Source organism: Ursus maritimus, unplaced genomic scaffold (genome assembly GCF_017311325.1).
Source record: "Ursus maritimus isolate PB19 unplaced genomic scaffold, ASM1731132v1 scaffold_2, whole genome shotgun sequence".
Lineage (NCBI taxonomy): Eukaryota > Metazoa > Chordata > Mammalia > Carnivora > Ursidae > Ursus > Ursus maritimus.
Genome location: NW_024424452.1, coordinates 34,047,927 through 34,192,105, shown reverse-complemented (window position 1 = coordinate 34,192,105; position 144,179 = coordinate 34,047,927).

The following is a 144,179-nucleotide window of genomic DNA, read 5'->3' as shown; positions in this document are numbered from 1 at the left end:
GCAAGGCAACACACTGGAGGTTTCTGCCTAGCTCTGTAGAGAATAGTTCCCACCCTCCAGGCCCTACAAGTGCTTCTGAGAGCCCACCTCCTCTCCATGCTGGACACAGGACCCAGGTGAGAGATCTCACCAAACAGAGTTCCCAGCCCACTCTGGCAGAAAGCTCCTGCTGGCCTAGGTCATTCACCCCCATCTCCATCAGTAACCGCCCACCCCCATGTAATTTATTTATCTATTCATTCTCCTTACCCAGATTTCCATAAACTTCTCCAACCCCCTAGTGTATTCAGATGGAAATAAATGAGTTTAATTACTTAAAGTAAATTTGGAATTCAGGGGCGATTGCACTCCATTCTGCATGTGAGCCCAGCCACAGAAGGAAGTGTAAAATATTCAAGCCTTTGAAAGACTGCAACCACTGGGCTTGGCAGACACCAGCATGTTGCCTCCCTTCCTGGATGTGCTCCCGAGCTGAGTAGAAGAGATTGGCTCTTCATTCTTCCCTAGCTCTAGCTGGGGAGCAGGGACAGAGGCAGCCTTGGCCAGCATTCTCCCCTTTCCTCTTCCCAGAGGGCTCCTCGTGAGGCCTGGGCCGGTTTCCACATTAACCTCTCTAGGCCTGCTGGAGCAGCTGATAATTTCACTCCGAACCCAATGATGCATGTGAGCGATCAGAAAATCTATAACCGGGGGGAAACGACTGCTAATGTCATGGTAATAGGCCAGTTTAGGGGAGACTTCCAGGGAAGGCAAATTTACAATTTAAATAAGAAAAATAATAAACTCTAAATTAACAAAAAGAATTCTCTGGCTGTGTGGGGCGATGGTCTTTCTCTCTGAACCTCCCTTTCTATAAGTCACTAAGCTGGTCTGAGAGCCTCAAGTGTGACTCAAGGGGGACTTTCGGGGACCCTCAGAACAAGGCTGGGAGGGACCCCACCAAGTGAGAAGAAGACTGTGGACTGCTATTGAGTCTCAGGAGCCTTCTGTATCGTCCCAGCTAAAGCAGAGGCATGGGCAGGGGTGCACGTGGGCTTAGAGCATCTACCGTGAAATCCCACCTGAAAAGGCTGGTTGTGAATTCAGAACCAGATCCTCTGCCCCCAGAGTCAGTTCTTAACCATCATGACTTCCTACATTTCCCATAGGGATCCTCTGAGACCTCTCTGGTGTTCCCACCATCCCAGGAACATCCTGACTGTCTTCATGGTTCTTTACGTAGAACTTTTGACTGGAGATACCGTCCTCCTTCCTCAGGACTGCGGTGGTTCTGTGGGTCCCAGGGACTGGGGAGCAGTGTCTGGCTGAAGATTCTCCTTTGCAGATACTAGGAACACAGTAAAGATAAGCATTTTCTTTAGACAAAACCATAACAGAGTGCCCAAAGTTGGTGCCAGGGACCTTCTCTTTCTCCTCGCCTATTCTTGGCTCTTTCAGCCAGAAGTCTGGGCCTCCCCTGCCCTCTGATGGCCATCAGCACAGACTCCCACTGGAGTCAGTCATCCATGCCATCCTGCTGTTTTCCTGTCTACTTCAAAACTTGTCTCTCCTGAGTACCAGCGCTCAGAAACCCCTCACAGTGGCAGGCAAACTCCCACTGAGTTAAGGGTTCCACCCTTGTGCCTACCACCTGCACATGAATGTTCATAGCAGCATTATTCACAATAGCTAAAAGATGGAAACACCTCAACTAATAAATGGATCAACAGAATTGTGGGCTCTCAGTAGAATATTATTCAGCCATAAAAAGGCATGAGGCACTGATTCATGCCACAACATGGATGAACCTTGAAAACATGATGCTAAGAGAAAGAAACCAGACACAAAAGGTCACATATTATATGATTCCATTTCCAGGTAGGGATATCTATAGAGACGGAAAATAGATTAGTGGTTGCCTGACACTGGGAGGAGGGGCATGGGGGTGACTGCTATGGGATTTCCTTTCCAGGTGATGAAATGTTCAGCGGTTTGAATGTATTAAATGCGAATGAATTGCACACCTTAGAACGGTGACTCTTACCTGTGTGTGTGTGTAGAGAGAGAGAGAGAGAAGAGCCAGACATGTGTTCCACAGGTTTCCTTCTTAGTCTCTCAGGTCTGTTCCACCCTTTGCCCTGAAAGGGGGGCCTTCTCTTGCTGCACATCAGCACAGGCCTCAACACGGCTGCCCCTACAGCCTCATCTCAACTCCCTCCGGCAGGGCTCACTCTCACAGATTGAAGTTCTGAGCCTGGTAAGCCAAACGCCTCTTTCCTTAGATCCTTCCCAGAATATGCATCAGGCTTTCTCTACCTTTCCCATTGTTTTGCTTGCCTGGGGAGAGAGGCCATGAAATTGGGTGCCCTGCTCAATTGGGGTGGTATTCTGACTCAACTAGCTGGGATTTGGACAAACAAAAGTAAGCCTTTATGATGAGGTTGTAGGAATATAGGTGAGGTTCTGTGGGGTGGAGTCTGGAGCCAACGACCAAGAAAGAATTCTTGAGATGCCTTTGGTGCACAATTGGTGGTTTATTAAAGCACCGGGACAGGACCCATGGGCAGAAAGAGCTGCTGCACCGGGGTTGTGAGGGGTGGCTGATTATATAGCATGGGATGGGGGGGGGGGGCAAGGAAAAAGGGAGGTTGAGAAAATACTTTCATATGTTAAAGAAGATTCACAAGATACCCGAGGCCTTGCCATTGTCAAGTTAAGGTTGTTTTTCCCTCTAGCAAAGCATTAACATTAAGATGGCTGGGAACTTCCTGGAGGCTGCAGATTATAAGGATATTTAATTGTATCTACATTCCCTTCCGGAAGCTAGGTTATTGATAGAAATGCTTCGTTCTTATAAACTGCTAAGACATTTGTAAACTGAGGGATTGTGTATCTATAGGTTAACTATTTCTTTGTCCTTGAGGGCAGCCAGGAGTGCCTGAGGAATGTCACATACATCCCATGATGGGGTTGCAGGGTGTCAGCTTATGCTTTGTCTTCAGCCAGTCTTCTGCTCCCTCATCAGTTTAGGAGGTATCAGGTCATTCCAAGCCATAGTGTTCTCCTAGTGAAAGGGGAAGGTTAGAACGTGAGAACAGTGCCTTTCGAAATCCAGTGCTGTTTCACGTTAGATCTGCATATAGTCAACCATATGATGCTTCTGCAGGACTAGGTCTGTCATCTCTACTGCCTGTGCTAACCAACACCACATCTTTCTCTAGAAATCTTATTTCTAAAATGCTCATGGCCTGTATAGTGGAGGAAGTCTGAGAATGGGACCAAGACATTGGGAGGTTTTTAACCAGGGCAGGGTGCTACCTCCCCAGGTTGTCCAAAGAAATGCGTGGTGAAATTTGGGGTTGTTACATGGACTGGGGGTGCTTTTGAAGTTAAGTGTAGGGGGAGAAGGGCATAGGGATGCTAAAAGTGTGTTATAAAGAGCAAGAAGGACCTATACAATAATTATCCTGTCCCCAAATGTCCATACCCATATAAAAAAGTGGTGGATTCTACTCCACCTATGGTTCAATCACTAGTTGTGTGACCTTGGATAAATCACTTAAACCTCACTCTATTTTTGCAATGGCTGCCCCACAGTTTACAAATCATATCCTTCCTTAGCTAAATGCTTGGAAGCATTTACAATAATTATCCTGTCCCCAAATGTCCATACCCATATAAAAAAGAGTGGTGGATTCTACTCCATCTATGGTTCAATCACTAGTTGTGTGACCTTGGATAAATCACTTAAACCTCACTCTATTTTTGCAATGGCTGCCCCACAGTTTACAAATCATATCCTTCCTTAGCTAAATGCTTGGGGTCTGCAAAAATTTTCATCCATACTGTAGATTACTGAGAGTGGTTATTCCTCTGAAAGTAGTCTATGCATTACTCACGTTTGAGAAACATCAAGCTAAATGGTAATCTTATGTTTGACAACAATAAAACAGTTACGAGTGATTGCTTGTTTTATAAATTCTCAGAGCAGCCTCTTAAGTTAGGTATTTTTATTAGCCCCCTTTTGCAGAGGTGGTTTATACGATTTCGGTAAGCTAGTAGGCATTAAGTTGGGATGTGAATACATGTAGTCACTCTATAATCCGAACTTTTTTATTATGTTCAGTTAGCGAGCATATAGTACATAATTAGTTTTTGATGTAGCATTCAATGTATAATCCAAACTCTTAGCCACAAAACCAGTGTCCCCGAATTTCATCTTCCTCAATCTCTTCACTTATTTCTACAGTATCCATATACCAGCCTGACTTTAGCTGTATTTTCCTACTCTAGTTCTATTATTCATGTAATATTTTAAAATTGATTTAATTTTAACTGAAATGTACTTAAATTGGAAGCTGTTATTTTCCTTGAAATACAAGTGATGTGGTTTTGGAATATAGGTGAGGTTTGGTCCAGAGCTGATGACCAAGAAAGAATTCTTGAGACGTCTTTGGTGCAAAACGGTGGTTTATTAAAGCCCAGGGACAGGACCCGTGAGCAGAAAGAGCTGCTGCACTGGTGTTGTGAGGGGTGGGTGATTATGTACTGGAGTTGGGGGAGGCAAGAAAAAGGGAGGTTTTCAGAAGAACTTACATATGTTAAAGAGGACCTAAGAGATACCAGAGGCCTTGCCTTTGTCAAGTTAAGGTTGTTTTCCCCTCCAGCAAGGCATTAACATTAAGATAGTTGGGAGATTCCTGGAAGAATCTCAGATTTCACTCAGGAGTTGGGGGTTGGGGGATGGGGGAGGTTGCAGGGTATCAGCTTATGCTTTGTCTTCAGCTAGCCTTCTGCTCCCTCATCACAAGGAAAACAAAACAGTGTTACTAAATTCTATGTAGATTCATAATGGGCTACTGTGAGACTTGCCCTGTCTTTATCAAAAGGGGAGATAAGAAAGTATTAGGAATTAAAGATACATACGTAACAAGCTGAGATTTTTTGCCTTCGGAAATATTGGGGAAAATTTGTTAAATAAAATAAAATTAAAAAAATAAAATTCTTACCCTGGGTACCAGTTTTTTTATGCCTTCTATAAATGATCACCTGTGAATGATCTAAAATCATTTCCTTAAGTACTACTGGTGGGAATCACTGTACTTTTCCACCTCCATTCATGTACCTCCCAGCCATCAGATTCTAGCCCTCTAATTTTTTATCATGCCCTTTTTCCCGTGTAGTTCAGCCCAATCAAAACAACCCAGCTGCCTCCTTAGCTGGCCTCAATCCCCAAACTATGGACCGCCATTTTGGTTCCACAATTGTCTGACCAGCTCCTTCCCACCCTGGCTTTGGAAGGTTAGAAATCTTTTGTTTTTCCTCCTTTTCAATTACAAAAGCCTGTTTGAACAGCCTCTGTGACAGCCCATGTTCAAACAAGCTTTTGTAATTGAAAACAGAGCTTGCAATGTGGCTGCAGGGACGCTAGCCTCAAAAGGAGGAGATGCAGAGCATGCTGTGAGCTGGTCCCTGAGGCCACTTTCAAAGTGTTTAAAGCTTCCTTCCAATTAAAAAAAAAAAAAAATGGGAATAAAGAAAATCCTGTTTAAACACACAGTCCAGACTGACTGGCTTGGGTGATTGAAAATGGAGATTTGGACCCAAGGACAGTGGTCTTCTTGGGAAGGAGTTGGTGGAGGGCGCTGCTTCCTGCTGGGCATTTTCACCCATGCTCTGAGCCCCTCTTGCCATTATTTTAAGGGTCTCTGAGATTGAATGCACAGGTCTCCCCAGCTTATTCACCTTAACCCCACACTCAAGTTCAATCAATTTTTCTCTCTCTCTCTTTCTCTTTTCAAGCATTTGCAAATATAGTGGCCAAGAGCAATGTTTCTGAAAAGAGAATTCCAGCTGTGTGACCTTGGTGCTCATTTAACCTCTCTGGGACTCAGTTTCCTTGCCAGTAAAACAGCATCACATTAGCGTTTGTCTTAGGAGATTGTTTTAAAAATTAAAGGAGGTAATCTATTTAAATTACATTTTACCGCATTGCAAGGCAAAGGCTCAGTGTGTGATAAGGTTTAGTTTTTCTTACTGTTAATAGTATTACTGTTAATATTAATAGTATTAATGGTAATAAGATAATTAAGTGAAAGATTTTATAGTGGTTAAGGTTATAGATTTTGGTTTCAGATTGGTCTGACCTAACCTCCGTAAACCTCTGTTGTTGGTTGTCTTTTTTTTTTTTTAAGATTTTATTTATTTGAGAGAGAGTGTGCATGCATAAGTTGGGGGTGGGGTGGGGGTAGGGGGTGAGGCAGAGGGAGAAGCAGACTCTGGCCTAGAGACCAGGTCCCTGGGATCATGACCCTAGCCAAAGGCAGATGCTTACCCAACTTGCCACCCAGGCACCCCAAATCTCTTTTTCTTCTAAGATGGAAATGATGGTAGATTCCCACCCTGTCAAACACACACACACACACACACACACACACACACACACACACACACCTGTGTGCCACACACTGGAATGGGATGTGAACAGGACTAAAAACAGGCAAAGGGGGTAGGACTAGAAGATAGGTGGGTACAAGAATTAAAAAAAAAAAAAAAGGAAAAATAAGCTCTTAATGAGTGTGGGGAATGTGATAAGATATTAAGAACAAGCCATTTGAGCTAAGCACCATGTGGATGAGCGGAGGAAAAAGATGAATATGCCAGGCAATGGGAGAATCATGAGTGAAGATGATGCCCAAGAATGGCTTGCATTTTCAGAATGGCTGGAGAATGGGCACGAGAAGGGTCACACATGTGGGAATGCAGAATGAGGATGGGGTGGAGGCTGGCCATGGGATCATCCATGTTAGTGTTTTCTTTGCCAGGGACAGAAACCCAATAACTTGAAAGTGTTAAGAAACAAGACTCAAATGAATAAATTTGAAGATCTAATTGGCTTTATTAATTGATTCCTGAATCAGGCAGCATCCCTTCTCACAAGTAGAGGGGAGCTCCAAAGGGCTACAGAAAGGGAAAGGTTTTTAAAGGCAGGACAAGGAAATCATAAACAGAAAAAAAAAAAAGGATTATTTCAGGGGAGGTCACCTTCCTCTGGAGACAAAAGAGTCTGAGTAGGTGGATTACCTCAGCTTCCTTTGGGGGATAAAGAGTGCCCATGTGACAGATTATCTTATTTGTGCTCACCAGAAAATTCCTGACTGACTGGTAAATACTTACATTTCTGGGGGAGGTTGAAAGTATGATTAGGTTGGATATCAAGCCCTGATTTGGTGACTTGGCCTAAGTGATGCCATTTTGGGCCTGTGGTTTCCTTTCTAACAAAAGAAAGAAGAATGAATGAATGAATGAATGGATGCATGGATGGATGAATGGATAATTGGATGGATAGATAAGTGAATGAATTAAATAAAAAGAGAAGTAAATGAATTTGTCCAAGAGTAGTCTGCCTTCAGACTTAGTATGATCAAACGGCTAAGTGATGTAATTAGGACCCATTTCTCTCTGCTCTCAAGGCTGCTCTTCTGAACTGACTTCATTATTACGTTCTACCTCGGTACCCCTTCAACTCTAGGCACATCATCCTTATCGCTTATAGCTTCAGTGGGAAAGAAGAAATACACTCCTTTCTGGCAGCTTCTGCCAATCTACCTTGGGTCAGCTTTAACCATCCAGATATTAAGCCTTGAGACCGGGAGGAGAGGGCATTCTGAATTGACCAAATAAGCATCAGCTGCTCATCCTTAGAGTTGGACATGGGGGCCTTTGTCTGAACCACATAGGCTTAAATAAGTGGAAGAACAGTTTGACGGAGAGGAAATCAAGGGGCTGTTGACAGAAGAGAATGATTTCCAGAAAAAGCAGCAGGTAGCCATGTAGCCATGCTCTCACCTAGCTTCATTCTGACTTTCTATGTAGGCCATTGGGAGTGAAGGGCATGGTAAATTTTTGAGCTGTTGAGTCAAAAAAAGATATTAAAGACCCAAGATCTATCTGAGGCCATTAAAATGGTCCAAATGGGAGCTTTTAAGATCAAAGGGATCAGGCAGAGGTAGATCCAAGTTTTGTGGGGCCTGAAGCTTATACAATTTTGTGTCTCTGTTTGTGGTGGACAGAATTCTAAAGTGGCCCACTGAGATTTCTCACCCTTGTCATGTTCCCACCCTGCATATTCCTTGGGACTGGGAATTTGATGGATTTTACTGCTGTGATTAGATTGTTGACCTTAAGATAGGAAGATAATATGGCTCGGTCTGACCTACTCACAAGTCCATTAAAAGCAGAGAATTTTCTGCAGTGGTTGAAAAAGAGAAGCTCAGATTTAGCAAGAAGGATTTGATGCATCACTGGGTTGAAGATGGAGGGAGCCATGTAGTGGAAATGCAAGAGGTCTGTAGGACTGAGAATGGCCTCTAGCAGACAGCCTACAAGGAAACAGGGCTTCAGTCCTACAGCCTTAAGGAGCTACATTTTGCCAACAACAAGAATGAGCATGGAAGCAGATTTTTCTCCTGTGCCTCCAGATAGGAACTCAGCCTGGTCATCACCTTGCTTTCAGCCTTATAAGGTAGTCAGAGACTCCAGCCACATCATGCCAGACTTCTGGCTGCAGAACTGTGAGCTATAAACAGGTACTGTTTTAAGCTCCTAAGTTTGTAGTAATTTGTTAGACAGCAATAGGAAACAAGCACACTCTTTCAAAGAGACTGAACTAAGATTTTAAAAATTAGGTATAAGGGCCCCCATTAGCTCCATGGAAAATCCATCTCTGGGGTCCAATGTTGCTTTGGCCATGTTTACCTGCAGTTCATGTCTCCCAGTTCTCTATAAACATGAGACAGGGAAGAATTCCTATGTGCATTTCCTGTGTGTCCTCTGGAGCTCAGTTCTCTCCACTTTGGGGCCTCACTCCCCCATACCCCATACTCCCCAGCTCCATAATGCTGAGACGCTGCCAAGCCATTTGGTTCATGTCCCTTCCTGGCAAAGAAAAAAAAATAAATAACGCTCTCAAAATTATTGGGTAATGATATCACTTTAAAAGGCGACACAATATTTTAACAGCATGACGCCACTTAGCTGTGGTTTAATAAAATGTAGGAAGTGTGGAGCTGGAGAAGCTGTGGCAGCGTTAGGTGGGGGCAGACAAACAGCTCGAAACTCACATCAGGAAAATTACTTTTTCTTCAAATGGAAACTTTTCAATTGCTTTCAAATAGCTGGAGCTGATGGAAATAATTTCCTTAGCACGTTTGCATATGCTGCCTGCGTCTTCTCCACACGGTGCCGGGAGCTTCCTTAATAAAGATTGTCGCGAGGTTCTGATGTTGCCACGCTCTTGTTATTTAGAAAAGGCACCAAACCAAGTCAAGGGGAGTCAATTGATTACTAAATGCAATTCCTGTTTGGTGTCCCTGAGGCAAATGGAGGCCAGTGGGGGAGCATGTGTGCGCGTGCGTGCACACACGTATGAGCAACTGAGCCAGGGCTGCTCTGAAATTCAGCCTGATCCTCAGCCCCTTTGGAGGGATCTCTAGGATAAAGGGGCTGTCAGGATCAGGTCTCTGCATTTTACTGGTGGGCAAACTGATGCCCAGGGAGGAAAATGACAGCTTAGGTACAGTCACACAGAAAACCCAGATTGTCTAATCACTAAGGGGGCTAAACTGTTGTTTTAGGTCTAGCAGACATTTTTGTGTTTTTATAACATGCACAGGGACTTAGGTTTTGGTCACTCTCCTTCTGGGCCTTCCTGCCCTGAATTCCATGTGGAAGCTTGAAGTAGAGGGTGAATAGGTTTAAGTGTTTGCAATAATGAGGTCTGGGAGCACTAATAGCCATAATGTTGTTTTTTTATAACGACATGGCACACATGGAACACAGGAAATCATGTTGAGGAACGTGTTCCGTTCCATTTTCCTTCAGTCTCCCTTATCTTGTCAGGGAGAAAGGCTCAGATTGGTGCAAGTGTGGCTTTCACACCTCTCCAGAATTCACTAACTTCCCTTTATTACAAGGAGGCACAGAGTCTTGCAAAGACAACTGGACCTGGCTCCTATTTATTGTATCTGTGGTATTTATTTTTTTGATTAGCTATTATTTATGGCAAATGATATTGATTTTTCACTTATGTAAGGCTTCCTTTTAAATTCTATTTCTTTACTTTTTAAGAAGGGAGTCGATTTAACGAAATACATAAAGTATGGCAAGAATCATAAGACTTCAGGGTGATGTCAAGAAATATTGACCTAGTACATGACTGTCTGCCAGATCAGGAACTGAGGGCTGCAGTATGTACATGAGCCACCAAGTATGTTAAAATACAGTGTATTAATAGGAAATTTGAAGTTTAGTAGGGCCAACAGATCAGAAGGCAATTGCCATTAAAAAGATACTTTGTTACTCACAGTTGTGAAGAGGAGGGTGCAGCACAGACTCAAGACCTTTTGAAAGGAGGAATGTCAAAGAATTTGTGCATGTGTTTTAAAACCACCACACTGACTCATAGAGCCTTAGAGAATTGGAATAGTTAAGTAGATTCCTTCATAAAGCCACAGCCATACCCCAAGCACAAAGACACAGGGCATAGTTCCAGGTTGGCTGTGTGGTGGACTGACAGAGACTGGGCTTCGTAGTCTGGCAGACTTGGGTGGAATTCTGACCTAAGAGCCTATTTGCTTTGTGACTATGAACAGGTTACTTACCCTCTCTGAGCTTGAATTTCCTTATTTGTAAAGTGCAGCAGATAGCCTTTTCTTAAAGGATTTTTGGATCAAAGGGAAAGAACACGATGTTAGGTAAATTTAAATTCCTTTGTTTTTACCTCTTCTGCTTTGCATGTCTACCCGATCTTCCACACTGATTAGAGTCACCTGTGATCATGTGGCATGATCCCAGGAAGCATTATAATGGAAGAAGCATTATGAAGTATTGGACTTGTGAAGATACTTGGATAACCATTGAAAAACCATCTCTAATTGTGAGACTTTAGGCAAGTCACTTTTCCTCCTGAATTGCAGTTAAATTCAATGTTTGGCTTCATTTACCCTAATATTGGGAACCTTGTTTTCTAGGCATGCCCTAAGAACTTGCTGTACACCTTCTTATTTGGGCCTCATAACAGCCTCCCAAGGCAGGCAGGAGGAAATGTAGGCTCAGAGATCAGAGGGACCCTCCCAAGGTCAACCCCTGGGAAGCAGTAGATGCCAGCCTGAGCCCAGACCAATGGGGAGATTAAGATGCTAGCTGTGAGGCTTGTAGAATTTTAATGACAGCTTGCTTTGGGAAATTATAATTCTTTAAAAATTCCAATCAGGGCTCTCAGAAAAGCACCAAAAGTCCCCTTCAGGAAGCAATTAAAGGACCTGCCCCATAGTGGGAGCACCCGTGGTAAATCATTGTTTCAACAGAGCAGTTTCTAGGCCAGGAATCAGAGGGAAAATGAAATCATTCAAGTGGATGGAAGGAGAGATGAACTCTTTGCTGAGGCCATAGTCAGGTGAACTGGCAAGCATAGGACTTTGACAGGAGGCTAAACTGTGTAACGTTTTGGCTTTGAATCAGGGTAGAAGGACCGTGGTCCCATCCCTGCCTTTTCACATTGGGCAGTAGAAGAGACTAGGGTCTGGATTTGGAGTCAGGCTGCCTGGGTTTGAATCTCAGTTCTGCCACTTATCTGAGTGACCTTCCAAGTCTATTTCCTCATCTTTAGAGTACAAGAAAGAATGTACTTATGTCTCGGTGGGTTGTTCTGAGAATTAAATGCATGCAAACCTCTAGGACTTGGCCTGGCATGAGGCCATCCTCTATAAAATAGCATACACAAACAGAAGTATTTGAATAAGACTTTCACGGTGGTGTGGGGAAAGTCAGAATAACAGCGTAGTTTAAGAAATTTAAAGGGTCTTGGGTTAAGAAATAAATATTTACTAAAGGTCCCGTGCAAGCAGAAATTGTGTTTATCTTACACATAATTGTTTCCAGTAAAAAGTCCAACACATAATATGTGCTCAATTAGAAGTTGCAGAAGTAGGACCTCCTGGTTATTTTAACTGAACTAGGCAGGAATTTTTCTACCATTTTCTTCCCCCCACCCACAGAGGTGGAAACTAAAGCCCAGAGAGACTAAAAACTCTTTTAGGAGTTAATAAATTCTCATTCGGTCTCCAGTATGTCCCACTTCATGCAAAACAAGAGTGAGGAATCATTCCTCACTGTGTGGAATCTCCAGCGAGTCTTCTTTTCAGGGCAGGGTCTGCTCCAGAAAAATAAGGAAATGTAAATGTGGATTTTCGACTCAATACCAGAGAACAAGAAACATCATTATTTTGGTATTTTTCTAAATTAAATTGGACACTGAAACTTCAGCTTCCTGGGTGGAGGAAAATCAGAAATCAGTCATTGGTAGGGTTTCCTCCTCCTGTCCACTGGCTTGCTTAAGAAGCCTAGACCAGCTGAGGGCCCAAGAACCTGGCAGGCTTGAGGGGAGCACAGGGATCTGGTCCCTTGTCCACTGTGGCTGCCATCTTTACTGTTGCTCTTTTGGATAGGCAGTGTCCTTTCTAGTGATCCTCTTCTACCTGGGGGGCTCTACTACCTTGCTCCAGAGGGGATGCCAAACTTCCCCCGAGGGGCTTGGCCTGACCACAAGCTGAACATGGGGGTCCCTTATCACTGTTCTTCAGCCTCTGTTCCTATGCCCCCATCAGAGATTGTACTGCCCCAGGGGGCCAGTCCCTGGTCTTCAGTGCCCAGACATATGTATGTCCTCAGCAGGTCAGATCAACACCTCCATATCCCAAACCAGTGTTTCTAGGTGTAGCCTATGGATCACCTCCATTAGCATCATCTGGGGTAATTATTTAAAAGGACCATTTCCCCAACCCCACTGCAAACTTACTAAATATAAATTTCTGTGGATGTGGCCCAGGAATCCACAGTGGACTTCCCAGTTGATTCTTTTGCACATTGACATTTGAGAATCTTATAGATACCTGTCATTACCAAGGCTTGTAGTCTCCTTGGGTGCACATACCCAGAAACTGGTACTTGCCTGAGAGGAAAGAAGATGGGAAGTATTTCCATGTCAAAAGAAAGTAAGACAAAGATTTTCTCAATTTGGCCACAGGATTAACTGAAATTCAGGGCATCCAGTACCAGAAGAGAGAAGAAGAGGCCAGGACAAAGGACTGGGAGACCTTGAGTCTCCTGGCTCGTCTGTCACTGGCCCTCTGGGTCACCTTGGCTAAGGCTCTTCTCTGCATCTTGGTTTATTTATCTGTGAAATGGAACTAATGAGGCATCCCCAGAAATCTGGGAAAGATTCCAAGGAGGATGACCTGGTAAAGCTGAATTTGTCAGCAACATTGTACAAGACCAATCTCAAATTGTGCCTGAACAGGGCTTAATAGATCACCAGATTTCACATCATCTACTCACCTGTCTTTCCATCCCTTCCCTTCCCTTCCCTTCCCTTCCCTTCCCTTCCCTTCCCTTCCCTTCCCTTCCCTCCTCCCTTCCCCTCCCCTCCCCTCCTCTTCCCTCCCCTTCCCTTCCTTTCCTTCCCTCCCCTCCCCTCCCCTCCCCTTCCTTTCCCTCCCCTCCCCTTCCCTTCCCTTCCCTTCCCATTGAGTGTCCACTCCATGCCAGACACATAGACGTAGTAGTGAACAAGATTTTGGGGATGCCTGGGTGGCTCAGCCATTAAGCGTCTGCCTTCGGCTCGGGTCATGATGGGTTGAGCCCCACATCGGGCTCCCTGCTCGGTGGGAAGCCTGCTTCTCCCTCTCACACTCCCCTTGCTTGTGTTCCCTCTCTTGCTGTCTCTCTCTCTCTCTCAAATAAATAAATAAAATCTTAAAAAAAAAAAAGAAGACTTTGTGCTTATCCTGACATACAAAACAGCTATTGATCAAGTGATCCTAGCACTGAGTGAACAAGTATGAGATGGAGTCTGAAGGAAAGAATTAGATGCAGTAGGAGTATATAACAAAGCAGCCCACATAGGCTGTACTCCTTGTTCTGTGTAAGTTCAATTTTACTTGCCCATAATTAGGAATAAATGAAGGATCGTTGGTATGGTAGGTTTTGGGGATTCTGAAGAAGCTTGGAGGCTGCTTAGGGGAGAGGAGAGGCAGTATTTGTATAAACATAACACACAGTTATGTCAACGTCTTCTTGAATTGTGCTCTTGTCATTTGATCAGTTTCAGTGAGCATGGCTGTGGTAGAGCCAGCTCCAGTCCTGGCAGTGGTGGGTGGGGATAGACATCTGAAGACAGAGCATCTTTTCTTAGGCAAAGCATGTTGATGTCCTTTAGCTGTATTTCTCAATGGCTAAAGCGGGGCTTTGAATTCAGTTAGATCCGGATTCAAATTCCTATTCAACCCTTGGGAACTATGTGAGTCAAGTCTCAGTTTTGACACACGTAAAGTCAGATGGAGGCAGGGAGGAAATCCATCTTTCTTTCCCCAATGTTGTCACTTCCAGAAAGCCCTTAAGAGAATGACATCCATCCCTCCCTCCCTGAGATTCTTTTGGAGGGAGAGTCCAGCTTAATGTGGGTTTAAGTGCTGTGGAACAGGCCTCATGTGCTCCCTGGTAGGTCATCCATCCTGGCTGAGACATTTCTAGAGGGGTATTGACCAAATTGTTATGGAATCACTTGAAGGCTGACCATGTGCCAGAAGGCAAGTGATTCAAATAAAAATGCCCCTTCAAGTGTCCTAACTTTGCTCTTGGCCAGCAGTGATGAGGACCCAGACATGGCTGGATGTTGTGACTTGGGTTGTCATCACTGGGGATGAACGGCAAGTTAGGATGGCACTAAATGGACCTGGGAAAGCTATTACACTTTGAAGAATGAGATCCTGTTGCTTTTGGAGAATCTGCTGTGATTGTCAAGGTCTGTCCTTTGCCCAGAGGTGATGATGATATTTATTTGAGCTTTCAGCATGTGCCAGGCTTTGGGTTGAGAGTTTTATCTGACTCAGTCCTCAATACCCTAATCCTCAATACCCTCTAAAATGGGTATGGTTATGATGCCTTCTTTACGGAAGAGAAACAGGCTCAAAGAGATGAAATAACCCCTGGTGCCACAAAGTCAGGGGCAGACTCAGGATCAGGACTCAGAGTGATCCTCTGCTATCCACGACTTTGACTTCCCTGGATCTTGATGGGTGTAGGGGGCTGCCTGGTGAGGCTCCAGAATTCCCATCCTGGCTGTAGCCTGTCTTTGGATCTCCACTTACCAGTCCATGTGAAGTGTAGTCTCTCCATAAATATTCCTGAGCCCCTCAGATGGTGTGTCTGAAACAGGCCACTCTGTGCCATGGCTGAGAGAAGGATGGACATGCCATAACCCTGCCTTTATATCCAGTGTAGGAGAATACACTGTCCACACTGGAGTTCCCACTGGGGCTGGACAGGAAGGGACCTATTTTATTTGCTAGTAGAATGAGGGGGAGACTGTGTTCTAATTAATCAACTTTTTAGATACTCTTCTTTCCCTTTTTCCTTGACTTTGGAGATAGGACAGCCCTCACATTCTGGCAAGACATGATGAACACAGAGGATCCAGGCTGGAGGACCGACTCTGCCACATCAGAGCTAGCAACTTTGGCAAAGGCCCGAGTGTCTCTAAATCTGTTTTCTTATCCGTAAAAGGCAGATAATAATAGTACTTTTCTCACAGGATTGTTCGAAGCTTAAATAGAACAATGGATGTGAGCATGTATTCATTGACTTACTCCGTCATTCATATTTTTTATTCACTCATGGACATTTATTGAACGCCGACCTAGTGCCAAATGCACTAGTGGGCCTAGGGACAGAGCCATGAAAGCTCAGCCAAGGTCTCTGCTCTCATGGAACTTGCTAATGTGGGAGGCAGGCCGTGAATGTGGTTTTAGGAAATCCTGAATTATCAGGTATGGTAAGGGAGTACTAAGACACAATTAAACAGTGTGTGGTAATAGTAGCTGGTACAGATGGTTGGAGAGCCTCTCTGAGGAAGCAGCACCTGAGCTGAGGAAGATGCAGGGGTAGTGCATTCCAGGTGGGAGAAACAGCAAGTGCAGAGGGCCAGGAGCGGGAATTCTTGTGGGTGTTCTCGAAGCACAAGGGAGGCCAGTAGGGCCAGAGAACAGGGGGTAAGGAGGAGGGGGGCACAAGCAGTGGTCAGATAGCCCTCAGATGGATATACACCCTGACAAATGTGCCATAATCATGGTTTCAGATGTTTTTATTGTTACTCTCACCATCTTTCTTCTTCATGGCAAATTTCCTGCCATCCTGGGAGAATGGGAATTAGGATTTCTGCACTTATTTTACTCTATCAATTTCTAAGGGGATTCCTCCACCTGGCAGTGCAGGGACGCACCTGCTTATTGCATTCTTCATGAAGGAAATGGAAACCTAAGTTCCTTTTAAAATTTGCTAGAAGTACCTGTTGTAATTACCATGCCACCCGTAACGGGAGTTTATGTAATTATTAGTTTGAATGGCTCTGCTCATTATGGTATGAATTCTTAATTTGCAAAGGCATCACCAGATTCTTGATTGGATTCCCTTTTGACCGTGAAGCTGAGGACATATGTTCATACATTTTCATGGCTGAAATTCTTCGGTGAGAACCACTGCTGTTGAGAAAGGACAGTTATAGAAGGGTGATGGGTAGGGGCTGGCAGGTGGGTTTCCAAGGAGAGATGGCTCAATAGGAAGAGAGCAGTGGCACCACTCTCAATAATGTGCTGTCAGGAAGCAGCCTTTGTTTGCCGTGTAGGAGAGGAAGGAGTCATCTTACACGACGCATTGAGCCTGCAAAGCTGGGATGGTTGAATTTTAGCTTTGAGAAAGGCTTTGGTGCCGCTGGTGTGTACCGCGGCTGGCCCTTCACTGGACACCAACTTCTTTGATTTTGAGAGAAGGGGCCCAGGCCTTTTGTAGGAGACATGTACTTCTAGGCTCCTGACCACCTTCTTCCTCAGGACTTTGGCCTAGGAGCAGGGACACTTGTTTCCTAGGTAACTCCCCCCCAAACCTCAGAACTTGACCTTATTTGGAAATGGAATCTTGGCAGATGTAATTAGTTAGGCTGAAATGAGGTCATACTGGATTAAGGTGGGCCCTAATGCAATGACTGGTGTCATTATAAGAGGAGGGGCCTTTGGAAACATGGAGACACCCAAAGAAGAAAGCCACATGACAACAGAAGCAGAGATTGGAGTAATATGTCTCAGGCCAAGCAATACCAAGGACTGCCGGCAGCCACGAAGCAGAGAGAGGCATGGATTCAGTTCTGTCTTAGAGCCTCCAGAAGGAACGAACCCTGCTGCCACCTTGACTCTGGACTTAACAGCCTCCAGAACTGTGAGAAAATAATTTCTGTTGTTTTAAGCCTCTTGGTTTGTGATAATCTGTTTCGGAAGCCCGAGGAGACTAACACATACCAGAAGATCAGATCATTAGGGCGGGGACAGTGCCGTTTTATTCACTTACACCTAACACCTAATAGGTACATCACATATAACAGGTGTTTCGGTGATTGCTTATTATTTTGTTTGACATTTTCTCTTTCTCGGCATGAATCTCTTTCTGTCTGTGTTTGTGTCTAGGTGCGTCATGTACACACATTATTTTTCTTTGGACAGACTCTTTGAAAGTAATTGCAAACATCATGAATGGTATGTCATCCCTAAATACTTGAGTGTGCATTTTCTAAGAACCATGGCAGTCTCTCATATAACCAGGAAATTGTTAGCAAACCTGAGAAATGTGACATCGATACAATGATCTTATCTAATATATAGCTTATATTATCCAAATTCCCTCAGTTGTCTCATAAATGTTCCTTATAGCTATGTGTGATTTTTTTTTTTTTTTTTGAGACAAAGATTCACACATTGCATTTGGTCAACATGTCTCTTTAGTCTCTTTTTGAATTAGAAGGGTTCACTTTTTCGTTGTTGGTCTTTTATGACACTGACACTGTATAAGAGCCAACACGAGTCATCTCTTCTGAAGCATAGTTGTTCTCAAAGTGTGGCCTTCAACCAGCCCCATCAGCATCCCCTGGTGTATTAGTCAAGGTTCTCTGGAGAAAAACACTTGCTATTTTGGATTTTTATTTTATCCCTCCCATGTTATAGGCTTAGTACACATTTGTGTATCTTTAAAGGGCATGGGGAAAATATTGTAGGAGTTGTTTGTTTTTGAGTTTTATAAAAAATTATCTTTTTTGGGTTTTATTCCATCTAACATTATATTCCTTGTAAGTATTGATGTTGATGCAGGCACCTGTCAATTATTCATTCTCACTGCTACATTATATTCTGTGATGTGACTCTACCACAATTTATTTAGCTGTTCTTCCACAAATGGGCATTTGGGGTTTTCCTATTATAGACATGATTAGTAGGAGAGTCCTGTGCACATGTGTGAGACTTTCGCTAGGGCATGGCTTCCCATACCTGCCTGACAGAGTCACCAGAAACACTTGGTAAAACTGTAGGGTGAGTGGGCTTTGGCCTCAGAAAATTCTGTTTCGGAAGGTCTGCTTTGGGGGCCAAGGATCTGTTGCTTGTTTCTGTTCCATTTCTTTTTACAAGTACTTCAGTTATTAGTGTTATCATCAGGGAATTTTTAAAAAATACAGTGGCATCAGTTCTCAACCTGGCTGCATAGTAGTATTTCCTGGGGTGACTTAAAAAAAAAAAAGAAATTATCCATGCCCTGGCCCTGTGGATTCAGGTTTAACTGGTCAGGGGATAGATGCAGTTTAAAAGCTTACCAAGTGATTATAATACACTGTGAAGACCAAGTGCCTGGGCCAGTGTTTCTTACCTGGGGAGTAGTTTTGCCCCTCAGGTAGGATCACCAAGTAAGATACAGGATGCCCAGTAAAAGTTGAATTTCAGATGATAATTTTTTCATATAAGTGTGTCCTAAAGATTGCGTGGGAATACATATATTGAAAATGATTTGTTTTTTATCTAAAATTCAACTTTAACTGGGCAAACTGTATTTTTATTTGCTATATCTGGCAGCCATACACCCAGGGGATGGTTGGCGATGTCTGGATACATCTTTCCTTGTTACAACTGGAGTGGCGAATGCTACTGGCATCAAGCGGGTGGAGGCCAGGAAGCTGCTAAATATCCTAAAATGCGCAGGACAGTCTTTCACAACAAAGGATTACTCAGTCCAAATGTCAGTAGTGCTGAGGTTGAAAAATGTCGCTCTAGTGTATATACTTCAGTTTTAATTTCATACTTCATCTTGAGAAATTCTTTACCACACTTGGCTGGCCATGGTCTTGTGGGAAGAAAGTGCTTCCTGGGCTTGGAACAGTCCCCCACTGCCGGCCTCCTTTGAGCTAAACTCACATCAGGAGAGATGTGACAGGCCCCTCCATTGGACCATCCATCCTCTCGTCCCTCTCTGGCCAGGAGGGGACAGGAAATGAGATGTTGTGAGCAGGTGGTACCACAGCTCCTCGTTGAGCACCACCCCTGGACACCACTGGGAGAGAAGCATTTAACCCAGCAGAAAATGATCTTGGGGAAGGTCCAAAACAGGGAGTTTTTTCATCCTAATTTCATAGATGCTCACCGTACCCTTGCATGGCATCTTGAGTCCTCCATTATTAAAGCTGTTCTTAATTAAAGTGATTTATGACCTTCAAAGGGGCCAGGCCAGAAAGGGCATTGTTTTTGTGGTTCTAAGCAGAGTTTTTCAGCTTGGAGAAATATAATGAGAACTCATAAGTTATCAGAGCAGCCAGTAGGACCCCTTAATTCTCAGCAAGCCCCTGATTGTACATGCCATGAGCCATTATTTAATCTCTGCAACCCAGAACTACAGTGGCCAAGATTTAAAATGCTTCCTTCCTTCATCCCCTGCAGTCTCTTCACTTCTTAGCCAAGATTTCCAGAAATTTGTGGAAGAAGAGAGTATTCCCAGGATGGAGGTAGGGGAGCTAACTTGACAATTTAGGGAGGATTTTGCTCTTTCTAATCAAATGGTCCCATTTGGCCAGTGGGTTCTTGAGGAAGGAACTAATTCTTGATGAAGCAGCAACCTGAGAACACCAGCCTTTTTTTGGTACCTAAAACTAACTATTTTCTCAGACATTTCTATCCTGGGAACCAGGGAAGAAATAAAAAAAGATACTTTTGAGAATAATAATAGTGATAAAAATATCAATAACTAAGGTTTACTGAACAACTGTCACATGGTAAACACTGTGAAAATAAATTTCTAAGTCACTCTGGGTACTGTGATGGTTAATTTTATGTGTCAGCTTGATTGGGCCACAGGTAATTCAGACATTAGGTCAAACATTATTCTGGGAGGGTGTTTTTAGATGACATTAACATTTTAATTGGTAGACTGAGTCAAACAGATTGACTCTCCCTAATGTGGGTGTGCCTCATCCAATCAGTTAAAAGCTTAAGTAGAACGAACAGGCTAAGAGGGAATTCCTTTTGCTTGACACTGGGACATCAGTCTTTTCCTACCTTTGAACTTGAACTGAAAATTGGCTCTTCTTAGGTCTTGAGCCTGCCAAGCCAGACTGGAATTTATACTACTGGTCTACCCTCATGACCTCATGTAATCCTAATCACCTCTCAAGAGCCCCGTCTCTGAATACCATCACCTTGGGGGCTAGGGCTTCAACACACGAATTTTGGGCAGTGGGGGGATACAAGCATGAAATCCATAGCAACAGCACATTCCATTTCTCTAGCAGCCATCCTTGTTTAGATACAATTACAAGGATGTTTTCCAAGAGGAACATTCTTTGTTTTGGGGGTAAAGAATAAGAAACCAGGAAAATTTTTCAAAAATCCAAAACAGAGTTTCTTTATTTAAACTTATAATGAAGGAAAAAAAATCACACTGTACCTCTAAAGCAAAAACACAATTGAGACTGGATTGACTTTTAAGAATATGTAAGGAATGGCAAAGTTCACTCAAAAACAAAGATGCTTGCAGATGCTAAAGAAATGCTTGCAGATGCTTCCTCTCCTGTCTCTCTTCATCAGGCTATCCACAGGTATTTTAGCATGAAAGGGACCCATGGTCTACTAAGCCCTTTTATCTATATTGTTTCACTTAATTCTTACCACAACTCATTTTTCAGTAAACACATTGATACTGAGTAGAAGACTATGATTTAAATCTGTCAGATTTCATGTTACTCCCAGCCCATGCTTCTCCCATATGTCATTCTCCTTTTTCTCCACATCAAAACTTAGCAAATATGGAGCTGTGATGATGTCATCTTCAAATATATTCCCCACACATAGCTATAACTATATTTGCAATTAAACTATGTGCATTTCCACCCCCTTTTTTCCCTTGCCTTTTTTAGTGTTAATCAAAGATTCATGTCTTTCATAGAGCAGTTATATCTCTCAGAACCTTCTAGCTCCTCATGAAGTATTTGGGGGTTTGAGAAGTAACCTGGGTTCTCTGAAAGAGTTTTCACCCTCAAGACCTCCAGCCCCACCTCCTTCACTATTCTGTCACTGTTTATCAACCCAACATGCTGAAAAGCCAAACATCCCTTTGATATAATCAGACCCTTTTATGCAGAAATGAAGCCAAGAGACTCTTCTTCCCAACAGAACAGCATTTCCTGGAACATGAAGATCAATGGTGTTGATAGACTGTTGATAAAGTGTTGCCCATAAGCCCATTAAACAGTATGTGAAACTGGAATTGTGGTCAAAGGCCCCGTCCTGAGATGGCCAGAAGCCAGGAGGGCCAAGAAAGCCACTTTCTCCATACTTTTCACATTCACAGCACCAGGGTGGTCCTGGAAGAGGGAAGGGAAGCTTGAGAAATATGTTTTCCAAAAAGCGTTTGTGATTTCTCCCAACCTTCTGGCAAAAGTGGTCCTTCATTCTTATTCATACCCCTTCCCTAACAATTTTGGGCTTTCTTCTCTTTGGGCACATTATATTTTACTTTATTTAGCATCACTTTATAAAGCTTGCATGAAAGAGCATGCTGAGCATTTTACATTAGTTGTTGCATTTAATCATCCCAAGAATCCAATTAGTGCTTGCTATTTATTATTATTCTACATTTAACCCTTGTTGAAGCTGAGGTGCTTGCATAGGCTTCCAAAGTTACCGAGTAGCAGAGACAGAATCTAAACTCAGGTGGTAGGACACAAATACTTAACTCCTATATCAAACTATATTTGTTTGGCTAGTTAGGTTCTTCCCTGTTACTTAACCTTTCCTATCATGTAGGTAGATTTAGTTGCTTCTCATAGAAAGTCCAAAGAAGAGTAACTTGAAGAAGGTGATCATTTATCTTTCTCTGATGGGAAAGAGATCCAAAAGCAGTTTTTGGTTAGTATGGTGACTCCATGAATGTATTGAGGACCCAGATCTCTGCTTCAAAATCTCTTGTGTGTGGCTCTAGTCCTCATGGTACAAAATAGCCTTTGGATATCCATCACATCTATGTTGGCAGTAAGATGAATGAGGGGGTAAAGAAGGATGCACTTCCTCCTTTTTATAAGACTTCCCTGAGGTCCCTCATCATATTTTCATTCATAAATTATTGGCTAAAACTTAGTCACTCCCATTCTTTACAACTAAATCTTTGGCAAGGCCCACATCCCATCAAGGCTGAGCTACGGCAATAGTTTCCTAACTCATTTCCCTGGTGCCAATCTCTTTCTGTTCTAATTTTTATCCTGTACTGCTGTTAGGACAATGAACAATGCTTTGTCATCCCAGTCCCCTGATCTGAAGCTTTCCATGAATCCTCTTTATCTGTAAGATTAAGTTTAAATTCCATTTCCTGCCAAAAATGCCTATTCACTTTCCCTTTATGAGACATGTATATCCCCTTCTCCTTTTTTTTTTTTTTTTTTTATTCACATTATTCCCTCTGACTAGAATATTTTCACCTCTTTTTCTCTGGGGGTCTAAATCTCATGTTTCCTTTAATAATTTTTACAAATCCCACATCATTCATTCATCACTGAACATAGGTTGTTCATTCATATTAAGCACTCAGAACAGTGGCTAATAGAGAAAAGAAGGTGACTATTGTTACTGTTAGTGATTATAGAAAAGTGGTAATAGTATATATAGTATTCCCAACCTCCAGATTGGAAATTATATCAAATCCTTCTCAGTAATCCAGAACCTAAATTTATGAGAAGTGAGGGGTTTTATTGATAATGATAATGATGTGTTCCCTTGGGACAAAGAAATAATTTTTGCCTGATAGAGCTTATATTTGGGATTCCAGCCAGGGATCCAAGTTCAATATGCTCTTCTAATGCTTGTGAAGCAATTGCCTTCACTCTGGTCATGAATTTAGAAAGTGTTAAGTTAATAAGAATGATATTTTACTCATTTACAATTGCATTATTTATCATCAATTGCAATATATGTGAGTTCACATTTGAAAAGATACATTATGGGGCACCTGGGTGGTGCAGTCGTTAAGTGTCTGCCTTTGGCTCAGGGCATGATCCCAGCGTTCCGGGATTGAGTCCCACACCGGGTCCTCCGCTGGGAGTCTGCTTTTTCCTCTCCCACTCCCCTGCTGTGTTCCCTCTCTTGCTGGCTGTCTCTCTGTCAAATAAATAAATAAAATCTTAAAAAAAAAAAAAGAAAAGATACATCACAGCTTTAAAAAGACTTTCGAGATCTGCATGTTTAAGCACACTTTGGATACTCATATCAGTGAGTACACGTTAGGTAATGCTGCCATAATAGATAAGCCTCAAATCCAAGTAGCTTAATACAGCAAAGGTTTAGTTCTCGCTCACATTACATGTCTATTGTGGGCTGGTAGTAGGGTTGATCCAAGGTGACAGAGTTATTATCATTGCCAGCATTGCCGGTTGCTAGGTCAGAGGGGAAAAAGTGAGCTCTGGAGGGTTACACATCAGCATTTACACATCTGTTTATTTCTCCAGAGGCATTATTTTCATGTTTATTTGCCTTTATGGTTTTTTCTAGTTTACTCTTCATTACTAAAATTTTTAAAATTTATAATCCTTGAATTCTGTCACCTCATTTCTAAGGTTTTCTAATGCTGATTGTGTTATTTCCCATTTATTATATCACTTTCTTAATGCCTTTGGGTGTGTTTTGATAGTGTGTCACAACGTTGCATCTTATTTTTGACAATATCTATCTGGCGTGCTTTTGTTACCTGTAGGGATTTTATTCTCCTTATCCTTCATTTTTTTTCTTTTAATAAATTTATATGAGCTATGCCTGTGATTCTTTTCTGTTACTCATTTCTTGAAAGATTTTATTTGAGAGAGAGCAAGCAAGCGAGAAAGCACAAATGGGGAGGAGAGGCAGAGGAAGAGGGAGTAGCAGACTCCCCATTGAGTGGGGAGCCTGATGTGGGGCTCGATTCCAGGACCCCGGGATCATGACTTGAGCTGAAGGCAAACGCTTAACCAACTGAACCACCCAGGCACCCCTGTGTTACTCATTTTTATGTGAGATTATATTTCATGAAATTTTAGGAAGAGTCTTATTTTAGGTGGCTTTTCTAATTTCATAGAGCTCCCTCTTCTGCCTTCTTTTTTCCATATAGTGTTTAAAAAATTGTGGCTTGCTGTCTGTGATGGCTTAATTCTTTATCTTTTTCTCACGTTTTCCTGGACTTTCTTCTTCCTTCACCCCTATTGTATTTTCTCAGCTCACATCCAACAATGTCTTCTCAGTGTGGGACAGTCACGGAAGCAACTCTAACTGGTCATTTTTGGGGTTTACAAAGACTAGAGTGCCTCAGCCCCTTCATATCTTAACCAGGGATACTTGTACTCACACACTATTGGACTGGAAAATATCCTCCCTAATTTCAACTGCTGTTCTCAAGTTGGCATTCACACATTCCAGTGACTGTCTGCTGGTCATATTGAGGGTTCTTCTTTTGTCAAGTCTGTCACATGACCTGTTGTTTCCTTCCACTTCCTCCCACATGGATGCTGGTAGCATACCAAGTGTTGGGGATGTTGATGGCTTGTTCCCACCTGTTTATATTTTGACATTCACATAGACACTTTAATGTCATAAACACTGTCTATTTTTTGCTTTTATTAATTTATTACTCTATTTTTGATGTGAGGATTTTGGAAGAATCAGAAATTATACTGATACTGTTGCTGCCATATTTCTAGAATTCTAAGTTAATATTAACTACATGTTTCTTTTTTCTTTTTTTTTTAAGATTTTATTTATTTATTCGACAGAGATAGAGATAGAGACAGCCAGAGAGCGAGGGAACACAAGCAGGGGGAGTGGGAGAGGAAGAAGCAGGCTCATGGTGGAGGAGCCTGATGTGGGGCTCGATCCCATAACGATGGGATCATGCCCTGAGCCGAAGGCAGACGCTTAACCGCTGTGCCACCCAGGCGCCCCTAACTACATGTTTCTGATGGGGAATCTGAAACTCCAAAGGACAAGTGGCTTGCATGTGGCCACTCATCTTGGATTAAACCAAGGCAGACTGCCCTCTTGATTATTAAGGTATATTGCTGCTACAAATAATGAACATTCTCTAGTTTTAAATCCAGATATATATGCAGACTAATCATAGTTCCAACCTTGGCCAATGAGTTGCTTAAATATAAATAAGATAGAAACCTTGTCCCTTGGGATGCCTGGGTGGCTCAGTCAGTTAAGTGTCTGCTTTTGGCTCAGGTCATGATCCCAGGGTCCTGGGATTGAGTTCCACATCAGGTTCCCAGCTCAGTGGGGAGTCTGCTTCTCCCTCTGGCTGCTGCTCCCCCTGCTTGTGTTCACTCGCCTTTTCTCTCTCCACTGACAAATAAATAAAATCTTTTAAAAAAAGAAAACCTTGTCCCTGAGTAAATTTATAGTCTGTAGGAAGACAGGCATAGAACCAGCCAAGTCAAAGTAGTACCTACCAGACTGTAATAAGAACTAAAGGAGGATTAAAACCTGGCTCACGTGCACAAGATTACTGTGTTATAGAACTCTTTACTTTATTTAGAGAAAGGACCCTACCAAATTGACTAAAATTATAATAATGGTAACAAAAACTTGATGTCCATGATTCCATAGCCACATTTTCATTTCAACAGCAAGATATGCCTGTATTCATGTTGCTGTGTATTCATTTTTCATCCTTTTTTAGAATTGGTTGGGCCAGATATGCAAGTACAGTTACCGTTATCAAATATGTGTTATCAGTACACCCTAAATCATATATCCAGGTCAGTTTTATACCCAGATTTTTTTTTTTTTTTGAACCATCTCATTTACAAGGAGGCACCTTTATCCTGGCTTGCTAAGTGTCTATACTGAAGGAGTTTCCCTGTGTGAGATGATATCTTGATGTGCCTTTCCCTTTTATGAATTTATTTTCTCTACTCCATAGTCCAGCTGTCTGTTGGTTAAAATTGCTAGGCACAGTGTCGGCTTCAGGAATGAGGCAGTGAACCAGACAGACCAAATATCTTTCATCAAGGAATTTCCATCACAATGGCCAGAACACATATCTTTGAACATATGTCTGTGCATAACTGATACTGAGTAACTGGTTGTGTGCTAAGGCAGTTAAGGCTCACATAGGTGTCCTCATCAGGTGAGAGGAAATGATATCATGTTGGAAAATTATCCTCAGCAAAAGGAAGCCTTGGGGTTCCTACAGAGGAGGCATGAAGGTAGAGAGCAGGATGTGCCTGGCTTGAGGACCCCTTATCTCAGGAGGTTTCAAGGCTGAAAATGTACCTCAGTCTTTTTCTTCTGGTGTCAAATTATCTGTCATTCTGGGGTGTTGAGTTTATTATGATATAGAAATCACTGTGTTTTAAGAAAAGCAAGGAACTAGAATAGCATCAGGAGTTAGGCTCTGATGGTGATGCTCTTGGGCCATTAGGTAAGTTACTTAAACTATTTAAGTCAGAGTTCCCTTCACAGTAAAATGGTGGTAATGTTGCTTACCCTTAGGGTCAGGGTCAGAAAAGAGTGCATGACATACCTCTGTAATCTGGAAAGCACTCTATACCATTTTGGATTTATCTTTTAGATTGTTACTTTTGTTGTTGTTTCTGTGATGGTTAATTTTATGTGTCAACTTGATTGGGCCACCGGTTGCATGGATATTTGGACAAACATTATTCTGGGTTTTCCCAAAGGTTGTTTTTGGGTGAGTTTAACATCTGTATAGGTAAATGGAACAAAGTAGATTGCTCTCTTAACTGTGGGGTGGGGCTCATCCAATCAGTTGCAGGCCTAACTAATATGAAAAGGTTGACCCTTCCCTGAGTAAGAAAGAATTCCTACTACCTGAATACATTCGAACTGGGACAAAGGTTTTTTCCTGCCTTTGGACTTGAACTGAAACATTGGCCCTTCCTGGATTTTGAGCCTGCTAGCCTTTGGACTGGAATTACACCATTGGTTTTCCTGGTTCTCAGGCCTTTGGACTCAGACTGGAACTTACACTAGTGGCTCTCCTGGGTCTCCAGCTTGCTGACTCACTCTGCAGATCTTGGGACTTGTCAGCCCCCATAATTGTGTGAACCAATTCCTTATAATATATCTCTTTCTAAATATATACATTCTATCAGTTCTGTTTCTCTGGAAAACCTTGACTAATACAATTGCTAAGTGGATTCCTAGAATAAATATCATTTCCATAGGACGTAAATGAAAAACAAATTCGAGAATCAGCCTTAAAACTAGACGATTTAGGGGCGCCTGGGTGGCACAGCGGTTAAGCGTCTGCCTTCGGCTCAGGGCGTGATCCCGGCGTTCTGGGATCGAGCCCCACGTCAGGCTCCTCCACTATGAGCCTGCTTCTTCCTCTCCCACTCCCCCTGCTTGTGTTCCCTCTCTCCCTGGCTGTCTGTATCTCTGTCAAATAAATAAATAAAATCTTAAAAAAAAAAAAAACTGGACGATTTAGCTGACCATCAATAGGGCATGATCTGAACAGTGATGGATGGGTTTCTCTGTTTTGAAATCTGTGTTTCATTATTCATCCAGTTCCTGAGAATCTACCATTTGTTCCATCAAGTATTCCAGAATTCCCTCTTAAAATGAGATTGCTTCTGGGAAATTGAAAGGACTTTGGCCCTTACGGCAAATCTTTTAGCTAAGAGTAACCCTGTTATAGGACAACTGGATGAGATATGGCATCCAGAATAACTGGCTGTAGGGAATTAGGCAGAGGACCAGGGGATAGCTGACCAGGGGATGGAAAGATGTTCTTCACCATCTGGCCTCCAGCTGGTTCAAGAGTACCTACTCTGTACTGGTTCTTTAGTGACCTTCCCATACTGGACTATACCTTGTTCTTAGCCTCTATTATCTGTCATGTTCCTAGCCATTTAGATGCCTGAATAGAAGAGAAGGTCTTGTCTTCAAGATCAGCTTGGAATGCTTGTGGAAGTTTGTGCAACACTAACTACATTCCCCCAGCTCTTGCGCAGACAAAAACAAGGCTTTGCATGAGTCATCATTCCCATTGGCACTGTATATGTCCAGAAAGTGAAAATGGCTGAAGCATACCTGCCTGGCAGGGTCTTGAACAGATCAGCTACTCTGAAGTGCCCATAGGTGTATGGCAGCAGGTTGAAGAGTCAACTGACTGTCCCCTGTAAAGCGATGAGCCAAAGAATATTCTTTCCTACTTTATGATATTGTTAAATGTGACCACCTATGCTTGGGGGTGGTGGAGAGAACTTGACTCATTCTTACAGATACTAGGTGGGTAAATGAAAGAAGGGGAGCATTGGAAAATGCTGGATGGATTCTAAGATGTGCCTATTGATTAAAACTTCACATGTCTCTGATGGTTTGGAGAAGTAGAATTTACATCAGTGATGAACTCTCTCTTCCCTGAGCTCTGGTCATCAACTTGCTATTTTCTAGACATTGTTTCCTTAAAATTTACTATACTTAGTACTGTTTGCAGTTTTGTGCATATGTCCCTTCCCACCCTTCTTCCTTCCTTCATTTGTAGCAAGAATGAGGGATCTGTCTCTTCCACTAGAATTATGTTCTGCGCACATAGGGCTGATCCATTCTCAACTGTCGCTGTGTCTCCTATACCTTGCACTGGGTAGGGCTCAGTAAATACTTGTTGATGGACAGATAAATGAATGAATGAATAAATAGCATGGACTCTGGGTCATGTGGTCCTATAATTTAATCATCAGCTTAACTGCTGAGTATAAAACCCTGGGTAACATTAGTTTAACATCGCTAATGCCTAATTTCCTCACTTGTAAAACAGGATTGATAGTAGCACCTACCTTATAGAGTTATAATTCAGGTAAAATGAGATGGATGGGCATAAAGAGTTTAGCCCAGTGGCTGGAATAGAGTAAACTCTCAATCATTTTTGTCTCTGTGGCCATTCTTATACCTCTGGTATGCTAGCTAAATTCTATTTAGGTTTCAGCTACTTCAGTTGTCCCTGAAGCACTGGGAACAGCAAAGAGGAGGGGTGGAGTGTCAGGAGTAACTTGGTACGGGCTTATTTCCTTTCATGGAGAGAAACATACTTGTTTAAAGGTGATTCACCTCAGCCCACGTCTTACCTTTATTTAAACACTTCATCATTCATAAGTGTTTGTGTGTAAAGGAACTTTATCATTTAAAAGTAAAAACCAAAACTGCAAAAAAAAAAAAAAAAAGGTTATCTGTCCTTCTTTTTTAATGTTAAGCCAAAACAACAACAAAAAAGTGCCTTTGATGCCTTTGTTGTTTAGTACTTAATAAATCATGGCACATAATTATGTTGATAAATTCCAACAGCCTAGCCGACTCCTCTTTCCTGATGCCAGCATGGGATGCCCCTGATAAATCAATCTCAACTTCCTGACTGCATGGCTATCCTGCACGGGATCTGCTCCGTTCCTCCTTCTCAGTACGTTGGGGCAATACATCACCCAAGCCCTTCATCCTTCTTCCGTATCATTAGAGCAACAGCTGGTTCTGATAATGCATTAATGTAATACATCAGGGAGCTGGGTGCATGGCCGCTACATTACTCAAAAGCTAATGTGATAGGGAAGGGAAAATCCTAGTGTGCTGATAACTCCAAAAGTTGGGGTTTTGTTTTATACTTTCAAGCTTGGCACTTGAAACTTCAGGGCCCAGATTTTCCTTTTTACAATCTGTTTTCACGTGATCTACCAAGTTTGGTTTTTTCTGAACCAGTTTCCTGAGTCCAGAAAGCTGTTTTATCTGTGATCTGTTCCTGTGTAGGAGCCCTAATGTCAGTGTCACTGCTCTTTGCCAATGTTTGAGCAGCTCCTAGCATAATTTAAGGTCAACGTCACAACACGCAGGTTGGGCTTCAGGTTCTGCAATTTGCTGGTTATGTTGCTTTGGGGAGAGCAGTTGTATGATTGAATGAGATGATGTATGTCAAATACTTGACACATAGAAATAACTCAGTCAAAATTAACTATTAATATTTGTCATTATTTTCTAGCCTACCATTCACCAAATGAAGTATCCCAGAAGGCTGTTGTTAACAAGAAGCATAAAAGAAAAAATAAAGAGTTTTGTGGACACATAATTTAGGAATACATTGGGTTGAAAAAAAATCACACAGGCTTTTTTACTGCAGGTCTTATCAGAGTCTTTAATATGCTTAAGCAATTTGTGTGTGTCCTAGAGAGGGATAAAATAAGCATTGCTTCCCTAACTATTTGGCTTTAGAGCCCCCTTTTAAGAGTAGGGGGAGTGAGTGATTCCTCTTAGAATAAGGGGAAATTTGGGGAATTTGAGTGTGATCCAATTCTCTTATTAAGGCCATTGACATCTTGGTCAAGACAATAAAGCAAACAGATGTAGAATGGGGCCAGAACTCAGAACTGCTAAAGCACAGATTCTTTTCTTCTTCCTCCTACACCTGTGCCTCTCGAAGTGCGACCTATGATCAACTCTATTAGGATCACCCAGGTTGGAGATGGGTAGGAACCGGGACTCCTCTGGGCACCTCAGGCTTATGCATCAGAATATCTAGGGTCACAGTGTAGGAATCCTAATGGCAACAAGATTCTCAGGCAATATTCGTGTAAACTGAAATCTGGGACCCACTAGATCAGACTGTGCTTCTTTGCAACCGTGTTACATGGGCCAAACCCATGCTATCACGCCTTCTGAAAACTCTGGGGACTTTGGAAAATGGTTGTTGCTTGCTGCTTATGGCCATCTGCAGGCCCTCCTGACTCTGGAGGAGGTCTGTATCTCAGGAGAACGCTCTAGGCATCTGTGGATTCTCACAGGCCAGCTCACCACGCAGATGCTTCCTTAGAGACCCCTCCCTCCCCTCGGTGGTCAGTGTGAGAACCCCTTCCCTGTGATCCCTGGTAATGCTCCTCCAGGGAAACATGCACCAGGAGATTAGTTTGAAACGGAGAGACTACTCCCAGCTCTGCCAAGTCACTCTGGAGAGAGCCTGACAATGCTTTGGTTTCCATGACGACCAGGTGACTGTAAGCTCACCTTTGGCCCTGGAAACAGACTCCAGCTTCTGGGAACAACTGCGAGTCTGTGGCTTATTATGAGAGGGAAGAACACTGATGGAGAGGGGGAAAAAACAGCTGCTGTTTCAGAAGCAGGCTCAGCTACCCATTCTGAACTGCTGGAAAGTTAGAGAAGAGTGCCCCAGCAAAGATGCAGAAGGTTCAGGAGGACCTCCAGCCAGGAGAGGTGGATATGGGCAGGCAACACCCCTACCTTTGTCATCTGTGTTAGTAATGGCCACAGTCAGATTTCAGTATAACCATCTTCACAGCAACAGTCAACAGTTAACATTTGTTAGTTTGTTATTTCCTTCTTTGTATTCCAAGGGAGAAAACATTCATTCCGAGTGGGACTAGTGACTGTTGAGGAGCTAATAGCACAATAGCTAATTAACTGAGCGTTTACTATGTGCAGGTGCCTTATATGCATTACCCCTATTTAATTCTCACATTCTTTCAGGTAAGTTTCCCGATGAGGACTTTAAGGTGCAGAGAGGTTCAGTTATGCTTCATGGTCACATGCACAAGTGGCAATTGGTGGAGCTGGGCCCTGAACTCAGATGTAATGGGGCATTAAAAAGAGACTCCTGAAAAGTGTCTGATGGGCCACACCCACATACCTCTCCCCAGGAACTTTGATGTCATCCTCCCTGAAAGGCAGGACATTGCCATTTCAGCCATCATACACAATTCTGTTTATTTAGCTTGCGTCATAAAAGTCAAGGGCTAAAATTCTTTAATGCCTCTTACCACTGTTTGCATCTCTCTGGCCAAGTGATTGTCACCTGGAAATTGGCTTCTTCCCTCCAGCAGAATCTGCGAGCAGGCCACCACTTGCAGAGTAGTGGGATTCTGCAGAGTAGTCCAGATGGTAATGACTTCCCAGCCAGAGGGCACCTGGCCCTGGTGAAATCGGCTGGAAATGCAGATGGTATTGATGGGGTGGGGAGCCCCAGGGTGAAGGAGGTGGTATTGATGGGGTGGGGAGCCCCAGGGTGAAGGAGGCAATACTCACTCTGGTCTTGGAGTGACAGTCAGGAGACCTTAGAGCTGGTCACAGTTTTTATCACTTTGTCATTGGGCAATGGGCAGAGATGCCTCTGTAGTCCTAGCTCTTTCATGGGGAGAATTGGACTAGATCAGCATTTCTCAAAGTGTGAGGGATCTCAAGTTGTTTTAAAAAGGTATTTGGGGGGCACCTGGGTGACAGTCAGTTAAGTGTGTGACTCTTGGTTTCACCTCTGGACATGATCTTGGGGTCATGAGATGGAGCCCTGAGTCAGGCTCAGTGGCGAGTCTGCTTCTCTCTCTCTTCTTCTGCCCCTCCCCCCGGCACTCTCTCTCTCTCTCAGATAAATAAATAAATCTTCAAAAAAAAAAAATAAAAAGGTATATGGGATAATTGGACACAGACCTGGCATTAAATAACATTAAATAATATGATGGGAAAGTTTTACTTGCTTGAGTTCTTCTGGAAGTATCAAGGAGGGAATAGAAGTTGGATACTCTTATATACGTTTTTAACACCTCTTCCGTTCTTGATAATGTCCCCTTTTAGCACCAGAGGGGGACAGACCTCAGACTCAGAGCTTTGGCAGGCAATAGAATCTCCCTGCAATTCAAAGTGGTTTTGTCCTTGCTTTTTATAACTACCTTCTAATTCGACAAGGTGAATTTCCATTTCTGGAAGCGATTTCCATTTCTGGAAGTCTGTAAGCCATCAGTGTTCTTGGGAGCTCATTGAAAATGTGAATCAGACCCTGCCCCAGGCTACACACATGTTCACAGGATGCCCAGTGGTTCCTACACTTTTGATACCAGTTTGAGAACCGCTGATAAAAGAGTTTCCCCTTTTTAGAAGCAATATTTGTGTAGAAGAAATGGGCCAATTTAAAGAAAAATATAAAAAATAATAGTATAGGTACAGCAACATTGTGGAGGGGAACAGGACAGACAGGGTTGGTGAAGAAGTGGGTTAGAAATTGCGGTGTACAACTAGAGAGCTGTGTCTATACAGATTCTGGGGCACTCTGCCCTGGAGAGATTGGTTCTATACATCTGGAGTTGTGCTCCTGAACCTGTATTTGGAGAAATTAAAAAAAAAAAATCTGCCCCCAAATGTACAACAAGGTATGGAAATTACTGGATTGGATTGTTCCTTCTCTCTGAAAGTCACGTGTTGTTATTCTCAAATAGTGGTTCTCAACTAGAAGCCCCTCACGGATGTTTAACAACATGTGAAGATATTTTTGGTTGTCTCAATTGGAAAGGTGCTACTAGTGGGTAGTGGGTTTGGTGGATAGAGACCAGGGAGGCTGCTAAACATCCTACAAGGCACAGAACAGGCCCCTACACAAACAATTATCCAGTCTCAAATGTCAGTAGAGCCAAGGATGAAAAACTGTGGTCTAAAAAGATTTTTTGTTATTCAAGGTATCTAAGCACAGATCAGTAAAATGCCAGGTCACAAAACATCTTGGCTCCAAACACTTTAGTTTTTATCTCATGAAGCATAGAAGCCAGGGGCCTTCCCCAGCATCTGATCCCTTAACCCCTCTAAACTCATGTCCTACTACCTTCACCCCAACACACTCAGGTTCAACCCCACTGCCCTCCATGTTGTTTTTGGAATAGCCCAAGTATACAAATGTTTCCACCTCAGGGCCTTTGCACATGACTAAAAACAAAACAAAACAAAACAAAACAAAACACCCTCTTGTACCCAGAACTCCCATCCACATAGTTCTGTTTTCTTCAAATGTGCTTCTGCTCAAACCTCATCTCACCACTGAGGCCTTTCCTGACCATCTTGTCTAATAAGCAACCCCTTCTTCAACTCCCTCTCCTCCTATCCCTGTCGTTTCTCCTTATAGAACTTACCTTCAGAATATATGTTTATTTCTTGTTCCTTTACTCGAATATAATAAATACCATGAATGTGTACTCACTGTTACATTCCAAATTGTAACTGTGTCTGGCAGATGAATGTTTTAAATGAGCAATGAGTGAATGAATGGTTGGATAAATAAATGGATGCCTGGATTGTAGTCCCAGGGAGCCATTGCCTAATGGTGTCCCTCTATGCCTCAGTTTCCCCCCTTTTCAGGTGAGGTGATATAGATGGCCTCTAGGGTCCATTCCAGCCCTAATGTCTGCCGGTGTGGCTTCTGAGTTCTTACCTGCATCCCTGTCTCTCCAGTTAACTGCCTGCACCCTCCCAGCGCCACCCTTCATTACCCCAGATGCCTTCTGTCAGAGCTGAGAGGCCTCCGGGAATTAGGGATGTCAGAACTCCTCAGAAAGTGGCAGATCCATTGTGTGAACCACTGAATTGGGTAATTAGGGAGGGTGGCACTTCAGTCGTTTTAAAAGCTTAGTGGGTGGGAAGAAGAACTGTTCCCTGACAGCTACTGCACATCCACTTCGAGGTGCAGCTTTTCCTTCGGAAAATCTGGTTTTTTCACTGAATAGTGCTTTATTGCTCTCCAAAGGACTGTGTGAAGAAAGGGGATAAGGGCTGGGGGCCTGGCATTGTCTTGTGGACCTCTTGCTTTAAGAGACAAGGACGATGGGGTTGAAGGGAGGCGACCCTCGTAGCCCAGATTGGGGACTGAGGCACTCTTGGAGTAAAAAACACCAGTATCGTAGACATGGGTATTGGTCAGGAAACATCTCCTTTGTTCTTTATAGCCAATTTCATTTCTGAACCTGAACTCTCATTCTGCTGGACCAAAGGAAGCTTAACCTCCATCCTGCTTGGGGTTCCCCCACCCTGAGGGGGTCATAAGGTTTAGAATTAGATTGGACTACATTGTTTCTTGCACTTCTGAAGTTATGAGTTTTCTAAACAGTGGTTTCTAACAGGGGCAAAGCTTGGAGGTGGGGGTGGGGATCAGGGCCCAGCTGCTGTAGGATGCTCAGCCTTTCCTACCCCTCTTCCTCCTCCACCTCCAGGGTCATCAAGCCAGGGACATCTTTCTTGTGGAGAGGAGGATGAAAGCCCCATTTCTTTCCTTTTCTCCCAATACATTTGCCTCTCCCCATGTTGGGGTTTATGCTTTTAGAGACAAAAGACAGTTAAGGAAGTATCGGTAGTAATCTTGACTTCCCTGAAACAACGAGCTACTTATGGAGGGAAAGAAAAAGGAAAACTATAGAGAGAAGAGGAAAGCATCCATTAATTTCTCAAATTATTATCTGGCCATGGTAATAATAGTGACCCATTACATACTGAGCATTCACTATAGGGCAGGCACTGTGTTGGGGCCCTTGGAACAACCTTATGAGATAATAATAGCACACTCATCTTACTGTGGATCAGCACAGGGCTAGGCTCTTCACCTATATTCCCCCTGTCATCCTATAAGGTGGTTGCTGTTATTATTCACATGTTGCAGATGAGGAAATGTGGCGTAGAGGAGTTAAGTGACGTGTCCAAAGCCACACAGGCTAGTAAGTCAGACACCTGAAGTTCAAACCCAGGCAGCCTGGCTCCAAAGCCAGAGCACAGGCTGGTTCCACTAGCCTCCCAGATGAGGTGGAGTTGGCTGCCTTGCCTGCGACTTTCCCAGTAGTGCCCTCCCTCTGTCTCGCCAGTTGGGAAGCTATTTGTAACTTGTAGGCAGCTGCACATACCTGGCATCTGGGAGCAAGCTGGTCCCAAAGGCAAAAATCCAATGCATAGTCAGCTACTGCAATGGTTCAATGGGAAAAATCAAACACCTGGCTGCCTCGGGGGGGATGCTCAGAAGGCCAGATGCTCCACAATCCAAAGAAGGGTGGCTCAGCAATAGGCTTATATCTGGGAAGAAGGAGGTCAAGGCAAGCCTGTGCTACTATTTCCTGTAGACTTAAGAATCAATTAGTATCCACCAATATACAATACAAGAGACATTCCTTTTTATAGAAATAATAGCACTTTTTTTTTCCAACCAGAAGACCCTCCTATTTTTCAATTGAAATTTTTATTGAGATGATTACAGATTTACATGCAGTTTTAATAAGGAAAGAAAAGAAAGAAAGGGGGTGGGGCACTGTGTTTAATTTATCCACTTCCCTCCACCAATCACCGTTTTGCAAAACTATAATGTAATATCTTAAGATACTGAAGAGTTCCATTGCTACAACGATCCCTTCTATAACTGCATTCCCCGCCCTCTCACCCCCAGCCCCATCCCTAAAACCCCAGCAACCACTAATCTGCTCTCCATTTCTAAAATATTGTCATGTCAAAAATGTCACAGAAATGGAATCATATAGTAGGCAACTTATCAGTTTGGCTTTTTTCACTCAGCCCAGTTCACTGCAGATTTATCCAAGTTAGTGTGTCCATAATTCAGCCCTTTTCATTGCTGAGTAATATTCCACGGTACGTATGAATGTACCAATTTGTTTAACCGTGTACCTGCTGAAGGATATTTGGGCTTTCTGGGGGTATTATGAGTAAAGCTGCTATAACATTCACATAAAGGTATTGCTGTGAACCTACAGTTTTCATTTTTCTGGGATAAATGCCCATAAGTACAATTGGCTGCATCATACAGCAATTGCATGTTTAGTTTGTAAGACAGTGCCAAATTGTTTTCTGGAGTGTCTGCACCATTTCACATCCCCAAAAGCAATGTATAGGTAGTCCAGTTTCTCTACATCCTTGCCAGCATTTTATATTATTATTATTATTATTTATTATTATTATATTGTCAGTCTTATAGTTGTGGTTATATCTTACTATGGTTTTCATTTACATTTCCTTACATTTAAAATAATGTTGTACATCTTTGCATGTTCTTATTTGCCATTTGTTATCCTCTTTGGTGAAATGTCTGTTGATGTCTTCTGCCCATTTTCTAGTTGGATTACATTTTCCTTCCCTGTTTAGTTTTGAGAGTTTTTTCTATATCCTAGGTATTATTCCTTGTCAGATATGTGGTTTGCAAGTATTTTTCTATCAATTTGTAAATTGTCATCTCATATATATTTTATAGAATCTTTTACAGAACAAAGCTTTAATTTTGATGACGTCCAGTTTATCAATTTTTCTTTTATGGGTCATGCTTTTGTTTTTAAGTGAATAAGCTCATTGCTTATATCTAGATTATAAAGATTTATTCCTATATTTGTCAAAATATTTTCTAGTTTTAGATTTTGCACTTAATTTTTATTTCATTTATTTATTTTTGCATCCATCATTCTAATCCCATTTGTCAGAAAGTCTTTTTGGAACCTTTACTGTGTGCCTGACAGTGAGCTAAGAAGTGCCTTTAACCCCGTTTTCTATAATCACCATAATCATCCTACAAAGTGGGAACTGTATTCCAAGTTCTATGGCTGTGGAAACTGAGCATCAGGGAGGTTGCTTGATTTTCCTGAGGCCACACAACCAGAGGCAAGCCTCACATCTCTGCCTCACTCCAGCCCATAGCCCTTCACCATCTCTAGTTTAGTTCCTGTGTGACTGTCTCTACAGTTATGTCCCCCACATCATGACAGAAAATTCAAACTTGCTTCAAATCAGTGCCTACCTTGGGACCTCTCTTTGGGCTGTAGCTAAATCAAATTTTCAGGAGGTGCAAGTGTAATATAATATGGATTATCTGTTCATCATTTAACTCAGGGAAGTCTTTTCCCTCTCACTAATATCCATGATAAAGCATATGCAAATGTCTGTAATTGAACATAATTAAAATAATGAGAGTTGAAAGAATGTGATATTCAAAATAAATGCAATAAGGAGTTGGACACAGCCATTATCCTAATTCAAAGTGATTACTTTATGATAACATTATCAGGGCCTCTAATATTTCTGTCTTTAATATAAATTACTTACTTTGGGGAGGCAGGTGCTCTCTGACTGGGATGGATTCCTGTCCTAGGTCTATTTACCAGTCATTCCACAGTCTTTCCTGAGGGAATGATGGTGCCATTCTGGCCAGAACCACAGGCCTTTGTGCCTCCCTGCCACCCTGCCCAAGCATAAACCTGCACTGAGATAACTAAGAGGGTGCAGTGGCATTAGACAGCCTGGTATCCTTTTGAGCACATACAAAATCCACCCAAGAGTAAGTATGCTGCAGGAATCCAAGGCCAGGGGTTGCATCCCAAGGTGTGCCTGTCACAGTGCTATTCTTAGAGATTTGCAGTCTGAGTAATACAGAGGTATTTCCTTGCTCTGCCTTCTCTCAAGTGTTTTATATAATATTCAGCTTGGGTGCATAGTCATAGCTTAAAGAGGCTTAGAAATTAGTGTAGCTCTTTAGTGGGTGAGAGGGTATAATACAGTACAGAGGACAGTACTCTGGTTTTGGGTGGTTGTGCTTCAAAACTCACCTCTGCCTTGGACCCCTGTGTGACCTTGGGTGAGTTATATATCCTATCTGGGCTTCAGTGTAATTTTCTTTATATGAGAAGACAAAAATTTAATTTACAGGGGTTTCTCCTCTGAAATTAAAGAATATTTATATGAAGACCTTAGCATTAAACAGTGCTTAACAAACAATGAATGTTGAATGTCACAGGAAACAGAGACAATTTTAAATGTTTTGTCCAAAGTTAGTTGCTGCAAGAATTGGGATTTGGGGATGAGAATGTGAGATTGTGGGCTCCTGGTTCAACGGAGAGCTTCATTGACTTTGGGTGGGTGCTGGCAGGCTGGGGAATATGGGCAGAAGATTTCTCCCATTCTTTTCTGTGCTTCTACCTCTGACCCATAGAAGATAGATGCATCCATATGAGTCTAAATTTCTCAGGGGCAGGGTATGGAGAAAATGATCTCATTCACTTGTCTTGCTCTGGGCTCCCTGGCTTATGCTGGTCATGACAATGACCCCATGCTAAGTCATCCAGCTAGAAGCTAGCACTCACCCAACAGAACTCTTTATGAGAAGTGAGGGTAACCTCCTCAACACATACACGTAGACACATCCAACACCCCTGCTTCAGAACAGATGGAGCCTCCTAGGATGGGAAGGGGGCGCAGAACCCACAGAAGACCAATGGGATTTGGTGTTTCTTCCTTGGTGATTCTCCCCAGACCAACTTGTATGAAGGTTTCCACTGGCCACCATTAAAGGGAATAACTGGACTGTGATCATAACATTATATGCCATGAGCTGGGCATTGGATGGAGTTTTCCACATATGCTCTGACCAAACTTACTCACAACTGAGGATCCTCAGCTTTTCAGCTCCCAGTAACTGGATTCTGGTCTGACCTGTTCAGTTTCTTCCCTTTCCTTGCTGTCGCAAGAGATCCCTTCTTAAGCCAGATTGGTTCTTCAAGCTGCACAATCAGGAGGAAGAAGAGAAGAAAGCATATGTGCTGCAGCTTTTTCAGAAAGAGGCATGGGAACAGTTGTATGTATGAGGAAAGTAGGTAGGAGGAGGGCTTGTAGAGAAGTCCTGTTTTTGCTTATGCTTCCCATCAAGGTCCTCCCTCCTCCCCCCATTATTGAGCACGAATCATTTGGGACCTGACAGTGGGGTTACAATACAATACATTTTATTAGACTGATCTGCAAAACAACCCTACTAGGTTGATTTTAATATTCCCCATTTAGAGAGGGGCGCCAAGGTGCTGGCCCAAGACCATGCAGTCAGAAGGTAGAGGCCCATGATTTGAATCCAGACCTCTCTGGCCTGACTCTGCCCCTTCCCCTGCTGCTGGCAAGTTGCAGCTCACTGTTAGCTCACAGCACGTAGAAAGAATTAAAGAATAATCATCATTGCAGCTCTGTGCTGGGAAATGGCAATTAGCCTCTAGTTTGTTTGGATTAATATCTCTGGAGACCTTTATGAAGTATTATTTATTGATAAGGAACGTGCAGAACAGCCCGATAGGAGTTCTGTATTCAGTGCCCTTGGTGGAGCTTCTATATAACATAAACTTCTCTCATCATCCCAAAGATGTTGCTTCTTGGTTTTGAAAATTGTTGGGTATTTCCTGGGTTTTCTTTTTTCAGAAGGTCTGTAACCTCTGTGGGGAAGTGTGCTCTGTGGGATGAGCTTGCCTTAAGAGCTAGACGGACTTGGACAAATTACAGCTCTGGCAATAATCAACACTGTTGTCTTGGGTAACTAAGGCTCTTCATTTCTTTGAGCCTCAGTATCTATCTGGGGACATGGCTGGGAAATTAGAAACGATGCATGTGAGGCTCCAGCATCTGAGGTATGGAAGGTATTTAAAGCAACAGTCATTATTGTCACAGTTTTAAATTTAAACACATGTTAACATGAATTGGCAAGCAACACATGCTAGCATGAATCAGGTAGTGAGAAAAAAATTACTGAGATTAAAAAAAAATCGAAAACGTATTTTCCACCAAGTAGATACTTTGCACAGTAAGAGCTAAGTGTTGAGCTTAAATATACAGAGAGATGAACTGTAAAAATCCTCTACCAAGTTGTGGTCTTTAGGAGTAGGATTAGGTTGAATTTACCTTAATACAAACATCAAAAACCCTTTAAAAGGGTTCCCTTCAAAAAGGGGGGAAAAAAAAAGAGAGAGAAACAAGAAGAATAAAGTCCTCTTTAAATAAGAACAAAGTTTTTGAGTTCTCTGAGAGACTCTGTTTATGTGAACGGGATGCCCCTGCAGCGTGGATTGCAGTGGAGAGGGAAAAAGGGTTAACATTGCTTAGGCAACTCTTCAACAAAAGCTACTTCTATAATTGACTCAAATTTTATCTCTTCATTAAAGTGAGACCGCTAATGGCTCACCCTTTCTTAGCCATCACTAAGTAGCGTGCACAATGAAAATGTGTAAGTCTGAATCCCTTTGAACAGTAACGCCCAACTTGCAGCCCTTTAGATGACCTTCTGTAATTAGTGTGAATCAGTAAGCCTTCGTGGGCACACGTGTGTGTGTGTGTGTGTGCGCGCGCGCGCGTTGGGGTTTTTACTGTTGTTTCTCCAGGAATCTAATAAGGAATGAAAATTGACTATCAGGAGACACCGAAGACTCTCAAGATGAAGCAGACATCTGCCGACCTGAGTTGGTATGAGGACACAGCTGCTGCAGGCGGGGAACTCTGGGTTTGAGCCTGCTGCCCCCCTTTCTCTCAGCCCCAGGCCCTCTCACACCCACAATGACCGTCCTGTCTAAACTGAAAAGGATACAGAGCATGCTGTGCCCACAAGGTTGAGCCAGTGACCTTCTCTCTTCTGGTCTCCCTCTCCTGTCCACTTACACATGATAAATAAGTAGAGGTGTGTGGATATAGGGACCTCGAAGTGAATGTTGGTTGCTGGGCTTAGAACCATATAAACCCATCAATTTTTCTTTCTTTATGTAACATGTAAGTGAAAACCACAGGAGAGAAAATGCCTGTCCTTCTGCCTATTTGAAAATGCTGTGTGTGCATGTGTGTGTGTGTAAGAGAAAGAGAAACAGATGTAGAAACAGAGAGACAGCGAGAGACTTTCAGGCCTCCTTCTTTACGAAGCTCTCAGTAAATCCATCTGCGTGAAGGAGGCAGAAAACACAGCCATGTCTGTAGGATTTGCCTTCTTACCCAGCAAGCATAGAGGCTGTGTTCATTGAAATGTTGGCCATTATTCTATTTGACTTCTCTGGTGTTCCCAGGTTGATATGTTTAAGATTAATGAGGCATTAGTTCTCAATCAAGAAGCCATAATCAAGAATACCCATTTAGCTGCAGCGAGTTGTGTCGCTGCATTAATTAATATCATTTGACCTTTGTATTTTGGGTGGGATGATGTATCGCTGCATTTTCCTGAGCAGTGCCATAAAATTGATAGCTTGAATATTGCTGCTCGTATGGCCGAATGGTTCGTTTAAGTTAAATACTGTGCTGGTAATTAATATAGGATAGGTAAGTCTGGGCAGATGATACATATTAATTCTTATTTAGTGAAGCAAGAACTGCTGGGTGGGAGATTCAGTGTTTGGACTGCTTCATCTGGAGCACTTTGGTGCTGGGGACATTGACATTTAGAGGAAAATTCTCCCGAAGTCACGTCATGAGGAGTTGTTTTCTAACCTGGAGATCATGTGTACACAAACATTTAAATGTACAGATGGGAAAGAGCCATGGGGGCTTGTTGGACCCTCCACATTAATGTTTCTCCAATTATAATGGGTTTATTGCTCAAATGTAGACTCCATAAAGTCTTGGGGGCACTGTGATTATTGTATTCTTCCAGGTGGTGCTGACGCTGCTAGGCCAGGCACCACAATTTTTGTACCAAGTTTCTAGGCAAGAGGTTGACCTGCCTTTTTTGTAAACGTTCAGAGAGTAAATATTTTTGGCCTTTAAAGCCATTCAGTCTCTCTTAAAACTATGCAACTCTACCCTGATGTGAGGAAATAGCCATAGATGGTATGTAAACAAATGGCATGACTGTGTTTCAATAAAACTTTATTTTACAAAAACAGGTAGCAGGTTGAATTTGATCCATGGGCAGGAGTTTGCTGGCCCCTGCTGTTACATGTGGGTAGGGCTGTTTTATTCACTACCATGTTTCAGTGCCTAGCAAAGTGCCAGGTGCATGATGGGGAATGCAAAAAATATCTAAGGGTTGAGTGATCATTTCTACATAATTTCTTCAGTGGCAAGAGCAGATCAATCTCGCCCCCAGTATGAGTTATATCTGTTGATACAAGAACAAACACCCCTGCTCTAGACTCCTATTTGTTTTCACTGGCTGTGAGTCAAGGAGGAGAGGAGCAGGGAGAATTCTCCCCCTTTCCACAACCATGGATTGCTTACATGAGATCCAAATATACTTCAGTCTTCTCAAAGTACGTTTATGTACGTCTTTTACTCTATTTACAGAAATTTGATCAAAGATGCACATATCACACCATAACCTGCTCTGTAAACTTAATAATGTTTTAAAAACATCTTTCCATATCCCTAAATATTCTTTACACCATTATTTTTATTGGCTGTACAATATTCCATATTTTATTTAACCGATCTTCTATGGGAGGACATTTATGTTGTTTCCTTTACTCCAACTGCCAGGTGCTAAATATTGCTGCACATATATTTTAGAGCCCAAATCCACATGTTGTCTTAGAAAAAATATCTGAATAGGGAATTTCTGTGTAGGAAGGCAAGCACATTTTCAAAGAGTTTGATCCCTTGCAACTAACTGCTCTCCGTGAATTTTAGAGTTCTACCCAAAGTACACGATACTTCCTGCTTTCATAGAAATTTTTGAGGAGGAACTTTGAGAAGAAAAAGAGAAACCATGATTATTATGCCATGTGGAATAGGGAATGCAGAAATGTTGGGGGGTGGGAGAGAGAAAAATCTTTTTCTAAGTATTACCCTACAGCCTTGACTTCACAATTAAGTTCTCTAAAAAAGGACAGACAGAATTTTTGGATGCTCTAAGTCAACTTTGCTTCGTTACAAGCATAGATTTATGTTCAAGCTTGGTGGGCAGTCTACATGGATAGAAGAAGAGGTCTTGGACTCTTAGATCACACTGATTTATGCAGCATAATAATGGGAATGGAGTAAGATGGGGCTTTGGTCAGTCTTGCCATTTCATTATAAGGAAAGAAACACTGAATTACAACAATGGTTCTTTCTCTAGGGGCTCTCGGAGCTCTGCCATAGGGGAATTCTCTTCACTCCGTCACCATAGCATCCATTTTACCATAGGAGAGAGACCCCACAGAAGCCATGCTTCTGAATAGAAAACCATGAGAACCAAGGTCAGGACAATTATTGGGGACAAGAATTACGTTTCTTTAGTGTCATATCAGGTTGGAGTACTTTAGGGAGGTGTGAGGTTGATGTATTTTTTTTTTTTCCAGCTCCCAATGAGCAATGAGAATTTTGGTATGTGTAAAAGTGGAGGTCCCAGCAGGAAACTGGTGGCCCATTCAAACTGATTAGCTTGAAATGAGGGATTCTTTACAAAAGCATGGATAGGGTATGGGAAATTCACAAGGGATAATCTGTATCCCGAGACTAGGATAGTAATAGGGAGACCGTTACCACCTCAAGGACTGAAGAGGGAAGAGGGGGAGCAGTTACCAGGACCTTCAGGTGTTGGGTATTGTTGGATTTAATAGGGTGGTACAGCTAGCTTGCAGCTACCCTCGGGAACAGTCTAGGGAGTAACTATCCCAAGCTCATTCTCTTCTCTCCCTCTATGTCTGTTGATGCTCCCCATTGACCAAAACCATCTGGAAGCCAGAGGCAAGGAAACCCATTGATGTAATTTGTCCAAATCAGCCTCTTGCCTGAGCATAGAGCAGAGTAGAGACAGGTGGAGCTTGGAACTCTGGGTAAACAGAAGGTGGCTGCACGGATTACTTAATCTTACTGTTCCCTAGGGCAACACACTTTGGTTTAGACCTGAATCTGTGAGCATTGTGAATTTATAGCCACCTGATATGATTTTTTAAAGTCCAGTGCCTAATCAAATGCCAGCTCTGGGATATTAGATGGGAGTTGCATGATTATGTGGCAGGTGCAGTGGCACATACCTGCACCACGTCCCTGACAGATTCCTTCTAGATTGCTTTAAGAGCTCCTTGAAGATTTGCCAAATTTCTAGACTGACTGGACATTCAAATAATTTCTTCTGGGTCCCAGATGATAAATGAACTATGCCAAGGAAAACAAAATATTGATTTCATTTTTAAAGATAGAAGAGAAATGGTTTTTGCATTCACCTCAAGGCAACCCATCCAAGAGCAAAATGAGCCTCATTCTCATAAAATTTTCTTTAAATCTAACTCAATTTGCCAGAGCCTCAGATTCAATGTGTAAACCTGTTTCATTTGGTTTCACGTAGTTTTACGTTGTTGTTAATTTAGTTTTCCTTTGTTTGCATACTATGAAACATTCACTAATTTTTAAAATGTTAGGATATTTGACATAAAATCTGAATTTTCACTTCTTTTGAAACATGAAAATGTGACCATATTGGACTTTTACTATCACATAGGAAAAAACTTTTGGAGCCAAGAATGCATTTCCCTCTTTATCTGGTGCCTCCCCAGTTGTCCCTGGTCGTCACTCATGTAGGGTGTTTGAATTTTCAGTCTCTATAAAGTCCTAAGTCCCTGCAAAGAGGGCATAGTCTCAACCCAGTCTTATTGTTCTGTTCTGAGGAGAATTCATGGACATATATACCAGATTCTCCAGATGTGGAATTTTTTTCCTGGAGTGACTTAGATCTCTGTGAAAGCCTCTAATATTCTCAACACTTGGACCTTCTTGCATTTTTTTAAATTTGGAAGAAATTGAAGAGGACCACACAAACATTTACATTTGCGTTGTCTTTAACAAAAGAGAATGAAGCATTGTCAAAAGCAAATACTCAATAGTATAAATCAGATACTGGGCTGGGGAGAAGTTATCAGGAGGCCTAAGTGGGCAAGCTTGATTTTTGAGTGTTTAAGCTTTGGTATATCCAAGACTGGTATCTTTTCAACAGGGTAGTAGAATTCTCTTTATTTCAGTGAAATGTATGTGGGTACTCAACATGTAAAACAGGTCAAACCTGAGAAGGGGGAAAGCTTTCACAGAAATGAAGTGGAGGGGAGGGTACAGAGCCACCTCTCACCCTTCTACACATTTCTGTCCTTGTGTTGGAGTAGCTCCAGTGGCACCTCTCTTGTGTCCTAAAGTGCAAAGATGTCCTCCTATCCTAATGATCTTTCTGTTTATGGCACATGAGAACCTCATGAAATATCCATCCATTATTAACATAAAAATTATTTTTTTCCATATTCTGTCTAGTCTGCTTGTGTCTTGCTTGGAACATATGTTGGATGTTCCTACGTATATAAAAATTCCTGTCATATTGCATACAGACTTTGACTAATTCCAACTGACATCTCCTTGAGCTTATTAGGATTGTTCTTATTTTATCAATGAAACATTTCTCAATGGAAGATGCTGACATATCTACATTTTCTAGTCTAGAAAACCTATGTGAGCAAAATTTTACAGAAAACATTTATCCTGAATCATTTGAACTCTCCACTAATTATAAGCTGTCTTAGCCTTCTGTTCAAGGAGCATGACAGAGTTCTTGAGTGAAAAAGGGGGCTCAAAAATCATCAGCAATTCATTCATTAGTTATCTGTACCTTTCTGAATGGTCCTTTTTGTTTTCACTCCTTAGAATTTATGTCTAGCCTTTCAGCATTGCCCTTCCATTATTTACTCATTTCCTCCCTTCTATTTTGTCTCTACCACAGGGCCTTTAAATATGCTTTTCTAAATGCCTAGAATGCTTCTTCATGCCTCTTTCCCAAACTAATTAATTTTGTCTTCCTCTATCTCAGTTCAAACATCACTCTTTCAAGTGAAGCTTTTTCAAACTTTTAGACCAGGTCCAACTCCTCCCCTCTAAAGGCTTTCATTGCAGCTTATTAATATTCACTTATTTGTATGATTATTTATTTTTTTAAGTTCAAGTTTCCTTAAAAATAGAACCTGAAATAAAATTTATATGCCAGGACTTTATAGAAAGGTACAATACCAGGCCAGCTAAAGTGAAGGAAAAGGGGAAGTAAGGCAGGAAAGACCACAAGCATATACAGTGTGTTACTGAGCTGGCCATAGCTCTATAGGAAACTATGGTGAGCTGCTCCATTACATGGGTGGTCTCCTACATGAGTAGGGTGTGCGGGACTACCATACCTTGGAAGTTTGTTGAAAGGGAGAAGCATATGTCTGCTAAGGTCTTTCAGTCTCCTTTAATTGGCCAAATTTGCTCCATGGAGAATGAACACACCTATATTTATAAGGTATAGTACCCAGCCCCTTAGGGCAGCTCCTGGGGAAGCCAGATCCCATGCTTCACAGTGTAATACTTCTTATGAACCCCAAAACAGTAGAAGGAACCATGCTTTCATGAGTCTGATTGGGTTGTGCTTGGATTGTAAAATCACGGCAGGTATGATGAAGGTCATGCCAGAGCCCAACCTAACGGAGGCTGTAGCAGCCTGTGGTTGTTAGGAGATGAGGGAGTAGTGAAGGCTGGACTTCCCATTGAAGAAAGGACCAACTCACAGGGGATTGGTGGGGCTGAAAAAAATCTGGGGAGTATAAAAATGTGGTCCTGTGTGTGCTTGTCTATGTCTTCTATCTTGTAAGCACTATGAGGATAAGAACTACATGTATTTGACTCTGCTCAATATTGTGTATTCGTTGCCTAAAACAGTGTATGGAAATGGAGTTACTCAATATTTGTTGAATGGGTAGCTGGGTGGGTGGATGGATGGATAGATAAATATGTTAATGTTCATTGAAATCTCCTAGCCTCTGTTTTCCTTTTTATAAATCACAGGTAAATTCTCATTAGCTAGTGTCAGCAATATCTGATTGATTGGGAAACCATCTTTGTACATGATGGAAACCCTATGCTCTGCCACCTGGGGGTCTGGAGCTGTCCAGCTGCTGTGTGGGTCCTGGAATTCCGGGAATCCCCAATGAGATGTTTTTTCTTTAGATTGTCACTTTCCTCTCAAGGTTTAAGTATTATTGGTATACAGACACCAGGGTCTAGGTGATGTAAGAAACCATTAATGGTGTGGCTTTTGGAGCTCTGAAAGGTAATATTTTCTGAGTGTCTTCCATGGGCAAGGCATAGTAAGTACCCTGCACAAATTATTTAATCCTTAGCAAAGTTGTGTAGGGCAAACTTTCCTGAGTGATGAAGTTGGGACTTGAACCCAGTTTTGTCTGACCCTGGAGCCCATGGTTTTAACCTCTATGCTGGCATTTTCCAATATATGCTTGTGTGTGTGACCCAAGCTGGGTTTTAGATACTTCACCAACAAGATTATTCATTTTAGTGGTTATATGTTTGCTTAAATACATGTTAGAACAATACTAGGTTTTAATTTAGGATGCTGTTTGAATTTAAAAATACATTAATTTAAAGACATTTCCAATTTTAATAAAAATATTGAATAGTATAATAGTATAGCTGGTACAAAGATGGCAGAAAGCATGAGGGTGGTACAGGATGACTGACGTTTAGGAAATATTGCACTATGCTAAATGAAATATCCAAAGGGTCTCAGAACCCCTAAGTCATTCCTCAGCTGCTTCCCCTAATTCTTTAAGCTCAAGGATCTATAGTTCTTAAGCTATTGTTAACTGCTGTGTCCTTTACATGTTTTTTCATTCTGGGCTAGTAAGCCAATCAACTATTAAGAACTAAGGGAGTCATAAGTCAAAGAGAAGTTTTGACTTGGGAATCAGAGGAAGTGGTTAACTATAGATAGGTATACTAGTTAACAGGACTCATATTCAGCATGGGCTGCACCTTTGCATTTTCAACTCCTTTTGATTCCCTTTCTTTTAAAACAGGAAGTCTTTGCCCCTGAGTTTGGAAGAAAGGTTGAAGATATGATAGCATGATCTGACCCCATACTTGAGAGAAGATCACTAAGATCTCTGTCACTGTCTCATTCCCCTACCCTTAGGAGTTTCCAGAGAGGACTCTATTCCTAGCACATATCGGGCGCTTAGAGATATGAGTTAATTTTTGTAAAGTTCTTAGAAGTGTGCCTGGTACATCTTAATCACCATATTTGTGTTTGTTATTATCTTTAGTATTATTAGAATAGTACTTTGATTGAAGGGGTTAGAGCCGAGGAAGAAGAAAAAGCATGGTTTTCAGGATCCATGGAAGTTGTGTGTTAAGCCTCTGTGTTACCTGCTGTATGTACACTCCAGCTTCCCTTGCCCTGTTCTCTGCTCTACAGTAACAAGATCCTGGGTCCTCTAGTGGCCATTTGGATCTGGCCATTGGAGGGCATGCTGGCTAGAAATGAGAGGGAAGGAGAAGAATGAGGTCAGGGTGTTTGTTTTTCTGGCTCTCTCTCTGGGATTTCTTGTGCCCTTTACCTGAAGGTCAGTATTTCTTTCCTCAAGCACCTGTTCTGAACAGTTCTGTCTTTCTGAGTTCTCCTTATGACTCCCCCTCACCCCCTTGCTCCTTGAGACCTAGGGATAATGATGGCTTTGTTGGTTTAGTCTATGTTGATATTAGAATTGGGGCCTTGGACAAGTTCCTCAACCTCCCTTGGGCTCAGTAGCTTCATCTACAAAACAGCTAAGCCAGGGTCTCAAACTCAAATGTCAGGGACCAGGCAAGTTTCTCAAACAAGTGAGGTAGGTCTGTACCGAGCCTGAAGCCTCTTCTCAGTTCCCACAATAGCCATGCAAGAAAGCAGGCTCAGGTGATCAGACATTTTGATTTGTAAAGAGAATCCAGAAATCCAGCTTGTGTATGTAGTCTCTTGATTTGAAAATGTTGGAAAATAAGCAAACGTTAATTTTGAAATAACCAGGCAGGCCAAAATTTGGGTTAAGAGTTATTGAGAAGACCACAGGTAATACATACACGGCAGTGTTGCACAGTGGTTAGGAACACTGACTCCAGAGCCTTACTGCCTTGATTTGAATGAAGGCTCTGTGCTTACTAGCTAGATGACCTTGAATAATTTAATTTGTGTCTTTGAGCCTCAGTTTCCTTATCTGCAAAATGGGGATAATCTTGTACCAGTCCCATAGGGTTGTAATAAGGATTAAAAGTTCATATTTGAAAAGACACAGGTGACTGGTATATAAAAAACACTACATAAGTGTTGGTAAGTAAAAATGAATAAATATGATATACTTGATATAATGCTTGACATACTGGAGATTTTCAGTGTATGGGAGCTTAAGCAAATGAATGTCCAGATTTTAACTATGGGGATATAAACACAAATTTTTCCAGCTTTTTGTATATTATTAAGTCAACATTTATTCCCAAAATAATGGAAGCTTTTAATTTTATTTCTCCCTACAGAATGGTCTGTTTAATGCCAGTTGCCTTGAGTTAGTGGTGTCTGACTTCAGAGGTCCTCATCAGGGTACATTGATACTCAGCCCTAAGATTGTTCTAATAAGCTTTATTGACTTGCTGAACCTCAGAGTTCTTTTTATTGACATGCAGTGTAAATCATTCCATCTGACATTTGAATGTCCTTTCTGAGAAACGTGTTAGACCTTACATGGGTACTGAGCTCCTGATGATGTGTGCATTCCTTAGTCAAGCGTGCAGTGCTTTAGATGAAGATATCACACACACGGCCTTGTTTTAAACTAAGATTGGATGGGGGAAAGGCCATGAAATTTTGTTTTGTTGGGAGAAAGAACTTTTTCTGAGCTATGGGAAGGGTGTACATTTTAATGGGGCTATAGTTATTTCCTCTGCCTTTAGAAACTATTAAAAGCTAAGAGGCTATTGCTTAATATTTGGTAACTTGAGAAGTACAGATAGTAATACACAAGCTTGCTTTGCAGAGAGAATCATGTGACTTTGCATTCAGGAACTTTTTGTTCAAATTTATTCTTGAAAAGGGGAAGGAAACACACCCTGCAGCTGAAATTTTCTAATACAATAGCCATTTAAGGAACCATCATGCCTTCCAGGAATTCAGTTTCTTGGATAATGTTTCATGAGCCCATCTGGACACTCATTCCCTTCCTCAGTCATTCTGCCAGTGTTTATTGGGCGTCTGCTATGGGCCAGGCACCTGCTAGTGCTGGGAGTACATTGACAAATGTGACAGTGTCCCTGCCCCTGAGAAGCTCAGGATATACTTGGGAAGATATGAAATTGATAATTAAAATACAAGGTATTAACCGTTACAACAGAGCAGGGGTTTTCAACTTTGGCACTGCTGACATTTGGGGCTGGATCATTCTTTGTTGCAGGGGCTGCCTATGCACTGTAGAATGTTGAGCAGCATCCCTGGCCTCCACCCACTAGATGCCAGAAGAATCCTCCCTCCAGTGATGACAACCAAAAATGTCACTAGACATTGCCAAACATCCCCTGGGGAACATTGCTGCCCCTGTTGAGAACCACTGTTAAATAGAGACATTTACACAATTTCTTGGGAAAGGAGCAACTGACTCAGCGAGGAGAAATGGGGTAGGTTTTTAGAAAGGATGATGGCTTTTGAGCTGGGTCTTGAGGTAGAAATATGGCTCAACGGGTAGTGAAGTAGAAGTTTAGCACTTCAGGCAAAGGGGATATAATGGTATGTCAGAACTTAGACTATTTGGAGAACAATGTGTAGTTCTTCATAGGTGAAATTAGACTGTTTGGCAGATAAGGCTATAAGGGCAAGCTTGGGCCAGTTCATGGAGAGTCTTATATGCCAAGAAAAGATGTTTAGACTTTATCCCATAGGTAATGGAGAAGCAATGGGCTTATTAATTAGATAAGTGGTGTGTTAATATTTGTGTTATATGGCTTATTTGATTATTTGTTCAGTACCTGGTAATAGTACCCCCATTTTCTTTCCTGTCCACCCTTGAGACTGGTGGTTTAGGTGGGGTTGAACATCATACTTTGGTTCCATAGATCTGGCTAACCAGAGCACTGGTATCTACCTCATGATGTGATTAGTTCAGTGGTGGGCATGTGATCTCATCTAGATCAGTGGGGGCACACTCTAGGAATAAAGGACATTCTTTTTCTGCTGGGGTTACTAGTTTGGTAGAATATTATCTTCAAGTCTGGATTTATTAAAGAGTGCATATTAAAGAGTGTGCCAAGGAGGACGCCAACATAGAGGAAAGTAGGAACAAGAGACAAAGAGAGAATGATCTTCATTGTTTGAGCATTTGGTCCCAGCAATGCCTAAAACCAGTGTGCTTTGGAACTTTTACTCACGTGTGTCAATAAGTCATGTTTCTAGTTTATACTGGGTTGAGTTGAGTTTCTATAATGTGGAAGGGGAAGAGAGAGACCTGACAAAGAATTTAAAACATTGTTCTTGGATATCTAGAAAATGGAGCATGGGCAGGGAAAGGTTTTTCACAAGAACAGCTAAGAGGCTAGTGTACTAGTCCAGACAAAGATAAGATGCAGTGAGTAGAAGTGAAGGGAACCTAAGAGAGCTGAAAGAGGAAATAAGAGTTTCTATCTAATGTGTTGAGTTGCATGCATGGCGTGCAAGCCCCCCGTCCATGACAGTGATGCATCCTTTCTTCTCATCCCTACACCATCCATTTAGGATTATATGTTTCTGGGAATGGGAATATGAAAGCACCTAATATGGCACTAAATTATTCCTCTCTCCTGGAATCCACATTCTTGTGTAACCTCTTCTCTGTAGGTATAGGGTAGATTTCTTGATTCACTTCAAATGTGTGGTATATGACAAAAATAATGAGATATCACTTCCAAAATTGGGTCATAAAAAGACATGGACTTCCCTTTTGGGTACCCCTTTCTTGGTTGAGGGAAGCAGCTGCCATGTTGTGAGCTGCCCAACTGAGAGGCTAGGAACTGAGCTAACAACTCTCAGTCCAAGGACCTGTGGAGAACGATTCCTTCCAACAACTGCATGAGTGAGTTGTGGGAGCAGATCTTTCCCTAGTTGACTCTTTAGATGAAACTACAGCCACAACTGACAGTTTGCAGCCTTGTTAGAGACTTATGCCAGAGTCACCCATTAAGCTTTGCCCACATCCTGATTCATAGAAACTGTGAGTTAATGTTTTCTGTTTTGAGCTGCTAAAGTTTGGAGTAAACAGTTATGCATTAGAGATAAATATTACAGTGGGATTTAGTTCTTATTTTATGTTTTATACATAGTAGGCAATTGATAAATACTTGTAGAATAAGTGAATAGATTCATTATAAACAGCAGCCCCAGATGCTTGGCAAATAGCCAGATAACAATGGTATGGAGGGTGCTTGAGACATAGGGATGGAAACATAGCTGAGAGTTCAAGGGTGGAGAGACCTTCAGGATCTGACAGCTATGGGGATATAAATGGCATATAGGAAGTGACTTTAGAGAAGTGTGTGAAGAGTGGGATGCATTTAAGGAGGGTGGTTCTAGGCAGAGTAGACAGAAAAAGAGATTATTATGGAGCAGCTCAGAGGCAGGAAGATGCCAGGAAGGGGTATTTCTGAAACCAAAGAGAGGTGTCAAGGGACTGTCAACATATCAGATGATGAAGCGATAGCAATCAAGATTAAGGACTGAATATGGCCATGGGGTGGAGGAGGGAGGGCAGTCATCAGTTAAGAAGATGCTAAGATCATAGCTTCTATGGAGTTGTATGCACAGAAAAAGCAGATTGCAGTAGGTCATTGCATGATGGAGAAATGGAAGTGACAAACACAGTCAGATTGGTAATAGAGGCAGACCCAAACTAATAGTGCGCTTAAGGTTGAGGAAGAGTTGAGAGAAGAGGGTTAATGTAAGAGAGCTTCAGCATATTTACATCCTGACAGCCAGGAGAGTCTGAAGACAGAGCAGAGGGAGCGATTAACTGGTGAAGAAAGATCCTGGAGGAGGGGTGGAAAGATGGAAGCGAGGCACTCCAGCAGGGCATTTAGCCTTGGCACTGAGAAGTGTGTTCAGATAAGTACTTACATTTTGGTTCAACATCTGTCCTGTGCTGTTCTGTTCTGTATTCTCTGTGAACTACTCCAGAAAAATGTGGTTGCTTTTATTGCCAAGTTGCTTAATTGCCTTACGGAATAATGGCAAGCAAGCTAGTCTTGGAGCTTTTGAACACGGAGACGAATCAAAGCAGGAAGAGGTAGAGAAATCAAATAGACTGATGGCCTTTTCACTGACAGTCTTTTGAGTTGGTTACCCTCTCTTTTGTCAGTCTAGTAATGGTTGCTGACATCTGCAAAATACTTTTTAAACTAAAAATAGAGAGGAATGGTAGAAAATTCTACATGTTATCATCGGGGATATATGGTTTATGCTTTGCTCCCCCCCTTTCTCTATTAATAAAAGAACTTCTCGTGCAAATGCCAGGTCCATACCATTCTTCAACAGTGATTCCTGGATCACTACCCCTTCGTGCTGTCTAAAAAAGACCTACCAAAAAGGAATGATGGTCTACTTTATTTGGTATACTTTGGTCTACCACCTAAAACTGCCAATGCCTTTTCACTTGTTTATGCTTTGTCCTCACACCAGTGAGTTCGGTAGGACTTTTCATGCAAAGAAACTGTTTCAGCAAGGCTTTACTGCCTTTGTGCTGCCTGCCTGGGACAGGAACTGGAGGCTCCTGAAGTCTAATTTGTTTATTCTCACTAATGCATTACATCACTGTTTCTTAGCCCTACTTATGGCTACAGAGACTCCGAAATGGCACTTCCTGAGTGGTCCCAGGGGCTCCCTGCAAAATACCTGTAGATTTTAATATATTCATGGTGCATAATCAGGGCTTCAGAATCTTGCTAACAATTACCTCTTTTCTGGAAGTTTGAGAGCACAGCAAGCAATCATGTTTTCAAAGAGAAGGGAAATACCCATGCACAAAGCCCTCAGATCTTTAAATGTTCAATTCCCATTCTCTCCCCACTTCCAACCCTATCCACAAGTCATTCTGCTTTTGGATTAATTACACAGGTACTTGGAACACCTGCGGTAGGAATACATGGTGTGTGTGTGTGTGTGTGTGTGTGTGTGTGTGTGATTTGAAAAATCAAATTTCAGGTCTCATACCAGACTTTGTGAATCAGAATCTCTAGAATGGTGCCCAGGATCTGAATTTTGGTAAACATCAGAGAGAATTTTTATATATACCCTGGTTTGATAACACCAGGACATTTGGACACTGGATCAGTGGAGCTTCATAGGTAATGAAAGATATAGTTTCTTCCCATTCCTACAGAGCATATCATTGACTGTGCCTGCAAAACCAATATGTCCCCTTCTTTCTTCTCGGGGACATTGAGAATATAGAAGATATTGCCATTGCCCCACACCCTCAGACCCCTATCCCAGTCCCTAAGTGTTTAGCATTACATACATGCATGAGCACCATCACCTAAGGACTCTCTCTGACCACTAGATTCCACTCTTCCTGTGCCCAAACAAGGGTGAAATGGCATCGGATTAACACACTACCATACTCAACTAACCCTTAAGCAATGGCTAACGTGAATAATTGTATAAATACTCAAGCTTCTTTGACCCCCTGGGTGGAATAACCGTTAGGGGGCATTTCTACCCTGCCTTCCAGAATTCTTCAGTGGGAATAATCTCCAGTTACTCACTGTGATAAGTTGCTTGATGATTCACTTTTTGTTGTCTCCTGTCCCCTCCCTAACTTACTTTCCCACTCCCTGGTCATTGTTTCCCTGGTTTGCCTCCCAGATTTATACATGCACTCAAATACTTGTCTCAGGGTCTTCTTCTGGGGAAACCCAAAAGAATATCTGTAGATTAATGCAACAGAGCATTTTGAGCCAAGCCTAAAGTAATGGTGTGGGGAAACTCAGAGAAAGGAAGACCAAAGAAGGCATGGAAACATGCTTCATGGAAGAGAGTTTAGTTTTTACCAAATGCCCAAACTGTATCCTTTAGATGTTTATGTTCAGAATCCCAAATTTTAGCTATTTTCTGTTATTAACTACTATATAGTCTTGAAAGATACTCCCAGTGATTCTTTTTAATTTACAGATTTTTGCCTCTTAATAGAAGTATAAGGAATAAATAGAAATAATAAATGTATAAATGGAGAGCATAGTAATGCATACTTTGACCATGATTTACAGATATTTTACTTCTCAGAGCATCTATAACCCACCAGTAACTGCTGCAAATGCATATTCTTCCTTGTAAGGTTGCATATTTCATCCTAAATGGCTTAAATATCTTTATTTATCCATTTGTAATAAAATGACTAGGACTTAAAGTAAGTGCATTTGAAAGAAATCGATTGTCAATACTCTGTGCTGCTAATACATAGAATATTTTTCCCCCTGAGGTGTTAGTACATTAAGGCAAAACTATGTTCTGATTATAAATTCATTAACTATTTACACCTCATTGACTTACAATGTTTATTTTTTTCGTAAGTCTCACTTTCAGCCTTCCTGGTTGACTTTACTGGAACTATTCAAAGCACTGTTCACATTTCTTAAAAAATATATATTTTTAGTAGGACTTTAGAATATGTACACAATTTTCCTGTCTCATGTCCTTTGGACCTTCTATACCTAAAGAGAGATTTTGGAGATGCAGCAGAGCATGCTGTGGCCCAGAAATCATACTGCTAACAATTTAAAAATGAGATTTTGAGCTTGTTAGGTTGGTAAGGTTTGAAAATTTGCCTTTTTCTTCCTCTGAGCATCAGTTTCCTTGTCTAAAATATGAGAATAGTAATAGTACCTACCCAACAGGGCTTCTCTGAGGCTAGGTGTCATGTCTGAGGCTTGGCAAAGAGAAAGTTCTCAAAATTGTTTTTTTCCCCTTCTTTTCCCACAAGTCCTAAGCAGGCATATAATTACTTATTACCTTATCTATTGGGAGAATAAAACTCCCAATTCACCATTCAGTCGTGAGTGAGTGACATTGGCAAGTGCCTTTTGCTAATGGCCACTCAGACTCAGAACTTACTTTCAAGCTGGAAGAAAGGAGGTTGTGGTCAGCTCTGTACATATTGCCTCGATGGGTCATGGAGGATTGAGGTGATTTTGTTCTCTTTGTTAGTTTGGCCAGAACACTCAGCCCAATATGAAGCATCTAGAGGAGTGAGATGAAATAATCGGAGTGCAGAAAGTAACAGAATTGCTAAGCCCACACTGCATTTCTTCAGGTTGACTTTGCTGTGTAGTTGTTATGTGGAAATCACCACTCATTTCATCTGAGCAGTTCCCATGTGCCAGGCTTGATGTTGAGGGGCTTCTCCAGGGTTATACCATTTAATTCTTGACACCTTGGTTTGAATTCTAAAACAACAACTTACTAGCTTAGTGACTGTGAGCAAGTTTCTTCATTTCTCTGGACCTCAGTTTTTCATGTGTAAAATGAGGGTAATAATAAAACCTGGTTTATGAAATTGTTATGAGGGGTCCGTGAGAATATGAGTGGAGGTTTTGACCATGATGCTTACTACATAGTAAACCTGAGTAAATGCTAATCATTATTACTAACTACATCACTACTATGAATAGTGGTAGTACTGCTACTATCACTATATTGATGAGGATACCTTATATCAGTGGACCTTACCTTGGGTGATTTCCCCCCCAGGGAGAGTATAGATACATCTGGAGACATTTCTGGTTCTCAAAATTGGTAGGAGGGGATAAGGAGTTGTTAGGCAGTCAGGGAGTGCTACTAGCATTTAGTGAGTAGAGGCCAGGGATGCTGCTAAACTTCCTACAGGGCACAGATAGCCCCCCCACCACAAAGGGTTGTCTGATCCAAAAGGCTACTAATGCTAAGTTTGAGAAACCCTGCTTTAGGCCACATATAATCTTAAATGAGTTTACACGATAAGGGAATTTATCATCACAAGGAACAGAGAATGCAGTGTATGATAGTTTTGAATGTTGATTGACTTAGTGGTTCCGCAACCTCATAGATATTACTGGTTTTTATTCTTTCCTGCTCTGTCATCCTCAGGCTGGTTGTAAGGTATCTGTGGCAGGGCCAGAGGTCATAACTACACAGGAAACATCTGAAATAAGGAAAAAAAAATCTTTTCTATGGTTTTTCACTTGATGCAAGAAAAATGTTCTTAGTAAGTATATCAACCACCTTTTTCTGGATCAGATAAAGTAGACCCTATGATAATTCCTAAACTAATCACTTATAAAGAGCCTAGAATTATCATGCTTGAGGATGTGGGTCAGATTCTATATTCTCTGTATTAACAGTTGCTAGTATTATATTAATTATGTCTTCATTATTTTTATCATCATCCCTGTTTTTTTCCTTTTCTTTTTTTCTATTTTACACAATGGAAAGTGGAGAATTAGTGTTTAAAAAAATCTTGCTTAGTTCACATTCTATTAAGTGATAGATACATGATATGAAAACAGAATTTCTTACTCCAGAGCTTTATCCACTTCCTTCTTAAAGATGTTTGATAGGGGCACCTGGTGACTCAGTGGTTAGGCATCTGCCTTCAGCTCAGGTCATGATCTCAAGGTCCAGGAAGTCTGCGTCTCCCTCCCCCTCTGCCCTTCCCCCCACTCATGTGCGTGTGCCCTCTCTCTCAAATAAAAAAAATAAAATATATATATTTTTAAAAAGATATATGATAGTGGTTTGTTTTTTTTTTTTTAATAGAACATGTGCAAGTGGTGGTGGTGGGAGGGAGGGAGAGTGGAAGAGGGAGAATCTTAAGTGGACACCATGCCCAGCACAGAGCCCTCCCAGAGCTCTATCTCATGACCCTGAGATCATGACCTGAGCTGAAATCAAGAGTCCAAAGCTTAACCAACTGAGTCACCCAGGTGCCCCATAGTGTATTTTTTTTTTTAAAGATTTTATTTATTTATTTGACAGAGATAGAGACAGCCAGCGAGAGAGGGAACACAAGCAGGGGCAGTGGGAGAGGAAGAAGCAGGCTCATAGCAGAGGAGCCTGATGTGGGGCTCGATCCCATAACGCTGGGATCATGCCCTGAGCCGAAGGCAGATGCTTAACCGCTGTGCCACCCAGGCGATAGTGTATTTCTTAAAGACATACTAAATGACATATAAATTAGCCCACCTTAAACCAAGGACACAGCTTAGTCTCTATAGTCATTATTGGCCAAGCATTTGGAAATCTTTGTTTACTCGATTCTGACCATGCTTGAAGTATTTGTTTCCAAAATGCTTTTTATATAAGCAGGCTTGCTCCCTTTCGTTCTGCAGATTGCTCAACCTCCCTTTTTATTTTTCTTACTCCAAGACCAATGGACTAGGAATTCCTACTTTCATGATTGTAAATCACTGACATGATTCTCTAAGTCTACCTAAATGCTGTATGAGCTCTAGTAAACAGAAAGATAAGATACATCATGATTTGTGCTTCATGAACCTAGCTCTGACACAAAACAGACTTAATTTTGAGTCTTGGCTTAACCATTCACTAGCTCTGTGGGCTTGGCCAAGCCATCAAACTTCCTCCTTCTTTTAAGCTTTGGTTTTCTCATCTATAAAAAGGAAAACATAATGGTACTTATACCTAGAGTTGTACTGTGAGATTAAATGAGATACCGTTAAATAATACAGTTAAAGAGCTTATATAGTAAATGCCACATGCTTCTTATTTCTATTGCTATTCTTTTCATTATGATTGTTCAAAATCTTTTTTATGTTACCATTACTGCTATCATCATCATGATTTGGGGGATGTAGGCAGGAGAGAAAAAGGATGAACCTAAAGAGAGGCAGAGAAACCATCATGTTTACTATTTCAAAGACATTTTAAAACAGTGTGAAAGTTTGTATCTTCTAAGGAAAAAGAAACTCATCTCTAGACACTGGATGGCTCATTCTTAGTATTAAATGCTTTGGTTAATATCAAACTCCTGAACTTCATGATAGATTGTGAGTTAGTTCAACCAATCAATAACTGTATATTGAGTATCTGCCGTGGGCTCAATGACTGAAGGGGGAATAGAGAATATGAGGTGAAGTCCATTCCCCTATGGTCTTCAGACTATTTAATTAGTTCATTAGTTAACCCAGACTGTGGTAAGCTTTGAGGTAAGCCTGAAGATGGAGATCATGAGGGCAAGGCAGATCTTACATAATATTAAGATTGTACAGAGAATTGTATTGAATCAGAGTCATTTGTAAATAAATTTGAATATAATATCCTCTCTTTAGTGACTGCTATTGGAAAGTATCCTTTGGGAAGAGAAACAGAAGGATGCTTGATTACTTCAACTATTTTTAGTTTGCTTTTTTCATCCTTCTCCTAATATACCACTCACCATCCTAAAAATCCTAGAGTACTTTAGAGTAACCTGTGAATTCCTAAAATTCACAAGATGTTTACAGTGCTCATCTGGAAAATTTCTTGAACAGATGGACGATAACAGTAAAATGATCATTGAAGTATCAGTGAAGGCAGAGCAATGTCCAGGCCCTGGGTACTGGAATCATGGATGGTAGGTCTTGGCATGCTTTAGAGTCATTCTCCAAAAATTTGCCTTTTGGTAAAGCAGACATGCCTTTTGTTTCAATTCAGGGCCCCTTATGAGCTTGCCCTAGCCTACATCTTTAGCTTCATTGTTCACTGCCTTGCCTTCTGCACCACTTTACAGACCCTTGAATTTAGCATGACTCTACTTATATTGAATAGATTTACTGTTCCTTAAAGGAGTTATACTCCCTTTTGCTTCAGACAGTCTCCTAAGCTGTGTTCTTCTCCAGGAATGTCCTTCACCCAACATTTGGGGTCATTCCTACTTATCTTCTCTGTCTAGAGGATATCTCCTCTAGAAAGCTCTGCCTGACTTTCCCTTTTCCCCAATGTCTGGCTATATGCTTCTGTTCAGTATGCACCTAAATCTTTCAAAACTGCTGAGATCACTTATTTATGTACCTGCTTATCATATTAGATTATAAGCTCCTTGAGTGCAGAGACTGTGTAGTTTATATAGGAAATGGTTTACAGGAGCAACTAGCCTTGAATAAGGTACATGTTTGATGGCTGAAAGAATGAAGGACTATATGAATGGCTGAACAGGTTGATCTCAACCTACTTCAAAGAGGTCATCCCATTTAGACAGCAGTGACCATAAGGGAGAAGGAAGGTTCACCAAACATTTATTGAACTTATTATGTGTTTGGCCCCAAGCACTGAGGAAAAGTCCTTGACGTCAAGGACCTTTCAGTCTAATGGAGAACATTTACAATAGGTGAAGACAAATGATATGATAAAATTAAATAGAGGTGTTTAGAGAGTTCAGAAGAGAGACACTGGTCTTATCTGTGTATATGCATGGGTGTGTGGGGAGGTTGGGGTTGGCAGGGAGAAAGGGATGCCCAAATGGAGATTGAAAAGCTAGAAACTAATCAGGAAAAGAGAATTTGTAGGAGTTTCCTAGTTTGGAGAAACACCATATGCAAGGGATTGGAGACAAATAAGATTATATCCCCAGATCATTGGGTCACCATAAAATGAAAGCCAGATAATCTAGAAGCTTGTAACCCATATAGAAGACTGTAGACTTTATCTTAGGCGGCCATGAGGAACCATAGGAAGATCCTAAGTTTGAAAGTGAGAAATGAAATTTACATTCTAGATGGATCTTGAGCACTTTGAGCAGAGTTATGCACTCTCAGCCAACTAGGAGGCTACAAAGTTATTCTCTCCTACCAGCTTTATGGAACACATTTTGACATATGCTTAGATCACAAATTGCAAAGTATTTTTCATATCCAGTAGGAGGAGCCAAAGTCTCCATGTTCTTTATCACCACAGCTGGGCAAGGTCATGGCCCTGGGTTGTCCCAGGGACTGTCTAATTTAGCATCCTTCACTACCTAGAAGTGGCTCAACATGGAGGAATGACAGAGAAACTCTGCCTGGAATGTGAAAGATCATTGTGAAAAAGAAATGAATACTTTCCAAATGAATAGCATAATAGCATGCTATATCGATCTTTACTCTAATTTTGTTTTAAATTGTAATGAATGTCTCCCTCACTCATACTAAAGCTTTCTTAAGCCACAAGGCAATACAGGTATCAGTGAGTCATGGCTGATACTCAGTGCTAATACATCTAAGCTTATTTCTACTCCAAAATAAGTCAGTCGACTCAGACTGACCTTGATTTTGAGATAGTTAAATATGTTTTATTTCATTTCCAATGGAAAGATATATATTAAAAAATAATAAAAGCCCCCACTGATTACCCATTTTAATGAAACAACAGCCAGTGTTTTTGCCTTGAATGATTGTGTTCATTTTTTTCCCCTTCTGGAATAAAAATGAAGGAGCATGGAGAAACAATTCCTGTTAGTGAATTTGCACAAAACATTATATTTCAACAGAACTTCCCATTAACTGCCATTTATTTCTTCTCTCATTATTGATAATTTGCTTTTAAATTGAGAATACCTTTTTTACAACCCATCTTATCTCCCTGCACGGCTAGACAATTACATTTAAATTTGGTGGTTTTCCCATTGTAAACAGTTTCTGGAGGAAATGATTGCAATGTTACTAACCCAGATTTATGGCTTCATTGTGCTATCAGTGAAGGATAAGAGACTAGTATAAAGGGAAAAAAAGTTGTTTACATACAAATGTATTATTACCAAAGAGAGTCCTAAGGAAGCATATGGTAAAATCAACCCAAATTGCAAAATCGTCTACTGGGGCCAGTGACAGAGATGCCTTTCTGGATTTTGCAAACTTATTTTCTCAAATGATGATAAAATATTATGTTTTTTAAAAAAATTCCAGTTGTCTTTAGGAGTTTCCTTTCTTTGTTTTATTCTAATGTTGGAAGAAACTCTAGCCTGACAGGATTGCAGAGGAACTCCCGTAGAGCCTGCTTTATTCGTGAGGCACTAGGAAATGCTGGGAAATGCTCACGTTACAAAGCAAACACATGCAACATGGTCTCTACTTTTGGAAATCTCACAGCCCTACTTGGAAGAAGAGCCATACTGCAAATGCAAAAACAATCAAAGAGGAGGTGGGCAGAAAAATGAACCTGAGCCTCAGATCAAGTGTGTAAGGCTAGAATCTGGCCTTGTCCAGTCCTAGTTGTCCCTTAGATGGCATGGTAGTGCAGTGCATCCCGTGAAATTAGGAAGACCTGCCCAGAAATCCTGGCTCCTTGCTTATTGTGTGACCTTCAGCAAATTATCACTTAGTAGCCCTCAAACCTTCCTGTGCAACATAATCACCTAAAGCGTTTATCCAAAAAAAACCAAACAACAACCCCCAAACAAACAAATCAACAAATAAGCAGAGTTTCTGGCTCAGTGAGTCCAGGGCAGAACCCAGAAAAGAAGCAGAATTGCTTTAACTTCTCTAAGCATCTGGTTGGGGAAACCGTTAAGCCTACAGTACCTACTTCATCAGGTTGTTGAGAAAATTCAATGTAAACGTTTCAGATAGCATCTGGCAAAAAAGTACTTATTACGTAGTAGCATTTATTTAGGAGTCACAGGGATTCTGGCACTAAGGCAACTGCTAGGAGGACAGTCTCTCGACCCCTGGAGAGTTAGCGCCCAGTGCAGCATTGGGCGGCCTTCAAGAGGCAGGGGCCGGGGCCACAGTGCACACTTAATTCCTGCAGGCTATCTCGCCCGCATAACTTTTTGCCTCTCAGATAGGGCTCCATCCATGACCGGCCGCTAGATTTAGATTCGCCAGACAACTTTCCCAGACCAGAAGTGGATAAGGTCAAGAAGCCGCCTCCACTTAGCATTTCTCCGGGGCGTTTGTCTACTCTTACTGTGGGGGTCAAGATGGTGGGAGGCGCTGGTGCTCAGTGAGCCAGTCCACTCTGGGACAAGGACTTGGGGGCGCGAAAGACTTGGGCTCATCACCCCTTCACCTGTTTAGGCCAGAAGACCTAGGCACGGGGTCCTCTGCGGACCCCGGTTCTACCCTCCGCTGCATGCTGGAATCCGCGGCTGCACGCGTGACAGCAGCCGAGGCCCTGGCAATGGGAAGGGGGAGGGGGCGCTCCGGCTCGCACCGGATTATTTTTGGCTCCGCAGCCGGGGCTGCTTGCTGCCTGTCGGGCGCGCTCTCTCTCTCTCTCTCTCTCTCTCTCTCTCTCTCTCTCTCTGTCACACACACACACACACACTCTCACACATAGACACGCGCGCACACGCACATACACATGCACACATTTTCTCGCTCGCTCTCCTTTGTTTATTTTCTAATCTGTATTTTTGTTTGAAGATCTCCTTTTCACTCTCTACTGCCCGCCTGCAAGCGCTCTGGCGGGCTGACCGGGCACACACCGCTCCCCTCCATCACCCCAGCCCTCCTCCCGGTCTCCCGGAGCGCGAGCGCGGGGTTTGAAGGTCACCTCCTTTCCAGTCCCCGTGCCAGCCGCGCTGCCGCCTCCTCCTCCAGCTGGAGTGGGTGGCACAGGCGGCGCTGCCCTGAAGTGGTTCTCGCAGCAGCGGTGCTGCGGACAGAACTCGGGGTCTAAACGGGTGGGAAAACCCGAACTCGCGGAGGGGAATCCCTTCCGCTTCGCCCAGCCTCCGACTGCGCCCACGGTGGGGTGGGGGGCGCCCTGCCAGACCCGGGGACGGTAGAGGCAGCTGCAGCCGGACCACGCGGGCGCCTCCGGGACAGGAGGAGGAAGGAACGAACAAGGCTCCCCGCATCTGGAGGGGACAGCCGTGCGCCCCGCCCCTGCGTCCGGAGTGAGAGAACTCTGAGCCTCCGACCCAGGCAGAGCGCTGAGGAGCGGACGGTGCCTAGCACTGAAGAACCTTGCGCTCTGCACACCCTGGCAGTGGCCGTTAGGACCCGGGCTGTCCGGACCCGCGCCTTGCCCAGCTGTGCCCAGCCCGCCGCCCAGGCAGGGGCGCCAGGGCGGGGCTGACCTGCCCGCGAAGTTGCGGACAGCGTGGGAGAAATCAGCACCCCCTTTCGCCGCCTCCAGCTCATGGTGAGTGTGGCTGGGGGTGCAGAGAGCGCAGGGGAATTGGAGGGTCTGGGGACGCGAGCGGAAGGCGACTGGAGCCGGGCTCGCCGGGAGTTCTAGGTAAGTCCAGGGGGAGTCATCGCCTCTGCGTCCCCTCTTCCCCCCAGCTGGCCCAAAGGGTCCCACAGGGGTAAGAGTTAGGTCTCCGAGAGCTGGCCTCTTTCCAGCGCCAGGCTGGACACGCTGGAATGGGAACTTTTCTGTGCGGTAGAGAGATCTCCGTGTACGTCCACGCAGGGGCCCGAAATCGTGAGCCCTAGCATTTCACTTCTATAAGCACGCCCTTCCTTGGTTTGGAGCACCCCTCAGGAGCTCCAAGGCTGCTTCGTTCGCCCTCCTGGGAACGAGTCCCAGGTGTGCGGAGCGGGGGGAACCTGCCTGCGCACTTTGGTTAGTCTCTCCGGCTGGCTGGAAGCGAGCTTTCAGCGCGCCCCGGGTCTCTTCTCCACCGCCCTTCTGGAGGTCTGAGGGAGGAGGCACTTCAGCGGCCTATGAGGGGGTTTAGAAACGCAGAAGCCCCTGTGGGAGGTGGGGAAGAGGAGGGTGGCTGAGCTGGAGGGAGAGCTTCTGTTTATTGGTACTGGCCTAAAAGCCCCCGAGATGTCGCCGCGCGCTCAACCCTGGGGAAGGGGGCCAGTCTAGGAGCTCGGGACTTGGAAACTCCTGCCGCACCCCTTTGATGTCTTAGATCACTTCACCCCTGGGTGTGTGGTTGGCGGGTGGGGTGGACCCCGGCGGTAGCAGATGAAGCCCTGTGGGAGCGCAGGCCGGGGGTCGCCCCTTTTCCGTTCCAATCTCTCAGCTCCAGGGATGGAGGTGAGGGTGGGGTTAGCGGGGCTTTGTTTCCACGTCCCTGCTGCCTGGGGGACCACCTGGCAGGGGTGCTCCTGGAGCCTCCGAGGCTCTAGATCTAGGGACCAGGCGTCACGGAGAGCCCAGAAGCTGCCTGAGTGGGAAGGAAGGGGAAGACCCGGACCCACCCGGCCCAGAAGCTACCAACTCCGTTCCCTGCCGCCAGGGAGCCGGGGGCCCTTCACTTAATGCGCGGGCAAGGATCGGGGTACACCTGCCTGCCCAGGAGTGTATGGGGCGGGGTTGCTCGCGTGCTTGGAAATCCACGACTGGCGATGTAGGGGATTGGCACCCAACCACCGGTCTTCTCAGTGGAACTTGGAAAGAAGAGGGGGAGGTGTTGCGGAATAGCTTTGGTCTGAAATATGATGCGCCATAACTTGAGTTTTATTTTAAAACAGTAATGCTTATTTATTTATTTATTTATTTACTTATTTATTTAAATCCAGTGCGCCCCAGCTGGTGATCCCTCCCAGCCCTTGTCCTAGTTCATCTACCCTCCATTGCCCATTTATCTTCGTTGGGGGTGGGGGGAGAAAGAGAGAGAGAAAGGACCTGAATCCTTTCAATTTTTAAGTGACCACAGAGGGCCCGGCTGGAGACACAGGCAGATTTATTTTTGGTCAAGGTCTTTTTTCTTCAGAGGTAGAGGACTTGGGGCCTAAAAGGGTAAAGGTGGCTCTGACAGGGGTAGTGTTGGCCAACAATGAGGCTTACTTCAAACCTGCTTTTTGAAGGAAGCACTGGGTCCAGAGGAAACCAGTGGTTTTTTTTCCTGCTTTTTGAGGGAAGCACTGGGTTCAGAGGAATCTACTGTTAGTAGATTAAGTTAACTCGTGGTTGAGTTGGATAAGGAAGAAATAGGCATCATTTGGTAGTTTTCCAGGGTATTTTAAGTTTCTAGAGAGTAGAGTACATGGAGAAAAGCACAGCCTGCCCCCACCTGCTAGCTGTGTGACCTTGGGGAAGTTACTTGACCTCTCTGTGCCTCAGTTAGTTTACCTGTTAAATGGGAGTTTCAGTGATAGTATTGGCCCTAGAGGGATTGAGGGAGAAATAAATAAAGCAGTAAACACTTAGAACAAGGTCTGGCACATGGTAAGTACCTGCATAATGTGGTTTTTTTTCCCCCCTTAATCAAGTAGATTACTTCATATTTTCAGCCTTATGATACCAGGTGGGATAGAACGGGTAGGCTTTTTCCCTTACACACACACACACACACACACACACACACACACACACACTTTCTCTTAACAGATTAAATGGAAACAAAATGGAAGGTTAATTGTAAAGAGAGGTTGCTCAGCAGAAACCTCAGTCTCTCTGAGATAAAGTCTCCTCTTCTTTCTCCACAAGTGCTAAGGAGGGTCAGAGACAGGCGGCCCATCCCAGACAGGCTGGGATGCAGGTTGGTGACCTTTGATGCCATCTCAACAAGCACAGATGCCTTGAAATTAAGTTTTTGTAGCACTTGTGCATTTCTTCTAATCAACAGAAAGGCCTGCTTCTCCTCAGCCTCCTGGGATGAAAGCATCTTCTCAGTAAATCTTACTTTCCTCAGAACACACTGTCTTTTTAATATCACCCTGTGGTCCCAGAGTTTTCCACTCAGAAACAAGCCAAAACGTGGGTCTGAGCAGATTTTTCCTCCTGGAATTGACCCACTCTGCTCTATTTTCTCTTCATGATAATTGATGCTATTTTTTTACCTACTCCTCTAAGGTCTGAGCACAGGCTTTTCAGACATCCTCATGTCTCTGATGACTTTTTTTTTTTTAAACAAGTTAAGCGTTTTCAGTTCAAGCCATACCAAACCATTATGGTTTATAAAATTCCTTTCAGATAAGGTTTGTTTGTTTGTTTGTTGTTGTGTTGTGTTTTTTTTTTTTTTTTTTTTGCATCCAAAAAATTGGGTCTGCTCTGTATAAATATGTCTGGCATTTCACCTTTCCAAAAATTAGACCATTTTATTTGCATCCTTTAAGCTGATGTGTGGAGTAATGAACACATTCCAAGAGGGAAATCGGATCTGACACAGAAAATACTTTGGGGATGCAGTGATTTCCCAGTGGCGTGTATGAAGACTATTGAAATCCAAGTGCATTTGCTCTGAAGGACACAGGGCAGCTAGTCCCGCCTTTGCCACCCAGTGTGAGAGCTACATAGTAAGCATGCTCCATAAAATAATATTGGTTGACTTTCCTAAAATCATCTGGTAATTTGTCACATGCACATTCCCCCATATTGCCTGAGAGAAAACTTTGTTATACCAAAGACCTCAAACACGGAGATGATGTCTTTAAAGGAGTCTCCAGGCTCTCCCTAATGCCTACCTCCATTATTTAAAATACTGCCTCAAGGCACACATATAAATATTAAAACTTTAATTAAAGAATCAATCAGTGAGGGAGCTACAAAATGAGGGGCACCCAGCACATTCAGGTAACTTCAGCAGAACATAGTTCTCTAGATTGTAAGGTCTGAGGGGTCTTCTGGAAATGATGCATGGGGTTTTAAGAAGAGACAATCACCCTCATATTTTGTATCTGTAGTTGCTCTGAGCATGAATATTACCTTTGGTTTGTTACTTGTCACTAGACACAGGAGATGGGGGTGTCTGTTCCCTGCTACTACTGATTGATGGGTGTGTCTGTCTTGGGGGAAGGAGTGCCTAATGCGGTAAACACTTATCCAGGACACACCACACATCAGACGTTCTGCTCAGGGAGTGAGGCCAATGGGAATGTTGCCCTTTTGGGGTTTCTGTTGTCATGGGGAAAGCTCGACAATAAGTAAGGGATGGAAATGTATTTTTGTAAGGATAATGACAAGGGATAGAAAAATTATAATGTGACAGTATGGTGGAGAGTGACTTGGAAGTGCTTTAAGGGAGAGAGGTTTGAGTGGAGATCCAAGTGATAAAAAGTAGCGGGTATGTCTTAAGCTATACATCCATCCTGTGAGTATTTACTCAGCATGTACTATGTGCCAACCACTGTTGAAAGCACTTGAAATACACAATGATCAGTATATAGAGATACCCTTGTCATGATGGACTTTCCAGTCTAATGTAGTCCTCTGCATGAAGTAAGTTTCAGAGGGGCACCTGGGTGGCTCAGTTGGTTAATCATCTGCCTTTGGCTCAGGTCATGATCCCAGGGTCCTGGGATCGAGGCCCAGGTCAGGCTCCCAGCTCATTGGGAAGTCCGCTTCTCTCTCTCCCTCTGCCCTCCTCAGGCTCTCTCTCTCTCTCTCTCTCTCTCACACACACACACACACACACACACACTTTCTCTCTCTCTCAAATAAATAAATAAATAAATAAATAAATAAATAAATAAAATCTAAAAAAAAAGTTTCAGAGACAGGGAATAGCAAGTGCAAAGGCCCTGAGGCAGAAGCAGTGATAATATTATAAGGATGAAGTTGGGTCATATAGGTAGATCCTTGAGCTTTGGAAGGGGTTTTGGATATTATTCCAAAGGGAAGACATTGGAAGGTTTAATGCAGAGAAATTCCATGATATATTTATGGCTTAAACATTTTGGGAAACACTCAGATGTTTCTGAGAAGAATAAATAAACAAGCATGCCTTCCTGGCCAGCCAGCTTTTGTGTCAGTGTTCAGATTCCTCTCCAGATTTGGTCGATAGACTTCCTGGCATCTGGAAGGGTAAGACCCACAACATCTAAGAAATTAAACTTTGTTTTTTCCCCTCTCCTTTGGGAGTGAGAACAAAGTCTTCCATTCAAGGAGGAAGATTAATTTAGGGGAAAAAAGAACCTTGTTTCTCAGTAACACTCATTTTATGTGGGTGCAATACTGAGCATCTATCTATATGCATTAGCTTAGTTCTTTCTCTACAAGTGCCTTCAAAGAGGGGACACTCCCCCACATCCCACCACACACATCTTCCCAGTGGCTTGGTTGGCATCTCTCCTACATACAGATCCCCTTAATCGATCATCTCTTCTAGTAGGTTTCCTTTCAGATGGTGGCCATGTGGTTCTTCCAGTGGTGGGTGTGATACTGGATACTGACAGGAGGAAGGCGGTTGCCTCCTGAGAGCTCTGAGTATAGCCAACATCACCCGTCTTTGGAGGCTCTCCTGGCTTTGGAAGGTGGAGGTATGGTTTGATGGAGGGTTTGGACATCTGGATAGTTCAATTTTCTTCCCACATTTGACCCAAAACTGGTCTCCCTTTATGCACAACCCTGGAAGTCTGTCAGTGACTGTTAGATACACTGTGACAATAAGAAGTGTATATATTTTGAACACTTCCTACACAGTACAAGCTGTGCTAAGTACTCTGCCTGCATTGCTACGTTATGAGCTGTGCTTTTCTGGCACGCGATCATCTCCCTCCCTCACATTTCACCTTGTTCACTCCCCACTCATCCATCAAAAGTCCCTTGCTCAGGAGAACCCTCCTCTTTCCCTGTGTGGATTCTCCTTCCTTACAGTTATCCCAGGGGCAGCTTTCTGTTTACTTGAGTGATCTGTTTTATCTCTTTCTCTTACTCTGATGAATGGTAAACTCCAGGTGGGCTGTGCACACACCAGATTCAGGCATCACTGTATCCTTAGCATCTAGTGTGGGGTGTGGCACAGGGTAGATGCTTGATATGGAAATAGTGATTTATTCCATTTGATGCATCTAATACACTTTGAGATGGATTCTCTTCATATCTACATTTTGTGATAGGTTGCAAGGTATAGGCAGGCTAAAGCAATTTGTCTCAGGATATCACAGCAGGTAAATGGCATACCCAGGACTTTGAATCTGATGGTCTGAGTCTGTAGCCCATGATACTAATGCATGCTCTGCCTCTTTCTCTGCTTTTGTAAGAGGCTAGGAAGGGGGGAAGATAGTACAGTGCAGAGGTTAGGGGGACCTTGCTGCTTCACTTGAGTTGCTCTGAGAAGCGATGCTGAGTCAATCAGAGGGACAAAAAGAAAACAGGGCACCTGTTTCTATTTGTGGCAATATTTCTTTTTTGTTATATAAAAGTGGTCTGCGTTGGTGCAGTCAATCTCTTGCTTTGCTTTTCCACTCCTTGGATCCTAAGAGCCCTGTGCTGCTCACAGCACCTCTGGCCCCTGTCTCCAGGCTCAGGCTCTAAGTATGATTTTGCAGGGAGTCTTGGAGCACCTTTCTGGCTACAGGCAGTTCTTGGGTATAATACATTCAAGGCTGGCAGTGCTCTGACAACCACTCAGGGCAGCATGCAAACCGCTGTTCACTCCATCGAAGCAGGATCACTCTGTCGTCTAAGTCAGCTCCCCTTTCATTTCTTCTGAGAACAAAATTAGACCTTTGCCAAAATAATAGCTAAACTTGTGTAATCACCTTGCTCATCACTAGACCTGTTTTTCCTCAATTTTCTCTTTTCTTTGAATTTTAGAATATAGAGTCAGAGATGAGGGCTGGACTTAGGTGTTCAAAATTGTCTTCTTCAGACCATCATCCATTCCATAAGAGGTACCACCTGTTGGAAGCACCTTTTGTGGGGGACTTCACACGCCGTGTTTCATCAATTCTTTATCACAAGCCCTTTATTATCCCCATTTTTCAGGTAGGGGAACTGAGGTCCGACAAATAAGTTGCAGACTCAAGCAGTTGCTCCTGGAGTCGTGTGTTTGTCTCTTCTGTGCACGGAGAGGGCGTGCTTGGGTGCTGAGGGGCATAACAGAGGAACCATTACAGGACACTCGGGAGGTAGGAGGCAGTGCAGGGCAGTGGTTAGGATTTTGTAATAACACTGTCCAGCTTCATTTCCCAGCTTCATCACATTCTAGCTCCATGACCTTTAGCCTTAATTAACCTCTCTGTGCCTCAGTATCCCCCTATACATGAAGGTAAGAGTCATCTCTATGTTGCAGGGTCAGTTTAGTGATTGATCAGCCTTGTAAATTACTTCAGCAAAGGGCCTGGCACATAGTGTGTGTTTAGTAGGGGTGCTTGCTGTGATAATAGTGGCAATTATTATTGTCATTTAATAATAATGATATCATTATTACCATTATTGCTGCTACTAGAATTTCACAATTCCTCTAGGCAGCAAATTGGCTCCAAAATGTGATTCCTTCATTTTCCTTTTGACTGTAACCAAGATGATAAATTGAGAGTGAAGGGGAGGAACCCAGCATAGCTGCAAATGTATACTTGAAGGAGTTGACAGACCTGAGTCGCTATATGGAGTTCTGCCTGCAGAGGACTGCTGACAGCGGCCATATGCACGAGCTCTGATTGATTGGCAGAGAGAAACACTAATTTATTAGACTCGTTATGAGAAGTGACAGAGCGGGGAATCGAGAGGCTGATTCAGCAACAGTGGCCCTCGCTAGATCCCAGTGGTGCTAGCTGTGTGTCTATTTCCCTTGGGACATGCCCTCCGTCTTGATTCTGGGGTCATTGCTTGTATTCTAGAGTGAGCCTCTTAATGAGGCCCTGGGAATGAGCTGCTCCTACTTAGGTCTTTCTGAAGGGAAGGCTAGCTCGTGGCATGGCTCACAGTGACAGCATTGTGAAGAACACATCTTTTCCTTTGGCAGTCTTAGAAAGCCGAGTTCAGTTTAGGCTGCTGCTGATTGCAAAGGCTGATAATGGAGAGCTCTCATGCAGAAATTATCCTAGGAAAGAAAATAGTTCTCGTTTGCACAGGTTGGGAAACTTCAGGAGTTTCCTTGGGGGGAATAGAGAGGGTGATTGACACCTGTCTTTAAGAACAGGGGACTCTTCCTGGGAGGGCTTCTCATTTTTGATCTGGGGAGTTTGGTCAATCTGAATTATAGCAGGTAGGATGCTGACTAAGGAGATGATGGCACATGACCTAAGTTAATAGAGTTACTTAGGAGTCAGAAAAGCTTTGAAGTGACCAATCTCCTGAGAACAAAGGGTGTGAGAGGACACAGGCTTTGGAGCCAGCCATACCTAATTTTTTTGAGTCCCCATGCTGCCCCTTTCTAGCTATGTGACCTTGGGCAAGTTATTGCACCTCTCTGAGGTTCTGTTTCCCTGTCTATTAAAGAATTAATGATTCTACCTCTCTGAGGATTGGTGCCTCAGAGAGAGGCAGGTTAAGCAGTTATCCCATAGCCATCTCAGAGTAGTCCCACCTCATCTGTTCACTGACCTACAGCATTCAGACAAGAGCTTTCACTCTAAGAACTACTTGAAGTCTAATCTGTTTGAATTTCCAATAATCTTTGAAAGGATGTAATGAGGATAAGGAACCGTTCACCCCCACTCCATTAATGGAGCTCTGAATTGTGCTTTCCTGCTGTTGGCTTGTAATGAGAGATATTCCAGGAAGGCCATTTGATCCCATGTTTAAAAAAATAGATATTATATATACACAAAGAAAAAGAATAGATTGTTTAAACTAATGTGTAAGTGTGGTTATAGCAGAGTCACTCAAAGTGAAAAGAACATAACATCTTTGAAGACAAATGAGGGGAACCTAGAAAGACAGTGAGCTCTGAAGAACTCACACTCCCTATTCTTGGCTGTGATGTTATTTCTGAGGACTCTGTTGGCTGTCACTGTGCTATCTCTGGTTTTGGGGTCGGAAAGAATTTTTCCCTTCCTGAGGTACTGATTGGTACTTAAGTATCATACCATCTTATGTGGAACAGTTTATTATGTTCCCTTTTCACAAAGCCAGCCAGGAAGCTCAGAGATGATTTTAGAGTCCAATCTTGATAGTAAATAGGATTTGCTAGCATAGGTTTTGCATTTTGTTAAAAAAGATTTTATTTATTTATTTGATGGACAGAGAGATAGCCAGCGAGAGAAGGAACATAAGCAGGGGGAGTGGGAGAGGAAGAAGCAGGCTCCCAACGGAGGAGCCCGATGCGGGGCTCGATCCCAGGACCCCGGGATCACACCCTGAGCCGAAGGCAGACACTTAATGACTGAGCCACCCAGGCACCCCAGGTTTTGCATCTTAACTTTACTGTCAAGTCCACTTTACTTCTCTGCCTTTATTTTAATTTTCACCTTTACTTGTAATTTCTGTTGTTTTTTTATTTTTCAGAAAAATAATCTTAGCAAGGGTTAACCCTAAAAATAAAACATATTTTACCAGCAAAAAAGAGGCTTGTCTAGGAGTGACAGAGAATTGCAATTTGAGACAGGCAAGCTGTGGCAAAACCATAGGCAAGTTCCACAGACAGAAGAGAGGAATGTTTTGGAGAAGGAGGAACTTGGAAGGGATTGTTTTGAACGAAAGTCCATTGGAGAGAAACAAGGGTTTAGGGTGATGATGTCCCGGTGGCTAAGTTGTGGGGGTAGTGGATTGCTTGTAGGAGATGCAATGTGCATCTTTCCCTGTTGGGATCTGTAACTGATGGTTCTTTCCTTTTGACAGTTCTGCTGGGAATTTTCAATTCCTCCTGTAATGAATGTTGGGTGATAGGGCTCCCTCTTCCTACCTTCCCTTCTGTCCTCCTGACTCCACTTTATTGAGGTTTCCCTTTATTAATTTTCACACAAAATAATTATTTGTAAGATGGATGGAAGTTAAAAGGCACAATTAAATAGATTACAGTCCTTTAAAACACCAGGTAGCCTTAGTAAATAGGACAATACAGTCCAGTGCTTGGTATCCTGAGCTACATCCGGAGTAAAGGAGTATTATTTTGAATCCCATCAGTGCAGATAGATATGCTTTCTTGTTTTCTCCAATTTTTTTCTTTTTAAAATTGTTTCCCTGGAGCATTACTTACGACACATAGCATCACTGTGTCGCCTTTCTGATGCGTTCGGTAAACATTTTCAGACCCGTGCTTTGTGTCAGGCACTGGGAATATTGTATTGGGGTGATACATTGACCAGTGATCAAGCCCAACAGGGTCTATGTCTCATGAAGCATATTCTGTAGTTGGAGATACCAACAGAAAACATGAAAAGAAGTAAATGGATAACATAATTATCTATTGCAAGTATTAAGATGGAAACAAAACAGAGCAACGTAATAAAAGGGTGAATGGCCACATTATGCAGGAGGGTGAGGGAAGTTCTCTCCAAGGAGAGACATTTAGGTGACATTTAAGCTGAGACCTGGAGAACAAGATGGACCAAGTTCTGTAAAGAGGATTGATGGAGACAGGGGAGGAGGCCATAGTGAGCCCCAGTGTGTTCAGGTAGGGGAGCATTCTGTGTGTCCTGAAAACTGCTCTGTGGTGCCTGTGCCTGGAACAGCTGGAGCAAGTGAGTTGATGTAGCCGGAGAAGCTGCAGAGGCCAGAACTCGCAGCCTGTTCTTGAGACCCAATGTTCTTTTTCTCTGAAGTGGGTAGGATCTTTGTACCATTACTCACAACTGTATTAAAGATGAGAGAATGGCTCTGAGGGTGAGCGAGTAATTACTGGGAGCACCTGTGGGATAAAGGCTGTGTGTGTGTGTGTGTATGTGTGTGTGCATGCGGTGTGTGCTCGCGCATATGTGCACATGGGTGCCAGTGTGTAGGTTGCAGGAGAAGTAGAGGGAACAAAGGCTAACAGGATGGTGCTGATGGTCGGCTGACTTCTGAGCCCCTGGGAAGGGGGAGCTGTGGCAGTCAGGCATTCTGCATATTACGTCTTCAGGGCATAGCTCTGTTTAGATCAAGTCTTCCCCATGCCAGAGCTTATCTGCTTGTGGCAACCTCTGAGGAGGTAGAGCTAGACCCCAGCTCTAGGAACGTTATCTTCATAACATCCAGAAAGTTTAATGAGAAGACGGAGTTTGTTCACTTAGACCATCACCCCATAATTGCCTCCTCATTGGCTCCGTGTCAGTAATAGAGATTAAAAAACATAGGGAAAACCTTCTGGGACTTGAGCATTTTGGAATCTCTTTTCAAGTCTTTTGTTAGCACAGCAGAGATCCTTTTGCTTCTTTTCTAAAGTTAACATTTTCAGTGCCCTCCCTTTTTATTCACGTGTTTCCTTCTGCTGCTGCTTTGGTCCTGAGAACTCTGAATGAATGTTCAGTTAGTTCTGTGTTCCTTGTTCTTCCAGTGTAGGTATCGTGCTGTTGCCCTGTATCCCTCCTTTGTTCACTGTTTGGAGACTAGGATTGGTGAAATTCCCCTTTGTAGAAATAAAATCAGGGGAAGCAGCTTGCAAATTTAAATTGCCTCCAGTGTAACTCTGCTACTTATTGAAAAAAAAAAAAAAAGTAACATTATTCATTCCCTAGAGCTCCAGACTGTTTTACTGAAAGTAGGGAGGGAATTTACTTCAGGGAAAAGAGGCTCCTGGGCTTTCATTCCTTGTTGGTCTTCTCTTTACATAATTTTGGGGGGCATATTGGGTAATACTCACTTTGCAAGGCCACAAGTGTACCTCAGTGTGGGAGAATAAATGGAGAGCAGTGTCTGGAACAAATGGTTGTCTTAAAAACAGTTTATGAAATGCCAGCAGATGTCAGTGTGCCCTTGCCATTTAATTTTTTTTTGCTTTTTAACGTTTAAAAGCAACATTAATTATTTTCAGTAGTTAGGAAAGAAACAAAACAAAACAAAAAGCATATTCTCATATAGTCATCAATTAAGACACCATGAAGCAACAATTTTTTTTTTTAGGTCTGGGAGGGAGACCAGCAGAACTCATTTCATAAGGTGAATCCTCTAAATCATCTAACTGTGTAATATAATTTTGTCTTTTCCCAGAATAGTGGTTTCAAAATTCAAAGCCTAGTGTAGATTTTATTTTTTTTCCCCTTCCCTCCAAGCCATTGTTCAGAAACTAATAATAGCCCAGGATCCAGCTCAGCTTCTAAGGATGGACCGGCTCTGCTAATTGATACAGCTCTTCATTCAAAAGCTGGCTTTTGCAAAGGGGGGTGAGGGGAAAGGTTGGGTATAGTCTCAGAATTTGCCATCCGAGTTATAATGAGAACCTCTTGCAGTTTTTGTTGTTGTGAGCACAACAAACTAGGTGATGATAGTTAGCTCCTCTGCAGACATTTTTGGATTAAAAGTTGGGAGCATCTATATAGAAAAAGGTTTGACCAAATGATTTAAAATTACTCATTTCTAGGCAAGGGATTATTTGCTAAGCATTTAGAAAAGTCAAGTGCAAAAGAAATAGGCAAGTTTTGGGGCAGGGAATGACATATCTAACAGGGCATATTTGATGCTTCACTTTATTTAATAGCTTATATTAAAATGGCATAATACTTAAACAAAACATTCAAGAATATGCTGAGAAAAATATATGCCCTTCTCCTTGCCTCCTCTCTCACCAGACACAACTACTATTATGATTTCTCATGTCTCCTTTCACATTTATTACGCAGATACACACATTTACACCAATAGAGTTAGCATAAGATATGTATAGTTCTACTCTTTGTTCATATTTTTTAATTTAAGGATATATTTTAGGGATTATTCCATATCCATACATATATATCTCTCCCCTCCATTTTGTTGATGGATATATAATATTCCATTGCCATATTTACCCTCCATTATTTAATTGGTTTCCTTTTGGTGGATGTTTACATTATTTCCAATAGTCTATTATTTTTTAAAGATTTATTTATTTACTTATTTTGAGAGAGAGCACATGCATGCGCACCCATATGTGGGGAAGGGCAAGGGGAGAGGGAAAAGGAGAGAAGCAGACTCTCTGCTGAGCATGGAGCCCAATGCAGGGCTCCATGTGGGGCTCAGTGGGGGGCTCCACAGGAGGCTCGACCTCAGGACCCTGAGATCACCACCCAAGCTGAAACCAAGAGTCAGGTGCTCAACCGACTGAGCCACCCAGGCGCCCCTCCAGTATTTCATAATTAAACTGCTGCATTGAATATCCTTGACAACTACCATCACCTACACGTAAGTTTATTTGTAAAATAAATCCATAGAGATGCAATTGCTGGTTCAGAGGAGATGTACCTTTAAGGTTTAGAGACATGCCAAATCTAATGCTTTGGCTAAAATGTGCCCTTGTGTCTTGGTAGGTGATTGGAGTTTAGATGAAGCCATATGGTGGTTCTGGTTCTGATTTTGTGGCCTTAGTGCCAGGCATGTGGCTGCTGTTACACATTGTTTATGTGATGGGATATTTTGAGGTTCTTGTCATTCCTGTTTTTTGCTAACACTTTCCATCTGCCAGGTACTTTGCTAAGAGATTTAATTTCATTTTTACATTTGGTCCTATGGAGTAGACCCTGCTGTCATCCCTATTACAGAGATGGGGATGTGAGGGTTGAGAGAGGTCAAATGCTTTGCTTAGGGTCACATGGTTGGTGGTGAGGTGGGGGGTTCATACTCAGAGCCCCCAAGTTTAACCACTGTGCTATGTGCTGTAGTGTGTTTTGAACAGCAGAGAACATCTTGTTGACTTGTAGCAGGGTTTAACCTTGACGCTATTTCACTATTGACATTTCGGGTTGGGTAATTTTCTGTTTGGGGGGGGGGTGGGGAGAGGCTGTCCTGTGCTTTATAGGATGGTTAGCAACATCCTTGGTCTCTACCTTTTAGATGCCAGTAGCACCCCCCTCTTTCCATTGTGGAAATCAAAAATGTCTCAGACAGTGGTATGTATCCCTGGGGCAGGGGTATTGTCTGTATTTGGAAACCACTGACTCAGATAAAGACCACATGTACTCTGGGGACATGTTGTAACACTAGGGACATGGATTTGAGGAGACATATGGTGGCTGATGTCAGAGTATCTTCCATTCAGTTGTCTCTGCTTAGGGACACCCATTTTTGTCCTACCCATGGTAGAGCATCTGGGATGCCCCTCACCTTAAACACCAGTCAAGGAAGAAACAGGAGGGTATGGTTAAGCCACTGTCATGCTCCACTCACATCAGAATAATGTTCCCCAACAGGACTTTGTCTTTTAAAGTGTAGTTTAAAAACATCCATGAAAAATTGCTTGGTAAAATAGACTTAAAAAAAATCATGCTCTCAATTACCCCAGCCTATATATTATATAGTCCTTCTCTTTGTGCATTTTCATTCAGTGCTCAGTAATGCTCTACATCAAAATGGCAAGCATGAGGCCTAAGTGACAGCACCCCCCTTATGTACACGTGGCAGACATTGATAATCAATTCCTTCCCCCTCATCAGATACACTTCCTTAGAATCCTCAATACATCACTTTAGGCGTATACTATCAGCCAATTGGAATTATACGTGAAATGGAATTTATTTGCCACCCCTATTACATGGTGCCTTTTTGGCTGAGAAGAAGGATTATGCCTTCCAAAGGGGCAGGCTTATCATGAGCTTATTTTTCAGTTACTGTGAGAAAAGTACTTGATGGATATGAAGAAATGTCTATTCTTATGGTATCTGGAATTAATATCCTATTTTATAAGAATAACTGGGCAGCTGGGAGTGCATCTCTATCCTGGGCGTTTTACATATGCTGCCCTCCTGCTGATTGTTGTTTGTATTATAACATCCTTCTCTACCCCACCAAAAATAGTCCCCTACCTTTAAAGCTCCATGAAGCAGCCAACCGAGGGCGAAGTGAAATGCTTTGTGTACAGTGAAAACCGAGACAATTCCCTTAGCAAAGGACATTCAGAAGCTGTGGGATATTGCTGGAACTGTGTCACTTCCCAGCATGGTGCATGTGCGGAAACCTTGCAGGGCGAAGGGACTGGACCGTCCAAGACTTCCACAAGTAGAGTCTGATTTACAAAGGCACTGAGGTCACGTTGCTCTGGGAGGGGAACCTATATTTAAGATTTGAAAAAGCTTTTAGGTGGCATCTTACAACCATCCCTTCAAGAATAATGTTTTACTTTTTTGCTTTTTTGGGGAGATGACAGGGATTCCCACAGAATTGTTTACATAAATTTAGTAACTTAAATAAACTGCATATAAATACCCATACCTGAAATAGTTTGTAACTTGTCTCCTATTTCTGATCCTAGGAAAACAGGTAAAAATAATTCTGGGAGGACAAAGTACTGGGTCAGAGGGCATTGTTCCCTTCTTTGGGAATGATGGGAATGTTTCTCTACTTTTAGATGGCTGCTTCTGTGAGATAGGGACAAATAAGACAGATTATTATCTCATGTTTCCTCTCCTGAGGACAGAGTTAAAAACGTGGGGGCTGCTGATGGGCCTGTAGTGGCTTACTGAAATTGTTTCCCAAACAGTAAGAATGAATATTTTTATCTGGCTGTGAAGTCCATAGCTTTTTATTTTTATATTAGTTTCTCAGAGGGCTGTGGCACACAAAGAAAATTAGGAGCCCACCTTTTTAGAACAATAACTGTCCCACCTATTTTACATGACCTGATTAGGCAGGGAAAAAGAACCCTTCACTCCACCTTGAATTTCAGGTACAGAGGTGATGGGGAAGGGACAAAGAATTCAGTGGCAATGTTGAAGGTGTGTGAAGCAACCATATTTGGTGAGGAAGATGGTGAGGAAGACTTAGCAGAGGGAATAGGGTGTTTATTTGAATCACAACCTCTGTCTGTCTTAAAATCAAATTATTGAGAAATCATCAGCCAAAAATACAGTTAATGCTGAGGTGTTAACTAAAACACCCATTAGGGACACCAGGGTGGCTTAGTTGGTTGAGCAGCTGACTCTTGATTTTGGCTCAGGTCATGATCTCAGGGTCCTGGGATCAAGTCCCGTGTCAGGATCTGCACTCAGTAGGGAATCTGCTTGAAATTCACTCTCTCCTTCTCCCTCTGCCCCTTCACCGACTGTCTCTCACTCTAAATAAATAAATAAATAAATAAATAAATAAATAAATAAATCTTTAAAAAACACCACCCAGAAGACCCATAGTAACAATGTCATAAAGCATGAAATAGAATACCACTCAGCAACCCTGATGATCACATAAAATCAGAAAATCCTTCCTGAAAATTCCAGAAATTACAACCATATGCATGGGTACCTGCAGGGAAACATTTGCAACATTTCTTTAAGATTCTTGATGGTTAGACTTCTTAGTACAATGTGAATGATCATTTACAGTAAACTTTAGTGTGAACTGTGTTTAATTTTCAATACTACTACTTCAATAGAACACTACTGTTGGTATCCATTGGTCATTTGTAAAAACAGGAAAGTTTGTAGAATGCATTTCAGTGATGCATAATGCTAATGAGATGACTTGTGTTTGGGCTTAAGTTCATGGCCCATGGTGCAGACCCTCTGGACCTATATACTTGGACATTGTAAATCACTGCTCTAGGGGGTCAGGGAGGATATCTACAGATAGCCCCATCTTATTAGGATGGCTTCGAAAAGCATATTTTCTAAATTCCATTTTGTAAATTATCAACAGGCTTGAGATACATACACACATGTACAGTATATATACATGCATTCACTTATGAGCATGTTGGACCCAAATCTGTATTTTTGTCATTGTGTATGTAAGTTTCCCTATCTACACAACTTTAGAATATCACTATTTAATAAAATGTAGTGGTCTTTCAAATCCTCTTCATTGGTCAACCTGTTTTGAGAGAGGTCCTTTAGCTATTACCCATTCAGGCAATCTTTATATTTATGAGGCACTTACTAGGGTCTTTGTGACCTGCTATTTTATTAAGCAAAATAAGTTCATTTAAATGAAACCCATTTTGTTTGCTTTAGAGCTTTGATTTTTGACTTGGATGAATTCTGCAGAAAAACTAAGCAGGATTATTTACCATTTGGGTTGTATTTGTGGTTATCCTCCATATTTGAAGTCACAATCAACAGTCCCTCTAGATTTGAGTGACAGTGGTTTTTAATAGGCACAGATTTCATTGAATCTTTGCCAAGTGGCATCTTTGGTTTTCTGTGCTTCAATTTCTATATGTGGACAAGCAACATAATATCACACACTAGCCAGTATTCTCTGCTCACTTCATGCATCCTGGTTTGCAAAAAAAGTAACAACAACAACAACAACAACAACAACAACAACAATAACATGAATCCCACAGAAAGTTTCCACTTCCCAGACCAAGCTGTGTGCATAGCAGGGAGAAGAGACCAGATGGCCAGTGGGTTGAAATCAGCAGAGAACCAGCTGGGATGCATGAGAGGGCATTTCCACCTCTACTTCCCTGGGAACGTGGTCAGGGCAAGTCCTGGAGCTCTGAGCAGGACAAGAGATGTCAATGTCAAGTCCTCTGTCCGGCTCACAGGACCCTTGGACAAATCCGAGTTGGATTGGAAGCTGGCAGAAAATCTGAGGATGAGCTTTTAGTTCCTGTTTGCTGAAAAAAAAAAAAAAATAACATGCCAGCGTGACAGAAGGTTCTAGGGTAAAATGCTGATGAACAGGAAATAACCATATTTCCCTGCATTAGCACCAGCTTGGAGACTGAAGTTCTATGATGAGGGCACATGATTTGGGTGGTTTTAGATCCTAAAGGAAAGAATTTTTTTTCCATTTAAAGTGATACCTTTTTTTTTTGCCACTGAATAATTAGGCATTTCTTAGACTGCCAACTTCTGCAACCGTGATTCCTAACCCAAGTTTTGACACCAGCATATTCAGTTATTTTGAGGAAAACTACACACTTTTCAAATTTGCTCATGTCTGATCATTTTTTAAAAAGTGCTTTTGTGGCCTTTTCTTTTTTGGTTAATGTTTTAGTTAACTACTACTGCATAACAAATTAATCAAAAACATAACGGCTTAAAACAATAATCATGTAGCATCTCAGTTTCTGTGGGTCAGAAATTTGGGAGCAGCTTAGCAGGGTAGATTTAACTTGGTCTTTCATGAGGTTTCAGTCAAGATGTTGGTTGGGGTGCTATCATCTGAAGGCTCAACTGGGGCTAGAAGCTCTGCTTCCAAGCTCACGTATGGGTTTGTTAGGAGACCTTAGTTCTCTGATAGCTGTTGGACAGAGACTTTAATTCCTTGCCGTGTTATTGTCTTTCTGTGGAGTTGCTTATAACATGGGAGGTTTCTTTNNCTAGAGCAAGAGATGAGAGAGAGCCAGTGAGAGAGAGCCTACAAGAGAGAGGCCTGATGACTTTTTTTTTTTTTTGATACAGTTTCCCCTTATTATTAACATCTTGCATTAGTGTGGTACATTTGTTACAATTGATGAACCAATATTGATATATTTTTATTTACTAAAGTTCATAATTAACATTAAAGTTCACTCTTTGTGTTGCACAATTCTACAGGGTTTTGAAAATGTTTTTATTGTGGTAAGGTAATTGTGAATTTACTACCTTAACCATTTTGGGGTGTACATTTCAGTGGTATTAGGTATATTCATAGTGCTGTGTACCCATCACCACCATCCATATTCACAGCTCTCCTCATCTTGCAAAACTGAACCTATACTCATTAAACAATAACTCCCTATATCCCTTCTCCGAGCCCCTGGCAACCAAGAGTCTACTTTCTGTTTCTGTGACTGGAATCATACACTATTTATCTTTCTTTTGTCTGGCTTATCCCACTTAGCAAAATGTCCTCAAGCTTCATTCATATTGTAGTATGTCAGTTTTCCTTCTTTTTAATTTATTTTTTAAAAGTAGGCTCCATGCCCAAAGTGGGGCTTGAACTCATGACTCTGAGATTAAAAGTCACATGCTGTACCACCTGAGCCAGCCAGACACCCCTCCTTCTTATTTAAAGGCTTAATAATATCCCATTGTATGTACATAACACACTTTCATTCATTCATTCATTCATTGGCAGACACTTGAGTTGTTTCCACATTTCAGTTATTGGAACAATTTTAGTGCTTTTGACAAATGTGTAATGTCATGTATCATACACCGTTACAGTATCACACAGAATTGTTCACTGCCCTAAAAATCCCCTGTAGTTCATTTCCTTCTCCACAGACATGGGAAACCACTGATATATATATATTTTTAACCGTTTTACCTTTTTCCAGAGTGTTGTATAGTTGAAGCATGCAGTATGCCACCTTAGTAATTTTCATGACTAACCTCTGAGTCACACAGCATTATTTCTGCCTTATTCTATTTGTTAGAAGTGAGTCCAGCCTACACTGGAGGAGAGGGTAATTAAGGTCCCCCACTTGAAGTGGAGAAAAATGAGGAATTTGTGGACATATTTTGAATTGCCACAGTGAAGAAGATGAGACAGTAAATGCTAGCGTTTATTGAGCATCTACTGTGTGTTGGGCACCGTGCATAGTGTTTCATATGCACCATCCTTTTAATCCTTACACTAAGGCCATTAGGTTGCTGTCATATGTATCTCCATTTTTCTCAAATGTTAGAACTGTTGCTTTCCAATGTTGCACATCTTTTTTTTTTTTTTTTTTTAAGATTTTATGTGTCTATTTGAGAGAGAAAGGGTTAGAGAGTGCATGAGCAAGAGTGGGGTGGGGGAGGGGAGGGCAGAGGGAGAGGGAGAAGCAGGTTCCTCACTCAGCAGGGAGCCCTACACAGGGCTTGATCCCAGGGTCCTGAGCTGAAGGCAGATGCTTAACTGACTGAGCCACCCAGGCGCCCCAGTGTTGCACATCTTGTAGGTAGCAAAGTCAGGATTCGCACTTGGGTCGGCCTTACACCAAAACCTACATTTTGAAATTATGTTGCTTTCTCTTAGTGTAGGGGAAATTTAGGTCAAAGGCTCAGGTTTGGAGGCCAAAATATGATAAAAAAATGTGAGGAGGTACCACTGCGGGACAGTGTCAGACATCTTCCACTTACCTTTCCAAAGACATTCTTTATCCGTCACTCCACTGTATTAGTATCCTATGGCTGTTTAACAAATTATGACAAACTCAGTGGGTTAAAACCACACAAATTTATTATTTTAAAGTTTTGTTGAGAAGTCCGAACACAGATCTCACAGGGCTAAAACCAAAGTGTCAGCAAGGCTACCTTTAGGAGGCTCTGGGGAAGAACCCCTTTCTTTGCTTTTTCCAGTTTCTAGAGGCTGTGCATATTCCTTGGCTCGTGGCCCCTTCCTCTATCTTCTGTCCCAGCAACATTGCATCAGACTCTTTTCCACCTCCCTCTTCTACCTTTAAGAATTCTTGTGATTTCATCAGGCCAGCCCTGACAATTGGGAGCAAATCTCCTTATCTCACTGTTATCTGATTAGCAACCTCAATTCAATAACAAACCTCATTCCCTTAATTTATAAACCTAATATGTAGGTATTCACAGGTTCCTGGGATTAGGAGGTAGACATCTTTGGATGGAGCCAGTATTATATCTACCATGTCTACCTGCTCTTTTCCCAGGAAGCTGATAAATAAGGACTGTACTTACGACTCCTTTGCCCTTGGATTTTCATTGGCGTTCTGCTTATGCAGAGTTTGGGTAGGAGGTTAGAGGGAGGGCGTTGAGTGAGGTTAAGGCATTCACTGTCATGGCACCCTCCCTGAATGCACCCTCCCAATGCAAGTTGCTGCTCCTCCTCACTAAGCAGTATCCTTTCCTTCTAGAGACCCCCTTACTGTTCCTTCCCCTCACCCACTTTTGGCCTAGGCATGGTAACAGCCATGCTGTTACTAATTTCGGGCTGCTGCACATCCTGTTTGGTTTTCCTACACTCTGCCTACACCTTTGAAAATAGTACCTCTGTAAGTAAAATCTCCTTAAATAATCCAAATTTGAGTATGCCATCTGTTTCCTATGGAGAACTTGACTGATATAGCGACTAAGGATATTCATATTTAAAGTAAAAAAAAAAGTGTTTTAAATTAGGGCAAGCTGAATCTTTCAAAGCATGATACTTAACCCATTGACAGAGATGTTGACATGGAGCCAGAATCCTGGGGTGGCATGTTGCTTTCAGAAACCAAGTAAAATTTCCATGTTGAGGCAATGCTTTTTGACTACTTAACCAAGAACTTTTTTATGATGCTGAATGTTCTCATTTTGAGTCTCTCATGGTGTCTGTGTTACAAAAGGTAATGAGCTGAAGAATGTCCCCAAATTGTGGTAGGTTATTGTCCTTGTCTTAAAAGACCTGATTCAAATTTAAAAGATAAAATTCATTGTTTTTAGAATCAAAACAATTCCACAGGTGAGTTAATGAGCTAATTACAGATAGCAGTTTGAAAACATTGGCATTCCACAAGTAAACAGCATCTGCCTTTGATTAAGGTGTGAAATTTTAAAAAGGTGTGAAGTTATGGGTAATATCTGAAGATGTTCATGTGTTTCAGGTGGTTTCCTTTTTTTTTTTTTTTTTTTTTAAGTCATGGAGGAAATATAACGAAATGTCTTTATATGTGTGTTTCTATGATAATCGTGAAAACTAAGTAACACATACCGGGATACTCCCTTGGTGTGATAATCAGTCCTAAGTTGCTTTTCCCTTCAGGGCCATTGCCTGGTCCATTACTCACAGAGCTAGGTCTTTGTCACTATTCCCTCATGTTTGTGCGTCATTGTTTTAGCTTTGGAATAATAGTTCCTTCTGCATCCACATACACAGATTTTGCAGAATTTTGAAATGGTTGTCTTTATGCTATATCAGTGGTTCTAACTACTGATTGGACGTTAGAATATGCAGGAGAGCTTTAAAAAGTACCAGTATGCCCAGGCTACCATGGCCCCAGAGACTCCAATTTAATTGTTCTGGGATAGGGCTTCTAATAAGCAGCCAAAGTTCAGACCAGTGGAACTAAAATTTTAATGGGCACACGCATCACCCAAGAATCTTGTTCAAATGAAGATGCAGATTCATCAAGCCTGGAGTGGGGCCTGAGATTCTGAGGTTATAAACTCCCAAGTGATGATGATGCTACTGATCTGTGGAATACCTGTTGGGTAGTAAGGAGGTAGGGCAGTTGGGTTGTTACTGAGAATTTCTTAGGATGGCTGAATGCTAATATGTGGGTCTTTGGGGAGTTGAATCAAGGCTCAGAGAGTTCTCTAAGAAGAAGGAAATTATCGTTTAATTTGGGTTTTAAGGTTATAGACTCAATGGAGTCTTCGATAGAAAAACACAGACAAGCCTCTTCCCATGTATCAGTTCATTCATTCATCCGTTCATTCATTAGTTTAGTGAATATGTATTGGGCACTTATTGTACACTAGGCATCTAGATCAATGACAGAGAAATGAGGTTCTTGCCCTTGTATATTCCAATGAAGTAAGTAGAAGGAGATACTTAACAAGTAAATATGAGTCAACAAGAGAAATAAAGATGGTGATATGGACTGTGAAGAAAATAGGACATGTCATATTAAGGAGTTACCTTAGGTGGAAGGTGTGGGTGTGGAGTTTAACTTGCTATAATTTGCTATGGATAGGACTGTCTGTGGAAGTTTCTCTGAAGAGATGACATTTTGACTAATACATGAAGAATGCAAATAAGGCATGTGAAGACCTAGGGAATACCACTTCAGGAAAAGAGAAGAATAGGGCAAAGACCCTGAGGTAGGAATGAGATTGATTTATTGGGGAAAGAGGATCAGTGTACCCTTGGTATAATGAGTGAGGGGATGAAGTACATGGGGAGTTAGGGATGGGACAGATCATATAGGTGATTATACACTGGGATAAGGACTTTGCATTTTTCCCAAAGCACTAAGGGAAGCCATTTGATGGTTTTAAGCAAGGAAAAGATGCATTTTGATTTATGTGTTAAAATGATCACATTGGGGAGCACCTGGGTGGTTTAGTCAGTTGGGTGTCTGCCTTTGGCTCAAGTCATGATCATGGGGTTCCTGGATCGGGCCCCACGTTGGGCTCCTTGCTCAGTGGGGAGTCTGCTTCTCCCTCTCCCTTTGCCTCTCCCCCTTGCTCGTGCTCTCTCCCCTTCCCTCTCTCTCTCTTCAAATCAATAAATAAAATCTTTTAAAAAATGATCACTTTGGTTGCTATGTGGCAGATATATTTGAGGAGAAGTTATCAAAAGACAAAGGGAAACCGGTTAGAAGACTCTAAGAGAAACCTAAATGAGTTTGGGCCATAGAGATGGGTATTATTTGGTGGTAATACTGACAGATGGTGGGATGAAGGGAAAGGAGGAAGCAAGGGTGACTCCTAGCAATGGGGTAAATGGTAGTGATTTGAAAACGGACACTAGAGGAACCAATTTGTAGGGCATGTCAAGACTTAAGAGGTCCATTTTGGAGAAGTTTGAGGTGTTTATGAAACTTTCAGGTGTAAATTCAAAAACAGAGTTTATACCCAAGTCTAGAGCTGTTAGGGAAGAAGTCAAGCCTGAAGATAGAATTTTGGGGGGCTGTCCACACATCACTGTATTAAAAGTCATCTTATTGAATGAATTTTTAAGGAGAGAGAATGTAACTAGAGAATAGTTGATGTCTAGGAAATATCATGGTTCTGTAGAAAGATTGGCCCAAGGTTAGGAAGGAAAACTTTGGGTTCATCTTGGCCTGGGTTCCCAGATCTCAACCTCCAGGTAGGCTTTGCAGTGATTTCAATAATAACTGGTATGTAAACTTTCAGGAAACATTATTTCCCAGACATGGAACATCTGGCTAAAGCCAGTATAATTTGAATTGATGTTGGCTTTGTCTAGATGTCTCTCTCAGAGGGACAAATTGTGAGGAAACAAACATTATGTTGGATTATTATGGAGGGTGAGAAAAATAAGCTTGTTGGTTCCTTGGCCAGATGTCTAAGTATATGGTAAATGGAGTTAATGGATGTTGGGGAAGAGAAGCACATGTGCAGTGCTGGCGTCCTTTCAGCATAGCCAGGCAAGGTTGCTGATGAAGGACCCCCGCTGCTGGAAATGGAGTTGAAGATGTATTCTTGGACCCAAGGAGGAAACAACAGAGGACACATTATCATATGGAATGATTACTTGACTAATGAGCCTTGAGGGGCAGGAAAATTGACTACAAAACAAATTAAACCAGCACCTGACATTCTAATGTTCTTTATAAACAAGTGATAATGTCAGTGTGTGTGTATGTGTGTGTTTGTGTGTGTGTATTCCCTTATATGAGCCCACTTATATTAACCAACTCCATACAAATATTGAGGATTAGATTGACCAGCTCCCCCTTCCCCCTGATTCATGGGCATGATACCATGTCTGAGATGTGATTCAGCTTTTAGATAGATCCTTTCTCTGTGACTGTTCTTGGCAGATGATGAAAGATGAAATTTCTCTGAAAAGCTCATCCCTTTGAATTGTGTTCCTGAGGAAGGAGGCCAGATGCCACATGACCAAAGCTTTAGAAAACTCCAGGATTTTTGGTGATGGGCATGCAAAGCCTGGCTGTCTTCCATCTGCAACAAGGGCAGAACCAGCAGGCCACAGACGGAAATACAGAGAAAGAAAAGGAAGTTAGGGGATAAATTCCTCACAGATGCGATATTTAATCCCCAAATGGGATGGTTTAGGGTGAGTGAATTCATCATATATGGAGCCTTGCAGGGGTAGGAAGATGCTTAGCTATGACAACAATTGCCACAGCAATGTTTCATGTATTGAATATTGGCTGTGTTTAGACTTTTTTCTTTTTAAAGATTTCATTTATTTATTAGAGAGTGAGTGAGAGGGAGAGGGGAAGAGAATCTGAAGCAAACTCCGAATTGAGCACAGAGTCCAATGTGGGGCTCAGTGCCATAACTGTGGGATCACGACATGAGCTGAAACCAAGAGTCAGATGCCTAAGGGACTGAGCCACCCAGGCGCTTCCAGACTTTGTTTTAAGGGTTTTGCATCTATTATCTGATTTAATTCCACAACCACTACAGAAGGGCAGGGGGTAACTCTTGTTGTCCCTATTTTATACATAAATATGTAAATGTCCTAGAGATAAAGCAGTTTTCCTTGGGTTTCACAGCTAGTAAATATAATAAGCTAGTCTGGGGTTGGGACTCAGCTGCACTCAGAGATCTATTTGCAATGAGATGGAGAATATGCTCCCTTAATAAAGACTGAGAAGACCATGATACATAAAAACAAAGGCCAAAGTCTTTGTAGGATTTTAAAATGGTTTTAATTTAAATACAGCCATTTATATTATGGTTAACATGTGCCATGAATTTTACCATAAAATTGCCATATAGGATCTTGGGGCGCCTGGCTGGCTCAGTTGGAAGAGCATGTGGCTCTTGATTTCAGGGTCATGAGTTTCAGCCCCACATAGGGTGTAGAGATTACTTAAACAAAAACTTTAAAAAATTACCATACAGAATCTGATTTAATCCTTATATCAGGGAGAGTATTATTTTTTTTATTTTATATGTGAGGAAGTTGGCTCAGGAAAGCTAGTTGCTCAAGGTCAGGCAGCTGAGTTGGGATTTGAGTTCTGATCTCTGGCTCTGTTACTCACACCTTTAAACATCATTTCTTACTACATTAATATAAGTGGAGTGGTCTTTATTTTACTCTCCCAAATCCAGTGGGACGTGTAGCCTGAGTTCTCTGTACCTTTTGAAGTTCACTGATTTTTAGAAACTGCAATACGAGTATGAAGTCTAACTTAGATTTTTCTTCTAGATCTCAGATTTCTTTCTAATGATCAGTGCTTCTGAATTAGCTCTAGCCTCTAATGCTTATTTCTCTTTAAGAATGGCTCATCTTCTCCAGATACCAGTAACCTACCAAACTGCAATTTCTTCTGTTCTGCCACTGAAATTTCTTTATTTAATGCTCCTGGTAATAATACTGGACACACATTTCTGGATTAAAGTATGTGCCTTCTCAAATGATGCACCCTGGAAAGGTTATTATTAATAAAGGTAGTATTAAAACACCACAAATAACTCTGTAACCTTGCTTGGACTTAATAAATTCCCTGCAGAAAATTACTTGCAGTAAACTCTTAAAATTCAGCTCACTTTTCATATACTGTGGCCTTTAGTGACCCTTATCAGTCATTACATACCAGTGACCTTTCCAAAGTTGAGAAGGGTAGTTGCAACAGCTTTTGGGTATTAATACTATAAGAGGTAGATATGGTTTTCATTCTTTGCTACTGATAATTAATTCATGTACTTTAAAGGCATTGCATTATTTCTCATATGACACAGTCTGTGATGGTTTCATAAGGGCATGGAATATAAATGGTTATCTTGGCTAAAGTGGGTTTCCATCATTTTTAGACACTGAGTTCTACAGCAATACTTAGGGACTAGGCTTGGAAAGAACGATGCCAGGTTTTAGGGCACTTGATCATCACCCCTTACGTCAACTTCTGTGAATTTTTTTTAAGAGAAAATTTTTATTATGCAAAACATTGAGCATATACAGAAGTAGAGAGACTAGCATAAAGAATGACCAGATAGCCATCTCTCAGATTCCGTAATTATCAAGGTATAGCTAATGCTGTTCCATCTATGCCCTTGATCACTCTCCCTCCTCAGGCTCATGTTACTTTGAAGCAAATACCAGACATCCTATCATTGTTGCCATAAATATTTCAGTTTGCATTTCTAAAGGACAAAAAGGCTTTTGCTTCTCTGTTTATAATTTTGATTTAAGTAGTTTAATTTCTGTTGTAGTAAGAACACTTGGGATTGATCCTTTCAACAAATTTTTAAGTGCACAATATAGTAGTATTAACTATAGGTGCAGTGTGATACAGCAGATCTCTAGAACTTATTGTCTTGCCTAACTAAATCTTTATACCCAATAAATAGCTACAAACCGTTTCACCCTCCCCCAGCCCCTGACAGCCACCCTTCTACTCTGTTTCTGTCAGTTTGACTATTTTAGATCCTTCATATAAGTGGAATCGTGCAGTATTTATCCTTGTCTGGCTTATTTCATGTAGCATAATTTCCTCTACGTTCATCCATGTTGGTGCATGTGGCAGTAATTCCTTCTTTTTAAGACTGGATAATATTCCGCTGTATGCATATAGCACATTGTCTTTCTCCGTTCATTCATCAGTGGATATTTGGATTATTTCCATATCTCGGCTATTGTGAATAGTGCTGCAGTGAACATGGGAGTGCAGATACCTCCTTGAGATCCTAATTGCAATTCTTTTAGATAAATACCCAGAAATGTGATTTCTGGATCATATGGTAGTTCTATTTTTAATTTTTTGAGGAACTGCCATATTGTTTTCCGTAGTGGCCACACCATTTTGCCTTCCCACTAACAGTTTACAAGGGTTCCAATTTCTTCATAGCTTTGCCAACACTTTTTTTTTTTTTTATAATAGTCACACCTCACACCTGTTACAAGTCTTTTTTTTTAACATAAGCATCATACCTACTAAAAATTAACAGTTATTCCTTAAAATCATCAATTATTAAATCATTAAGTATCCAATTTTCTCGTAAGTATTATTTTTCAATAGTTTATTCAGAACAGGATCTAGATAAGTTCCATCCAGTGCACTTGGTCAATATGTCTTAAAAAGGCTCTTTTAGTCTGTTGTAAGGATCTTTTAATTGGTCCGCATGCAACATTTTTGTTTTTATTTACGTTTTCCTTTGTTGTTGTTGACATTGTTGAAGAAAACAGATTGTTTTTCATGCAACATTTCCCACATTCTGGTGTTTGCTGATTGCATTCCTATGGTATAGTTTCACATGTTCCTTTGTCCTTTGTTTATCTTTTAAATTGGTAGATGGTTCCTGAGTCTTGATCAGTTCAATTTCTTCTGTAGTTTATTCTTTCAAGAAAAAACTCATAATATATAATTGTCTCTTTCTGTGATGCTATAACCATTAATGCTCAGTATTTAGGTTGATTAATTCTTAAGGGATTGTAGAATGATGACATTCTAATTTTATCTTTCCTTCTTCATGGATTTACTGGAATACTTTTTAAAAAGAATTTCTCTAGTCTACTATTAGGATCATCAGGGGTACAGTTGTCTAAGAAATATAGGAAAAATACTTGATTTTACTTTTTTGTTTTTAAATTAATCAGTTAATTTACATAATTCAATGGTGGCCCTATATTTTTTAATATTATTATAAACTCAGGGACTGAACTTATTGTTTATTGATGCTAAGATTATTCAGCCTTCTACCAGTAGGAACCTCCTCAGTTGCCTTGTGAGTCCTTTTGACGTGACTCAGCTTGTCTTTGATGGTTTTCTTGCTGTCATGTAGGACAGGAGATTCCAGATTCATCCTGCTAATGTCCTACCTCAAACCTGGAATGCTCCGTTACCTGGAGGAATTCTAGTCCCTAATAGCATTTCAGGATCATAATCTAGGTACTAGGGATGTCCTCTGGGTCTCTAAAAATCCCATCATCTCTTCCCCAAATAACCATCTTCCGTTACCTTCATCTTGATCAACAGCCCCTACATCTACGCAGGTCCTCAGGCAAGAAACTTCAGAGGTACCTTTTATTCAAGTTGCTCCCTCAGTGCTTGCACCCTCCTCCTCTCTCCCCAATTCCACTGCCAGTGTCAGACCTCTACATTCCCTTGCCTGGACTGACAAGTTTGACCCCTAACAAATGACTTGACCCTCTGGTCTTTCTCTTATCTAGTTCAGTCTCTACCAGGGCATCCAAGTCTTTTTTATGACAAACAAAACAGAAAAGCAAAACAACCAAAACTGTTCTTGCCATGCACTTGCTCAAAAACCTTCCATGACTCCCAGCTGCCTGTAGAACAACACCACACTCTAGCATAGCATTCAGTCTGTTGCAGCTCTTGAGGCCGCTCTGTTTCCAATTCAGTAACCCACCACTTCCTTCCATTTTATTAGTGATGGGGATTTATTCATAGCTCTCCTAACTTTGTTCATACTACTCCTGTGTCTGAGATAGCTGTGTTCCCTTCTCCTTACCTCACCCAAGTACATGAAGAATCTGAGGTCAAGGCTGTCTTCAGATGCTTCTTTTCTGTGAAGCCTTGCACTGACCTCCCTGACCACAGTGATTTGCTCCCTCTTTTTTTTTCCTTTAACACTTGGCTTCTTCAACCTCTATGTGCCTTGATTTCCTAATCTGTAAAATGGGGATAATAATATTAATACCTACATCACGGAGTCTTGGGTGTATTAGATGGGGTTGTCTATATATAGTCCTTGGAAGTGGCTTGGGTACACTGTGAATGCTTCATAAATATCAGTTGATCTGTTGTTGTTACTGTTAGCAGTAAGCATGTTTGCAGTAACAATGTTTGTTTATGCTGCTGTTACTGTCATATATCCCAGCACTTTTACCTGGGTCTAGCCTTTCCTTTAAATTGGAAACTTCTTCAGAGCAAGAGTCATATCTTAGCAACTTTTAAAAAAGATTTTATTTATTTATTTGAGAGAGAGAGCTTGAGGGAGAGAACACAAGCAGGGGGAGCAGCAGAGGGAGAGGGAGAAGGAGAACCAGACTCTCCACTGAGCAGGGAGCCCGATGTTGGGTTTGATTCCAGGACCCTGGGATCATGACCTGAGCCAAAGGAAACCCCTTAACCAATTGAGCCACCCAGGCACCTGAGCAGTTTTTATTTTTTAATCCTCGAGGCCAAACAGTGCCCTGCGCACAGTAGGCACTTGGTTATTATTTGCCAATTTTAATGTCATGTATATAGTGGGAATTATACCTGTAATTCCTTCCTCCAATCTTGCATCCTAGTTGGAAACAGTAAACAATGAAATAATACCTTCTGGTACAGAAAGGTGTTGAAGATCAGGAAGTGCGAAGAGAGTTTGAAAGAGCAAAAAGAGGGAAGGATGGGTCAAAACCATTGGGGAGTGCCTGGTCTTGAAGAAGGGGTTGAATAAAGAGGAACAGGGCATTCCTTCTACGAGGGGAAAGAGTAAGAGCATAAGAGTAGGCTTGAGAGGAGACAGAGCCCTCAGTGTCTGAATCTAAACAAATAAAGAATATATTTCATTGAATATTAGTGAATCAAATAAAAACTGAAATGCAAATAGACATGGTCTTAGGAAATAAGAGCATCAGTCACAGTTTTATCTTTTGGGGTAAAATAATGTATTAAATAGTCATACTCACCACTGAACCCCGGATGAAGTTGTCAATAAAATATTATTCTGCTTATAATCTTACCCTACACAGAAAAGAGCTCTTCAGTCTCAGATGGATTCCCCAGTGTTTTAGTCTATGCCTTCCTTGTACACTCAAGATGATGCCTCTTGGTGATGGCTATAACTCAGGAAACTTGCAGATGTGTGTGGAAGAAGCTGAAATCTCAGGCTCCTCCCTATACATCAAATGTTTATTTCACATTTTGGTTTGTAATGATGTGCTTTTTAGGAAATACAATATAAAATGCTGAGAAGGGGCAGGAAAGAATTATAGTGATTGTATAATATATATTATATGTAACTTATACATAAATATATACATTTATATAAATAATGTATGAATGATATTATAATTTTATAATTATAACAGTGCCTAGCATGTTTTGAGCTCTATAATGTACTCAGCATTGGTATAACTGTATCTCCTATTGTCAGGTTCCCTGTCTTTTCCATGTGGCTGACATATTCCAGCTTTGAGAGTTAATGCAATGTGTTTTAGTTCAACGGAGGACTCAGATGAGGTCTGTCTGTTGAATGGTAAATACTGTGTGACATCTTGACCATCCTTCATATTGGATCTATGTAAGTGCAAACTGGAGAAAAGAATCATGATTTTGTTATTGTTTGTTTAGAACCAGTCAGTATAATGAAAATTCTTTTTTTTTTTTTTTTAAGATTTTATTTTATTTATTTGACAGAGACAGCGAGAGAGGGAACACAAGCAGGGGGAGTGGGAGAGGAAGAAGCAGGCTCCTAGCGGAGGAGCCTGATGTGGGGCTCGATCCCAGAATGCTGGGATCACTCCCTAAGCCGAAGGCAGACGCTTAATGACTGCGCCACCCAGGCGCCCCTGTATAATGAAAATTCTTGTTCAAATCTGGAGCTCCCATCTGCCCTTGAAGTGTAGGCTGTTTCTGAGCTCCAAACTCACAGATTTGCCTGCATCTCTACATAAGATTTGTCCGTTGGACATTATATTGCTATTGTCCACTGGCTACTAGTTTACATTTAGCCAGTGGCTACTCTTGGCTACTATTTTAAATTTTTTGTTTTTTGTAAATATTTGCAAATGGAGCCTATGGAATCATGTGTCACGGAAGTCTGTTCTTTGGCAAGAGACTGTGTGAGGATGGCATGTTAACTGTATTTCAATAATAAAAAAATTTAAAATCCTAAAGTAAATTTGAAAAAAAGAAAATAAAGTGCTGCATCGTTTATGAAAGAAATTTTTTAAAAAGCTTAAGTTTTGGAGTCTGGTAAGCAAAGGATCTGAAGCTTGAATAAATCAGCGAATAGCATGCATGATTTTTTTTCCCTCTCTCTCTTTCTCCTCCCCCTCACCCCTCTTCTTCTTCCTCCTCCCCTTCCTCTCCTGTCTCCTCCTTGTCTTTTATCTCCTCTGTCCCCCCCTTTATTCCCCCCTCTATTTCCTCCCTTGACCCCTTTTCTCTCTCCCTCCTTAACCCATTTGTATTTGAGTAAGTCACTGTTGAGATCCCATTGGGACATCTCAAGAAAAGGAAAATAAAAATCTTGTGACTCATCTCTGCAGGGAATTGCCAGGCTTACTTCTTTTCTTCCTATATCCCAACCCCTTTAGCTGCTACCAGGAGAGGAGACTGGCATGGCTGTTGACCAAATCAGCAAAAATGATCATTTAGCACCAATGTGGGCAGGTCTTGGTTGTGATAAGCATTAGGAATATGTAAAGGAGATGGTCTGTGAGAGGTACATCATGAAATCACTTCTCCAGCTATCCTGTTGGTCATTAATACAGATCACCAGCAATAAATATTTGAGACAGTGGCTAGACTGAACCTCTCATGAAGAATTAAGATATTTTTTAGACACCAAAAATGAGCTGCATATAGAAAGAACAAAGACCAGGTACAGATCAGTCACCAGAGTACCGATGTGGCATTGATTCAACTGCTGTTTTATGATACCATTCCTCTAGAGTGAAAAGTAAGTTTGTGTTTGTAAATGCCCTGGTGACAAGAATCTCTTTTTCCCTGAAGAAAGAGATCCATGTATAACTGAATTTTCCCCGAGAACACAAGAGGGGGGGAAAGCAATAAATCAAGTGAGTTTTTATGATCCCTATAAGCAAAAACATACTTCAGTTGTGATGGATTGTGATGGAGAGTAAATGAGGTTGCATGGAGGCTGTGTACTAATGTTGGTACTTACAGTGCTTAAACATATCGCCTGCCTTCTCTAAATGCAGCTCATTCGTCGGCTTTCTGTGATGCAGGAAATATCAGAATAATGAGCTGTTTTTCCCCCTGTCTTTATACTTTAATATCATGCAACTGTTTATTAATAAGCTCCAACCCCCAAAGGATTTTTCTAATCCTATTCTAATATCAGACTAAATTTAATAAGATCCATTCTTCTCCCTGCTGCATATGCCTCATTCATTCATTTATTCAACTAATATTTGTTGAGGGTCTCCTGTGGTGACAGGCACAGGGTTGGGCTTAGGGAATAAAATGTTGAAACAAGATGGGCTTGGTTTGTGCCTGCAAATGGGGACAGACCAAAAGGGAGAAAGAAGAGCAAAGGCACTGAGCCAAGAATGTGACCAGGCATTTAAGGGCGTATATAGTTTCTCTATTTTAATGACTTTGAGATTTGAGGAAAGACCTGAGTTTAGAATATTTGGTGGTGGGGGGGGGAGCGGGAAGGAAGGATTGCCTCCTAGGACCGTGGAGGGGAAATGTCTTGCCGTTTTCTCATTTTGCCAGGGCCCCGTGGCCTTGTTGAAATTTTACGATGGTTTGCTGTGTTCCTTTGAGGCAAACGTAACTTTATTCAGGTTACCAGAAGTAGGCAACTGCTCAGTTCAATTCCTGATGCAGGACAATATGTCTTGCTGATGGTGAGGTCAAAGAGGAGGGGAAATCTTCAGAGGGAATGAAAGCCTGAAGCCTTCACTTCAGACAAAGGCCTGACCCAGGCTTTTCACACTTGAAAGGATGCCAGATTTCAAAGGGGGCAGTGCCAGAGGAGCTAAAGGCAGACACAGGGGAAGCCTTGTGGAAAGAAGGATTTTGTTTGAAGTGAGTTTGAGGACTTGATGAGTTTTAGGGTGGAATGGAAGAATGCAACTACATTCTTCATGATCACAGAAATTCTTGGTATAATAATTTTCTGTCAGGAATATGAGTGTTTATTGGTTTTCATCGTCCCTCCCTCCTCTTAGACCTGGATGTGCCTGAGATGAGCCTTTGGCAGCTTGCTGCACCAGCTTAGAACTATCTCTTAGACGGTGCCGTTGTTTATGTTGGTTTAAACCTCTAAAGATCCATCTTCATGAAAAGTTATGATGTCCTTGGTGATACCAAGGCAGCATTGTTCAGAAAATACTGAGATCCTGTATGTGTGTCCGTTCTTCAATCCATCCATCATTAATGTTTAAATTAAGGGCAGCAACGCTGTTCTGCTTGATCACTCACCTTGGTATTCCTACCACTGAAACTGGAACAACTCTTTCAGACTCTATAACTGGGGAACCAAGGAAAACAATGACTGTAAACGAACGTCACATCTCTGCACAAGCCAACAGCACATGTTCTGCTGATCGTTGTACTGCTTTCTCTTTTCATACTCTTTTCATAAAAGTCATAGTTTGCACATATGAAGTTAGGATTTGGCAGATGGGAGGGTGAAAGAGATGAATAAATCATCTGGACATAGAGTGAAGGTTTAAATTTTCCCCGGGAGTCAAGATGTCTTTTGGAAATCAAGGTAGCTATAAAGAAGGATCCAAGACAAAAGATGAGTAAGTCCTGAGTTCAGAGAGAGAATCTTCACTAAACAGCGGTGGTTACAAACAGGAATTAAACTAGAAGCGCTGAAAAGCAATATGTGACTTGTAAGGATGCTTGCCTTTTGTCCAGGGGACTGGAGTATGGTGATTTCTATGGCGAAGGCCTGATTCAAATCTCTCTTTTATTATTTGATTCTTTTTAGTGTTCTGTTTACTCGGCACTTTTTTAAATTTTGTATTTTTAAGGGATGGTGAGTGCTTTACAAGAGAAATATTCCAAGTTCATGTTTGCTGTGGGGAGGAGAGTTTGTGTTTAAATTGGTTCTCTGGGTAAATAGATATATTTTTGACATGGGAGGTTATTCAAACTGAGCATCTCTCAGTTTTATGTATTATGTTTCTTCTCTCTTCTCTCTACGTTGTTTTACTTTTAGAAGCTGAAACAGGGCCTTGGCCATCTGTTTATCTATTTCAGCCAAATTCACCATTCAGATAATGTACATTTCACAACTTAAGCCCACTTAGAGATCACTTTTCACCACTTAAAGAGCATTTAGCGATGATTCCAGGAATAGAAAGTGTATCCTGAGACCCATAATGACTCGATGGGAGAATAAAGGATCATTTGTTATGCAGCAAGTATAAAATTATAACAACTTCCCTCTATGTTTACAGATGAAGGACATTCTGGCTCTGGAAGGGGGGAAAGGGTCTCCACTCTACTTGTTGATTTTCCCACTCTATTTGTTGTCTTGGAAACAGATATAGGACACAGCATTTAAAGAAATAGATAATTGTCACCATTTGGACCTAAAATTAGGATTAGGGTTTTTTATATAAAATGAGAATGGAAGACATTTTACTTATTAATTAGGAAAAATAAGCTTGTAGCTACTATGCGCTGAATTTTGGCTCTCAAATTCTTAGGCATGGTATGGTAAGAGGATGTGCCATTTCTTCATCTGTAAGATGGTGACGATAACAGCAGGCCCCTCATAGTATTGATATGGGAGTTAAATGAGTTAATAGATGTAAAATACTTAGAACAATGCCTGTTATGTACTGAATGTTCTATAAGTGTTAGCTGTTATTCTAGGCTATTAATATGCCGTTGGGTGAAGCTCACTGTAATAACCTTATGAGACCAGCTCTCCTTATAATGCTTTAGCTTGACCTTTTGCAAAGTATCTCTTCAAATTCAACCTCTAAATTAGCAGTTCAATATATTTTGATGTTTGTTTCATGCCCTGCTTATGGTGTTGTAAACCTCTACATGAGTTTGTCGTGAGGCAATACAGAATCAGCATCAGTGTTACTGACCATTTGCCTACAAGTCCCTTAAACACACCCTTATTATCTTAAGACAAGAAAATATCTTGTAAAGATTCAGAACTATTTTCCAGAACCTGAGGGCACAGAGTTTAATCATAGAACCCAAAGGGAAGACAGTTCAATCAGTTACTTGTGAAGGACTGAAAACAGAAGGAGAAGAGTCTGTAAGAGTTAGGTCACACTGTCTTTTCAGGGCTACCTGGAATCTACACTTTTGTCTTCTCTCTGCAGATTTCCCCGCTGCATATGGCACATGGACGAGCATGGCTGCCCTGCATCTCATGCTACTGTGCCCACAAGACTGATAAAAATCAATGTATTCATTTAAAGTTACTGAAGATAGAAACTGGTTGGCCTGGCCCTTGCCAGAAGTCACCTCTAGTCCAACCCACTGGACTAGAGAAGTGGGGTCTTGATGCATAATCTACCTGGGTGGGGATTGGGGGAGATGGAAAGGTAGGTTCTGCAAGAAGGGCTTTTAGGAGGGCAGGGAACCATTACACTATTACAAATTCATTGACAAGTTAAGAAACCCGTGTGCCAAATTTCCAAATATATTGGCCCAAATAATTAGACTGGATTGAACTTGTTCTTCATAATGTCAGAGGAGAGAAAAAGAACTAAAGTCGATGGGTATAAGTGACAAGGGGTCAGATATCAAGTCCCAAGGAAGGAGTTTCTAAAAATATAAAAAAATATATATAAAAGTTACGGATGAATCCCCCTCTCTCTATATATAGAGATACACTATATTCGTATCTATAGCTTATCTATTTATCTATATCTAAAGAGATGTCTCTCTATATGTATCATCTGTCTATTAATTGAAAGAGATTTGATTGTGGGGGCTGGCAAGCCTAAAATTTATAGGGCAGACTGTCAGACTGGAAACTCAGACGGGAGTTGATGTTGTAGTCTTGAGGCTGAAATCTGTAGGCCTTCAGCCTGGAAACTTAAAGAATTTCTGTGTTGCAGTCTTGATGTAGAATTCCTTCTCCAAGAAACTGGTCTTTGCTCTTAAGGCCTTCAACTGATTAGATGAGGCCCACCACACCATGGCAGGTCACCTTCTTTACTGATTATAGATGTCGATCACATCAACAAAGTACCTTCACAGAAACCATTTTAGACTGGGCATCGTACCCTAGCCAAGTTGACACATAAAATTAACCATCACACCATTCTACACCATCTTGATGAGTCCGATCTCTTTGAGTGGCAAAAGGGCAAGAAAGCAATCAGGGCAGATGTTTCCACATTTACCAACTGAGATGCCAACTCACTAAGAGAATAAGTTTCAACTGAGTCTCCCAGACCAGGCTGCCTTCCACATAGTGTGGGTGACAAGAAGATGGATAAATCAGTGTGGGTTTATTAACATTTACTTTAGGGTTTCTAGTCTGGAGCATGTTTCTGGAAGAGAAATGGCAGACATATTATTTGTCCAGTATTCCATCACTAGTCTCTCTCTCTCTGATATCCTACATCCTTATTTATTTTTTCAACCAATATCTTCCTCCCTGATTACGTGTCTTCTAACAACTACCACTCCGAGTCCTCCCTAATTCCTCCCCACACTGGGGCTCTTAAGACTACCTTTTAGGGGCGCCTGGGTGGCTCAGTCATTAAGCATCTGCCTTCGGCTCAGGGCATGATCCTGGTGTTCTGGAATCGAGCCCCACATCGGGCTCCTCTGCTGGGAGCCTGCTTCTTCCTCTCCCACTCCCCCTGCCTGTGTTCCCTCTCTCGCTGGCTGTCTCTCTGTCAAATAAATAAATAAAATCTTAAAAAAAAAAAAAAAAAGACTACCTTTTACTCCACTATTGATATCATCATTTATTTTATTTTCAAGGGTGGTATTCATTACAATGCTATCAGCATGAGGAGAGGGGGCCTGTCACCAGGGCAACCAGAAGCACAGCATGTACATTCCCTCCTTAGTGGTTGTCTCCTTCCCTCTTGGTTGGATTCCAGCTGTGTCTTTGATTCATTCCATGTATGTGGTCACTGGAATGTAGACACTTGACAGCCTCCTCATCTTTAACTTGTCTGTTTTTATATAGCCCACTGGCCAAGACCTGCTCTCTAAAATCCACCAGTTTATTACCTTTAATTGCTGCAAATACAACACATAGTATTTCCAAGTGTATTTAACCACATGGTTATGCCTTTACAAACATTCTAACCTCTAACCCTATAACATTTTATTTATTCATATTTTAATGCATGTCCCTCCTTCACTATGATAAATTTTTCTCCTGATCAGTACTACCCTTTAATACTGAGCTCTTCATCACTGAAGGTATCAGGCTACATGGTCATCTCTCTACCTAGGATTTTATAAAGGCTGTTTGTTGCATTATAAAGGAGGTTGGAATAGGTGACCTATAAATTCCTTAAAAATCTTAAGCTATAGGTTTACTTCATATCTATAACTTTCCCCCACACATATAATTTTAGATATGGTAGATCTCTAAAAATGAAGACATCTGGAACATTCCAAATGCAAGCATCAATGCAAAATATCTACCTGTAGTTTTCCATATCCTTCTCTCTACCTCCATAAAACCACTCAGAATTTATGAATAATTTTATTAAATTTATCTTTGGTGGTATACTTGAGGAAGTGAGACTGTAAGAGGACAATCTAATAAGAAAATCTATTCTTATATTTTCCACTTGGTCAGAATACATAGTTTTTAGTAGGATCTATGTGTGTATGTTTCTGAGTGCTATACTCGTAGATTTTGCCCTTGATCAGTCATTTCAAACTTGATGTTATATTTGAATCACACACACTCACACACATACACACACACATACACACATCTCTGAGACCAGAACATGTAGAATCTGAATCAACTGGTCTGGAGTAAAGTCCAATATCTGTAATTTTAAAAATAAAATTTTTAAAAATAAAAAGTAAAACCCCAGCCCACCTTATGGATGCCTAGGTTTGGGAACCACCACCCGTGATCGGTTCTCCTAGTTCTGGGGGAAATGGTTTCAGTGCTGTCACACATATTTCTTACCATGGGCAGTCTCTTCCCCATGCTGGCTTCCATTGTAGCATAGATTGTTTGAAAGCCTCTAATAATGCTCGTCCTGTTTTCACCCTCTCCCCTGTCTGCTTCATCCTTAATTAATCATTTCATCGTGTCCTTAGCCTGCTCAGAAATCATCTGAGGTGTGTCAGCAGCTTCAGGAGCAAATTCTCATCTTTCAGATGGGCTTTCAAGAACCTCCAAGCCTTCATTTCTCTTCTTTTGGGAGATGATGCAATGTGGCTATAAGACCTGGCTTGAATGCTGGCTCCTCCTCGGTAGACCTACTAAGCTTTAGGCAATGTCATTTCATGTAATCCTTATGACAACCCTGTGAGAAATGAGAAAACTCAGGCTCAGTTGGTTGAAGTAATTCACTTAATTGCTTAAGTAAAGATTACTTCTGGTCTAGATTTTAGCTCAGGTCTCTCTCCAAAATGTAGGATTTCTCCAGTATGATGTACTCCCTCCCAATGTCAGCGGAAGGGTTCCTAATCCTGATAATTTGGAAAGTGTCCTAGGAATGAGATATATTTCCTGTTTCTTCATTTTAATATTAAGAAGTATAATTGAGACATAGTTTTTGCGAGGGTAAGTGGAAAGCACTAATTAAAAAACATTCCAATTTCTAAGACTGAAGAACATCAGCTATTATTGAAAATGTAGACAACAGGAGGGAAAAAGCATTTATTCACATACAATGCTATTAAATTAGATGCTATTGGGAAATAGGACTGCACAGAAGATGGTTATTCACTGTTTTCTGGTATTGTCAGTACACGATTAAGGAATGGATGCCTTTTTAATATGCTATTCTAAAAATGTAAATAGAACATGTGATTTTAGACAGTAGGAACTCATTATGTCAGAATTTAGATTCTCTGGATAGCCAACTGCAAAGGGCAGGTAAGTTTCCAGAAATAGATGAGGGTTTGGCCAGAAATGGCTGTGGGTACACTGTGCCAAGCATTGGCCTTTGCCAGGTGCCTGTTGTGATGTCAAGGATACAGGCTGAAGCTAGCCATATGGTTCTTGGAGTCTCTCTGCTCATTCCACACTCCACTCAGAGTTGTGGACACGGGCTTTTCTTTATCTGCAGGAGAACGTAATTGCTTTAGACTTAACAGGCTGAGCTTGACCCTTGAGTCGCCATCTCGCTGCATTATGAAATGCAGCATCAGCGGTGGTACTCCTGGTGGACAAGGAGGAGGAGAGGGGAGGGAGGGAGGGAGGGTGGTGTCTGAGCTATCAACATGGCACAGTTTAAATGTCAGGCTCTGCAATTTACAAGTGATCTGAGATTCATGGGAAAGGCAATGGAAAAGTCATTCTCTACACCCCTCTCCCTCGCGTTATAAAATTGAGTATGTCATAAATTCTGTGCATTGCTAAGTTCATGGTGCTTCTGTAGGAAGACATTAAGAATAGAACTCCTTACATCTTTGATTCTTGCCTAGAGAGCATCCAGGCCAAAAGTGTACATACAGACATTAAACTGCCTTTTATCTCACTTTTTCATTTTGGGGCCTCTGTTCTTGAAAGCCAAACAGTTTTTCAGAGACAACCTGTGTCTGATGTAGCTTCATTTTGTTAACAGCAGAGTGAATATGGGGTGGATAAACAAGAAAGACAAGTGAATGCCTGGGTAGGAATTTTAAAGTTTTGTTGAAAACAAAATAGACATAAATCACTAATAACACTATAGTAGTTTCCCCTTATCTGTGGTTTCAACTTTGATGTTTTCAGTTACCCTCAGCTTAACCATGGTCTGCAAGCAGATAATCCTCCTCCTGACCTAGGTCAGAGGTCAGTAGTATCCTAATGCTAGGTCACAACACCTGTGGTTCACCTCACCTCATCTCATGTAGGCATTTTATCATCTCACATCATCATCATCAGAAGGGCGAGGGCCTCCTGGGTGGTGCAGTCAGTTAAGCCTCCGGCTCTCGGGTTCTGCTTGGTCGTGATCTCAGGATTGTGAGATCAAGACCCGTGTTGGGTGCCATGCTCAGCGCAAAGTGTGCTTGAGATTCTCTCTCTCCCTCTGCCCCTCCTGCTTATGCACTCTCTCTCTCTCTCAAATAAATAAATCTTTAAAAAAATGAAGAAGGGTGAATGCAGGACAGTAAAATGCAGGCACATCTCATTTTATTGTGCTGCACTTTATTGCACTTTGCAGATAATTGTATTTTTTTGCAAATTGAAGGTTTGTGGAGACCCTTTGTTGAGCAAGTTGATTGGCGCCATTTTTCCAAGGGCATTTTCTTACTTTGCGTCTCTGAATCACATTTTAATAATTTTTGCAATATTTCAAACTTTTTCATTATTATCGTATTTGTTATGGTGATACGTGAGCAGTGATTATGACTTGCCGAAAGCTCAGACAATAGCTAGCACTTTTTAGCAATGGGGCATTTTTTAAATTAAGGTATGTTCATTATTTTTTTAGACATGCTGTTTCACACTTAATAGACTACAAAATAGTGTAAACATAACTTATATTTTTGGGAAACCAAAAAATTCATTTGTCTTGCTTTATTGTGATACTTGCTTTATTGTGGTGGTCTGGAACTGAACAGTTATCTCTGAGATACGACTATATACGACTATATGAGTAGGTTGTTAGAATTGTTCTATTTTATTATTAGTTATTGTTATTAATCTCTTTTGTGCTTAATTTATAAATTAAGCTTTATCATATATGCATGTATAGGAAAAACAGTATAGATAGTGTTCTCTACTTTCTGTGGTTTTAGGTATCTACTGGGGGTCTTGGAACATATCCCTTGTGGATAAGGGGGGACTACTGTAGTATTACTTGTGTGTTGGGGATAGTACACAGCTTAATACTAAGTACAGTCTCTGAGCTAGTCTGAGGAAGTATGTTGGGAGAGACATATTTTCTGTTTTCATCAGAGAGAAGTTTTGCTTTTCCCTGAAGCTACAGTCTCAGCCTCCCTGGAGAAATCTCTCTCCATAGAAGGGATTGTCTACAAAGGGTGGGCTGCTCAGGGCTAAATCCATTAAAACCAATTGAAGGAAGAGATTTTATTTGCTTAGGAAGGAAAAAAATAAAAAAATAAAAAGCTCATTACCTAGAGCAAAACGACTGCTTCAGGATTAAGAAATTGACAGTTAATGTTTAATTATACTACCCTGCTGAAAATGTAAATACAAAGCTTTCAAGACACTTAACACAAGCATATGTGCATTTATTATTCTATCAATTGGGGAAAATTCATGATTGTAAATGCCAATAACTTGAACAGTGTCTACCTAAGCTTTTGGTGAGTAGGTCTGTTGTATTCATGTTATGGGGAAAACACAGTCTATCAATAATGCCAAGATTGCTTCAATTTTCTTGTATCCTATAGTTTGCTTTAATTACTTACAATCTTTCTGATTTTAGGCTATTCACTACTTTTTTCACCATTAATAGTTTCATTAAGGAAACACATTCCATATGGAAATGGGACTGTTGTTCTTAAAGATTGGCTTTTCCTTTGAGTCTGAGCACTAACAAAACTTGCTCACCCTCTAGAACAACCCCGAAGGCAGCTTACGAAGTGATGGTTTCAGCGGCGTAGGGCTTTAGCCGTGTTTCTAGGAGGGCGGGGATCAGGGATCCTTACAGTGTTGAGGTTCCCTTAATCTCTTAGAACAATGCCTGGCACAAAGTAGGCACTCAAGAAACAAGTCTAAATAGGAACAAAGAAAGAAAGGAGGAAGGAAAGAGGGAGGGAGGGTAGGAGGAAGAGAATTATCTGACCGATTTAAAGAACCTGGAGGCCTGCCGTTTTCTTGACATGCCAGTGGATTCTGTCTCTCGAAAGAAAGAGATTGTTTTGGCATTCTTTGTTCAAAAAGACCTTCAGAATCTTCTCTCTTTGAATTTCAAGGTCACATAAATCCTCCTGAAACTTGGTTATTTGAGGAATTTATAGAAAATTTCAGTGCAATAAGACGATGGCTATAACCTGATGTTAAGCAGTTAAGTATAAGAAAATCTACATCACAATTCAAATTCAGTGGAAGGGATTTTTAAAAATCTTCTGACAGTTAATAGAAAATCTTACTTTTTGTTAAAAAATGTTATTCGAGTAGTAATAATATAAGAACTTTGCATAACTAAACTTCTCAGAAACAGATCTATTGTAGGAAGAGGTGCTATCAGTACTGGGGGTTTTGAGTAAATATTTCTACTTCTGGTTCCTTCATTGTACCTGAATCCATCAGGAAAACCAGGTCAGGGAAGACATGGCATGGAAGTTAAAAATTACAGTTGTTAATATCAGCACTTGGTGTTGAGGACTTTTTAAAAAACTCCATTAAGTTCATGTATTCTTTATCATACCTCAGAGCACCTGCCCTTTGCAAACACAGCCATATCCAGTTAATCAAACCTGGGTATTTATAAGGATAAGCATTGCCCGAATTTCATGGTTTCTAGGATATAATCAAAAACCACATTATAATAATGTACGATCAGAAGGTACCCTCAGTTTTAGATTAACTCTCTTCAGATAAATCAACACAGAACAATACATATCAACACAAAGAAGCAGCTGGCTTTGGGGAGGCAAATTCATGGAAATTTTTGGCTGTAAGTTTTGTACAACATAATTTCAACATTTTGTTAGCCATTTTAACAGTAAAGCAGGAAGCGAGGTTCTTGTCTCACAGAGTCGAATGAATTTCGCAGACAAAGGAGAGTGAGTAAAGTGATTGAGTTTTTATTAAGCAAGGATACAGAAAAAGCTCTCAGGAGTGAGAGGGGTCCCAACAGGGTTGCCAATATACTCCTCCACTGACAGTCTTATTTAGAACTGAGCAGGGAGCTTGTGGCCTTTACATTCTTGTGACGTCTTGATTCGAGTAAGGACTGGTGTTAACATCTTTAATGGCTTACTTCTTTTTAGGGTCTGGTTATTTTTTGTTGGTCACAGGTGACTGTCATAAAAAAAGACACCCCCCACCCCCACTCCACACCTCAGACAGCTAGGGCAGGGTGGTCTGGTGTGTTCCCTTGTCTCTGGTTTCCTTACACCTTCCCAGTTTTGGGATTTCTGTGAGCCTGATCCCGTAGCCCCCTACCTGTCTCTCCCTACCTGGCTCTGCCTGTCCCTTACTCAACAGGATGGTTCATTTTTGCAGCCTAGGTCTCCTAAGAAGTTTGCTTCTAGATAATAACATTACATATATGTGTATGTATATATAATGTGTGCATATATATGTGTAAAATGATAATTTGTAAGTTTTATGTAACATAATTATATATACACACATATATAACAATGATACATATTTATTTTTACATATTTATAAGTAAATATGTAAAAATAGAAATGTATATTATAAAAATTTTATTACAGGGAAGCAAATTATATATAATTAAGTAAACATACTTCTTATTTGCATGAGTTTATTTATCAATGTACATCTAACATTTTTCTTTTAATGCTTAGAATTAAGCACAACATCAAATTAAATTATTTGTCAGGTTTTTATCTTGCTCCTTTGATTTTGATTACCTAGTATTTTCTATAACTTAATCACCAAATTGGAAAAGATCTCCAATTTTTGTGTCTGCTGAAGGAAAATGTAAGTAACTTTGCCATGTAAGGGGCAGGAAGGAATTATTTGAAATACATTTTATTTAAATAAAAAGGAATTATTGCTTCTTTTGAGAAATCAACCAGCCACTTGGACTAAAAAATTAATATAATTAGAAATTTATGATATTCTCATGTGAAATTTTAGTACATTTATGGATACCTCTTAGTAATATTTTGTGATGGACCATAATGAGTCAGGATCTATGCCTAGGTTATTTCTTTACCATTGTTCTTAATTCTCAGCATTAGCATCAGACTCTTCTATCTGAAGGAGGATTGGCTGGTGAGTGAGCCCTTGTCCCTCCATATCACCTACTGTACTAGATTCCAGGGCTGAGATAAACCACTCAAAACCTGCATATTTAAGGGAAATTGGTGCTGAGGAGCTGGTGGAATTCACTTTAATATCTAGAAATTGTGGGAACTATATATTAATTTCTGAACTGAAAAAACCCAGGAAGTTAGTTATGGCTGTTATTGTTGTTGTTGTTTTCTTTTCAAGTGTGTGCTCAAGGAGAAAGAAAAATACTGGTTCCAGCTACTTAGTCCAAAATGTGTTTATCATGTTCAACTGGCTGAGGCAGTTCCTGCATGTTTGCTTTAAAATAACGCACTTCAGTTTTGGAACAAAAATGATTAAAAATCTAGAGTCCAAAAATGTGCTAAAACTTGTTATAGTTGAAAAGATGTATTTGGAACACACAACTTCCTAGACTGCTATTTTATTGTACACTTGTACATGTTTCAGTCTTTTGTATACTGGTTCTTCCCCACTGATTATTTTTAAATGGCTGGGATTAATTGAAATAGAACCATAAAAGATATATTATATTTGTATTTGCTAGGGCTCTTTCAATTGCAAGTCATAGAACCCAATTCCACTGGGTTCAACAAAATGGAAATTGGTGGTCCATCTTGCTTGGGGTGTTACATTATGGAAGATGGGTTTCAGGTACAGCTGAATCCAGGAGCTTGATCAGTATAGCCAGGGCTGGTGCATACTCTCTGTCTCTGTGTATGTGTCTCTGTCTTCTCCCACCCTCTCTTCATTTCTCGCACAGTTGCACAGATGTTCTGTGTGTAGTGAACATCCTTACCCATGATGACTTAGCAGTCCTATTTTACAATCCTTTCACTCCCTCCATAGCTCTGCTAGAGATATGTTCTAGAAGGAGTGAAAATGTCCTGGCATCGGTCATGGTCCATCCCTGAGCTGTTCATGATATAACCTGATTGGTCAGATCTTCATGCATTAATTCCTGCTAGAGCATGGTGATCCCTGATGTGGGAAACAAAGGCAAAAGAAAAAATTGAATTTTCTTACTACCTATAGCCCATTGACAAGTCCTTGAAACAGACAGAGTGACCTTCCTATAGGAACTCAACTTCCTTGATGTTAATACTTTGCTAAGGGAAGGGAATTTTAGCTTAACGTTATCCTGACTTCCAGGATCCTGTAAGTCTATTTTATTTTATTTTTTTTTTAAGATTTTTTTATTTATTTATGAGATAGAGACAGCCAGCAAGAGAGGGAACACAAGCAGGGGGAGTGGGAGAGGAAGAAGCAGGCTCACATCAGAGGAGCCTGATGTGGGGCTCAATCCCATAACGCCGGGATCACGCCCTGAGCCGAAGGCAGATGCTTAACCGCTGTGCCACCCAGGCACCCCTGTAAGTCTATTTTAACATATAAAAATTCCTTTGGAAACTTCCTATATCTCTACCCCCCAAGATATATGTTAGCAATCATCCTCCAAGCATATGACCCACTGATATACATCTGAAGGATCTCATGACTGAGGTTTTACTAAACAGTAATAAATGACCTTTTCCTAATAATAGCTAGCCCCCTTAGGGCCCTGGAAACCTTGTTTCCAAATTACCTTGGAGGGTTGTGCTATGCCTAACTCCCTCCCAACTTTAAAGTATATAATCAGTCACCAGTCACAACCCCAGTACAGCTGTTTCTGCCCATGGGTCCTTTACCTGTGCTTTAATAAAACTGTCTTTTTGCACCAAAGATGTCTCAAGAATTCATTTAAAAAAAAAATTTATCTGTTTGAGAGAGAGAGCATGCACTCATGCAAGCTGGGGGAGGGGCAAGAAGAAGGGGGGACAGAATCTGGAGCAGTCGTCCTACTGAGTGTAGAGCCAGATGTGGGGCTTGATCCTACCACCCATGAGATCACGACCTGAGCCGAAGTCACTAGCCGGACACTTAACTGACTGAGCCATCCAGGTGCTATCTAAAAAAAGGATGCATAGTAATAACCACTGTTTATTCCGTGTATGCAATTTGCCAGGCAATGTGCAGATGATTTATTGTGTGCTATCTCATTTAATCCTCATTAGACCCCCAACTTGGTGGGTATTGCTGTTATGCCCATTTCACGGATAAGGAAACATGCTGATGTTGTGTATCTCAGGACTCTTAGCCTGGGAAATCTTTAAAATTCTTCTATTATCTGTAAGAACACATCTTTTCTTTCCTGTCTTACTGATTTAAAGGCACAGAATACAGTGTAGAAAGTCAGGTGCATAGATAAGCTTGTTTTCAAGCCCCTTACAGTAATGAAAATGGGACAGATGGACTAATCTAAGGAGTTCTTGATGAAGGTATGAAAGGAAAACCATCAGGTCACATCAGAGAAGGAGGAGTAACTAACTAATGAGCAGTGAGTGGGCTGTGTAGCTCTGGCCAGTGGTGGGAAAGTAGAAGCTGATGGGCAAATCTCTTACCCAGAAGCAAAGTGAGTAAGATTAATAACGATGCTGGAATCCTGGGTAGCATCATCCTTGGAGACTGACACACAGTATCTAGCCTGCCTAAGAGTGCCCACGAAGGACTTGGAAAGTTTAGTTTTATTTACAGCCTTTTAAGGTGGGATTGGTAATTCTCTGTGGTGTCCTTTCGTGGGAAACGCAAAAGAAGGATGACTACTTTCAGTATTTTGGGGGGTAGACGGCTTTTAGACATTGGAATTCTGCTTCTTGCAACATATTGCATGTCAGCCCCTGCTCTCTGCTGGCATCTTAGAGATGGCTGGGCACCACTTTGTTGCAGCTGATGTAGTAACTCGGCCAGGTACAAGCTTGCATATCTAGCATTTATTGCTTTAGGTGTTAAAAAATAAATCACATCTTTAAAAGGTCGACATGGTTTATACTAAGTGTGAGAGGATTGAAAATAACAGTCTGGGGCAAGCTTATTTATTATTCTTCAAATTAGAAAAGTAATACTGCCTCATTGCAGAAAAGTGGAAAATGAGAAAGAGAAAGAAAATCACCCATAACCTCACCCCTATAATCCCTTTTATGGCTGCATTGTGCTTTTCTCACGAGAAAATAGGGGGCTGCTGCTGTCATGGTTGTTACTATTTCTTTTTTGTTTGATGTTTTGCTGCTTGTTTTCTCTTTTTTCTTCAAAGCCTAGTGTTTATAATGAATGATGTTTAGGACTATGTTTGGAATGGATTTGGAAGAAAGAAGTGCATTTGTTAGAAGAGGCAACTCACAAACTTAGGTATACTAGTAGCATTTTGCAAAGTGCTCATGTAAAGCTGGAATTCCTCCCCCTGGAGGGTATTTTGCCCTGTGTGCATGGCCTGATCCATCCTGTGGTAGAACTCAGGAAGGGTGCTCATGTTTACTGTTATTCTGCAGGTGCAATGAGTTGTCCTTGTTCAGTTGCGTTGGATTATTCAGCAGAAAATCCTCCCCAGAGTTGGAGGACTAGAGGGGTCTGAATATACCAGAATCAGACTTCTAGGGACAGGAAGATGTCCTGAGATGCTGTGCACATTAAAGTCAAACATGTGCAAGAGAGAGCGAGGTGATTTGCAACTGAAAATAGATGTAACTTGTCATTCTCATGGACTTCATCCTTCGCTTTTTAATCACATATTGTCTGCAACTCAAACATCCATTCACTCAGATGTTTATTAAGGAACAGTGCATATCAGCTGCTGTGCCTGGTGCTGCATACAGGATGACGATTAAGACAGATACGGCCCCTGCCCTCCTGGGACTTATAGTCCATTGGTATTAGCCTGATGCCATGAGCCACAGACCCCGTTGACTGTATGGGGTACATGACTGGGAGGGTGGGGGCCAGTGCCCCGTGGATGACCACAATAGCTTTTCATCTTACACATTACATTTGTGTTCATTTTCACTGATGTGCTTACTTTTGATCTCAGTGTGTTTTAAAGAAATGCTTTACTGAAGTTCAGAAGAGGGGGTTTACAAATTTAGATGCCTATATGGGACAGGCAGGTAGCAGAAACTAGAAATTAGGGTGGCATATTTAAATACATAGACATAGTTTCCTCTTCCTCAAACAGTTATGCTCTTTTTAAAAATATGTGGCTCACTTGGTCTACATTATATTTTTGTGCTTTGATGATAGAGAGAATTTCAGAGAAATAGTTGTTTGCTAATAAGAAACACAGCAGAGCAAATGTGATGATGAAATACAGCAGACACTTTGTGTCAAGATTGGGGCGATGACCTATGATGTTAAGATCAGCATTGAACTAGGAAGTGCGCACCTCATCTCAAAGGAACAACCACATTCCAGCACCACCCTGTTCTTAAGCCGGAGAACTAGATTTTAGAGTGGAAATCCCCTGATGTTTAAATATTGACTTAATCTTTATGTACTTTTCAAGCCAAACAAAATATATGGTCAGGGTGATTTAGCCTTTTGTACCAGTTCGTAACTTCGGCTAAGGATGTCTTGAATGACAAGAGGATCTAAGAGATGTTCTCTGTAGCCGTGAGCAATCTGCAATGCTCAGGAAGGAAATTTTGGTTACCCCATTCACTCCACCAATTGCACAGCCCCTACACCACCATTCATTCAACCCCTAACCTCCTTCCTTTAAGCTGATGATCGCTTATGGAAAATTGCTCTTAAAACAGGTCTTTAGGGTGCCTGGGTGGCTCAGTCAGTTAAGCATCTACTTTTGGCTCAGGTCATGATCCCAGGGTCCTGGGATCAAGCTCTGTGTCGGGCTGCCTGCTCAGCAGGGACTCTGCTTCTCCCTTTGCTCTCTCTCTCTCTGTCTCAAGTAAATAAAATCTTAAAACAAAACAAAACAAAACAGGTCTTTAAGTCATGTATACTTCTTAGCCACAAGGCTTTGGGTGGGTTAGCAAGTGCTTACCCAGAGTCCTCCCAGTCTCTCACACCAGCGATGCTTTATAAGAGTATGTCTAGATGTGTCTGTGATTACTGTCAGCAATAATCAAGAAATAGACATCAGAGGTCTGCTCTCATGGCTTCAGTGGATGCTATCACTTAGTAAAATGGAAAGAACTTTGAACGAAGGCAGAGAAATACCCGAATCTGAGATTGAACACCGTGGATGACACGCAGGTCATCTGGGGGTCTTGGTCACACTTGTCTTTCTCGTCTTCATATTCCTCTTCTTCCAGGTAGGGATACAAGCTGCAGTGTTTCTCCTCAAGTCTCCTACTCTGAATATGTGATAGAATGTGTGAGAAAATACTTGGTATATAGCAAGCAAATCATGTACAAGTAAAAGGTTGTTGTTGCCATTGCTGTGGTTAAATCTAGTTTCTAGTAGCAAGTTGTATTGGTTAAGAGCACAGGCTGTGGAGCCAGGCTGCCAGGGTTTGAGTCCTAAATCTGGCATTTCCTATGTAGCTGTGTGACCTTGGGCAAGTTACTTAACTGATCTGATGATCAGTGGTTTCTCCTTGAGATGAGACTGTATTAGTGTCTCTCTTTCTTGGATTACTGTGAGGATACTGAGATAATGCAGGCAAAGTACTTGCAACAGTGCCTGCCACATAGTAAGTGTACCCAAATGCTTGCTGTTAATGTTGTTTTATTCTCCAGGGTGTGCCTTGCTCTGTCGTTCTTTTTCTGCTCTTGTATCATTCTGGCATTTCCAGGTCTTCAAGTTGCTGCTCTCTGGGAAGTACTATATTCCTGCGGCTGTCAGGGCCTATCTAAAAACTGTGCACGGTAGATGGTGTTAATGTGTGGAGGACGTTATCCAGCCCATCATCCCAGATCTTGTTGAATTTATCCTTCCACAGATAGCACTTGTTATATGCATTTTTATTATACATTTAATGAACTGGTATAGAAGTCCTTTTAAAACTATATATTCATTGTAACATTTCAAGACTTCCTTCCAATACAAAACAGAGTGTCTAGCCCATTGAGAATTAACTTAGAATGTTCATATAACTTGGATTGGCTTTTAAAATCCTGTTCTAGATTCTTAAACAGAGTGTGATTGAAGCTTAACACCATATAACAGTCCTCCTAAATTCTCAGAGCAAGCTCAAGTCTGGTAATGCTATTAAGGAAAGGGAGAGGCATATGTTTTCTAATGTATAGGGGGATATTGCAGAGGGGGCAACATGGGATATTTCCACCTTGGTCTGTGCTTTAAGGGAAAATGTGAGAAAGGGAGAGGAGGTACAGGCCTTTTCTTGGCTCTGCTCCATCACTTTCCCTANNNATCGTCCCAGAGAATGGGTAATTGTGATCGTGTGTAGGTTATCTAATATGTTAGGGAGCTAACATCAGCTTCATATGAATCAGAGAACCTGGAGTGGCTCTTACCTGCAGGGCTCCAGCCCTTGCCTAAAATAACCAGTGGGTGAAGCCTCCCCAGAACCACTGGGAACACTTGGTGCATTTGTGGAGAATTCCTATTATGTGCCAAGCATTGGACTATGTGCTCCTGTGAGCAAAACAGGTGTGATCCCCAGGGAGCTGCAAGTCTAGAAGACGCAGAAACACTGACCGAAGAAATGCATAATGAATGCATAATTGAAATGGAGACAAATGCTCTAAAGGAAAAATAAAACATTCTTTGAGATAAAACAGCAAATAAAGCTGACCAGACTGGGTCAGTTTTGGATTTATGCCCCTCTTTATGAAATACAAGAAGCAAGAGAAATACTGTAAAGGAATGTCAGAGTTTTAGGGCAACATTTGTTGAATGTTCCAAACGGACTTTGTCACCTGGCCATGGCCATAGACTGGTGACATGTAATTGATGCCCTCGTGTGAGAAATTTACTTGTTTTCCTTTTTAACACCAGTTTGTAAATTTAAAAGTAGAGAAGGAGATAATAAAAGATATTTTCTCTGTTTGGAGGCACCAAGAGCTACAAATCTAAATCCCAATAATGCTCATTAGGAGAGCACTTGGTGTAGTTTGAAGCCACTCAGAGGAGAATTTTATTTACTGTCCCAGCATCCTGTAAAGTTGAGTGACCTAAGAAACTGGATTTTTAAATGAATGTAGAGCATAGTGTCCCTTTGCCCTGGGTATTTAAAAATAGACCAAGAACTTCTCCTAGGGCATCTTTCAGATACACTTTAGCAGACCGATGACTGCTGTTCCCAAGACAGATTTAAATCCAAAATGAAATTAAAATTTAACAAGGTGAGTTTGTTCGGGTTAAAAGCGTCTTCCCCTTTCAGCTCATCCAACACTGGTTGGACAGTGTTTCCCAAGACAGGCTCTGCTGGTTCCCCAGAAGCTATAATGGTCAGTAACACATTTAGGAATTCGGGTGTCTGTTACTATTTTTTCCTGTCAAAAGACTGGAGATGTGAATTTGCCTAGCCATTGTGTCAGGTACGTTTGACCTGGGATATTTTTACGCTAGGTTGCTTATGGGCTGAAGATCAAGGTTGTTTTTTATTTTTTTTCTTCCCCTTTTTAAAAATGTTTTAGGGACCAAGCAGTTTGCTGCTCTCTGCTGCCCCCTGTTGCTTTTGAATCGGAACAGCTGGTTTTCCGCTCAGGATAGTTATTAAAATAACCATTGCAAAGAGCTTCCTGTGAGCTTGAACGTTGGGTTCCTGATTTCATGTGAAGTTGGCTGATCTGTGAAACTGGCTTTTAAATGAAAGCTGAGCTAAGTGAGGAAGAAGGCGTCCCAGGGTTAATGGAAAAGAAGCAAGTGGGAAACTGTGAGGCTTTCTCTCCAGGTGGCACATTTCTAGCAGTTTGCAGCTACACTTTGCTGCTTTAGGGTCCTGGTCCCTGCATTTGGGCCCCTGAGTTAAGTTCAGTTAACCTAACACCCAGAGTTCCTGCTTCTCCCAGGCCTTCCACTAGTTGCTGGAGTTTCCAGGAATGAGAGCATATAGCTACGTAGTAAGTTCGGGAGTCAGACTGTAGCCTTGAATGTGAGCTTTAACTCTTGCCAGTTGCATGAGTTGAATAAGTTACTTAAACCTTCTGAGCCATAGTCTCTGAATCTGTATAATGGGAATTACAGGAGTTTCTAATTCAGACGTTGTGTGAGAAACAATGAGATCATTACAGTGATATTTATCATCTGTCATTCACTTACTAATGTCTGTGCATTTTTAAACACTGTACTTATATTATCTTTTTAATTCCACAACATTCCTGTGAACTGGGTCACCTGAGTGGCTCAGTCAGTTAAGCATCCAACTCTTGATTTCAGCTCAGGTTGTGATCTCAGCGTTGTGAGATTGAGCTCCGTGTCGGGCTCTGCCCCGGGCAAGGAGCCTGCTTAAGATTTTCTCTTTCTGGGCACCTGGGTGGCTCAGTCAGTTGAGCATCTGCCTTTGGCTCAGGTCATGATCCTGGGGTCCTGGGATCAAACCCTGCATCTGGCTTCCTGCTCAGTGGGGAGTCTGCTTCTCCCTCTCCCTTTCCTTCCTGTCCCCCGCCCCTGCCCCCCGCCCCTGCCCCGCGCCCCAGCTTGTGCTCAGTCTCTCTCTCTCTTTCAAGTAAAAATAAATGAAATCTTTTTTTTTTTTTAAGATTTTATTTATTTATTTGGCAGAGAGAGAGACAGCGAAAGAGGGAACACAGCAGGGGGAGTGAGAGAGGGAGAAGCAGGCTTCCCGCTGAGAAGGGAGCCCAGTGGGGGCTTGATCCCAGGACCCTGGTATCATGACCTGAGCTGAAGGCAGACGCTTAACTGACTGAGCCACCCAGGTGCCCCAAAATAAATGAACTCTTTTTTCAGTTGTATCACCTTTATCCAAAATAAATGAAATCTTAAAAATTTTTTTTCTCTCTCCCTCTCCCTTTATCCCTCCCATCCCCCCCAAAAGAAAGTAAAAATTTCAAAGGATTAAGTAATACGTGCAAAGTTAGGTAGAATATCTTCTGAGAGTTTTGTTGTTTTTGTTTTTCTTTGTGTTGCAAACAGCAGAACACCCACTAAAAGGCTTCTTTCTCTTATACAGGAGTTATTATCTCACATAATGATTCCTGGAGATAAATGGCTTCCCAGTTGCTTAATTTAGCAGTGCAGTGATTTCACCAAGAATCCCAGGTGATTCACATTTTTTCATCCCCCATCCTCAGCCTTTAGGCTCTCATATTCATCTCCTCACTGTGCAAGATGGCTACCACAATTCCAGGCATCATGTCCTCATACAGTCATAACCAAAGACAGCAAAGACACTTTTCTTTTCACCTTTAAATCAAGTGGAAAACCTTTCCCAGAAGCATTCAGCAAATGTTCTCTTTGTTCCATTGGCCACGTTTGCATCACGCACTGGTGCCTAAACAGATCACTAGCAGTGAGGATGGAATAATCTGTGCTTCAGATAATCAAAAGTGAATCTCTGGGAAGGGCCTACCTTCTCTGAGTACATAAAGGGTGATAGTTCAAGTAGAACAGGATCTGAGCCAGGAGTAAAGAACGCCCTGGGGGATGCCTGCTTTGTTGGTAACTACCAGGGCCTGTCCCACATAGCTGGATCCACCAAGGCTAATTCAAGATCATGCACTTTGGCCCAATAGCCCAAGTCCCATGGATGGTATATGATCTGCTTAGCACAGAGCCTGGCCCATAGCAATCCTACTTTGCAGCTTACCCAGTGTTGCTGGTGATTGTGTTTACTTAATCACGGTTCTCAAGAGGGGAGACAGACACATAGGAAAACAATTTTATGATAATATGGAATGTGCCATATCAATTGTAGCCAGGCTTTTGTGAAGATTCAGGGGGTCACTCACTGACCCCTAGAGAGGCTGTTTGAATTTAATTTTTCTTTCAACTAAGTGTTGGTTCCTGCTTTCTTCCCCTCTTTGGTTTGGATCCTAAACTCTAAATAACCCCTCTCCACCCACCTACCATTCCTCTCTCACCCCAGTGGATACTGGCAATGTTTAAGTAGAAGAATTGACTTGGCGGAAACCTATGAATTTATTTAGAGGATGGTTCAAGAGGAAATCTCCCAAAAGAGCATGGGCCATTTTCCTTTTGACTTCAGTGTTCAAAGATTACATCAATTTTAGAAAATGAGAAGTTCAGTAGAGTATAATGGTTAAGATGTCCCAGTTTTGCCACTTGATACCTTCCGACCTTGGGCAAGTTAATTAATCCTCTGGGCCTGAGTTTTTCCATCTGTAAATGGGGCTAATAATAACATCTCCCTCTTGAGGGTGTTCTGAGGAGTGATTGAGGTAGTATTTCAGAATTTTTACACCGTGCTCCAAAGTTTACAGTGTTCTGTAACCCTCCCTATTATCATTTCAGAGTCTTTTAGCCTTCAAAGGACAAGGACCCTTTCTAAAAAAATTTAGTGACACAGTGACAAAATATGCCTGTTCTCACTCTATTTCCAGGATCATTTATCTGGATTATTACTTGGTTAGGAGCTAAGGTCAGGCATTTTGGGCTGTTGTAGAGGGCCCACATCTGCATGGGGAAGCATCACACTCCTGGGGATCCCACAGAGTGGGGAGTCTGAGACTCTGAGTGACTCATTCATTTTGACCTTGAACTATTTCTTTGACTTGAAGTGGCTAATGGCCAGATAACTACTCTGAGATGGTATCTTAGTCTCTGCTATGTTTCTTGTGAGGAAAAAAAAAAAAACCCAAACAACAAAAAACAAAAAATGAGAGGCTCAACAGTGATCAGAATTCATTTGCAGAAATGGTTTCCTTTTTCCCCAAATTGTCAGAATTCACTTCTTTCCCCCAGAGCTTGCTTGCTTCATTCACTCACTCGTTCAAATATATTTTCCCACACAATGCTAAGGGGCTGGGTGAAGATGGTGAATGTTTCCTTCATGGAGGTTATTGCCACTCACTGCCCATATTCTTCCCCTATCATCATCAGAGCCAGAACTTCTCCGACTGGGAGACCTGACCATTTAGTTCATATGAATCTCTTGGTCAGAAATCTAACTTTCAGACTCTAGCTGGGTTTAGGGCACACTTGGTTCATTCCAGCTGACTACCTAAAGACAGGCAGCAAAAGCAGTGGGTGAGTGTGTATGTGTGTGAGGGGGTATCGGATATGATAGATCTTAAATTCTACCTTTCCCAAGATCTGTTGCCTTAACCAAGACATTCTGTGAACTTCTATCTCATTTTTTGTAAGATAGAAACACTGATTCTTACCTAATAATAAACAAACACATTTATTGGATTTGAATTTTGAAATCAAATGGTTGGAAGTGAACCACTATGTGCCATTTGCCATGCTAGATGCCTTCCAAGTGTTTTTTTATTTATTCTTCATCCAGCCTTATATATCTTGTACTTCAATTTTTTTTTTTTGGTATGAGTATTCTTCTGCCCAGACTTACTCTATTGAGTGTTTGATTAACGCTAAGGGTATTCTGCAGAGGAATCGGTGGTGAACTCCTTTTTCCTTTACCATCTGATAGTACTTGCAACAATGGTGTCCCAGTTTGCTGAACACTTAGTGTTCTTTGAATTTCTGCTGAAACATAAACCAGAGTGAATGTAGAATCTTTGTACCTGAAATGGGATAGTGCCTACTCGCCTGGCTGAGTGTAAAGGTACTTGGGGTGGCGTTTCATTTTCATTATACCTGAGTACTTATCAGGGAGATCACTTCCTATTTCCAGTAAAAGATGGAGATTTGAAGAGCTCTATCTTTTAGTGTTGGACCTAAATATGTGTCTAAATCCATTCCATCACCTTTCACAAAAGAGATATTCAGCAGATACTTATTAAGTTAAACTGAATAATGCTCGATTGGAGTCCTCTTCTCTAAAGCACCATTTATATATTTTGTGAATATAACACAAAAAGACAATGGATCATTGTTCATTCTGGCTTAGTGCCTTTCCTCATCAAAGTCTTTCTGACGTTCATGGAAAGACTAGGTCTAATAGCCAGGAAGACCCAGACGTGGGAACTGAGTCACAGAGCCTTAGCAACAAACCACGCAAGAGGAGCCATTCTAGCACAGGCAGATACACAGTGAAGGAGTGAGAAGAAGGTGTAGATGTCCAAAATGCCCCAACAGGAAGAGAGGCAAATTTGACAGAAATCCAATTTCTGTCACCAAATTTAGATTATGAGATGAAAACCCAGATTTATGAGGATAGATCGACTCTCCCTAGGTGTTATGACTTTGGAACTGCTGCCAGGTGAAAAGTGGCACATTTTTGGGGAAATTCAGGTCCAATGAAAGGCTTTTCCTCAGGCAGAAATTAAAACTTGATCCACCCATCAGTATTTTTGTGTGTATGAACATACATAAACAGGCAAGCTTCTAATTTAAAAGTTCTGATTTAATAGCCATGTTTATATATACATAATGTAAATATTATATGTATGAATATATGGATAGGTAAATATAGACCCGACAAAAGAAGTTCAAAATCAGCTGTTTCAACATCCACAGATAACCATTGCTAACATTTCCTAGCCTTTTTTTCTCTGTCTGTACTTACGTATTTGAAAGTTTGAGATCACTGTAAGCTGCTTTGTCTTAAGATAGCACGAACATTTCTTCATCCCATTAAATGCCCTTCTAAAAAATAATATTTTAAGTACCTACGTAGTGTTCACTGTATTAATGTAGAATAATCAACTAAACCCCTTTGTTGGATATTTAGGTCGTTCCCCATATAAAAAGTGTGTGTGTGTCTGCATTGAACTTTTGTTCTAACCCAAGCGTATTTTCACAATTTCTGGATCAACTACAACAACCCTTTTCTAGGTGAATTTCAGAGAGAAGGGGTGCACAGTTTTATTAATTCAACTTCATCATCTGTAATAAGGGTGGTAGAGTCTAATCCTTTGACTTTTTTCTACCAGAAAATATATCTCCCAGCTAACGGTTTTGTTTTTGTTTTTGTTTTCATTTTCAGCCTGGTTGCATCAGATGGATCCTATCTGTTTTTCTTAGGAACATTTCTGAAACTACTGAACAATATGGAACATGTTGTCAATAAGGGTATTTTTCACAGATGCCTTTTTGTCACACCAATGTGATTAGCCAGAGAAGTGTGATTAATCTTGTTCTCTGATGCGGTTTTGTAATCTTCGTTTATCTATTATTAGGAGAAATTCTCCAGATGAGTCTTTCCAGTGATATTTAAATATACAGATTAATCGTTCAGATTCCTGTCCACCATCCAACCATCCATACATCGATTTATCCGTCCAGCCATCCAATATTTATTGAGTACCAACTCTTTGCTTGGCCATGTGCTATGTACTGGGGACAAAGAGGTAAACTAGATTGAATTTTTTCCCCTCAGAGCACTCATATTTTAATGTATTTTTTTGTGCTGAGATTCAAGTCTTTTTGGGGGATCCATGAACCCCCTGAGATTATTTGTAAACTGTATATATATTCCATAAAACCTGGGTGTGTATAGTTTCCTGAAGATGGGGTCTCATTCTTTAGATCCTCAAAAGGCTCCATAATTTTAAAAAGACATTGATATTAAGGATTAATGACTAGAAGAGACCACCAGTTGTAATATGGTGTGAGAATTGCTAAAATTGAGGCATGAATTTTCTGCCATAGGACAACAAAGGAGGTGGATTCTGATTCATTTGAGTAGCTCGACATTAAGCTCCTTGTAATGATTGGGCTGAATTCTAAAGAATGAATAGGACTTGGATTGATGAACAAAGGCGTGGGGGAGGCATCAGTTCTCGGCAGAGGGAACAGCACAGGCAATGGCCCAGAGGCATGAGAGACTTGGATACATTTAAGAAATGTAGTCATTGAGTAACTAGCACCTAGCTGGAGGGTCTATGGGGAACAGAAGGAACTGTAGGGCAGAAATTGGGAGGGAGTGGATGCTGGAAGGCACTGTAAATCCCAGAATGAAATATGCTGGAGACTTTGAACAAAAGTGAAGATTTTAAGCAGGGTGACTCAGTAGTATATTTGGCTTTTGAATGCCAATATTCTTGGGAGGGTCTCTAGCCTCATCAGCTAATGATTTAATCACAAGTCATCGGAGGACAAAGTTGGTATATGTTTTTGGGGGGTGAGGCCCTTGGGGATGTGAAAACCTTGCCAACATCAAATTTGGCAGTTTACAGAAATGAAAACCATGTTGACTCCTTCCTAAGACACCATCCACTTTCCATATATCAGCTCATTTAATCCTCTTAAGAATTTACAAAAGCACAGATTGTGAATTAATTTCCTGTTGCTGCTGTAACCAATTACCACCTTGGTGGCTTAAAAAAAAATTACACATTTATTATATAACAGTCCTGGAGGTCATAAGTCCAAAATGGGTTTCACTAAGCTAAAACCAAGGGGTAGGCAGGGCTGCATTCCTTCTGGAGGCTTTGCATAGGGTCCATTTCTGTGTCTTTTTCAGATCCCAGAGGCTGCTTGTATTCCTAGAGCCATGGCCCCTTCAAAGCCAGTGATGGTTGGTTGAGTCCTTCTCACGTCAAATCTCTCTAGCACTGAGTGCTTTGTCTCCCTCTTCCACGTTTAGGGACTCTTGTGACTACATTGGGCCCACCTGGGTAATCCAGTCCCAGATACACAGCATATTTTAAGGTCAGCTGATTAAAAAACTTAATTCCATGTAGTACCTTAATTCTCCATTTCACTGTTACATTGACATGTTTACAGGTTTTGGGGATTAGGACATGGTCAGCTTTAGGAGGCCATTCTCCTGCAGATTATACATTGTCATCTCTACTCCTGAATGAAGAAATAGTCTCTGAGGTTAAAGTCACACAGCTACTGAGGGTCAAAAGAGAGATTTGAACCCTGAGGTCTTGGGCTTCAAAGTCAGCACTTGATAAAAGGTAAACCTTGGACAAAAGTTAATGATTAAAGGCAGTAGAGAGTCTAACATTCTGATGACTTCATAAATCAATGAGTTTTGTTTCAGAAGTCTGAAGCATTAAGTTACCATATTGACCTTTGTGCTTCAGATTCTGAACGTACCCCTGAAGGCAGGGTTTCCTGTTCTTTTGATAACTTAACATGTTAAATTAGTTCTAGGGCCCCATAGTTCCATGAACAAATGACTGAATGACCCAGTCCTTTTTCTCTGTTTTCTCAATTGTGAGGTCCCTGAAGCTCTACAAATGAGATTCTGTGTTGGAGAGAGGAGTGGAAGCAGAGGGAAAAGAAGGGGTGCGTGGTTGTTCACTTCACTATTTGCTTCTGCTTTGAGAATAAAAACTAAACTCTACCTGGCTCCATTTTGACCCAGCCAGTCTCTGCGACTGTCTGTCGCCAAGTCCCACTAGGTGTCAAACAGATGTCTCTCCCTCCTGGGCCTCTGCACTTTGTTTCCTTAGCCTGGAAGGGTTTTTATAGTCTCCTCCTTATTAGTTCTTAGGATCCATTAGGTCTTTAAATGCAACTTCTCTGCTTTACCCTCCCCATTTAAATGAAGTCTGTCATAATCTCTCATCACACTCTTTGATTTCCCTTTATAGAGCTCACCAGATTTGTAATTGATGTCTTTATAAGATTGTCTTCTCTTTTAAAGGATGAGGAGGTCTATATTTTATTGCCACTTTATACTTCCCCAAATGAGTACATGGTAGGTATTCAGTAAATATTTATTGACTAAATGCTGCTCTAGTATTTTGATGGTTCATAGTTTTCCTCTTGCTACTGTTTCCTATCCATCCATTCATCCACTTATTCATCTACCTGTCAATCCATCATCTATCCATCCATCCACTTGCCTATCCATCCATCCATTCTCCTTCAAGATATACTTCAGAGCAGTTAGCAATTCTTCCTGATTTCCCCTTTCTTCTTTCTGTTTCCTTCTTCAGTCTGAAGTCCAAAGTGGTATGGAGGTTTGACATGAAGGAGAGGTTACATACATACTTACGATGACCTTTACATGCAGTAAAGTAATTAATAAGCACAAGAGCCCTCTAAAGTGGGTATTAGAAATATCCCCATTTTGAAGATGGTGAAACTGATAACACAGCAGCTAAGTCAAGTGTTTGAGGTCGTGCAAATAGTAAGTGCCAATATGGAGTGAACAGCTGGAGGTAGACTCTTAATTGCTCTGCTCCTTTCTTGTTTCATTTAGTCTGCTGTACTAAAGAAGGAGAATGTCTAACAAATCTAAGATATAACTCTCAGGAATGGACTACTGCCAGTGTATCATGCTCAACATCACATAACTGCATCATAATACAAATTGCCTTTTGGTTTCTTAGGTTTGTAAGGAAACTGGTTGCTCACCCCTGAAAAGATCATTGACACTTTCAACGTGTGTTTTATAGGTGAAGAGATGAGTTTAACTCCTTATGGTTTAGGATTTTAATATAAACCAATTAAAATGAACAACATATTTCTCTTCAATCAATAACAGAAAATAATCGATTGAAAAGCATAATATGTGCTCATATGTAGAGGAGGGACTTGGTAGGATACTCAACAAATTTTTTTTTCTCCAAGTTTTGGGGAGCAGGGATGGAATTACAGGTAGCTATAAAAGAAAAGCTTTAATCTTATCTATATATTTTTAGCAAGGAACAGGTATGCATGTATTGTGTGGTTAAAATTTGGTGGTATGGTGATCATAAATAAAAATAAAGGGTATGGGGTACTCTGAATTCTGCGAGTTCTTGGAGAAGTTGTTTCTCTCCTCTGCCTGGCCCTGCTTGCTTTTCCAAAAGATGAAATCATGGCCTCTTCCCCCTTTTGGGTAATTTATGTTCTGTAGAGCGTTTTAAATTTGCTCTTTAAATCAGTCATCCTCCAGATTACTCACTCCAGCATTGCCTTTGAACAGACCTAAAATGTGCATGTGAAATCTACAGTGAATAGATCTTTAGTTTTGACCTAATCTTTGTCCTGATGACATATCTAACTTTGTCGGAGGGGCAGTTCGTCCCTGAATGTGTTTGCAATGGATGAGAAAGACCTGACATTTTCCTTTGGTAGCATCTTTTCATTTTATCATTCCCTGAGTCACCATTCCAAAGGAAGAGAGAGCGTTAGGGATGTGCTTTTTGAGAAGAGGTCCACCATCTCTTTCATATCTTTTAACCCCAAATAGTATATGCCGGTAACAAGAAAACACTTAGGCAAAGAGGGACCAGTTTCTATGTAAAACATAAACCGCTTGGACTCACAGAGAAAGGGAGAATTAATCAGACTGTGAAGTCACCAAGGGAGAAACTGACATGCACACTAGATGCCAGAATACCAACCATAGCAAGCATTCCATTTGAAGCTTGAAAGGAGTTATTTTCAGACAAATAAAAGAAAGAGCTACTTTTGAAGCAGATAGGTCACAGCTAAGAGCTCTGGAGTTAAGCTACTTCTAGGTTTCATTCCAGGCTCTGCTCTAGCAGTTGACAATGGTGGGTCCTGTGTCTTACTACATCTCAGGTTTCCCATGTTCAAATTGGAAATAATGATGTCATCAACCATAGTGTTGTAGCAAAATACCCAGTAGACCCTTTGGCACATAGTGAGAGCAGAGTCTTGTCTTGTCTTTCCTCCCCTCCGCTGCCCTCCCTTCCCCTTCCTCTCGCTTACGGGTTCTTAGGCACCAGGGAAAAGGGCAGGCCAAACTGGAAGCAAGGGGAAGAAGTACTTCCATCTGCCATTCATTTCAGAAGGCAGATATCTCTAATGAGCTTGTAGCTGATGAAGTCTCTGCCTTTACAAGGAGTTTGGTAACCAGCCAGCACCTTACTTTACCTGTGATTAGTCCTGCTCTGAGCTTCTCCTCTGAAACTGGAAAAGAAAGAAAGAAAAAAGACAGTGAGGTGAGACAACAGAGCAAGTCCAAGACTGAGTGAGGCAGAGAGGCAGACTAACAACCTGCCTGAGTTTCAGATTGTTGCCTGGACTCTGTTTTTCACAGTGAGGAATGTAAAAGTGTGCTCAAAGTTGGAGAGTGGTGTTATCTCCTGATGGTGCCCTCTACCAAACTAAGCAGAGTTTGGTCTCCAGTTCCTGCCTTCTGCTCTTGGAGCTTGGGTCTCAGATCCCATCCACCTGTGCCCTAGTGGGAAAGGATTTAAAAATGGCCAAGAAGGCTGGCTTGGCCAGAGCTGGCCCTTTCAGGGTTTAAGGCAATGGGGGATGTAATGGAAACATCATCATATGTCACTTGTCTTTGACTCCATGTTGCCATAGAAACAGAACATGGCATGTTCATGGTAAATGACCTTGTCATTGCTTTTATATATGCTCTTAGTTACTGTGCAGAACTTATTTATAACCTGATGGGAAGAGAGTCCCAGGAGAGGGGCATTAGTCTGCTTAATTGTTCCACTGGGAAAGAAGTAAAATTCTGCCCCAAAGAAAAGGATATAGGAGAAAAGGAATGAAGAACAAAATGAAACAAATAAAAGAAGAAATTTTTGTGAAAAATTTTGCCCACATGCCTTTTTGTGTTATTTAGGACCATGTGCACTCTATACCGTATTCGTCCTCAGAATTTATTCTGGGGGTTTTATGTAGCTATTGTAACATTTTCTCAAAATCTTTTAACGCTGTTAATTTCCTTCATATCCTTTGCAGAATATAGTTGGTTAATATGTTGTCAAAGATTTTGGAATTTGAGGCTGGAACAAGCTACTTTGTGAATTCTCAACCCCTACGATGGCCTGTGAGGAAACTTTGCATCCTTGGTTTTGAAGCTTTTGATTCTGTAAACCAACATACCCTTTTCATAGGATTTAATACAGTGTTATCATTTTACAGTTTGCCAGTTAAGGATATTTAAATTCCTAACCATTGACTACCTATTTACCATCACTGTCACTTTATAAAATAAAGGATATTATAATATCTAGAAAGAAATACTATAATAGATACTATATTTGGTCATCTACTGTGTGTCAGATACATTAACCTCCTCAAAGCATGGTTGACTAGCCAGCTCCATCTAGCGCCACTAGCCAGGGCCACCTGGGAGAGTTAGGAACACAGAATCACAGACCTCTTCCCAGGTCTACTTAACCAGCACCTGATTTTTATTTTATTTTATTTTATTTTATTTTATTTTATTTTAATTTTATTTTATTTTATTTTAGTATTTTTTTAAAAAATAATCTCCACACCTAATGTGGGGTTCGAACTCACAACCCCAGGTCCAGAGTTGAATGCTCCACCCACTGAGCTAGCCAAGTGCCCCACCACCTGCAATTTAATGAGGTCCCTAGGTGATTTGAATGGGCATTAAAGTTTTGGAAGCCTTACCCTGAAAAATATGACTTCACTTATGGTCTGCACATCAGTGGCACTAGCATCACCTGGGAGTTTGTCAGAGATGCCAATTTAGGCCCTACCCTCTCCCAGTGGATCAGAACTCTGAGGCTGGGGTCCAGCCACCTCTGTCTTCACAAGTTATCTAGTTGATTCTTATGAATGCTAAGTTATGATGACCTCTGCTCTAAAGAGAAATCTTTCTTGATCCCCATTTTACAGATGAGAAAAATGAGTCGATGGGAGGATAAGTCATTCCCTGACATGCTCAGTAAGTGGCCAAACTAGGGTTTGAACCTAGGGCACAAAAATCTGGAGTTTAGAGCTTAACCATTATACTATACTGCTATCATCCCTTTGATCTGTGTTCTCCATTGCACTTAGCTCTCTCCAAAATTCTTGTTTATTTTCTGTCCCCCACCCGACACTGGAATGTAAGCTCCTTGGAAGTTGGGGACTTACCTGGCTTTCTCATGGCTATATTGCCATTAGACATTGCCAGGAACTTCAGCATCAGTGTCCCCTGGAGGGCTGTTAAACCACAGGTGGCTAGGCTCCACTCCAGAGTGACTGATTCAGCAGGTCTGGGATGGGACCTAAAATTCTGCATTTCTGACGAGCTTCCTGCTGCTGGTGGTCTGTAGATTTCACCTGGAGTAGAGGAAGTTTAGGCTATTTTTCAAAGGCAAAAGAAGTGTGTGTGTGTGGGGGGGGGTAGGGCTGGTCACCATTTACTTTGCTTCTTGCTGCCCTTTGTTGCCTACTGTTCCACACATTTTGCAAACTTCGCCTCATTAATCTTCCCCACTCCAGGAGGGCCTGTGTGACGGACACTGGTGCCTTTATTTCACAGATGGAGAGGCAGCAGTGCTGAGGGAATGTGACAGGCCCAAGGTCACATAGTGAGTCCCTTGAATGAACCCAGAATAGAAACACTGCTACCTGCCATGAAACCCTTATTCTTGCTCTGGTGAACTTTGAGCCCCCAAGCCTGCAAAGCCTCCTCGTGTCCTCTCCCCATCAATGCCCACTTGCACTGCCACCAAAATTAGCTTTGTCTCTTTGACCAAACCCTCAGGAGACCCAGGTTCAAGGTTAGCACTAAGCACCTTTTGAGTTTCTTGTAACTGGGACTCTGGAATAATTCTAAGCCAAGAGCAGTTAATTATAGGAACATTAGTCCTATGGAAGAGCTGCTTGACTCTTGTATCTTTGACTGTTATCAAAAGCCATACAAATTCTCTCTGTTCTCTTTCTCTGCATGCCTTCAGAGCTTATGCATTCATTTCCACTGACAAGCTGATCATTGGAGACACTTGCTGCAGATATAGGTACCTAGACTCAGTCCTAGAGACCAGACTTCAGAGATGGGGGATGCTGTGGAGCCCAAGCACCCATTTCAGCAGCAAGTTCCTTAGGTTGGATGCAACCTATCCTAGAAAACTCTGAAGCAGAGGACGTGGGTGAACTTTTGGGAATACTAAAAGCCTTCTTCTCTGGACACTTGATAAACAACAGGACTGGATGGGGCTTTGTTGGGGGGTGGCTTGGACCACATTTCTTAAAACTGCCTTCTGTATTTCTCATAGTACATGATTTAAATCAACAGAGGATGGACTGGGTAGGTGGGTTCCTGGTTCTTCATTAGGCAGAGAATGTTCTCCATCTGGTTGAGAGTCTGTTGCATTATATAGTTCCAATGGCCAGTACATTTTTGAATTTACATAAAAGAAAAAAAATTGGTTGAACCTGATTTGCTTTTTTAATTAGCCAGTACTCATCTGGAGGAATGGAAAAATACATTTGGTTCAGTCAAAACGGAAATTGGCCAGTGTAAATGTTAAGATGCTCCACATTTGTTTGAATTGAACCGTTAAGTGTTGGTATGCTTTTCAACTTGATGTTCACTGGAAAATAGATGATTCCATAATGATGTCTGTAAATGGCCTATAGGAACTCAAGCTCCAGTGAAATTGGTATCAGATATGGTCCTGCAGTCTGTGTAGACATGGAAGGGTTAGTTCTGACTGCTTCTGTGGTTATTTTACGAATTTAGTCAAAGATATGATTGTGTAGGGGGAGGAAAAATAATTTTTCCTCACTCCTTCTAGGTTCTTGGTTGAGACCACTCCTCCCCTGAAACGATAAAAGATTAACAGGAAAATAACAGAAGTTTAATAACATGTATATCTCCTGTATATATGGGAGATACCTAGAAAAAATTGAGTAACCAAAATGACCCAAGCCATGGAGTTAAACACTATCTCCAGCTAAAAACAAAAGATGTTAAGGAGCTAGTGATGGCTGGCAGTCAGGTAAAGGGTGACACGGTTGCTATGAGGATCTAGGTCCCTGCCTTCTCCATTGATAAGATTGTCTAGAGACTTAGTTATCTCCTCTTCCCATAAACAAAGCGAGATGACACTCTTACAAATGGAGATTTTTCCTTATAAATGTAAATGTTCCTTACAAAAGGGTAACTCTTACTTGTTTTTCAGAGCTTTTCCGGTGTCTGCTGTTTCTTTAAAAATAACCAGCTCAAGGGGCGCCTGGGTGGCACAGCGGTTAAGTGTCTGCCTTCCGCTCAGGGCGTGATCCCGGTGTTGTGGGATCGAGCCCCACGTCAGGCTCCTCCGCTATGAGCCTGCTTCTTCCTCTCCCACTCCCCCTGCTTGTGTTCCCTCTCTCGCTGGTTGTCTCTGTCTCTGTTGAATAAATAAATAAAAAATCTTTAAAAAATAAAAATAAAAATAACCAGTTCAAGATAATCCTAATGCCAATGAGGCATATTTTAAAATGGCATATTCTCTCTTTCAATTCCATTTATATGAAATATCCAGAATAGGTAAGTCCATAGAGGCAGAATGCAGATTGCCAGGGTCTGGGGAAGGGAGAAAATAGGGAGTGTAGGACATGAAAAAATTTTCCTCTACTAGATTTTTTTGGCTAGTCTATTAATTAAATCCACATAAGACACATTAATAGGAGAAAAATTTTATAGGTATGGGAACCGCACATAGACATGAGAGATACAAGGACAGGTGGTTGAGGCTTACATCCATCCTGAGCTAAGGAGAAGGGGATTGGGATCTGGGGCTTCAAAGGGAAGAAGGACAATTCACCGCAAGATAGGAAGAGCAAACGTTTGGCAAACAAATGTTTGTCATGCCATGCAGAGACAGTGGGGCACACAGAGGAATTTGAACACACAGACCCTGCCAGCTCCCCCCAGCTAACCAAGCCCAGCCCATATTCTTCATAGCCATTTCTGGTGGTAGGTTTCTTCCTGGACCAGGTCTCCCTGTCTGAATTCTTAGAGACAGTTAAGGGGGTGGTAAAAAGCTCTTCTTGAGTCTCTTTGTCCTTGATTGTCTTCAGTTCAAAATAATCCACATGCTTGAGTGGCACATGTTGGTGAGGCTTGTTCTGAGCCTTTCTGGGAGCAACTGCCTAATGGTTCTGGGGTTTCTTTTTACTCTTTGGGGTGCTGAAAATGTTTTGGAACCAGATGGAAGTTGTGGTTTCACAACATTATGAATCTGCTACGTGGCACTGAATTGTTCACTTTAATAAGGTTAATTTCATGTCTGTGGCTTTCACTTCAATAAAAGATAGTGACAAAACATGAAACCAATAGAAACAAAGCAAACCCTAACCCAACACAACATCTTCTTCCCTTTTCTCAAAAACCTCGCCCTTCTTTAAGGGGACATTAATAACAAATCTTCTCTTTTGCTTTCATATTGAAGATGTTCTCCCTTTGTCTCATTTATCCTCACAGTGTGATTTAGCATCATGTAGCATCTAGGAGCTGTCTCTGGGTAGGAAAGGATGAATGGAAGGTAAACTCAGCTGTGTTGAAGAATGCATATTATTCTTTAATAAGAAAAGCAGGCTTGAATGTCAGGGATGCTTTAAGATAGTCAAAATGGGAGGCAGGCATAATTTTTTCGCTATAATGTGATAATTTGGTAGATCTAGGTTACATCTGCTCCCTTGCCCTCCATACATATACCTTGCAACAAATATACTTTGATTGAGGGTGCAAAGTCCAAAACAATCACTTTGGACTCATTTTATTCTTTCATAATAATGGATGTTTGAATCCCTAGTATAGATCCCAAACTTTACATGCATTATCTACTTTGCATTCTAGTGACCCAATGATGCAGGGACTATCATTGTCCCAGTTTCTTAAATGAAGAGTCCAAGGCTCAGCCATCTTAATGAACTCGCTCAAGTTAATAAAACTAGTAAAAAAAGCAGAGGTGAGATTAGAACTCTGGACGGTCTGAACCTCAAATCCTATACTCTTAACATTGCACTTTTGTAGGAATGTTCCTTAAGTCTTCTTACATGGCCTACAAGGAAGAGCTCCTGAGGGATACCTGTGTGGCCAGTCTTCCCTATAGATAGTGCAAAAAGGGTTTCCTACTCAAATTGGACAACCTCATCTTCTAAGGTATGGGTTCCTCCTAAAAGTTTTAGGGTCAGATCTTGGTTCAGTTCCAGTTCTACCACTTACTGGCAGTTTGACCTTAGCCACACTTCACAAACCATCTTTGCCTGTTTTCTTCCTCTATAAAATGGATATGATGATGACTTCCTAGCAGGGCTGTTGCAAGAATTCAAAGAGATGCTATCTATGTGAACACATAAAGAGCGCTTGGTTGCTAGGGTATACCCTCTCACTTTCCTTTTCTTTCCTTGAAACAGTGATCTCCCTGTCACTATAGACTTCTGGGTCTCAAATCCTCTTTCTTCACTGAATAATCATCTATAGACAATTGGAAAAATTATGGAACTTTTGCCTGTATACAATATCCTCATCCTGAACCAAAAAGTTATGAGCCTACATGTATGAATTTGGTTTTGTCACAAGGCAGCTATAAAACAGATTCCTTTTGGTGTAGCTTTTTATTTATCCTCTGCTTTTTTAAAAAATTGTTTTTATATCCTGACACTCACTCCCCCTGCAGTCTTGCACACAATCCTCCCTTGACCCCATCTGCCAGGGCAGTGGGACCTGCAGGGCCAGGGTGGCCATTCCCAGGAGGTGATTATTCTTCCAGCTCCAGGATTAAGTCCTTGGAATAGGCTGGCCTCTGGGAGGCCCAGCGTGTGAGCTGATTGTTTTGGCTTGAGGACATTCTTTGAGGGATCCGCATTTCTAATAATTAAGACCCAAGATGCTGTGACTGTTGCCCTGGCTGCGTTTTGTTTCCTGCGTGTGTGGCAGAATAGCCTGATTTCATTTCCTCATAATTAAAGTGTTCTTAACACTAGTATGAGTTTTGACCTGAGAGAAGTTATTAGGATAATCTGCCCTTTGTCAGCAAACGGATATCCCCAGAAATGCATTTAGTTAAAACCTCTGATGACAAGGAATGTTCTTCCTTCCTCCCTCCTTCGCTTTCTCTCTCTCTCTTAAAAAGAAATGTGTTGAGACATCATAGACTCACAGTAAGGGTTCATTAATTACTTTACGAAGTTACCTATGACACTGTATAAGCCCACTTCTAAACTATCTTGGGCAATCAGACTTAATGTAAGTGCGTCAGTGTCTGTCCCTCTAAGTTTAGAAGGGCTTAACTTGGCAACAACACAAACCATCAACTTGTAAGTCAACTGTTGAAGGCGTCTTTCTTTGTGCAGGATGTTTCCTTTCAGGCAGGTAGATCTGGATGAAGAGTTTAAGGATAATTTTCTCAGTAGGCACCATGGGTCCTTGAAGGCCGTCTTAAATCAATCAGTCTCTCTCTCTCAATTACATGTGAAATGTTGACCTTAACTGTGGCTGTCTTCTTGTGAATTTTATAGGAAGCTTATTGAATAATTTTTGCTTTGATTTTCAGGTTTCCTACCCTGGACTTGACTCAGTGGGTCACAGCTAGGAAGCTATGTCTCATGATTTTCACGTTGGCGTAGACCCCAATTCATAGACTAAGTCAATCTTTGCTAAGCCTGTGTCCTGAACTGTAAGCCTGGGTTGAGTTGAGATGTGACTTGTGGTCATTTGTTCTTTTAGAAGGAAGTAATGGTGTCTCAGTTTTTCTCTTCCGTCTTCTTAGTTTGTTCAGGGCCATTTTGACACCGGTTCTTCATTCAGTCTTTTAAGTATAGTTTACGAGTGATCTTGGTAAGCTCACCTCTACTGGGCAAGGAAGGGGATTGAAGGTTGAGTTGAAGCTGATTGGTTGCTGGTGTAGGAGTAAATGACTTTGCTGTGTTCAGCAAGCACAAGACACGTGTCACATGTGTGAGAACATGCAGTATTTGCTTGGTGGGTGATAGAATGCACCAATTCAATCGGAGTCATACAGCCTAAGCGTGAAGAAGAGATGAAGGTCTGAACCCTGTGAGTTTACTACTGTCTCTGACAGTTACCAGGGTTGTGACCTTCAGAAAAAGTTACTTTCATTCTGACGGAAGATCCGAGGAGTGATGATAGTATTATAGGGAAACAAGATTGGTGAAGCCAAACTGCCAGTGTTACTATTTGTTAAGTAAACTTCTGCCTTTCTGCTCTGCCCTGAGTTGGGAGAACCCTTTTTTTTTTTTTTTTTTTTTTTGGCATGAGACTCTTTTCCCTCACCCCTTATGCTGTCAGCTCTCTGTCTCTGCCATCTCTTTTTAGCTCTGTCCCTCTATCTTCCAGAATTTCAACACTCTGGTACTCAGCCTTTTAGAAGCTTCCAGCTTAGAACCCCCAAACTATGCCCTGACTCCTCACATTTACATTTTCCGCCTTCATAAACTTTCTAATTAGGGAAACATATTTTATTTTTCTAGCATTTGATACACAACCATATTATCTCTTCCCCTTTTAATGCCTCTGTCATTCCTTTTTAAGCCTTCTTTGGTGTAAGGATTATACCTTACCAATACTCCTTATATTATACTATTACGACAGGCCCTTGGAACTTAAAGTATAAATATCTGCTTTTTAAGAGCTGAGGGACACCATTTTGGAAATAAGATAATACCAAACTAGGTTTTTTTAAACAGCTTTATAGGGGTATAATTTACGTAACATAAAATTCACTGATTTAACTTCAAAATTCAATCATCTTTATAAAATTTACAATCTAATTTTAGAATATTTCCATTTTCCCCAAAAGCCCCTCCCCATGCCCATTTGCAGTCGATCTTTTTCCACCCCTAGCCTCAGGCAACCACGAATCTACATTGTTCTTAGCGGTACTAGTCATAACAGCCAAAAAGTATAAACAATCTAAATGTCCATCAGCTAGTGAATAGATAAAATTTGCTATACCCATTCAATAGAATACAATTCAGCAAAAACAAACTCCAAAGAGACAAAAAACCGAATACTAATACAAACTACGTCAGTGGACCTCAAAAACTATTATGCACACATTATGCTAAGTAAAAGATGTCAGAAGCAAAAGACCATATATTGTATCATTCCATTTTTATGAAATGTCTAAAAAAAGGCAAATCTAATGTAGATTGTTACCATTGATTCCCATTAGACAAATACACCTCTACTTTCACTAGGTGTGTTGGGTCTCTAGGGATAATTCTCTTTAAAACAAACATAATCAATTTACCTCTTCCCACATTTGTTTTTCCATTTTATCTGCTGAAGGAAGAAATCCAGAAGCCAGAGAAGGAAATGGTGGCTTTGCTTGGCTTATATAAAAAGAGGCCCATCCCTTCCCTCCTTTCCTGAATCTTGCCCGACTTCTCAAAGTCCATGTGGGACCACACTCCATTTTTAAGTTATTGTATTGGAGAATATATAGTGTCTGCTGGGACCTGGTGGCAGGCAGGAATGTTTAAAGTGATCATTTATTTTAAACATAAGCCATTTGTAATGCATGATTCATCTGTTGCTAGAAGGTACTTGGCATTTTTTGCATATACCGTGATTCAACTTGTGACAACATTCATAGTTTGGAAGAAAAAAAATAATCAGAAGTTTGTTCATCAGAATCTTCACAGATTCCACATTTTTGGAATTGAAGATAATGCCATCTTAGCCTATTTGAGACTGGCATCTTGGGAAGGGGAGTTGGTATTCTAATGCTGGCAAAACAAAAATTAAGATGCTTGGAAATGAACAGTCAAATGTCTCCTAAACACCATTGGTTATTTTCATGGGCACCACATTTCATTTCATTTCATTTCATTTCATTTCATTTCATTTCATTTCTTGTCCCTTTTTTTTCTGTTTATAAGGTAATATATGGATAGAGGAAAAGTTGAAGAGTAGGGAATGAAACTATTTAAGAAGATAAATTTCCGTGTAAAATTCCTATTATCATGGATACTTATTGGCGTCGATCTGGTGGATTCCCTTTGTATTTATTTGTGTTTGTATGTGTGTGTGTGTGTATGTAAGTGCTCAGATATTTAATTTGGCTCATACTGTATATATCTTGTGCCTAATATTGTCGTGTGATATTTTATTATGAACATTTTCCTCTACCTCATTAAATATTCTTCTGGAAGATAAAGCTAATGGTCCATAGTAGCCCAACCTTTGGGTGTGGCATCACACCATTCTCCGACTGTTAAGACACTAGGATTATTTTAGTATTCTTCTTAAACTGTTAAAAATTGCAGTGAAAATCTTTGAATAGAGATTTTTGAGCACGTCTCTACTTCCTTTGGACGAACTTTGAAAAGTAAAATAATGGTCTAATGGTATAGACATTATAAAGGATTGGAGTTGTCTCTGTTGTTCTCTGAATGCTTTTTTTTTTTTTAAATGTGATTTTACTTTTAAGTAACCTCTACACCCAACATGGGCCTAAACTTATAAACCCAAGATCAAGAGTCACACTCTGTACTGACTGAGCCAACCAGGTGCGCCTAGAGTTGTCACTGTTGATTTCTTTACCTTTTGGAGTATTAGGTAGTTCTCTGCTTTTATAAGCTGTGAATAAGAATTGTGCCAGCACACAGAAATGGGTTGACCATTGATGGGAGAAGGAAAGAGTGGTNNNGTGAATGTCGGTTCAGAAAGCTATTAGGAAAATCTCTTCATTGTCAAATGATATGGACCATCACTCGTGGAAGCATATACATCATGAAGTAATTAAAACACCCCTCCTCCTATTTAAAAATTACTGCAACCACTCTGATTAATGACATTTAGAACATCCCAGTAGATCAAACATTATAATCAGCATCCCTAGAGAAGATCTGATTGACCTGGCCCCTCCTGTGCTGCTGTGGAGATACACATGGTGCTTGGTAAGTAATGATTGTGCCTTTGCTTCTTTGGTTTCTAGTTATGGATCTTGCTGTAGGTTTCTCCTGGGTCACTACCTGTGGCCTTTTTGTTCATCATGGTGTAGTAACCTCCCAGCTCCCTGATGATATCCACAGTGAGTCTTTTCAGGAAGGTCTAGAATCTTCCTTTTCCTTTCCATCTGTGAAATGCTCTTTCAGGTGAATCACTTTCCTTATACAACTTCAACAGGTGTTGCTTTTTTGATATAAGCTCTTATCCACATTCTCAGGGAACAAGTCCTTGTAGTTTTTTTTTTTTTAATCTTCTTCTTCTTCTTCTTTTTTTTAAAAGTGAGACACTCATCTGTTTTCTAAAGTTAAACTTCAGAAGTGTCAGATTATTGCTAAATTTGCCCCCTAATATAATGCCATATGATAATACCCTCTAAATATTATTAAAATGAACTTAGATATTACTTTCCAGGCAATCTTAGTTCAAGTCGCACTCAATATAGGATGGATTAATGGCTGGCTGGCTTGCTGGACAAATTGATAGATTGATTGATAGATGGATGAATGATATTTTTCAGGTCCCACTACCTATAGCCTACTTCAGGTATTGAGAAGAAAATAATTAGTTGAGACTATTAATTAATGCCACGACCGGTTCCCTGAAACTGGAATTTTAATCAGAGTTCTAGCAGTGCTTATCCTCAAAATCATTACTTTACTTACCTTACCAATTAGGGTTAGGGTTGGAAAAAATCTAAACTGTTATGTCACATACAGCTACCATCTGCTATTAATTCTAGAGGAAATGATAGGCTTATTCTTGGTATGAAAATCTCATGTTTCAGAAAGAGTCAAATATCAAGTGAAGGGAGTGACTGGTATACCAATTAAGAGTTTTCAGTGACTAGGAATGTAGTGTAATATGAATGGATCACAAATTTAATGCAATATGCACGTCTCTGTCTTTTTGTAGACCAGAACTTTTACTCTTTGTGAGAAAAAATCATGCATGTAGCAGTGCAACAGAATGGTTATAGAAGAGGACCCTAGAATCAGTTTTGCAAGAGTTAATGACAAATCTGCCATTTGATAGTCATGTGACAATGGAGCATTGTTTTCTCTTCTGTCGAGTGGAGATCCTAATACTTGAAAGATGGTAGTGGTGTGAGGATTAAAGAACACACATGCATACGTCATTAACAGAGTTCTTGTCATATAAGAAATGTTAGTAGTGTCAGGAGATGTTGTGTTATCATGTGTCATGATCACTGTTATTATTATTATTATTATTATTATTATTATTATTAAATATTGGAGTTTGGGATGGAATAGAAGCTTGGCACTCAGGAGATTTGGTGGATTTATTAGTTTCCTATTGGTGCTCCATCAAATGATCACAAAGTTGGTGACTTAACAACAGAAATTTATTCTCTCACTGTTCTAGATGACAGAACACCAAAATCAGCATCACTGGGTCATAATCAAGATGTTGGCAGAGCCTCTGGAGGTTCTGGGGAAGCATCAATCCCTTTTTCCAGGCATTCATTGGCTTATGGCCGTGTCCGTACAGTTTATGCCTTCTTCACATCACCCTCTTCTCTTCTGGGTGTGGGTGTGTCACATCTCCCTCTGCCTCTCTCTTGTAAGGACACTTGTCATTGGATTTAGAACCCACCCAGATAATCCAGAATGATCTCCCCAATGCAAGATCCTTAATTTAATCACGTCTGTGAAGATCCTTTTTCCTTATAAGGTAACATCTACAGGTTAAAGGGTTTGGGTGGCCATTATTCAGCCTAATACAGTAGGTTGGAAATGAAGCTTGATTTTCCATTTTGCAGCGATATAGGTCGTCCTAAAGGTTTTATCATGTCTATAGAACAAATGTCAGTATCAGTGGGGACATGTTGTGGATGGTGTTTTTTGTTTTCTGCAAGCTCATTGCTCCTTTCTCCTTTAATATTTGAGTAAAGCTTATTTTATGAATAAAAATGCCTGAAGCAGAAAGCTCTTATTGATCACCTGTGGATCAATATGTAATATTTATATTTCACCGAGTCTCCACACTGTATTTCAGGATTTGCTCCTCTGTCAATTTTGAAATGATCTGTGCTAATTCCATTTTGGAATGACCTGGGTCTTCTCTACTGACTTAATTTCTTCTTCTCATTCCATGAAAAGTCTTTCCTATCACCCCAGGGGTTGCTGAAGGATGTTTTTTCACTGATGAGGCATAGTGTAGTTAGTCAATGATATATTTGTTGTAAAAAATTCTTTTTCCATTGTAGTCCAAACTTAAATTTCCCTGGTGTTCATTTGCTTTCTCTATTTTGGAGTGCACTTAAAAATACATTTGCAGTCACGATTGCCTGGGTAAGTTATAAATCCTAGATATTAGAATTTTTATGCTTTAGAAATAATAAATGAAGGCTTACCAATTAAAGATAAAAAATTACTTGGCTGGGGATAGTAGAATATTTTATCAGTATTATTAAAATTTAAGAGCAGCTGAAATGCCACAGGAATCTTTGTACAACATTTTAGTTTAAAAAGTTGGCTTAGGGATAACTTACATTCTTTTCTTCAATTTTACATCAAACAGGATATTATATAAATTTAAAAAAAAGAGTGTAGAACTCTTGTTGCACTGATTCAAATATAGACCTTATGTGGTTTAAATCATTTCTTTGTGTGTCTTGGGTTCCTAATAATCTAGTTTTCACTTTTTCAAACTAATGTTATTATCACACATGGAATAAATAGCCTCTTGTGATTTATTATAAGACAAAAGATTTAAAAAACAATTTTTTAAAAAGATTTTATTTATTTATCAGAGAAAGAGAGAGCATGCAAGTGAGCACAAGCAAGGGGAGCACAGGCAGAGGAAGAAGCAGGCTCCCTGCTGAGTGAGGAGCCTGATGCTGGACTTGATCCCAGGACCCTGCGATCATGACCTGAGCCGAAGGCAGATGCTTAACCAACTGAGCCACCCAGGCATCCATAAAAAACAAATATTTTATCTGTACATATATCTGCTACTTATATGGGAGTGTATTTTGTAAATTATCATAATAGGTTTTTCACTCTGATTTTTGTTTTTCTTCATTTTCTTATTTTTTTTTATTCCATTATTCTTAACAGTTCTCTGGTGTTCTGGTTTATTCTCTGTAGGTCATTGTGACTTCTTTGCCACATCATCACAATTTTCCATAGCTTTATAAATAACCTCTCTGGAAATTGATGATTTCTAGAGAATAACCTAGAATCCTAGGTAGGTACCAAAAAAAATAAAAGATTGCCTTTTCAGAAGATGATCCTATTAGAAGAAGCTGAATTCTGTGTCTTGCACAAACAAATTGATACCTAAGTAGTGTGCATTTTTAAGCAGTCATTTGTGAAATGATGTGGACTTAATGGCAGATTAAAACAACTACCTGCTGGGCTGTTTCAAAAAACAAAACCTTCCAATTAAGATGGATCCATGAGAATGTGAAATCAATCCACCATAACATGGAGCACCTTCTCTGTGAAGGACACTCTGCTACTGACTGGATGGTGGAGGGAAGAGAGGAGTTGTAAATCATCTCAGTCCCCAGAATTGTGTAATCTACAGCAGTGGTTCCCACTGGTGGCTCTTGTGCGGGTGAGGCAGACATAGGGCAGCATCTGGAGACAGGGTTGGTTGTTACAGCTTGGGGAGGGTGCTGCTGACACCTAGTGGGTGGAGGCCAGAGATGCTGCTAAACATAGCATAAGGCACTGGACAGCCCTCGCAAATGTTCTGGTCCCAAATGTGACTAGGTCTGAGGTTGCAAAACCCTGATCCAGAGAAAGGGGGAAAGCACACATAGAAAGAGTTTTTATATTTCAAGTTGGTCATAATAATGCTCAGCACATGTAGTAGGGGTTCAGAGGAAAGGAGAGATTCTTGTAGGTTATCTGGGGGTGAGATGTAGGGTCAGAGCTCATGATAGAAGATAGGCAAGAGAGAATGAGGGCATTTCACAAAGAGAAATGGCAACACAAAAATGATATTCATAATTCTGAATGATGACTATTGCACGCCCTCAGACAAGTTAGAGTGGATGCTTGATTAGTTAGAACTAACACAAACCTTATGTGTAGTTGTGCTTACAGACCTTATATCAGCCTTGGGACAGCTACTGTTTCCCTAGGTTCAATCAAGAGTCCAATCTCGGGGTTCCTGTGTGGCTCAATTGGTTGGGCGTCTGCCTTGGGCTCAGGTCACGATCTTCAGGTCCTGGGATGGAGCCAAGCATCCTGGTTATCAGGCTCCCCGCTCAGCAGGAAGTCTTCTGCCCCTCCCCCTGCACGGGTGCGCACATGCGCTCTTTCTCTCTCTCCCCACCTCTCAAATGTATAAATAAAGTCTTAAAAAAAAAAAAAGTCCAATCTTGTTAGAACTAATTTGGGAGTAAACTGGAATGAATTTATCTCTTTGAGGCCCTTGAATATGCACTTTTGACTTGATCTGCTAGTCAGAGTAGGCTGTGAGACCGTAAAAAACTTTTGAATTAAGGATTTTCTAAGACAGTTCTTTTTCACTCCACTTCCATTCACCTTTTCCGTGTTTTTTAAAAAAGATGTTAAGTGTATAATCGAATCTTCTCCTGGGGATGTCCCATGGCAGTTATTGGGCAGAGCCTCTTGACGGTGGCTTTGCATAGTATCTCCCCTGAACATTTTGTATATTTCTAATAGTGTTCATTGGTGGTGGCAGGGCGGGAGAAAGATATGATGATGATGGCAGTATTCTAAGGATTTCAATTTGGGGGCAATATGTAAAATGATTTGGAATGAGAAGAAACAAGAAGGGAATACTTTTTATTATGTAAAAAAGTTTTTAAGCTTTTTTAAAATTCCAGTTAGCTAACATCCAGTGTTATATTAGTTTCAGGTGTGCAATATGGTGATTCAGCAATTCCATACATCATACGACACTCATCATAACAAGTGCACTCCTTAATCCACATCACCCATTTAACCCATCCCCCCACCTACCTCTTTTCTGGTAACTATCAGTTTGTTCTCTAGAGTTAAGAGTCTGTTTCTTGGTTTGTCTCTCTCTCTCTCTTTCTCTCTCTCTCTCTCTTTTTATTTCCCTTTGCTCGATTCCACACATGAATGAAATTGTATGGTATTTGTCTTTCTCTGACTCATTTCACTTAGCGTTATACTCTCTGGGTCCACCCATGTTCTTGCAAATGGCAAGATTTCATTTTTTTTTTTTAAGATTTTATTTTTTTAAGTAACCTCTGTACTCAACATGGGGCTCAAACTTACAATCTTGAGATCAAGAGTTGCATGCTCTACTTACTGAGAACCCAAAAGTTCATTATTTTTTATGGCTAAATACTATTCCACTGCACCCACATCTTCTTTATCCATTCATCTGTTGATGGACACTCGGGTTGCTTCCATATCTTTGCTATTGCAGATAATGCTGTTATAAATATAAGGGTGCATGTTTCCCTCTGACTTAGTGTTTTTATATTTTTTTGGTTGAATACCCATAGTGTGATTGCTGGATCATAGGGTACTTTTGTTTTCTTTTGTTTTAACTTTTTGAGGACCCTCCATACTGTTTTCCAGAGTGGCTACATGAGTTTGCATTCCCACCAACAATGTAAGAAAGTTCCTTTTTCTCCACATCCTCACCAATACCTGTTGTTTCTTGTGCTATTGATTTTAGCCATTCTGACAAGTGTCAGGTGATAGTGCATTGTAGTTGATTTGCATTTCCCTGATGATAAGTGATGATGTGTTTGTTGGCCATCTCTATGTCTTCTTTGGAGGAATGTCTGTTCATGTCTTCTGCCCATTTTTAATTGGATGATTTTTTGGAGGTGTTGAGTGTTACAAGTTATTTATATATATTGGATACTTACCTTTTGTTGGATGTGTCATTTGCAAATATCTTCTCCCATTCTGTTGGTTGCCTTTTAGTTTTGTTGATTGTTTCCTTCTCTGTGCAGAAGATTTTTATTTTTTTAAAGTTTGCTTGTTTATTTGCTTATTTATTTATTTTAAGTAATCTCTACACCCAACCTGGGGCTCAAACTCATGATCTTGAGATCATGTGTCACATGCTCTTCTGACTAAGCCGAACAGGTGCCCCTGAAGCTTTTTATTTTGATGTGGTTCCAATAATTTGTTTTTGTTTTTGTTTCCCTTAACTCAGGAGACCTATCGAAAAAAATTACTATGATCGATGTCAGAGAAATTACTACCTCTGCTCTCTTCTAGGATTTTTATGGTTTCAAGTCTCACATCTAGTCTCTCATCCATTTTGAAGTTATTTTTTGTGTATGGCGTAGGAAAGAAGAAAGGAAGACTTTTTAAATTGTATGGATCCAAGCATTGGGATTAGAAATTAAGTGCTGTATCCTGGGGGTGTGATTATTAAAGAATTGGTATAATCAAATCTCTCCCATCTTCTGGTAAGTGATTTAATAAAAGGGGATAAATGTATGAATTGATTGAAATAATTCACATAACATACCTGGCCCAGGGGAGGAGTGATTTTGAAGTGGAGAGACATTTGCCAAAGGCATGATTATTAAAGACTCAGTAAAATCTACTATTTCTCATCTTCTTTACTTGATTTGATACAAAGATAGTTAATGTATAGATTCAATGGAATTATCCATATAGAATACTTGGACCAGGGAAGGAGTGGTTTTGAACCCATTCTCTGGTATGTTCCAGTAGTTAGGGGGCAGAAATTAACCTTTGAACTTTTCATTATCAGGAAGATAATAATAAATTGCATGTACCTCCAGAGCTTGTATTGTAAGGACTGTATGACATCATGCATGTAAAACCTTGAGAACCCATTCTATGGTATGACATCATGCATGTAAAACCTTTGAACCCATTCTCTGGTATGTTCCAGTAGTTAGGGGGCAGAAATTAACCTTTGAACTTGTCATTATCAGGAAGATAATAATAAATTGCATGTACCTCCAGAGCTTGTATTGTAAGGACTGTATGACATCATGCATGTAAAACCTTGAGAACATTGTCTGGAATCTTGTAAGTGCTCAAACAATGAATAGAATAAATCTTTCAAAGTTTATCCAATATGTGGAGTCAAATAGAGAACTCAAAGTTAACCTGAAGATGTTGAATATTTGTCACGAGAGTAATAAAGGTGCATTAAGGAAGTAAGATGGGGAGTCAGTTTTGAGGGGAGAGATGGT